Here is a 144179-nt window from a genome sequence, read left to right on the forward strand (position 1 = left end):
TCCAAAGTCGTGCTATGCATGAATCTATCCATTGCATATAGGGGGTGGCGTGGATAGAGATGGTGGAGCCTGGGTGCCCCTAATGGGCGGGTCGCCACTGATTCATACTATGCCTAATATAGACAGGAGCCAATTTACCTACCAGCATGTCTTTGGAGTGTGGGAGGAAATCCACACTGGCACAGGGAGAACATGGAAACTCCAGGCAGGTAGCTTGTGGCTGGGATTCAAAACGACAACACTAGTGCTGCTAGGCAGAAGTGCTAATCACTTAGCCACTGTGTTGAACCCAAAGCTAGTTAAAAATATTGTGTTCTCTCCTGTCCTTTACCACCAGTGATAGGTTTAGGCATGTTCAGATCCTAGTCCGAACCCACCTTACCTATCCCACCAGGAAGCTGCCACTGTACACAGCCAATGGTAGGTGGTTGAGGCATTCCCCGCCATGCAGCCACAGGTATATATCTGGCAGCAGGTGGGGGAATGCCTTGGCCACTTACCATTGGCTCTGTAAAGTCACAGTTTACTGGTGGGATAGCTCAGGTTGGGTCAGAGTAGGATCAAAAAATGCCTGCGTTTATCCATATTTGCCACAAAAACATAATTTTGTTTTAATTCACTCTCACAGCACCTTTTTAATCTCTGTGAGCCCCCAGTACACACGACGAGTTTCTCGGCAGAAATCAGCCAGAAACTCGATCGGAGCTGGATTCTACCGAGAAACTCGGTCGTGTGTACACTTTTCAGCGAGGAAGCCGACGAGGAACTCGTCGGACCAAATAGAGAACATGTTCTCTATTTCCTCGTTGTTCAATGAGGAAAGTCGGCCTGCCGAGATCCTCGGCGGCTTCAACACTGAACTCGACAAGGAACTCGATGTGTTTGGCACGTCGAGTTCCTCGGACGTGTGTACGGGGCCTGACATCTTCGCCAGATCCAGGTAAAAGTGGCAATATCCTGCCCACTATAAGGAGGGATTGTGAAAGCATCAATATCACTTTTTATAACTTTTCAGCTCTTCATTATGGAACTTCAATTCCCATTGTATGTGGGAATTAGTTGATTCAGTGGAGGAACATTTAGGTGGGTTTCAATTGCTTATATTTACCCAAGAAAACTTTGCTTTGGATTGATAAAGTGCCTTGCCTAGTACTCACTGTCTAATAATGTATGAGGGGTGCATACAGTGAGACCCTGTGCTAACTTACACAGACTGACACATGTAGATAGGAGTGTCAGACTAGGAGTCCCCTGGCCTGTCAATCATTCTGCCATGTCATAGTGGGTGGGACAGATTTCAGTTGCTGACCTCCAACATGTTTGTAAAAACAATCCAGTGTTTAAAAATAGACCTTCCCTCTTTCCCTCGGCCAAGTATCCAGTTTTCTCAGCTGTGCCTTTCATTTACAGCTGAAATAATATAGAAAGTTTATTTCCCTGTTCGATCATTTACTTTAAAGATATAAAGGTGGATATTTACAATGTAATGCAAAGTGTTTGTGGTTACATAACAACTGTTTACAAAGACCATAGCACTTAGGAGAAGGCATTATTATCAACAGAAGCATAATACACTTCAGTAGAGAGGGACAGGTAGTGATTAACTTAAATGAGTCAAACAGGAAATTATTTGAAACAAATGAATGAAAGAGAAATAATATAAAAAGCTAGAGAAATGAAAGGATGGCCAGGGAGGGGGAGCCAACCAGAGGAGGCTATTGTGTCCATAAGTCTGGACGTGTGACGGTGGGGATCATTACAGGTCCAGGGGATGATAATTGAATTCTTGTGGAAAATTGTTGGAAATCCACAGTTCCTAAACTGAAATTTGGGCATGTTGCCCTGAAGCCTAGCTACTAATTTCTCATTAAGCATAATCCAATGCAGGCCCAGACTAAATAGGCCCGGGCATTTTAGACTGAGCAGGGGGTGGGGGGCGCAGCGACGGTTAATGTGAGATGTGGGGTTGCAGCACCTTGTACCTTTGGAATCCTTTACATTACACAGCACCCTGCACCCCTTTACATTACATAGCACCCTGCATCTCTGGACTCCTTTACATTGCACAGCACCCTTCACCTCTGGACCCCTTTACATTGCACAGCACCCTGCACCTCTGGACTCCTTTACATTGCACAGCACCCTGCACCTCTGTACCCCTTTACATTGCACAGCACCCTGCACCTCTGGACTCCTTTACATTACACAGAACCCTGCACCTTTGGACCCCTTTACATTACACAGCACCCTGCACCCCTTTACATTACATAGCACCCTGCACCTCTGGACTCCTTTACATTGCACAGCACCCTTCACCTCTGGACCCCTTTACATTGCACAGCACCCTGCACCTCTGTACCCCTTTACATTGCACAGCACCCTGCACCTCTGGATTCCTTTACATTACACAGCACCATGCACCCCTTTACATTACATAGCACCCTGCACCTCTGGACCCCTTTACATTACACAGCACCCTGCACCCCTTTACATTACACAGCACCCTGCACCTCTGGACCCTTTACATTACATAGCACCCTGCACCTCTGGACCCCTTTACATTACACAGCACCCTGCACCTCTGGACCCTTTACATTACACAGCACCCTGCACCTCTGGACCCCTTTACATTACACAGCACCCTGCACCTCTGGACCCCTTTACATTACACAGTACCTTTTACCTCTGGACTCCTTTACATTACACAGCACCCTGCACCTCTGGACCCCTTTACATTACACAGTACCTCTGGACTCCTTTACATTACACCGCACCCTGCACCTCTGGACACCTTTACATTGCACAGCACCCTGCACCTCTGGACCTTTACATTGCACAGCACCCTGCACCTCTGGACCCTTTACATTACATAGCACCCTGCACCTCTGGACCCCTTTACATTACACAGCACCCTGCACCTCTGGACCCTTTACATTACACAGCACCCTGCACCTCTGGACCCCTTTACATTACACAGCACCCTGCACCTCTGGACCCCTTTACATTGCACAGCACCCTGCACCTCTGGACCCCTTTACATTGCACAGCACCCTGCACCTCTGGACCCCTTTACATTACACAGCACCGCACCTCTGGACCCCTTTAAATTACACAGCCCCCACAGTTTGTTACGCAGACACCCCCCTAACAGTTCTGGACCCCCTGCATGTTACACTGGGGGGAGACATGACATGTGGCCCAGGGGGGCATATGCCTGGTATGCCCTATGGCCAGTCCGGGTCCAATGGATTTAAAGCACAACTAAAGTTCCACTGTTGTTTGCTGCAGGCAGGCATGTTTTTTTTTTATTGTAGAAGTGTCATATCATTTACCTGTCTGTTTGCAGCGTCCTCTGACATGAAAATTGAGCTGTGCAAGTACAGCTTAGCTTAACCGCTTTGCGACCGGCTCACGCCGATATACGTCGGCAGAGTAGCACATACAGGCATATTAACGTACCTGTACGTCGCCTTTAAAAAGGGGCACTGTGGGCGTGCACTGCGAGCTCTGTGAGTGTAATCGTGGATCCCGCAGACTCGATGTCCTCGGGGATACCCGTGATCATCTCACACAGAGGAAGAAGAAGGAAATGCTGATGTAAACAAGCGTTTCCCAGTTCTGCCTAGTGACAGAACACTGATCACAGCTCCCTGTAATCGGGACCAATGATCAGTGTCGTGTCACACGTAGCCCCGCCCCCTACAGTTAGAACACATCCCTAGGACACACTTAACCCCTTCAGCGGCCCTCCTGGTTAACCCCTTCACTGCCAGTCACATTTACACAGTAATAAGGGCATACTGTATTTATAGCACTGATCGCTGTGTAAATGTGAATGGTCCCAAAATAGCGCCAAACGTGTCCGATGTGTCCGCCATAATGTCGCAGTCACGATAAAAATCGCTGATTGCCTCCATTACTACTAAAAAAATATTAATAAAAATGCCATAAAACTATCCGCTATATTGTAGACGCTATAACTTTTGCGCAAACCAATCAATAAACGCTTATTGCGTTTTCTTTTACCAAAAATATGTAGAAGAATACGTATCGACCAAAACTGAGGAAAAAAAATTGTATATATTTTTTGGGGATATTTATTATAGTAAAAAATATTGCTTTTTTTCCAAAATTGTCGCACTTTTTTGTTTATAGCGCAAAAAATAAAATCTGCAGAGGTGATCAAATACCACCAAAAGAAAGCTCTATTTGTGGGAAAAAGGACGTAAATTTTGTTTGGGTGCAATGTCGCTCGACCGTGCAATTGTCAGTTAAAGCGACGCAGTGCCGAATCGCAAAACGTGCTCTGGTCTTTGGCCAGCCAAATGGTCCGGGGCTGAAGTGGTTAAAGCGGCCGGCCTGTTCCTTGTGTGCTGGATTGGCAGCCTCCTGTGCATGTGCAGGAGTGACATCAAACCGTGCTGGCCAATGAAGATGGCTGAAAACCAGTAAAAACAGGAGAAGATGACTGCGCCGGTGAGGGACAGGACTGCTGGAGGAGAGGGGAGTATGAACGAGTCAATAGAAGAAAAAGGTGCTACTATCCCAAACTATGTAGAGATCCTCCTGAGCCATCCGCAACTCCATACATGCTCTTCAATAAGTCCACATTATTTGTGTGACTCCATAAAAGATAAATATGTACAGCAGAAGTTAACGCGTTTCAGCCATAATGGTGAGTATAAACTGCCTTTATTGTGCATTAAGCTCAGACATTGATATATGATTAGAGAGCCAATTTTTGGCTATCACCTGTTTTGTGTCGGCGAGGACATGGGTCATATGAATAAATTGGAGTTTAATTAAAATGCTTGTTCCCTCCAATCAGATCTCACTGTGAAACTCTTCAGCTACCCACCCCTACTTTCCGAAAGCTCAGACAAGCTGTATAAATGCTGGACTTCGAACCGGTGTAGAGAAGAGAAGACTGCAGATAAACAGGTACAACGTTTGTAGGATAATTTATTTAATCACTGTGCATTACCTGAGGTCAGGCACTTCACCGGGTGTATGTGAGGTTTTACAACCACTTTAAGGGGGAGCCATTAGGGGGCTCAACCACACATTTTTACTGCTCCCAACCACAAGTGTAAATGAGCCTTAGTGAGTCACTTAGGACAGGCAAGGGATGGCAGAGAGACAAGCTGGATTACTGTCAGCAGGGAGGCTATTCAGACCAAATAATATGATTTTACAAGTTAGAGGCATTGCTAAACTTCAGTTAAAAGAAAGGTCATGATGAAGTTTGGCTTTAATTAAATTCTTCAATATCCACAAAGGATACCAGTCAAGGCTGTGTGCACCACAACCTGGATATTACCTTGCAAAAGTAGCAGTGACATCAACACTGTGCTGTACAAAGCCTGGGCTAAGAGCAGAGCTGTAGGAGGGACCTAGAAGCTCCACCCTCTACTGGATGCCCGCAGGAAACTAGAAGAGGGGGCGGAGACAAGGCCAATCACCCTGCACAAGGACAGAGAGCAGCACTGACTGGTCTTTATTACAGGAAGCTCCTACACAAAGGTTCACACCGGATTGCTGCACAGATCTGTACACAAAGCACACCAGGATCCAAGGAACAATACACATGACTCTTGTATTTAGACAGTGGGGGTTATTTACGAAAGGCAAATCCACTTTGCACTACAAAGTGCAGCCGCTGTAGATCTGAGGGGAAGATCTGAAATGAGGGGAAGCTCTGCTGATTTCTATCATCCAATCATGTGCAAGCTAAAATACTGTTTTTTATTTTCCTTGCATGTTCCCCCTCACATCTACAGCGACTGCACTTCCAAGTGTAATTTCAAGTGCTCTTTTCACATGTAGTGCAGAGTGGATTTGCCTTTTGTAAATAACCCCCAATATCTGCTTATTCCAGAGTTCCGCTGGTACAGACGCCTCACATAAAAGGGGTCTTCCTCACATAATGGGGTCCTCCTCACATAAAAGGGGTCCTCCTCACACTAAGGGGTCCTCCTCACATAAAAGGGGTCCTCCTCACACTAAGGGGTCCTCCTCACATAAAGGGGTTCTCCTCGCACAAAGGGGTCCTCCCCACATAAAGGGGTCCTCCCCACATAAAGGGGTCCTCCTCACATAAAGGGATCCTCCTCACATAAAGGGGTCCTCCTCACATAAAGGGGTCTTCCTCACATAAAGGGATCCTCCTCACATAAAGGGGTCTTCCTCACACACAGGGGTCCACCTCACATAAAAGGATCCTCCTCACATAAAGGGATCCTCCTCACATAAAGGGATCCTCCTCACATAAAGGGGTCCTCCTCACATAAAGGGGTCTTCCTCACACAAAGGGGTCCACCTCACACTAAGGGATCCTCCTCACATAAAGGGGTCCTCCCCACATAAAGGGGTCCTCCTCACATAAAGGGATCCTCCTCACATAAAGGGGTCCTCCTCACATAAAGGGGTCTTCCTCACATAAAGGGATCCTCCTCACATAAAGGGGTCTTCCTCACACAAAGGGGTCCACCTCACACTAAGGGATCCTCCTCACATAAAGGGGTCCTCCCCAGATAAAGGGGTCCACCTCACATAAAGGGGTCCTCCTCACATAAAGGGGTCTTCCACTCATAAAGGGATCCTCCTCACATATAGGGATCCTCCTTACATAAAGGGGTCCTCCCCACATAAAGGGGTCCACCTCACATAATGGGGTCCTCCTCACATAAAGGAGTCCTCCTCACACAATGGGATCCTCCTCACATAAAGGGGTCCTCCTCACACTAAGGGATCCTCCTCACATAATGGGGTCCTCCTCACATAAAGGGATCCTCCCCACATAAAGGGGTCCTCCTCACATAAAGGGGTCCACCTCTCATAAAGGGATCCTCCTCACATAAAGGGGTCCTCCTCACACTAAGGGATCCTCCCCACATAAAGGGGTCCTCCTCACATAAAGGGGTCCACCTCTCATAAAGGGATCCTCCTCACATAAAGGGATCCTCCTCACATAAAGGGATCCTCCTCACATAATGGGGTCCTCCCCACATAAAGGGGTCAGGTAGGTGACTTTTGTCAGAGTTCCTTCGAATGGAACATGTACTTGTCTTTCCATCTGTAACACGTGTCACTGACCCACTAGGAATTATCCGAGAAGAATGTACCAGACACATGTTTCCTACAGGCGCTTCCCTGCACACAGTTCGAGCAGGCAGTGCCCAGGGCAGCCTCTGTGTGGGTCCTCAGGATGGTGACGTAATGCGGAAGCTGATGTCGTGCCACATGGTGCTGCAGTGAGAGTCGCTGTATTGTGATCGGGCTGCTATCTTTGTGTTCATGGTGGCACCCGCCGGAGGTGAGTGTACAGGATGGGCACCAATGGTCACTAAAGTGTATTCTTTACATGTTTGGTGGGGGCGGACTGTCTACTCACCTACACCGCATTCACAGCCAGTCACATGCTTCTCACAGGCGACACATCGGCCAAAGGCTGGAGAGTAGTAGTGGCACTAAATGTCCCAGCTTGATAGTAAGTTAAAGAGACCCTGACACAGCCCCAGTGTATGTCTCTCAGTGTATTCCTATAGGGAGGCACACAGACTGATCCCAGCACTGTTACCTGAGACTGTGAGAGTGATAAATAAGCCCCAACTCACCCTGATTTGGAATAAAGTCCCTCTGCCCCTCATTTGGGTCTCATGATCTATATAGTTGTATATAAAATGCACTATCTATCAAAAAGTGCAAAATCTTTCATCCAATTTCTAAATTGCTGCATTTGTGCATTTCAAAAGGCAGTATAAAGTAGTTGTAAAAAAAAAAAAAAGCATGTGCGGGCTGAAAACACACACACCCCCGACCTCCTTTAGGGGGGAATGGCAGGGGGTGTGGCCTATGCCTACAAACTTTTGCTAATGGGTGTCCCTCATTTCCATCTTAAAGCGGATGTTCCACCCCAAAAATATATATAGGGTCCTTTCACACTAGCGGACCGTTCGTCCGCTCATTACAAGTCCGTTAACGGACTTGTAATGAATCCCTGTGGGAACGCGTCCGTTAGTGGATGGAGCATCCGCTAGCGTCCGCGTCAGTCGGGATCCGCTTTTCCGAACAGAAGAAACCCTATTTTTCTTCCGTTCGGCGGAGCGGAACTGATGCAGACGGAGACACACGGAGCGGACCCGGAAACGGTCCGCTCCGTGTGAAAGAGCCCTAAAAGCCAGCAGCTACAAATACTGCAGCTGCTGACTTTTAATATAAGGACACTTACCTGTCCTGGAGTCCAGTGCCGTCCGCAGCAGATGACGAGCGATCGCTCGTCACCCTGCTGTTCCCCCCTCCATCCACGGTGAGGGAACCAGGAAGTGAAGCGCTGCGGCTTCACTGCCCGGTTCTCTACAGCGCATGCGCGAGTCGCGCCGCGCCCGCCGATTAGCTCCCGCTGTGTGCTGGGAGCCGAGTGTTCCCAGCACACAACGGGGGGGGGGGGGGGGCGACGGGATGTGACGCAATGCCCGTCTTTTGCCCGTGAATGCCGGGCCGGAAGTGGGTGCAAATACCTGTCTTTAGACAGGTATCTGCACCCCCCTCCCCCCTGAAAGGTGTCAAATGTGACACCGGAGGGGGGGAGGGTTCCGATCAGCGGGACTCCACTTTAGGGTGGAGAACCGCTTTAAAAAGTTGGGTGGTATGGTGATCTATTGTCTGTAAAAAGTTATGGTAAACTCTGGTGTGTTTGGACTGTCTGAACCTACCAGGAAGCTGTCAAAGCGGACAACCAATCATAATTGGCTGAGGCGTTTCCCCCCCACAGTTGTAAATATATACTCCCCTTGTATATGTGCTGGGTTTGGACTCTTGTTTAAATGTGCCTGAGCTCATCCCCACTAAGCAGCCCATAGATTTTCTTTCCTTTCACTGTGGGTGGAAGGAAAGAAAACCCACTAAATTCCCACATCAACAATCAGTATTGATGGGGAGTGCCTTTCACAGTGCTGTTGTGCTTTGCCAGCAGGGAGGGGGGAACAGGGATCCCTCTGGGCCAGCAGAACATGATTACTGCTAGTGGCTATAGCCACCTACAGTAATCATATGTAGAAATATCCGACAGGCTGGTTGTACCCAAGTCGATCCAAACAGCCTGTCCATAGAAGGTTTAAGTCTTGACTGGTTCCTTCCTGCTGAACCGGACAAATTTTGATCCATATGTATGGCCTGCTTTACCGTGCAAGTCATTTTGGCCTCACCCTCCACCTCTTCTGCCTCCAGCCTGACTTTTGGGCCTCTTTTACATAGTTGGTAAGTAGGTGCTTAAAACAGATGGCTTACCACCCATCAAGCAGACATGGTGCTGCTTAGAGCAGTATACTGCTGTCACTATCCTTGGTCAGTCATAAGTGGCCAAGGCATACCCTGCTCTGCAGCCCCACATATACAAGGGGATTATATGCATATGGCTGCAGAGTGGGGAATGATTTGGCTGCTTATGATTGGCTGAGGACAGTGACCGCTTCCTGGCAGGGTCAGACTATGGCCAATCTCATACCTAATCCCTAGACTGGGAAAATTTGAATAGCTCAGGCTTATGACTAGGCATGAGCTAAGATTGTACCTGCTGTGGTCACATTCAGAGAGGGTCATTGATCAGATATGGCCATGTGGTTAGGTTAAAGATGTCACAACATCCCCACCTTTTTGTTACATACTGGTGCACATGGGGAATTCCATAGCCACAGCAAATTATCATGTAACTATTTCTCTTGGGTTAAAGGGGTTGTAAAGGTAATTTATTTTTCCTAAATAGCTTCCTTTACCTTAGTGCAGTCCTCCTTCCCTTACCGCATCCTTCCATTTTGCTTTTAAATGTCCTTATTTCTTCTGAGAAATCCTCACTTCCTGTCCTTCTGTCTGTAACTTCACACAGTAATGCAAGGCTTTCTTCCTGGTGTGGAGTGTCATGCTTGACCCCTCCCTTGGACTACTGGAGAGTCAGGACGCCCACTAACACACAGCTCCTTTCTCTATCTGCAATGTAGAGAGCGTCCTGACTCTTTTGTAGTCCAAGGAAGGGGGCGAGCATGACACTCCACACCAGGGAGAAAGTGTTGCATTACTGTGTGGAGTTACAGACAGAAGAACAGGAAGTGAGGATTTCTCAGAAGAAATAAGGACATCTTCTGCTTGAATCGCCCAGGCGATCAGAGCAAAAAAATGTGAGTGAGAGCCTGTCAAAACTAGCCCCCCCCCGAAAAAAAATATCTGCGAAATGTGGGTCTGGGGCTGGTATGTGGAGGACTTAATGCGGAACTGCTAGAAAGCTCTGCTTTAATGACAAATTTTCCTTGTTGCTAACTGTTTTTAAAACAAACACCGAGCATAATACTTTCATTTTAAATATATTAATGGCCACAAAGAATATAATTCTACTTTGTGTGCAACCAATGCCTTGGCAAACCAAGATATTACCTTGTAAGACAAGTACTGTCTGACATAATACTGCTATACATAGTTTGTGCAGAGAGCGGAGCTGTGGGAGGGACCAGCAGACCCCACACAATAGACTGTCTGCAGAAAACTACAGGAGGGGGCAGATACAAGACCAGTCACCCTGCACAAGGGGAGAGAGCGGCACATACTGGTCTGTATTACAGGAAGCTCCTACACAGATGTTTCACCCTGGATTACTGCACAGATCTGGAAGAAACGCACAAAGATACAAGTAGAATACACATGACATTTGTACTTGGACAATATTTTCTTATCCCGGAGTTCAGTTTTATTAATTGGATAATTGCCAATTTAGCTTTTTTTCGCATCCTTTTTTTTTGACCATCACTTGTGACAACTGGGCATTTCAAAGGTAAATGGTGAGATAAGCTCTGCTGAAGGTGGAAGTCTGTATTATCACGTCACGTGCACAGATATTCAAAATGTGAAGCCATCCATCTCTATTCACAATGGAAGAGGGAATAAGCCATTCCACATTTACCCTTTTTTCTTCCTGCTGTATTTGGGAGGTTGGGTTGATCCAGCAGTTCAAGTAAGTATGGGCAGATCATAGGTTGAAGAAGAAGGTGGCCGTGGTTAACCTATGATGTTACTGGTGTTTTAACAATTACAAAACTGTGAATCATAGTAAAGTGTCTGTACATTTTTTTTGTTCAAAATTCACACAATTTTCTAATTGGAAACCATGTGAATCTTGTGTAAAAACCGTTTATAAATAGACCCATATGTGTTTATAATGAAAATATTTGTTCCTTGACAAAGAATATAAAGGTAACATGTTGTCTATTGGTGACTTTTTCCTTGTGTTTTTCTATTCTAGATATATAGTTGTGAAAATGGAGTACATGAAGGGGCCGGCAACAAGCAGCCAAGGCAACATGTAAGCAGTTTAATTTTGGAAAAATTTAAATCTTAAATCTGAACTTATGGCAGATGTAAAAGACCCAAATTAATGTAGGTCTGTGTTCATCGATACACTAAGTAGATTTTTGTAAATGCCAGAGCTGAAAGAGTCTACTTTTGACCTGCAATCTACTGTACAGCAGCAAGTTTACTGCAGTGCACAGGCACTAACAAACAACTTGCCAGTGGGACAGAAATGTGTTCATCAGTATGCTGCTCAAATGTAAAAAATAAATAAAAAGTTGCTGTAACTGCTTAAAAAGTGTTAATTAGGGTTGAGCTTTAATTTGTTAGACTTTACATGAATGACTAAATCTGCTAGCTTAGGCAATCCGAGTGGAAGTTCAGCCCACAGCCTCTTGGAACACGTCACAGGTCTCAGAAGGCTGCGGGGCTATTCATAAAACGTAGCGGGAAGCTGGCTGTAAAGCCACAAGGAGTCATAGGTGACTCCATACACTAAAGATGTCCGCATCGGCAGATGAGGACGGCTCTAGATCCCTGGATAGGTACGTGTGTTTTTATTAAAAGTCGCCGACTACAGTATTCTTATTGTGGACTTTTATTTTTTTGTTCCTAGGGTGAAGATCCCCTTGAGAGTTTTTACATATTCTGCATGTTGCATGAACTAATTCATTCTCAAAGATCACAACAAAGATTGAAGTCAGCTTCAGTCAATTACTAACAGCTTAAAGTGGAGTTCTACACGGTTTTGTTTATTAAAAGTCAGCAGCTACAAAAAGTGTAGCTGCTGACTTTTAACTACTTCCTGATCTCCCACCGCACATTCACATTCACATGGCAAGGTGGCCCGGCTGCCTGAAACAACGTACCTCTACGTTCGCACTCCCTGGTCTGGGGCGCGAGTGCCGACTCCCCCTGTGATTGGACATTATCGGGAATGACAGAACAGCGGTCTGACTATGTAAACAAGGCAGACCTTCGTTCTGTCAGACAGAGAGAAATCTGTGATTCCTACTAATCAGGAACCCAGATCTCTCTTTGTCCATTGTCGGCATCCACCACACAGTTAGAAAACACTCCCAGGGAACACATTTAACCCTTTGATTGCCCCTGATAACCCCTTCCCTGCCAGTGTCAAGTATGCTATGACAGTGCATTTTTTTTTTGTTAGCACTGATCTTTGTATTGGTGTCGCTGGTCCCCAGAAAGTGTCACTTAGTGTTCAATTTGTCTATCGCAATGTCACAGTCCCGCTAAAAAAACGCTGATCGTCGCTATTACTAAGAAAAAAAAAGTCCCTAGATCTATCCCATAGATCTATCCCATAGATCATAGTTTCTGCACAAACTAATCAATATACGCTTATTTTTTTTTTACCAAAAATATGTAGCAGAATACAAATTGGCCTAAAAAAATGACATGCCAGATGGCATGTCAGGGGGTTAGGAGTCCTAAAAGCGGAAGTTCCACTTTTGGGTGGAACTCTGCTTTAAGGGCTCATGCACACTGAAGTTCAAGGAAGCGCAAAGAAGTGGCTCCTATAAGACAAAAGGAGGGGCAATTACTCAAAAAGATGGCAATTGATGGTCGTATTTTGGAGGCAACACGGGAATATATGAAAAATATATACATTTTATTACAAAACCTGAAAGATCCAGGCAGAACCTTCATCCCGGGGCAGACCAATATAGTGTATAGTAGCCAATGGCAATATATGTAGTCTTAGTCAGTTGTATGGAAGTTACATCCAAATACTATTTATATTAGTGGCCAGCCAAACAGACAATAAAGTCTGTGAAGCAGCAAACACCTGGATGATTGAAAGACGCGGTGTGCCCCGGGGTAATAGCCTGTGCTTATACATGCCTGGATCTTTCAGGTTTAGATCTGGTTTTCGTGTTTTTGTGTACCTGTGGTGCCCCCTCCTATGGTTGCTATCATAGGTTCAGTGGATCTCTGTTTCGGATCTTGGAGATATTCCGAGTACATTTGGATCTCTCTACACTACCCTCTTTTACATCCTTTTGGAATGCTTTGAGACAATGAAATATATCTTTACATTGTTAAATCTCTTCTGCTCGTCCTGAGGAAGTCCAATGGCGAAAACGCGTAGACGATGTACAGAGGATATTGTTCATTTATACCACATATCTTAGATGGTTTTACTATTGCCTTTTGTAAAAATGTCCTATTTTGTAATAAAATGTATATTTTTTTTATATATTCCCATGTTGCCTCCAAAATCCGACCATCAATTGCCATCTTTTTGAGTAATTGCCCCTTCTTTTGTCTTCTAAATTGTGGCAAATGTGAGTGCTCCCCCCCTTCTCCCTTTTTTTTTTTTTTAATCTGTCTCCTATAAGCTTTTAGGCCTGATTCACACCTATGCAGGTTGCACTTTGCATATTCCCGCTGTATTTTGCGTTTTTTAATGCATGCTTTTTATCCATTGAAGTCTATGGAACCAAAAATCTGAGAAAAAGTCCCTGGCTCTTTTCATAAAATGCACAGATGTGAACTACATCCATGGGAAACCATGTTAAATGAACTGTAGTGTGTTTCTGCAAAACTGAAAAAGCGCTAAAAAAATGCATAGGTGTGAACCAGGCCTTAAGCTTTTTTAAGCTCTTATTTTTTTCTGCCTGGAAACTCCCCTCTTTGTTAGCCAATATGTCCGTTATGGCCTTTTCAGGCGTTCTACATGCATATGCTTCTACAGGCAGAAAATGACACCCAACAAATTAGAATTTTTGAGAGGAGCACAAAAGATGCCTAAGTGCCCAAAAACATGCGACGGAGTATAAAAAACGTTCAAATAAGCTTGAAAACACACAAAAAAAATGGGAAAAATTAGCTTGTGAAATAAAAATCTTATGCTCAAAAAAAAAAAGAAGCTCCAAGGAGCTCAAATAAGCTCAATAAAAACATTCAATAGAGCCCAAAAAATAACAAGCTTCTTCAAGCTGAAATAAAAGCTCATATGCCTGTAAAAGCAGCCTACCAAGATTCTGATCTTCAGAGAAAGTAAAGAGGAAAGGGACTGCAAATTTAGTGTTTCTATTGTGTATAGTTGCATTTATCCACAATGTTTATAGATACAGAGGTGGTTTTACTGCTTGTTTAGAATATGTAAATTCTTTATTGTGCCTAGTTTGGGAACAGGTTCAGTTTAAAAATCACACATTTGAAAATATTCTACAAACGGGCTCATAAAACCAAGTGTTTTATAATATAGATCTACAAGGGTCATCTTAGCTTTTCTTGGCACAGCCCTTAAATCAGCTGCAGAGGTTCCCAGAGACATAATGCTGAGGCCTGCACCTATTAGTTGAAACATTTAGAAAAAGGAAACTGCTGTAGATTAAAACGATATATTAATCTAGATTGCATTATTAGAATTAAAATAATGTTTTTCTGTTTTAGTCTTTGTTGTCAGTGTGGCATTCCAATCCCGCCAAACCCTGCGAACATGTGTGTATCATGTCTGCGGACACAAGTTGACATCAGTGAAGGAATTCCAAAGCAAGTCTCCTTGAATTTCTGCAAGCAGTGTGAACGGTAAGATGCAAACCATTTCTATTTGCCTCCCTTTGCTTTACCTTGATTGTAAAGTGAATATAAAAAGTATTTGGAAAATGTTTGTCCTGAACATGGAGAACTTTAAAGTGGTGTTCTATTCAAAAATTTCAGCTTGGCAGTCTTGAAATGTGGTGACTTTCTTTGTTTTTGTTTTATTTATTTTTATACTCGCCACCCCCCCCTTGTCTTAACCACTTGCCGACCGGGCCATAGCCAAATGACGGCTACAGCGCGGTCGTCTTAATCTGGGACGGCACGCACCTGGAAATGTCCATGATCGGCGCGTCCTTTGGACCGGGGTAAAGGGCCAATGACAGCTGCCTTTTACAATGTGATCGCTTTGTCCCAATGACGGAGCAATCACTTGTCAACAAACCAGCGCATATCCGGTTCAGCTGTCTCCTCTCCTCGCACTTTGCACACACAGATCGGTACAGCGTGAGAGGAGGGAGGCTGCAGCAGTACTCGCCTGTACCTCATCCATGCCCCTTTGGACAAAATGTATAAAGAAAAATTAGAAAATAGGGGGAGTGGGGGCAAGGGAATAGTTGCTGAGGCTAGACCCAAAGCTACCCACACAGTTGAATGAAGGGACTATCTCGGTACTGATAAAACAATATAAACAACATTTTGTAAAAAAGTTTATAAATACAAATTTGCAAAACAGATAGTTGTACATATCAAGTTGTATCGTTGATATGTACAACTATCTGTTTTGCAAATTTGTATTAATAAACTTTTTTTACATAATATTCCCTTGCCCCCACTCCCCCTATTTTCTCATCTAACTGGGATGATGGTACGTCTTTATTATTCATTATTTATTTTTACATGAGGCTATACTCCCATTTTTGTTCATAAAGAAAAATTACTAATTTGCTAAATTTTATAAACACAATGAAGAAAAATGCATTTTTGTTTTTAAACAACATTTTTTATCTTTTTTTCCCCCCAGTAGCGATAAAATACCACCAAAAGAACGCTCTATTCCTGTGAAAAAAGGACAAAAATTTTATATGGGTACAGTGTTGCATGACTGAGTAATTGTCATTCAAAATGTCACAGTGCTGAAAGCTTAAAATTGGCATGGTTAGGAAGGGGGGGGGGGGGGTATAAGTGGCAAGTGGTTAAAGGATACGTTCACCTCTGTTTAAAAAAATAAATAAAAAAATAAATAAAAAAAATGCACATCTTTTTTGCAGGTAAAAAAAAAAATCTTCTTTACTACGATCCTGCAAAGCATTGCACCCACGATCTGACGGTGGTGTGTGGTCTGGTCTGGGTTGATGCACTGTTACAGGTGCATTGCACTGTTTTTTTTTCCAGTGACATTTCATAGAGTTCTTTCGGCCAGTGTGTGATGACCTGCGCTGTGCTGAAATAAAACTACTGTACACACTGCAACACAAGCTCGCTCGCATATCTGTGTGGAGTTGTTGCGGGGAAGAGCTGAGACAGCCGCCGAGGGACCCTCAGAAGACCAGGATCGGGGCCACTGTGTGCAAAACGAACTGCACAGTGGAGGAGGTAAGTATAACATGTTTGTTATTTTAAAAAAATACAAATTTTTTCTTTACTGACCCTTTAAAATTCTTTTTTTGGTTAAGAATTGTGCAGAAATGTAGACCATGCTACTTTTGGGAAAAAAAACGCACCAAATCGCATGATATTTTGGTACCATGCAGTCTGGTGCCTGAAAACGCAATGCATTTTTAGTCTGTGTTTGGGGTGGCATTAACAATGCATATTGCAATGGCAGTGTGTTTGGAATGCATTCAGGAAAAGTAAATGTCCTATTTTTAACCAAGCATGCCACTACCAGAGATCTTGAATAGATCAATGGTCTTCAGTATCTGAAATGAGGTTGCCCATGGTCTTTTATTGGTCATTTGTATGACTGAGTTATTTAAAAAATAAATAAATATTGCTTCTTCTATGTACAACTCTACAAGCAAAACTCACTTATCATTTTCCACAAACCTCACAGTTTTACACAATGGTTTAAAGGGATATTAAAGCCTCTTAATACCACCTTGCTAAAAGCTAACATTTTTTAAAGAAAAATTGATGTCTTGTGTGTGTGTTTTTTTTTTTTTTTTTTTAGTATCAAACATGTTATATTTACCTGCTCTGTGCAGTGGTTTTGTATGGAGCAACTTGGGTCCCTCGCTGGCACTCCTGGCCCCTCCTTCCTGCCCCCACAGCAAGCAGCTTGTTATGGGGGCACCTGAACCGAGCCTGTGCTCTGTGAGTCCATTCAGACGTGGAGCTGTGGTTCTGCCCTGCCCCTTCTCATTGGCTCACTGACTTTGACAGCAGCTGGAGCCAATGGCACCCACTGCTGTGTTTCGGCCAATGAGGGGGGATAGACCCCAATATCCAAGGCTCTCGGGCAACATTGCTTGATCAAGATGAGGCTCAGGAAAATATTAGGGGGGCTGAGGGGGGGTGCACACAGTTTCTTTTTATCTTAATGCAAAGAATGCATTAAGATAAAAAAACTTCTGCCTTTAGAACCCCTTTTAGGCTTTGTTCACACTTATGCGAATTGGATGTGTGTTTTATGGTGACGCTTTATCAGGTGATCAGCTGTATCCGGCCACAGCTGATCACAGATGTGTAAACAGTTATTGGAAATCTAAAATATAAAACCAAGGTACAGCGCTGTGCATATAATAAAAATGAAATAAACCAACATACATGTGACAATAATTGATCAGCATACATGTGACATGAGAGATTGCATGTGGAAAATGAAAACAACATCCACAAATGTTGATCCACAGAGATAAAGGTGAAGTTCATATAGAGTGATCTGTAGCAAAAATTAAGATTTGTATGAACGAAATTCCACCACCGAAAGGACACCAACTCGTGTATTGTAGTCTCCTTACCACAAATGTATGACCACCTTTACAGTGGTCATAACAGGCGCAGGGATATTTAAAGTCTTCCCGGGCAGACTGTATCCAGATAAGTGTGCTGAGGGAACCAATACAAATAACCTTGCTCCAATAGGGGTATACCGGATTCAAACTCTCATGAAATGAGAAATAAGGGGGAACCCCATAGTGTAATACCGTAATGAAAAGCGGGTTCATTAAATAATAAAGTTGCCCTTACAATTATAAAGGCAATCAAGCGCGGTGTATATAAAAAAGAAGCGGCGTCTCCTCTGAGCTGTCTCCCATCTGCTGAGCTCCGTGTAGCGTATCTCCGTCGGTATTGCGTGGGTAATGCGTCAGAGGAGACGCCGCTTCTTTTTTATATACACCGCGCTTGATTACCTTTTATAATTGTAAGTGCAACTTTATTCTTTAATAACCCCGCTTTTCATTACGGTATTACACTATGGGGTTCCCCCTTATTTCTCATTTCATGAGAGTTTGAATCCGGTATACCCCTATTGGAGCAAGTTTATTTGGATTGGTTCCCTCAGCACACTTATCTGGAGACAGTCTGCCCGGGAAGACTTTAAATATCCCTGCGTCTGTTATGACCACTGTAACGGTGGTCATACATCTGTGGTAAGGAGACTACAATACACGAGTTGGTGTCCTTTTGGTGGTGGAATTCCGTTCATACGAATCTTCATTTTTGCTACAGATCACTCTATATGAACTTCACCTTTTATTTATCTCTGTGGATCAACCTTTTTGGATGTTGTTTTCATTTTCCACATGCAATCTATCATGTCACATGTATGCTGATCAATTATTGTCACATGTATGTTGGTTTATTTCATTTTTATTATATGCACAACGCTGTACCTTGGTTTTATATTTTGTTCTTACTTTGGGTATCTTAGAGTATTGGTACTGGCAGCTTTTTTCCACATACACGTGTGGTCTTTTTTTCAATATTATTTTGATTTATTGTTGACTCAGTGTTTTTCCTCCTTTGGAGGGAAGTTTTTTGTCTAGTTATCGGAAATCCTCCTCTCACGCTGACAGCACGTAAGGAGAGCTGAAAACTGGCAATAGGGGCACTGATCATCAGTGCCGCCTCATCACCGCACATCAGTGAAGGAAAAAAATTACTTATTTGCATAATTTTTTTAACAGTAACCCAGGAGAAACGTTTTATTTCTTTTTTTTTTTTTTTAACATTTTCTGTCTTCTCCTTCTTTTTTTTTTTTTTTTTTTTTTTACCCATTTGTTTAGCAAAAAATAAAGACCCAGTGGTGATTAAAGCAGATGTCCATCCACCTCTGCAAAAATTAAAAGCAAGCAGCTACACATACTGCAGCTGCTGACTTTTATTAATAGGACACTTACCTGTCCTGGAGTCCAGCGATGTCGGCACAGCAGCTCACGTTTCCATCAGCTGTCGGGGGCTGCCATTGCCAGTAAGAGTCCCCAGCAGTGAAGCATTATGGCTTCAAGCCAGGTCCCCACTGCGCATGCGCCAGGCACCGCTATGCTCTCATGCTGGCCTGGCGGCGGGGGAAAGAGGAGGGAGCCAAGCTGCTGATGTAATTCGCTGCGGCCCAGTCTCCCAGGAGTGGGGAAATGGTACCTGTCAAAGAGGGGGAATTTTTTTTTAAAGTTAACCCGACAGATTAAATTGCAGCTGTGCATTGTTGCCACCAAACAAATTGAACATCCTGTTTTAATAATAGATTTCAAAATTAAGGTCTGATCTGTCAATGTGTTCTTAAAAAGCATGAATTGAAAACGGTCGTATTGGTGGCTGAGGGCAAATGTCTCCAGTTCTTAGATCAGACACTGGCACTTTGCTTTAATAGTGAAATCCCTGTCGCTTTCTGGCAAAGCGATGAGATTTCTAGGCAGTGTAGATTTGCCCTTGTGTAAGTGGAATTTGCCTGTTCTGCACAGTGCTCCTTGCTATTGCAGTAATTTTGGGATCACTGTGACCTGTACACCTACAAACCCATGCTTGCTTCTTTCACAATATACTACGAGTTCCGCAATCCTCCTACATCTGTACTCTGTAGCTGTATGCTATCCCTTTTTTTTTTTTTTTTTTTTTTTTTACTTGTTAGCTTTAATAACACGTGAGTGAAATTGTCGTGTGTGTGAGGTCTGTTGTCTCTTCAGCCTAAATGAATGTAGGATTTACAATCATACCAGGGAAGAGAATGTTCTTTCAGTGTTTTATTTGGAAAATTCATGAATTTGGCTGTAGCAAGTGTCTTTCCTTTTTTTTTTTTTTTTTTAACAGCATGAACAATGCCATAAAAAAAACAAGAAAACTGAAGTTTGGTGCAGCAGCACTAATTTGCAAAGTGGCATTAGTGAGCCCTACATTAAAGTGATTGTAAAGGCAGAAGGTTTTATATCCTAATGCATTCTATGCATTGAGATAAAAAACCTTCTGTGTGCAGCAGCTCCCCTAATACTTACCTGAGCCCATCTCTATCCAGCGATGTTGCAGGAGAGACTCTCCCCCCTCATTGACTGAGACAGCAGCGGAGAGCCATTGGCTCCCACTGCTGTCAGTCAATGAGCCAATGAGGAGAGAGAGGGGGTGGTGCTTAGTCATGGCTCAGTGTCTGAATTGACACACAAAGATGCAGCTCGGCACGGGTGCCCCCATAGCAAGTTGCTTGCTGTGGGGGCACTCATGAGGGAGAGACCAGGAGTGCTAAAGTGGGACCCGGGAAGAGGAGGATCTGGGCTGCTCTGTGCAAATCCACTACAACCGAACAGGTAAGTATGTTTGGTTATTTCTAAGCAAAAAAAACCCCAAGACTTTAGTATCAATTCAATTCTTTACAGTGAACACAAAATGCCTACAATAAAGTAGAAGTCAGGTCAAAACCTACGCTTACACTTACTCACACCCACATTCTGAGTCCTATGCTAACTACCCTGTAAAGGTAAGATGTGTATTCTTACCTAATCTAAGGAGGCTCTGGTTCGGTCATGTGATCAGTTCCCATCGCATGCTTCCGGTGAGAGGCGGGACAGTGGACAATGGATGGCACATGGTAAGTATAGTGATAACATTGCTACGTAGGCTCTGCAGCCACTTCCCCTTCCCTCTCCCTGTCCTGAAGCCTGCTGCTGGGGGAGATCACGTGAGCAGGCCAGAGGACCCTTGGGTTAGGTAAGCATACACATTATTCCTTTACAGGATAGTTAGCACAGGGGTGAGAGTAGGTTTTAGCTTAATTTTGGCTGGACTTCTACTTTAATGCTTTACAGTGAACACAATATACATGCAAATTACAGTGAAAGGAAAGTTGTAATTTGCTTTTGTTAAGCTGCCCATAGACAGGCAGGTGCCCATCTCAGAATAATGGGCAGGAATAAATCTACTCATCTTCTGTCGCACTGATACCCCCTGCTTTTTGTTTTGTGTTTCACCCAGAACTTGGCAAGAGGGCAACTGATGCATCTACATCACCACAGTACACTGGAGTCACATTATCCTGCCAACCGACTCCTGCTATTGGCATTTTACAGATGCTGAGAGTGTTTTCTGCGTGTGTTTTCTGCGTGTGTTTTCTGCGTGTGTTTTCTGCGTGTATAAATAAAAATGATGGTGAAAGATTTTTTTTGTCAGAAAACAAATACAATATCTCTTCTGACAAACATTGCTACCTACTAGCAATTTACATCTGACCCTTTTATGGAGATTCAGAAGGGTAGCTATCACTATAGTTCTTGAGCTCCAATGCTGGACCTTTTTATCTTGGCTGCTTCAGCTGAGCAGCAGAGTTGCATACATCTTTTGTGCCCGCCTCTCTCCATTCACAAAAACTGTTGTTTTTTGTGAATTCATTCACAAAAGACAAAGGCGTCTGTGAATGTGCAGCAGAGGGTAGGGGTGGGCAGATATAATTGTGTTTGAACATAGCATTTCTCCTGTCAGAGCCCAGGAGTATATCTTCCTATCCTCCAGTAGCACTTTTATAAAACTGTCTGATCTAAATCAAAGAGATAAGTCTGCAAGTGGCATAGACATTATTGTCACATAGACATCACACCTCTTTGAAAAACATCCCCCTAGCTTTTCTGGCCACGGCCATCTTGAGTAAAGACAGATGATTAGTGTAACATTTACTTCCTGGAATCCATCTGCCCTTGGCCCAGGCATGCATGCAGGAAAGTGTGCTTAGCTGAGAAAACTCAGGCCTGTTTTGTAAAAGGAAGGGAGGGAAGAGATAATAGCATAAGAACCATACTGTTACCACATAAAGATAAAGAGAAGAAACCCCCAGTCGTACTCGTGTCAATAGATGCAGAAAAAGCATTTGACCGAGTCGACTGGGGGTTTATGATGGATACATTGCGGAGTATAGGTCTGGGACCCAGATTTATGAAATGGGTAAACAATTTATACAATCACCCAACGGCTAGAGTGAAGGTCAATGGGAGTATGTCGTCAGTGTTTAAGATGACCAACGCAACTAGACAAGGGTACCCACTCTCCCCCCTCCTGTATGTAATATCATTGGAACCATTAGCCAAAATACAAAATAACTTGGATATAGGAGGGGTGAGAGTGGGGGAGGAAGAACATAAGGTGGCTGCTTATGCAGACGACATACTCCTATACCTAACCAAACCAAGATTGTCATTACCTAGAGTAATAAAAGAAATAAAATATGGGGAACTTTCGAATTTCAAAATGTAATCCCATAAAAACTGTAATCTTAAACTTGGGTTTAGATAAAAATGAAGAAAAAGCATTGCAGAAAAATTCCCATTTACTTGGGAGAAAAAAGCTTTAACTACTAGCCGACCAGCCACCGTCATTATACGGCGGCAGGTCGGCTCTTCTGGGCGAGAGCCCGTAGCTATACGTCCGGTCCTCGAGCGGCCACATACGTCCGGTCCCCGACTGCCGTGCGTGTGCCCGGCGGGCTCGATCACCGCCGGGCACCGCCGGGCACCCGCGATTGCTCGTTACAGAGCGGGGGCAGGGAGCTGTGTGTGTAAACACACAGCTCTCGGTCCTGTCAGCGGGGGAAATGCTGATCTTCTGTTCATACAATGTATGAACAGAGGATCAGTGTTTCCCCTAGTGAGGCCACTCCCCCCCCCCCCCCCCCCCCCCCACAGTAAGAACACACAGGGACATACTTAACCCCTTCCCCGCCCCCTAGTGTTAACCCCTTCACTGCCAGTGGCATTTTTATAGTAATCCAATGCATTTTTATAGCACTGATCGCTATAAAAATGCCAATGGTCCCAAAAATGTGTCAAAAGTGTCCGAAGTGTCCGCCATAATGTCGCAGTACCGAAAAAAAATCGCTGATCGCCGCCATTACTAGTAAAAAAAATATATTAATAAAAATGCCATAAAAATACCCCCTATTTTGTAAACGCTATAACTTTTGCGCAAACCTATCAATAAACGCTTATTGCGATTTTTTTTTTTTTACGAAAAATAGGTAGAAGAATACGTATCGGCCTAAACTGAGGGAAAAAAATGTTTTTTTTTATATATTTTTGGGGGATATTTATTACAGCAAAAAGTAAAAAATATAAAAAAAAATTCAAAATTGTCGCTCTATTTTTGTTTATAGCGCAAAAAATAAAAACCGCAGAGGTGATAAAATACCACCAAAAGAAAGCTCTATTTGTGGGGAAAAAAAGACGCCAATTTTGTTTGGGAGCCACGTCGCACGACCGCGCAATTGTCAGTTAAAGCGGCGCAGTCCTGAATCGCAAAAAGTGCTCTGGTCTTTGACCAGCAATATGGTCCGGGGGTTAAGTGGTTAACATACTTGGGAATCAAGATAACACCTACAGTAGAAAAACTATATCTGACCAATTTTATCCCCTTAACCACTTGACAACTGGGCACTTAAACCCACTTAATAACCAGACCAATTTTCAGCTTTCGGTGCTCTCACATTTTGAATGACAATAACTCAGTCATACAACACTGTAACCAAATGAAATTTTTGTCCTTTTTTTCCCACAAATAGAGCTTTCTTTTGGTGGTATTTGATCACCTCTGCGGTTTTTATTTTTTTCGCTATAAATGAAAAAAGAACGAAAATTTTGTAAAAAAATGAATTTTTCTTCATTTCTATTATAAGATTTTGCAAAAAATGAATTTTTCTTCATAAATTTGGCCTAAAATGTATACTGCTACATATCTTTGGTAAAAAAAAAAAAAAAATTTGGATATGATTTAGTCTGGGTGAAAGTTATAGGGTCTACAAGCTATGGTACCAATTACTGAAAATTGATCAATTTGATCACATCTGATGTACTGACGGCCTCTCTCATTTCTTGAGACCCTAACATGCCAGAAAAGTACAAATACCCCCTAAATGACCCCTTTTTGAAAAGAAGACATTCCAAGGTATTTAGAAAGAGGCATGGTGAGTTTTTTGAAGTTGTAATTTTTTCCCACAATTCTTTGCAAAATCAAGGTTTTTTTTTTTTTTTTTTTTTTTCCCACAAAAGTTTCATATTAGCAGGTTATTTCTCACACACAGCATATGCATACCACAAATTACACCCCAAAACACATTCTGCTATTCCTCCCGAGTATGGCGATACCACATGTGTGAGACTTTTGCACAGCGTGGCCACATACAGAGGCCCGACATGCAGAGAGCACCATCAGGCGTTCTGGAACACCCAGGCCAATTCTGACATTCCTCTCCTACATGTAAAAATCATCATTTATTTGCTAGAAAATTACATAGAACCCCAAAACATTATATATGCATTTTTAGCAAAGACCCTAGAGAATACAATGGCGGTCGTTGCAACTTTTTATCGCGCATGGTATTTGCACAGCAATTTTTCGAACGCATTTTTTTGGCAAATAAAACAGTTTTTGGGGCCAAAATGATTGCTCTCGCTCTAACGTTCGCAGCGATACCCCACATGTGTGGTTTGAACACTGTTTTCATATGTGGGCGGGACTTACGTACACATTCCCTTCTGTATACGAGCACGCGGGAACAGGGGCGCTTTAAATATTTTTTTTTTATTTTTATTGTTCATTTTACTTAATTTATTTTAGTTTGACACGTTTTTCCCCAAAAATAAATGTTTTGATCACTTTTATTCCAATTACAAGGAATGGAAACATCCCTTGTAATAGGAATATAGCATGACAGGTCCTCTTTACAGTGAGATATGGGGTCAATAAGACCCCACATCTCACCTCTAGGCTGGGAAGCCTGAAAAAAAACAAGAAAAAAAAACGATCCTGGCTTCGATCGCAGCGGTGAGTCAGAAGAAGCACCGGAGGGCGAAGGGAGTGGGGACGTCCCTTTTTGCCTCCCGTAAGAACGATCAAGAGGCGGAACAGCCGCCATGATCGTTCTTATGGTGTAGAGAATCGCCGGCTGAAAAAAATGATATCTGAATGATGCCTGTAGCTGCAGGCATCATTTAGATATCCCTGCACAAAGTCAAGGACCTCATATGACGTAGGCGGGAAGTGGTTAAAACACATTTTTTTCCCCAGAGTATTTTCTGGGTATTGCAGAGTATTGGCCGGGGTATTGCAAAGTATTGGCCGGGGTATTGCAAAGTATTGGTGTGGGGGTATTGCAGAGTATTGGTGCGGGGGTATTGCAGAGTATGGTGCGGGGGGTATTGCAGAGTATTGTGTGGGGGGTATTGCAGAGTATTGGTGCGGGGGTATTGCAGAGTATTGTGTGGGGGGTATTGCAGAGTATTGTGTGGGGGGTATTGCAGAGTATTGTGTGGGGGGTATTGCAGAGTATTGTGTGGGGGGTATTGCAGAGTATTGTGTGGGGGGTATTGCAGAGTATTGTGTGGGGGGTATTGCAGAGTATTGTGTGGGGGGTATTGCAGAGTATTGTGTGGGGGGTATTGCAGAGTATTGTGTGGGGGGTATTGCAGAGTATTGTGTGGGGGGTATTGCAGAGTATTGTGTGGGGGGTATTGCAGAGTATTGTGTGGGGGGTATTGCAGAGTATTGTGTGGGGGGTATTGCAGAGTATTGTGTGGGGGGTATTGCAGAGTATTGTGTGGGGGGTATTGCAGAGTATTGTGTGGGGGGTATTGCAGAGTATTGTGTGGGGGGTATTGCAGAGTATTGTGCGTGGGGTATTGCAGAGTATTGCGCGGGGGTACTGCAGAGTATTGCGCAAGGGGTACTGCAGAGTACCGGCAGGGGGTACTGCAGAGTATTGCGCGGGGGTATTGCAGAGTATTGCGCGGGGGTATTGCAGAGTATTGCGCGGGGGTACTGCAGAGTATTGCGCGGGGGTACTGCAGAGTATTGCGCGGGGGTACTGCAGAGTATTGCGCGGGGGTACTGCAGAGTATTGCGCGGGGGTACTGCAGAGTATTGCGCAAGGGGTACTGCAGAGTATTGCGCAAGGGGTACTGCAGAGTATTGCGCAAGGGGTACTGCAGAGTATTGCGCAAGGGGGTACTGCAGAGTATTGCGCAAGGGGGTACTGCAGAGTATTGCGCAAGGGGGTACTGCAGAGTATTGCGCAAGGGGGTACTGCAGAGTATTGCGCAAGGGGGTACTGCAGAGTATTGCGCAAGGGGGTACTGCAGAGTATTGCGCAAGGGGGTACTGCAGAGTATTGCGCAAGGGGGTACTGCAGAGTATTGCGCAAGGGGGTACTGCAGAGTATTGCGCAAGGGGGTACTGCAGAGTATTGCGCAAGGGGGTACTGCAGAGTATTGCGCAAGGGGGTACTGCAGAGTATTGCGCAAGGGGGTACTGCAGAGTATTGCGCAAGGGGGTACTGCAGAGTATTGCGCAAGGGGGTACTGCAGAGTATTGCGCAAGGGGGTACTGCAGAGTATTGCGCAAGGGGGTACTGCAGAGTATTGCGCAAGGGGGTACTGCAGAGTATTGCGCAAGGGGGTACTGCAGAGTATTGCGCAAGGGGGTACTGCAGAGTATTGCGCGGGTGTTTTGCAGAGTAATTGCGCAGGGAAGGCAGAGCATTGCAGAGTATTGCGCAGAGAAGGCAGAGCATTGCAGGGGTTAATGCAGGGATGGCTGAGCAGGGAATAGTCACAGATCCATCCCACACTGCTGCTGCCATCCGCGCTCTCCTCTCACACTGTACCGATCGGTACAGCGAGAGGAGGGAGGAACCGGCGTCATCAAATGACGCCGGTTTGTTTACCTGTGATCGCGCCGTCATTGGACGGCGCGATCACATGGTAAAAGACCGCCGTTGCCGGTCAGTTACCGTGATCTGTGTAGCGCCGGGTCTCATAGACCCGGCGCGCAGAGAATTTTCTGTGTGCGCGCCCGAGGCGGCGCGCATTACTGCTTCTGGTGGGCGCCGTTTCAGAACGGCGACCCCCAGTTAAGCAACCACCTTGCCGCCGTTTGTGGACGGCGGCTGGTGGTTAAGTGGTTAATAAATGAAATAAAACAAGATTTGAAAAATTTAGCGAGGAGACCCATCTCATGGATTGGAAGGGTCAATGCGTTTAATATGATGATACTACCCAAAATAACTTATAAGTTTCAAATACTCCCCATAAGAATACCACAAAGTTTCTTTAAGATAATTAAAACTATCATTTTGAAATACATCTGGCAGGGAAAGAAGGCCAGCGTAAACTATACACTAAGTCGGAAAAAAAAGGGGGGGCTTGCACTCCCAGATTTAAAGAGATATATTACCATGCGGCAATATTAGCAAGATTAGCAGAATGGGCAAATCTATACACTAAAAAGAAATGGGTACAAATGGAAGATACATTAAGCATGACACAATTGCACAAAAACATTTGGATACCCCCTAAATATTGAACACTAGACACAGGCACCCACATTATAACTAAGAATGTATTTAAAATTTGGTACACAATGCACAGGTGAGGAAAAATGGGAATACAATTCCTTCCCCGTTAATCCCACTAGCTGGTACACATTTTTTTATACCAGGAAACGGGACACGGGTGAGAAAGCAACTGGGAGCCATACAGCTTAGGGATATTATTGCACAAGGTAAAATAAGACCAAGACAAGATTTAAGAATAGTGGATGGGGATCAACAGTTTAGCGAATGGGAATATTTTCAGTTAAAGCACTTTGTTAGCACTTTATCACAGCCAATTAGGGATGGCACAACATTAAACCCAATTGACAGGCTTTGTAGTATAGAAAAACCACTGAAACATGGTATATCGCAAATATATGAAATACTAACAGACCTAGAAACACAGGGAATGCTGACATGTATAGAAAAATGGGGACAAGATATGGGTAAAAACTGGAAGAAGCAGACATGATAGGGGCAGTATTCAACTATGCATCTGACATTGTGACAATTGAAGCAAATTACAAGTGCATGGTACGTTGTCACCTGACTCCAGAGAGAATGAGTAAAATCCACTCAAATAATTCTCCGTTATGCTGGAGGAACTGTAAACAAAAAGGAACGACCAGGCATATTTGGTGGGATTGCCCGAGAATACAAGAGTATTGGGAGAACGTATTAGGGTACATAGAATAAAGAACTGAGGAGAAGATCCCACAAAATCCCCTGACATGCCTATTTCATGGTACAAATAAAACAAAAAAACAATATGAGAAAACGTTGGTCCCGGTTCTGCTCAACGATGTATGTTTATATTGTTGCTTTTTTTTTTTTTAGGAAACTGTTTTTATGACCAATGTTGGCTTGTTTTATACATAAATAATTTTCTAATAAAAGAATAATATAAAAAAAAAAGCTGAGAAAACCCCCACCTTCCTCCCTCCTGAAGACTCATGGGATGTATGGCATAATTTGCCTAGGCAAGACACCTGGAAGTAATGGAACAAATGGGTTATAACAAGTATACAGTATATGCTTTCCTATGTATTTGCTAATGCTAGCAGTATAGGGATTAAAAATAGTCAATGTCGATTGGGAGAGCGAAGGCTCACTTAAAGAACTTAATTTACTTTTTAAAATACAGCTTTTGCTATAAAACTACTTGATTTGTAGCTGATGATATAATTATAGATGTGTTTATTAAGGATTTCATTTATTTTTTTCAATTTTTTTTTTTTTAGATATCTACAGCCACCAGGTACATGGCTTCAGTGTGCATTGGAGTCCAGAGAATTGCTTACGTTATGCCTGAAAAAACTGAAATCTACATTGAGCAAGGTATGACTAGAGTCGGCTGAAGGGTATTCTAAGCCATCGCGTAGGTTTTAGATCTTCATGGGGGTGATTTTACAACTTCACTTAAGTTTTTCTGAAATACCCCCAATTCATTTTTTAGGTTTATAATAAGTCTCATCTTAGCTGCTAATGGTCCTGAATCCTGCTTTAAAGGTGTGTGTTGTGATCCTCTTCAAAGATATTTTTATACACACACAAATTAACAGGTGTCTTCTATTTCTGGGCTCTTAATAGTTTGCAAGCCGAATAACCTTGACAGGTGGTCCACAGGTCATTTAAAGTCTTGGCTCTGTGATGGTGGACTAAAGGACACGAGGACAAGTACATTTTCCTGGCCCACTCCTGGAATGAATTGAAGTCTGAGGACTGTTCAGCCGTTTGCAGGAAGCTTTGTATGTTATGAATGAATTCAAGACTTTCTCGCATTGGCTAATGTGTAGAGGCAGGCGGTCAGGAAGTTCCCATCCCGCTGCTAGAAAATGGTGCTTTTTCCTGTATGTAGCTAATGCTAGCTGATGCTACATACACTTTATACAGTGCACAGAGCCACTGAATGTACAATATTAGGGAAGTGGTTTGTCTGGACCCGCTTGGTCTAACAAAATATCACTCAAACCTAGTTAGACTTTTATATATACTTTTAAAGTGTGTTTCCACCTTTTTGTAGTCAAATGTTAGAAATCCCCACTATGTTTGTTATGTTTTGCTATTTACACAGCATATCTAAAATATAAAAAAAGTACATAGGACTTACGTTTAGCTGGTACACTACTGAGACCATACATGAACATACAATGTACCACCCAAGTTTTGAGGTATTTAACTCTTTCTTAGGGCAAACCTTGTTAAATCTAGTGTAGAACTGATAATGAGATCTGCCAATATAATACAGATGGGGTTATTTATTGTAAACCTAACTTCTCAGCCCCCTCCTTAACATTACATAGGAGGGGAGAGCTTTAAAACAAGTAAAAAGGTAAGCCGCATTTACTAAATCTTCATGCAGTATGAATGAGAACATATTAGATGTTCTCCCAATTTGCCTACATAAACGTAAATATATTTAACATCTGGCTTTTGAAAAAGTAGTTCCTGCACTCCTGTAGGTGAATTTATTTGCGACTTGCATAGAGATCTGTACATGAAATCACACAGATGTTGGCCAAGTTGCACCGACATGCGATTTCAAGTGCCATGATTTCAAAGACGTGCTCAGTGTGAACAGGGGCTAACAGGGTAACTCCACGTTCATGGGGAAATATATATGGCCGACTGATTTTCCCTGAAGTTTGCACTGATTCAAATCGGATTTTGAGCATCCCCTGCAACAAAAATAACATTTTTGGTGAGATACTGCCAAAGAGAAATCACAGACCTTGCCACTTTCCTCATTAGGACCGTACAGATGCAGCAGCTGAATAATAATTCTAAAACCACTCCCATACAAACAAACGAATAACAATTTCTTCAGACTAAAGGTAGAAATCTGCATCAATGTTTGTTAAAATCCTTGCCACGTACATAGATCACCCGGAGGAGAATGTGTTTTTGATAATATTTTTAGTTGGTGTTGCCCTTTAAAACTGTACAGAATAGTCTTCTGAATGGGACACAGATGGCACTAAAGCACGCGTGAGGACTGTACCAGTTCCCACTCTGTCCAAAAAAAAAAGGTTTTGGTCTTAGTTGGGCTTTTCGTTTTGTTGCAGTCTGCAGAATTTGTGGCATTTCTGGATCTGCATTGAGTACACTGTGAAGTCACAGCTCGGAAGTCTTTCCTGCCACAAACACCGGATCACAGCGAAGAGCTTAAACCCTCTCAGTAACTGCTTCTATTTTTGTGCAGCATGAAACCAAATCCTGTTAGCAACATTAAATGTTTGTTGGTTGAGTCCAAGTATTTCAGAGAGACGCGTCGCACCAAACTAGTAAGCACACAAACAACTCAGATATTTACAAAACTTACTATAGTAATCCTAGCATTATGTCCATTTATCCACTGGTGTATTTTCCTACATTTTAGGCATTTAGTGGAGCCATGTACCACCAGACATATGTAGAAAAGAGTTTACATTTCTGCCAGGTTTTATATCCGTCTCTTTTTCCATACTTCTGTCCCTGTAACACCCATACAAGAAATGGAGGGGGGTGCAGTTGGCACCAGGACAGGAAGTCATTGGCAGCAATAAAAACACACAAAAATGGTTATCTTAATTGTACAGGATACAAGGTTGGGTTTTTTGCAGGCTACCTTCAGGTTATTGGACACTGGCAAAAACTTGTTTAAGTTCTCCAGTCATACACGCTGATCTAGCCTCCCCCACTCTGAGACTCCAGATTATTACTAGTGTCCTTTAAGTAATGGACAGCTACTCCTTTTTAAATGTTTTTTTTTTCCCTAAAACTTCTATCATCTGACTGCCTATTGCCTTGGCTGTCTGTGTTTCCTTATCGATTGGTGTTCTTATTTGGGGACCCTAATGGTACCCCACTGTGTGGGTCCGGCCTGTAATATTTGCTTAGAGCACTGGATCAGTTCTACCAACCTACCAGACTGAAATTTACTGGCACGGCAGACACATTTTTGCTGGCATTTAAAAAAATGTCAAAAATTTGTTTTAAATTTTAGGTTGCAAACAAATACAATCTGCAATTAAAAATGTTATTAAAAGGTAGCTATTAAGACACAAAACATATTCCTTATTTTTTTTTCCGATTATAGTAAGTAGCTCAGGGACAGGACTCAAGAGGGCAAGAAATTAGAATGGGCTGCACACACATGAAATTGAATCTCGCAGTGGCCTTGACAGCAGTGTGCAGCAGCACAGATGATGATATGTCCCCTTCTGAGTCACAGTGACAGTCTCTCTCCAGGCCATGTGGTTCCTTCATTCCAGTCCTGGCTTGCCTTGCTGCCATCCTGCAGACAGGCACATGAGGCTTTGGCCACTCCGTTTCCTTGCACCATGACATTTCACAATGTGCTCAGGCACCGCCTCCACCAGATTCGCCGCCCAAAAACACTGTAACAGGCACAGTCTCAGCCGGCTCCAGACTGAAACTGGGCATGCATGAGCAGAGTGTCACAGCCATATTCTTTACTGGCAATAAAAAAGTGCCCTGTATTTTACTGGATGCCAGTGAAAATACTGACGGTTGCCAACACTGAGCTGGATCATGCATCAGGCGCTCACTTTGGCACATGCGATGCATGTATTTAGCCACATTGTGCTATATAGGTCCAGGGTGTCTCTATAATTGCGTCCGAAATCAGGGACTGCCAGCAAGAGTGAAATCGTGCGAGTTCAGCTGAACTCGCACGGCTTCACTCCCGCAGCCCAGTGTGAACCTGGGCTAATACTGGTCCCTGGAAGTTCAATATGACACCTCATAGCAAAAAACTGAGGATCTGAAAAAAAGAATGGTTGCTCTACAACAAAGATGGCCTAGGCTATAAGAAGATTGACAAGACCCTGAAAATTCGCTGCAGCACGGTGGCCAAGACCATACAGCCGTTTAACAGGACAGGTTCTAGTCAGAACAGGCCTCGCCATGGTCAACCAAAGAGGTTGAGTGCACATGCTCAGCGCCATATCCAGAGGTTGTCTTTGGGAAATAGACGTATGAGTGCTGCCAGCATTGCCTTCTTTGCTCCTGCTGTTGAGAATTTATGTTATGTCTGTTTGCCAGACTGTTGATAAAGGCTAAAGCTGGGCATTCTCCTTAAAACATTTTGCTTGGTTTAGCCGGCGTGCTCTGGGCTGGGAAAAAAACAAAACAGAATCCTCCTGCTACAAAAACTGAGAAGACTGGAAGAATTCACCCCCTTCCCTGCCAAGACATTGTATTTTGTTAACCATACCCGTCGCTGTCAGAAAGCACAGAGAAGCGGTTTCAGCTAACTGGCCGCAGCTGGTGATTGACAATTTTTTTCCAACCCGTCCCTTTTGAGTGAAGTCGATAAAACAATCAACCTCTGTTAAACAGGGGACTCATGCACTGATCAAAATCTATCCAGTCCCTACTATTGACTCCAATAATGTTTATACAAGATGCAGAGAGGATTGTTTTATAAGATTGTTTGTTTTAGGTTTGGACCGTACTGCATGCAAAATCAATAAAATTGTGTGCATGAGTTGGGCTTTAAGTACTAGGAAGTTGGTTTCTTTCTTTCCTAAAATGCTTTTAACATTTAAAATCTTGAGTCTGATAAGCATCAAATGGCTTGAAACTTGATGCGGTTTGCTCATATTCTATGCCAAGCAAGTGTTATGTTGCTAAATATAAATTACTGATCTTATCGGAATTGCCACAAATGTCTGTGAATTTATTAGTCGGGATCAGAGGGATGTTACATTTATACAGATTTGTTATTCTCTATCCAAGTTTTTTTGCATGACTAGTTTTGTTATTGGATATTTTTCAAAGATACCATAAATATAGTCATAGTGGCAGAGAAAAATGATGGGCAAAATATAGACAAAACACCATTTGCATTAATATTGTGATAAAAACAAGTTTTTAGTTTGTGAGCTCAGACTTTCTCCTATCTTTTCTTCTGCTTCAAAGGTGACACGATTTTTGCTGAAAAATGTACTTTGCCATTGCAATTTAAAATATTTTATTTTGGATGGAGTGGAGATAGATCAGAACACCTGCCGGTTTTTCCCTACAGTCTGTGCCCTTATTAGGGGAGATTTACCCTCCTATATTTGTCATGTTACTATATTTGTCATATTTACTATTAAAGAAAGTAAGAAAACCGAAAACAAATTTTAGGTTGTCCCCATAACAGCAGACGGGGAGACTAGTTCTTGTGACCAGGGCTGGGCAGGACAGGCAATTGCCCTGGGAGCAGGGAAGCAATGGGGCAAATAATGGGTGCAGGGTGGAACACCCATTCTACAGAATGTATTAACAGTGGGGAAGGGGGCACTTTTCTGGATCTTTGCCCTGGGCAACCCTGTCCCAGTACTGCTTGTGACCCTGGTGACAACCTCGGATTCCTTCAGTTTGGAGGTATTTCCTATTTTGGCTAACGGACAGGAAGTGAAATCTTCCCAATGGGACTAGATGGCAAAAATAAACCTTACAGGGGGTTATAGCCCTCCCTTAAAGTAATACTGAAGTTTTATTTTTTTCTAAAATGACAAACCTGTTATACTTGCCTGCCCCGTGCAATGGTTTTGCACATAGAAGCCCCAATCCTCTTCTTTTCGGTCCATCGCCGGTACTTCTGGTTCCTCCCATTCAAGCCCCCCAAAGAAAACTGCTTGCCCTGAGGGGGGGGGGGGTGCAGCTGCATGCTTGCTCCCGAGCCACTGCTCTTTGTGTCCATAAGACGCATAGAGCTCCACTCTCTCTTGTTTTTAGTAAACATTACATAGTTGTTTCTAAACAATCGTTCAGGTAACTAAAACGTGTATAATACAGATGTGACTGTCGGAAAGCATAGAAATCTGTGGGAAATTCCACTTTAACACACGAGCACTCCAGCACAACCGGTTGGCACCCAGTCTACTCTTTTCCCTCTCGCAGTCCAAGCTCTTATGTGAAGAGGAAGACTGCATAGTCCTATTTATAATTGGCTGCTTTCAAAAAATACTAGATAGAAATGAAGTGGTGTGTGTTTTTTTTTTTTTACATTTTGGCTAGAGTAAGGGAGGTTTTATAATCCTGATCGGTTTTTCTGTCATCTGTGTCTCTGTTGGGTGGATTCCCTTAGTCTCCTGCCCCATCGCCAAAACGTGTGGGAATTCCTTCCTGGTTGTCACAAAACTAGTGTCCCTATTGGTTTTCCTGTTCTGGTGATAACCCCATCTTTTCCCCCACTTCTATTAGGGCTGCGCATCTTCACCGGTCTCACGATTCGATGCGATTACGATTATCAAGTCCACGATTCGATTCGATTCGGCGATGCATCACGATGCATCACGATTGCAGCGCAAGTGCGCATGGCTCTCCCCCCAAAATACTAAAGGAGATGATCAGAGACTGCAGACATGCTACAGGAGATGATTAGAGACTGCAGACATGCTACAGGAGATGATCAGAGACTGCAGACATGCTAGAGGAGATGATCAGTGACTGCAGACATGCTTCAGGAGATGATCAGAGACTGCAGACATGCTTCAGGAGATGATCAGAGACTGCAGACATGCTTCAGGAGATGATCAGAGACTGCAGACATGCTTCAGGAGATGATCAGAGACTGCAGACATGCTACAGGAGATGATCAGAGACTGCAGACATGCTACAGGAGATGATCAGAGACTGCAGACATGCTACAGGAGATGATCAGAGACTGCAGACATGCTACAGGAGATGATCAGAGACTGCAGACATAGTACAGGAGATGATCAGAGACTGCAGACATAGTACAGGAGATGATCAGAGACTGCGGACATAGTACAGGAGATGATCAGAGACTGCGGACATAGTACATGAGATGATCAGAGACTGCGGACATAGTACATGAGATGATCAGAGACTGCGGACATAGTACAGGAGATGATCAGAGACTGCGGACATAGTACAGGAGATGATCAGAGATTCAGAGATTGTGGACATAGTACAGGAGATGGTCTATATTTCTCCTCCATACAGCCCAGTCCCTGCAGTGACAATGACTTATCACAGGTGACACATCAGATTCCACTACATGCCCGTACCCCCCCTGTGTCCCCGGATAACAGCACCCCCTCCTCCTCAGTACTTACATGCTGTTCTGCGCAGTGCGCACACAGGATGATTGGAGGGAACAATGAGGAAAAATACATGATTTTGCCTGTGCATTTTCAGTGTGTTTTTATGTGCTGACATTGTCATCAATACGCCCTTTAAAAATGCACAGATGACAATGAACCCTCAATAAAAATATCAGTACAGCGAGGACTACCGTGTTATTTATTTTCTATTAAAATTAACACATTCCCAAGTCCTCGCTGTACTGACATTTTTTATTGAGGGTTCATTGTCATCTGTGCATTTTTAAAGGGTGTAAATAGGGTGAAACTCCCCTTTAAAAAGTGCACAGGAATACACATGGCTGCTGGGGGGCAGGACTCAGGGATTACATTCCACAACTGACAGAGCCCTGTGAGTTTCACTGCACTGCACTGTCTGCTGAAATTTCTCTGACTCTTTGCACATTCCAGCACACTAGGAGTTAACACAGTGGAATGTGCAGAGAGTCAGAGAAATGTCAGCACAGGCAGAGCATGTGTAGGAATCAGACTGCTGATAAAATACCTGTGATAACAAATGCTGTTATAGCCAGGGCTGTAATATGCTTTTTACAACATATGCAGAATCATACCTCATGTCTCCGTGTGTATATTACTTTCCCCTCATGTGACTCCATGCTCGGACCTGCCTCTCATCTCCCCTGATGTCCGCTCTCAGCCCCGCCCATCGTCTATAGCTAAAGTAACAGATCACAAGAGAGGCAGGCGGGGCTGAGATCAGAAGAGACTTTGAGACGAGGGATGTGAGAGGACAGAGGAAGAGAGAGGCGGGCCGGACCATGGATCACATGATCGCATGTACAGTTACTACGGAGCTACGAGGTATGAATCTGCATACATTTTTAAAAAAAGCACACAGAGCGATTGCCACTTAATGGATTACAAACCGCATTTATAAAAAAAAAAACATTTTAAAAGACCTGCTCGGAGCGATCTCCCGGGAGGGGCGGGGCAAGTCGGGATGACGTCACCCGACATCGATTATTGGGGTCACATGCATCGATGCCGAATCGGGGGGCCCCGAATCGCGATGCATCGTTGCATCGATTATATTCAACACCCCTAACTTCTATTGATGAGGACTAATAGCGAGCCTGGCAGATGTTCTAAGCTATCTCAACTCTATAAAAAAAAAGGTTTTGCATTTACTTAGTTACTACTTTTTGCACAGGGCAATTCTGAAAATTTTGACATGTACCGGTATCTATAAATCTGCAGTTTTTTTTTTGCTAGAAAATTACTTAGAAACCCCCAAAATGTATATATTTTCTAAAAGCAGAGGCCCTGGAGAATAAAAAGGATGCAATTTTTTGTGTTGCATGATATTTACACAGCCATTTTATCAAATACAAATTGCCAGTAAACAATAAGTTAAATACATTTTAGTGCACACAAACACAATATTAGGCAATTTTTGGTAAAATATAACAGATTATGTTGGGCCGAGTATATATAGATACTAAACGTGTCAAGATTGATCCGATGCTTGCCTGGCTGATAAACAAAGAACTGGAAGTGATGATATCCTTGTCGATTCTGGAATCATTTCACACGGAGGAGAGAGAGGTAGGAATAAATGTTCCCTCTTTGTGCTCGCCCAACCACTTGCATCAGTGTCGGGCTTCCCAGTGGAAAAGAAAAGCCCAGGAGTAATGGGAGGTTTAAGCCCTGTAAAAACGATCGGGCATCTGTACAGCCACTCAGATCATTGAAGACCAGTCGCTAGCTGTACAAATCGATACCAGGATCATGGCTGCAACTGTAATAGTTTTCTTATCTCACAAGCTTTCTTTGCATTATTTTTACCTAGTAATCCTGTAAATAACACAGTTCCTGTCTTTGTGTGGCTAAAGCTGGCCATACATTTAGTAGAATCTACAAATGGTTGGCAATTGATGGTCATTTTTTACCTGGGAATTATTTTTATTACATTTTTTTTACCCAAGAATGTGCATTGCTTGTTTACGTACCGTTACATTGTACAGTCACATTGTAAACAATGGGCTGCATTTTAGATCAGTAAAAATTCCCCCACTGTACTAAGCTTTTTCAAGCTGCAGTGTGCAAGAGGCCATAGCCTGCGCTCTGAGCTGTGCAGCAGAGAGGACCACTGCCATTGATATGCACTGAGGAAGTTATTTCTTAATAGAAAAGTGTATTTGCAAATTATGTCTGGATTTTATTAAAACATCCTCTACATCAACATCGCTTGTGTTGATGCAGGGATCTGTCTGTCTTTTTTTTTTTTTTGAGCGGTTCTGTTTGAGCGAAAAAAAGAACTGTATGTTTACACTGCTTTGCTTTAATCTTTTGGGTGTTCTACTGTGTTTTGCGCTCGGTAGCAATTTTCTCCTCTTAAGTATGGAACATAGAAACCTTCAGCCTGGTTTCACACTATAGCAATTTGGGAACCCGTGCGATTACAGTGGCGGTTCCTGCATCGCATCTCTACTGCAGGCAGTTCACACTGCCCTCTGCGAACCTCTGCAGTGGTCAATGATGATGATGATGCCCCCAGATAGGTTCACAGATCGCAGTGTGAGCTGTGGATTCGGACAGGAATCTGATCTCATGGGTGTGATCACCCAATGCGATCTGATTCCAGTGCTGGGAAAAAAGTCCCTGCAACTTCTTTTTTTCTTTTTTTTTTTTTTATGCCAATTCAATGCGAGTTCAGCTATACAACCGTATGGCTAAACTTGCATTGCACAGACATCGCATGTGATCAGCAGAGCCGTGGGGGTGCCATTTCCGTGCAATGTCTGTGTTAGCAATAGTGTGGACCTAGACTCCATGCAGGAAAAACCGCGTAATTTATCTAATATTACTTGAAATTAGTTAGAGAGAGGAAATGTGAATGTTTTTCCATGTATCTTTTAAATAACTATGCCTTGTAGAAATCAGCATAATGTAATTATACTTGTATTCTTTGCACACAGGTGCGGCTTATAGATGCTGGCTTTATTTGGACTGAACCTCACTCAAAGAGACTTAAAGTGAAGCTAACAATACAGAAGGAGGTAGGTGGCCATACATATTGCAGGTGTGTGGGTAATTGCCTCAGATTTCTTGCTGGAGAATAATCCTCTCTTCTGTTTCTTAGCAATAGCAGTGTGTCAGCTCTTTATAATAGTGACATGTTCAGCCATGAAACCGTGGCTTGCCCTGCTTCTACTATATATGTCTGTAGAAAGTAATGGAGTGTGTGGGATGTAAAAACACTTCCTCTCTCCCACAGGTGATGAATGGAGCAATCCTCCAGCAGGTCTTTGTAGTAGAGTATGTGGTCCTATCACAAATGTGTGATGATTGCCATAGAGTGGAAGCTAAAGATTTCTGGAAGGCTGTGGTCCAGGTCCGCCAAAAGGTAAAACTCCATTTTTTATTGAGTTGTCTGCTTGGTCTGTGCTGAGTTTTTATAAAATTGTACAGCAAACTTTGACAAACTGTTTATTTTTTATTTTTTTTATAATGCTTTTTCAAGCTTAGAACATCTTTCTGAAAGCCTTTAAAGAAACCTTCAGTTCCAGTATGGTAATGTTAAGCTGGCCACCATAGTTTGAAGAATTTTCTTTCCTGCAACCAAGCGTTGCAGGAAAGAAAATTTGATTGATTTTTTCCTCCCATTAACACAGTGTGGATTGGGAAATCCCTCCTATATTATTATATCTTTCCAGTCAAGGGGAGGTTTGCTGCCCCAGGCAGGAGAGCACACAGTGATTATTGCTAGATGTAAAAATCGGGCATACTAGTTGTACCCAAGTTGATTGCTTGATACATAGATGGCCATACATAGTTTGAATCTTGGCTGGCCCCTGCTGAACCAAAAATGGAAGGGATACACTGTAGCCCAATCTACAGGTGCACAGCAAAAGGAACATTTTGGGTGGTGCTAGGGATGCAGCAGATGTAGAGGATACTTAACTGGCCAGCTGCAATTGGTTCTATTCCACTGTGCCTTATGTCAGTGACCGCAAAAGATGTAAATGTTCCAGACCACCAGCTCCCTACTCACCTGTGGCAGCTGGCCACCAAAATACATTCAGCCCTGTTTTTGAGATCTTCCCTAAACCCTTTTTTAAAGTTCTCTCTCTCTCTCTCTCTGTCTCTCTCTGTCTCTGTCTCTGTCTCTGTCTCTGTCTCTGTCTCTGTCTCTGTGTGTCTCTCTCTCTCTCTCTCTCTCTCTCTCTCTCTCTCTCTCCTTTTACTATATGGGGACGCAGTGCCTGTATGAACACAGTCCCAGGTCTTTATGGCCCTTTCTTCTGCTGGTGACCAGGCTGCTGCCCACTACTAGTCCATATGGATTCTCCTGGTTACTGCTGATACTAGTGCAGCATTTACTAGAACTGGCTTGTATTTTCCTCCACTTGCAACATCTGAAAACTGTATTTTTCTCCTCTCTCTTCCACCAGCACTCAACAGCTGCAGGAAGAAAATATAGTCAACCAGTTCTAGTAAATTCTGCCTCCCCCTCCAGAGGTCTATACACCCTCTGTGCCCATTATGAGAGGTCCCACCATCCTTGTGCTGAGTTCCCAGGTGCTGTGCCCATTATGAGGGGTTCCCACCATCCCCGTACTGAGTTCCCGGATCTATACACCCGCTGTGCCCATTATGAGGGATTCCCACCATCCCTGTGCCGAGTTCCCAGGTCTGTACACCAGCTGTGTCCGTTATGAGGGGATCCCACCATCTCTGTACTGAGTTACTGGGTCTGTACACCTGTTGTGCCCATTATGAGGGGTTCCCACTGATAGGCTGCACTGATGGAGGTGGCACTCCATATAGGTGTCACTCAGTGGGCACTGATAGGTGGCACTGATGGGCCTGAACTGATCATTAGTGCCTTAAATTATCTGTGTACATATCCCTTGTACAGGGCCGGTGCTACCTATAGACAAGGTAGGTGCCGGCCTAGAGCACACATCAGTCCGATGCCCCCCACCACCTCCAGGCTCAGTGACTGACTCCACCCCCCAAAATGGTAGCAATCTATAAAAAGGTGGGGGTATACATGGGCAGGGCAAATGGGGTGGAGCCAAAGGTGGCGGAAAAATTAGGTTTCGCCTAGGGTGTCAAAAATCCTTGCACCAGCCCTGTGCAGGTGAGTGGGCCCAAATGCATACAGTCTGTGTACACGTGCATCCACACATGCCAGTTGCTGCCCCAAGACCTCGTTCACACACACAGCTTTATTTATTGCCTCCATAAAGTTTTATCTTTTAGATTTAGCAGGAATATTGTACGTTATGTTGTGTTTGGGTCAGACAATTATTTTATTGTATTTTTTTGTGAAAAGGAAATGGTTGGAAAACTCGCATAAAAAAAAAACGGCTAAAGGCAATATGAGTTTTAAAAAAATGCTCATAAAAAAACAACGGGTGAATACATATTACCTGCAATTTAAATTCACCCGTCACTCCCCTTTTTTTTTTTACATACCTGAGCCCGATCTCGATCCAGTGATGTGCACAAGAGCTGAGGCTCTCTAGCTCCTTATTGGCTCTGATATAGCAGCAGGAGCCATTGGTTGCCACTGCTGTCAAACAGAGCCAGTGAGTATGGAGCGGAGCAGTCTTATGGACACACAGGCCCGGATTCAGAAACGAGTTACGGCAGCGTATCTCCAGATACGCCGTCGTAACTATGAGTTTGCGGGGTCGTATCTATGCGCCTGATTCTTAGAATCAGTTACGCATAGATTTCCCTAAGATCCAACCGGCGTAAGTCTCTTACACTGTCGTATCTTAGTTGCATATTTACGCTGGACGGTAGGTGGCGCTTCCGTATATTTACGCGTGGAATATGTAAATTAGGTAGATACGCCGATTCAGAAACGTACGTGCGCCCGGCGCATTTTTTTACGTCGTTTACGTAAGGCTTTTTCCGGCGTATAGCTACCCCTGCTTTATGAGGCGTACGCAATGTTAAGTATGGACGTCGGGCCAGCGTCAAATTTTTTACGTTTTACGTCGTTTGCGTAAGTCGTTCGCGAATAGGGTTTTGCGTAAGTTACGTTCACGAAGAAAGAATTGACTATTTGCGGCGTAATGCATGCGCACTGAGATACGTTCACGAACGGTGCATGCGCCGTTCGTTAAAAACGTCATTTACGTGGGGTCACACTGAATTTACATAAAACACGCCCACATCTTCCAATTTTGAATTAGGCGGGCTTACGTCGGCCCTTATACGCTACGCCGCCGTAACTTCGGGCGCATAATCTTTCTGAATACCATACTCGCCTCACAAAGTTACGGCGGCGTAGCGTATAGGAGATGCGCTACGCCCGCCTAAAGATACACATTTGTATCTGAATCTGGCCCACAGAGTGTAGCTCAGTAGCAAGCAAGCATGCACAAGTGCCCCCATAGCAAGGCGGAGTAGCCATGAGCGCCAGCGGGAGTACCCAGAAAAGGAGGATCGGGGCTGCTCTGTGCAAAACCAATATTGGCGGAGGCTGCTAACTGGAGCGGCAGTTCTCCCCAAGAAAACCTTGAAGGGCTCTCTATCTGGCAGGGGTGGAGGGCTGCACTGGCCGGTCGGGGGGCTGGATATGGAACGAAAAGCCTATGGTGCATGTGCCCCTGGAGTTGGCAGTCCAGGGGTATCTGAGAATCACTGTGTGTGAGGGACACTTTGATTTAAGGATACCACGGTCACTGCACCAGATACACGCTTTTTTTTAGCACCTGCCTCCTGGGCCGGGCCTTTTGGCTAGGACCAGAGGAATTTTTTTATTCCTGGCCGGAGGGCCTGGTCATTGTTCACCACAACTTCACTCTCCTCTCCACTATCCCTTGCCCCACTTTATTTTATTTATTGCCTATGTTTGTCACCTTTTCGTATTTTTTTGTTGTGCACGTTTTGTGTCACTGTGTGATCAGTAGGGTGCTGGTCCTCAGGCCAGCCCTGAACGTCTTGGGAGTGGGTGGACATGGCCTTCTGGCTTAGTTCACTTGCTCTCATGGGGTCTCCCTTTGGGGGAGCCCCACCTAGTACTGGGAGGGTTCTGTTTCGGCAGTCCCTCCGAGGAAGTTGGGTCTGTGTCGGCTTCGGTTGCTCGGACCACAGTACCTCAGTCCCCGTCTGGAGCCTAACGCCCCGGGGGATCAGGGCTTTGGGTCCTTTCTTCACAGGAGGACCACTTGACGTTGCACCCGTCTGCACATTTTTGTGACCACTCTTTATGTGTGTGCACATTTTTTCTGCACCAGGTGTAGTTTTTTGGGTGTGTTCACACGCCATAGGCTTTAAAAAAAAAAAAAAAAAAAATGTGTGAGCTGTAATTTCTCCTTCTCACAGGAATAAAGATTATTATACTTTTTTTTATGTTTAAAGTGGTAATGCAGCTTTCTGGCATCTTTTTTACTTTTTAAATGTCGGGTGACTGCATTCCATTACATGAGCTTCCATTACAGAAAGAAGCTGTTGGGTAGCAATGACATGAATAAGGGACTAAGAAATGAATTTCTGTAGCTATAGTAGACCTTCGTGTTGAATGTCCAGGAAGGAATACCTTTTTATATCATCCAGGCTATCAGTTGTAATATCAGCCTCCAATCATTTTCAGCGTCCTGCTTTTCAGTGACATCTGGTTTCTCATCCCCGTATGTCTCTATGGGATTCATTGCTGGACGTCAGTACTATGGCAACTAGACAAACACATGGCATCAAACTCCATTTAATCTGATATTGTTAATGCTGGGAATTGATGAGACGCAGACTATTTGTAGATGTGTAGTGGGAAAACAAGTTAATGACCACCACACGATATGGCTGTGACTTCAACTTTGCCTGATTAACAAGTGCCAGTTTTGGCCTTGAAGTGTCATGTAAGTTCGAATCCAGTTTTACCGCGTGAATGATGCATTCAAGGAAAGCCCGGCACGTGTAAAATTAGGTTTTAGGCAGTAATCCGAGCAATGCGTCATTTTGTTTTCATCTAAGATTAGACTGAAAAACAAAGTGCCTCACCCCTACATCTTCTACCTAATGTTTGCTATATTGTAAGGCTAAACCTTGATTATCTTCAAACTGTGTAAAAGTTAAGTGTTAATTATGTTTACATTGTTTTCCCTTGTTTGTTCTTCTTCAGGTTCTTCATAAGAAAACTTTCTATTATTTGGAACAAATTATTTTGAAACACAGACTTCACCAGAACACTCTACGTGTCAAAGAAATACATGGTAAAGGATTTTGCACCATTTTTAATAAATGGTTTGACACATCTATTTTATAAACTGATCTGATCTTCCCCAGCTAAATTTAAACCATAAGTTCTTCATACTTGTGCTGGCTCGTTGCAGATCTAATAAAGTAATACACTTAGACCATTCAGCCATAACATTATGACCACCCCACTAATGTTGAATAGGTTCCCCCTTTGTCACCAAAACAACCCTGACCCGTCGAAGCATGGACTTCACTCTGAAGGTATGCTGTGGTATCTGAAGGTATACTGTGGTATCTGACACCAAGTAATCATTAGCAAATCCTTTAAGTTCTGTAAGTTGCAAGGTGGGGCCTTCCTAGATGGTACTTGATTTTCAGCACATCCAACAAATGCTCAATTGGTTTGCAATCTGGAGAAATTATATATATTTTTTTTTCTACAAATAAAAGATCTAGAGAAAATTAAGGCCAAGTCAAAACCTTGAAGATACTTTTTTTCCATTGCTCCGTGGTCCAGGTCTGATGGCTCAGGTGCCTATTGTAGGCACTTTTGACGCTGGACACGGGTTAGCATGGGCACCCTGACCAGTCTGCAGCTGCACAGTCTCGTACGCAACAAACTGATGCACTGTGTGTTTCGGACACCTTTCATTCGCCATTGGCTGTCCATGATCCTGTCACCGGTTTTCCTTCTTTGGACTACTGTTGGTAGTTTCTGACTAGGGGTCGACCGGTTATCGGGGGCCGATATTCAATTTTTTCAAAGTATTGGCCAGAAACGGACCGATATTACCCGATATTGCTTCAAAGGGTCGTACCGGGGTGATGCATGCAGCTTCAGGCATCTCCCTGGTCGGTACTGTTCTTTAGCGCAGACAGTCAGCTTTCTTGTAAGAGCAACCGATGCAGCTAAGCAGCTGCTTCGCTGTTATTACAGGCAGTTTAAGGGAAAGTCCAGCCCCTCCCACCGCTCCGCCCAGGTCTCCTGTCCTACCGGGAGGGCTCAAGAGACCCGTCGGCTGGCCGGAGACCCGAACAAAGTCAGAATCTGCATTAATTGGCCCTGGATCTAGTAACCCAGAAGCGATGTCATGACATCACTTCTGGATTACTGGGATCCTAAAGGCACCAGTTTTTAAAAAGAATACCTTCAAGTGCAGAGGAGGGTTTTGGGGACTTATAGAGCCTATTACTGTCACAAGGGATGTCTACATTCCTTGTGCCAGCAATAAAAGTGATACAAAAATTAAGAGCGTGTAAAAATAAAAACTTTAAATGTACAGAACACCGGCACCTGATATCGGCCTGAAAGGCAGCCGAAAAAACGACATTGGCCCTGAAAAAATATCAGTCGACCCCCTAGTTCTGACAAGGGCAACTGATAAGGCAGTACAACCAGCCCTCCTGTACTGGGCCCAGGCCTCATTAGTTCAAAAGGGGGCCCAGACATCTGATGAGCAGGTGGGCCGGCTGCACTGCCTTATTTCTGACACTTGTGACTCTTGTCAGGGGAACTGGAACTGTTCTTGGATCTGCGCCCCCTTTCACCTGCTGTCTGGTACCCTCTGTCTGCCCCCTCCCCTGCAGTGCATGGCATTTTATTTCTAACAGCACCCCTAGTTCTGACCACTGCAGACCAAGAAAATCCCAAAAGAGCTGCAGTTTTGGAGATGTTCTGACACAGTTGTCTAGATATTACTATTTGGCATTTGTCAAAGTCGCTTAAAGAGACAAATAGTTCACTTGCTGCCTAATATACCACACAATTTTTGGTGCCATTGTAATGAGATAATTAATGTTCGCTTTATTTGTCAGTGGTCATAATGTTATGGCTGATCAGTGTATGCATGCATAAAAAAAATACCAAAGGTATGGGGTGGGCACAGGTATGACCACGTTAGAGTATGCATGCCTCTTCACTGCACCAGGCTAAATTGCCTGACCGTGTAGTTTGCAGGGGGATCTAGGACCTGGCTGTTTTGTCGGCGACAGTTGCCTGGATAATGAGGCTTAACGGAATAAAAAAAATATTTTTTTCCCAAAAATAACTACATGCACATTTTATTTTTTATTTAGCGTTTTGTCTTCTGCCCCAGTGCAACTTCAGCTTATATAAAGCATTATATGTTCTATACAATGTACTGCAAAATATGTTGTAGTTTTATACAAAAGCAGATTCTTGGTAGGTACAGAGAGTCAGTTAATGCGCTAGTTTATTGGATTGCAGGAGGAAATCGAAGCACTTAGAGAATACTTGCATAATATGACACAACATGTAGATCATTTTCAGACTCACAAAAGATGCAACTCAGCAGCACTAACCTCCTCTTGGTTACCACGCTGGCTGAGTTTAACACTTTCACTCATTCTATTGCAGTTCATGTTTTTTTTAATTCAGTTAAAAGGGAAAAGCTTAAATTTAATAACTGTAATTAAATGTGCGTATAATAGCACTGGGGAAAATATTAAATTCAAAACAAAGCCTCTTGCTTACATCCATCAGACACAACAGGTACATACTAGTGGTGCAAATTATATTACCTTGAAATCATTGTGTTGGATGTCCAATTACCCACATGCCACACCAGAATTTTTTTTTTTTTCAAATTATATGCCAACATCAACGTGTTCCTCTTTTAAACGAACGCTTCGTGGAGAAGAACCAAGCATTTTATTTATTGTAAGCACATTTATGCTGTTTACCAAACCTTTCTGTAGTCTTCTAATTCTGGACTGAATCTAACCGGACTACAGCACTACTGTGACAGAACAGGAAATGTCCAGGAAGTGAGGATGGATAAAACAAAGTGAGATTGGTGGTGGCTGCTCCTCTATAAACAGGTCCTGAGTAACCTTTATATATATATATATATATATATATATATATATATATATAGGGCTCCTCCATCTGAGTGTAAACCAAAAGGAAAAAAAAACATATATTGTACTTACTAGATACAAGTTGGTGTTGAGCATCTCATCTTATGAGGTGTGGTCATCTGAAGGACTGCAGAGATTGGCAGTAAGTGGCTGGTGAAGGCAGAGTCATTCTGGGAAGCGACTGGGTCACAGAGCGTTAAGACCGCCTTGTAGCTAGGAGCTGGAATGTAAGCTGTCAGACTAGTCTAGTTGGCGGCTTTCGGGTCCGCTTGGCAGGGATCAGCTACAATTGGCTGTTAACGAAGATGACGTCACTACGTATAGGGGACGAGGTTATGCATTTTGGGGTACTGCCCCTTTGTCAAACCAGTGAGGTCATCCAGCTGCTTTGCAGCACTTGCTGCCGATCTTTACAGTCCACTCTTCATAAGATGACATGCCTAACACCAACTTATAGCTAGCTAACGCAATATACAGCAGGTAAAATAAGTATTGAACATGTCACAATTTTTTTAGGTGAATATATTTTTACAGGTGCTATTTACATTTAAAAGAGTGAAAAGAATTATCGGAAGAGTTGTCCAAAAGCCAAGGACCACTTGTAGAGAGATTCAGAAAGACCTGGAATAAGCAGGTTTACAATTGTTTCATAGAAAACATAAGTAATGTGCTCAACCACCATGGCCTGTATGCACACTCACTAGGCAAGATTCCATTGCTGAAGAAAAAGCTTGTTGAAGCTTGTTTAAAGTTTACTGCACAACATTTAGACAAGCCTGTGAAATACTGGGAGAATATAGTCTGTTTAGATGAGACCGAAATTGATCTCTTTTGGATGATATAATACTCACCATGTTTAGAGGTTATATGGCACTGCACATCACCCCAAATTATCATACCAACAGTGAAGTTTGGAGGTGGGAACGTCATGGTGCGGGGCCGTTTTTCAGCCTACGGTACTGGCAAACTTCATATCATTGAAGGATGAATGGATGAAAATCTGCTGCCATCTACCAGGAAGATGAAGATGAAATGAGGGTGGACATTTCAGCAAGACCATGATCCCAAAAATACAAAGCCAAACTCTCAATTGATTTCAATGAAAGAAAATAAAGCTGCTAGAATGGCCCTGCCAATCACCTGACTTGAATCCAATAGAAAATCGATGGAAAGAACTTTGTACGAATTTTGTACGAAGTATTAAATTTTCAGTTGGCATATTTAATACTTATTTTCCCTGTGTCATTGCATTGGTTTACACATAACTTAAATTCTCAACTTATTTGGATTGCATGGGTTGTTACCGAGGTGAACATTTTCACATCTATAGTACCTTTTAGAAATATATTTATCTAGAAAAATGACGTGTTCAATACTTATTTTACCCGCTGTATGTTTATTCCTTATTGTCACTTATTCTTATGGTTTACACTCAGATGGAGGTGCCCTCTTGTGCTTGCTTTTTATTTTGGACTTGCCGTTAAAGTGGTTGTAAACCCTTGTTTATAACTTTATGATGCAGGTAAGCCTATATTAAGGCTTACCTGTAGCTAACAGGGATATTTCCTAAACCTGTACGGTTTAGGAGATCTCCCTGTATTTGCATGTGCCGACGTCATGTGGCACATGCGCACTTAAGCCAACTGAAGCAATGGCACTATGTGCCGTTGCTTCAGTTGTACTGTGCCGTTCCCGTGCACATGCGCGGGACTGACTTCATCGCGGCTCTGGCCAATCACAGCGCCAGAACCGCTATAACCAGAAGTCACTCCAGGATAACATGTCGGCAGCCGGAGGGGGAGACGTGGACCGATGCGGGGGCTTCGATCGGAGGTAAGTAATACATAATGAGCTAGTATGATATGCATACTAGCTCATTATGCCTTTGTCTTACAGGGTTTATTGTTTTTCAGGTTTTTGTTTTGGAGGGTTTACTTCCTCTTTAAATAATAATTTTTTTTTTGTAGGTCACATGTTTTCTGTTTTTGTTGGCTGTGCCAATTCTCATAGGTGTACAAGCTAAGTGTTGCTAACCTGTTATATTCTTTTATAGAGGGGCTGGACTTCTATTACGCAACTAAGCAACATGCACAGAAGATGATGGATTTTCTTCAGTGCACTGTTCCCTGCAGGTAAATTGCAGATTCACAAAAAATGTTTGCTTAAAAAAAAACTTTACACAGTGAGGCATTTAAACCAGCCATACAGAAAAATTAAATTTTTGTTTTAAATAGTTTAAGCATTCAGAAAATTAAGCCTTACTGCTTCCTATCTTAATGTGATTACAGAATAAAGCTGTATTAAACTCAAAATCTAATGTATTGCAGTTTACAAATTAATAGATGTGGTGGTTGTATTAGTTTTCTTTTTTTAGGCTCTCTTCCTCTGTTTTAAACTGGTAAATTGGCCAATAACACTCTGTCACCCGCTGTGTACAATGGACACAGAGGATGACTGATCAGTGTACCAGCCCACTGCGGGTACCATGTGATCGCTGTGACCAATCATTGCAGAACACATTACAGTTGTAAACAATGAATGCCTTCCTTTCATGCTGTTCATTGTATACAGAAAATAAAAAAGGGGTTCCCCTGGGTGGACTTTTAAGGCACTGATAGTATTAATTCCAAATATACGGGATATTGAGGTAAAAAAAATGACCAATGACAGCCCATTTGTACCATTTGATGTGGCCAATCACATCTAATCACAATACACAGTGTCTACACACTGTCATTCAGAAAAATATTTACTTCTAGCAGTGAAATTCACTGTTATAAGCAACCATAGTATGTGTAAAAAAAAAACAAAAAACCCAGAGTGGTACAGTGTTACTATGGTAAAAAGAAAAGGAAAAAATATTATATTTCTTAATTTCCCCAAAAAGTATAACTTCAAAAATCCCGCCGTGCCTCTTACTAAATACATCAGACTGTCTACTTTCCAAAGAGGATCTTTTGGGGGATATTTGTACTGTCCTGGTGTTTTTGGGTATTAAGACTGTCTGTACATCAGGACTGATCGGTGTTGTATATACACCAGTGTGTTTTATATATATATATATATATATATATATATATATATATATATATATATATATATATATATATATATATATATATATATATATGTATATATATATATATATATATGTATGTAAAAGTTTGTGTTGCGTCTTCATTTATTTAGCAAAAAATTATTTTTTATCTATTAAAGGGGAGGGGGGATGATAGGGGTTATTCTGCCCCATAGGGCACAGAGTGATCCCATTAGGGGTGTCAGGGGGGGGGGTGGAGTTTACCCTAGGCATCTATCCTCCTTATAGATCTAAACAATCTATTATATTTATTAAAATGTCATGGGTCTGGATTGGATTATACGGATTATAGTATCTCTGGAGGTGGGGGATGACAATTGGGTTGGATTTTGTTTTCTTCAATATATTTATTCTTTTTTGTTCACAATTTCTTTTACGTTTTAATGGTACTTTGTTTCAATGTGGAATGGAAGGGCAGTAAATGAACTAAATGTACCATGTTGTTTTTTACTGTATGCCACACTAATAATTTTCATTTATGTTCATTACATTGTACTGATTTTTTTTTTTTCTGAAAATAAACTTAAACTTGAATGACAAAAAAAGAAATAGTTAGAGCTCGATCCAGTATATTGCCTAGTGACTTTAATGCACAATCTTTTCCTAAGCGGAAAGTATACTTTATTTATTGTTCTACATTAACGGCTGTCCATAAAGTGTGAGCGAAGACTTCATTTGACATCCTTGAGCTGGAAACTGTTTAATATATAGTTTTTTTTCCTCCACACGGTTTGTAGTCTTTTCTGCCGTGTTGGGAAATGTGTGTTCCAGGTGCTTTAATCCTGTTCTAGTGCTAAATAGAAAGCACGTGATGTCAAACTTCCAAACTCTGGGGCATCTGTTTCATCTGTTTATTGCCGCCAATATTCTATTTTTTCTACATCAAAGCCAAGTGTTTTGACTGTCTGGTATGTATTAAAGTAGAATCTCAGCTGTATACATTTTTTTTTTTTTCTCACATCAGTTTCCATGTGATATAAACCCAAAACACAAATAAGGAGCCACATGTTGGGCATTAGTGTTCTGCAGCTGTGTATTGGTCTTACTTGTGTATACCTAATGTTGAGAATTTTCATTGGAAAGCTCATTTTGAATGGTATATTAATGATTCAGTTGTGGAAAACTACATCTCTGATCAGTAAATCGGTAGAGTAGGCAGCCTTTTGCTACCTGCTCATAACAGCCGATACAGATCTGTGAAAATAAATGATTTCATATGGAATTCAAGACACACCATCTCACCTATTTGTTATATTTTCATGTTGCTCATAGCAGTTAAAAATTCCAGTGATGCTATAGTCTAAATTTTAGGCCAAATTGAGGTTAACCTAAGGCAGGCCATAGATTATGCAATTTTCTTTCAAAGCAGCAAACGCACAATTTTAATGCAGGAAAGCTTTGTACAGCAAGCCCTTATTATAAAACAGAAAACATCTGCTTGTCTGAGCCTTTAGATAAACTCAGGTCTGTTCCTGGCTAACAGGGTGCCCCCTAATGGGTTCCCCAAATCAAATCGCATATATATATATATATATATATATATATATTTTTTTAGTGTTGTGACAGCAACTCTCTCTGCTGTGGCCTTTTCCCACAGCAGAGAGAGTCCGAGAAAGCCCCAGGCATCAGTCAGCTCACATCTATGAAAGCTTTACAAAGCCTTTTGGCTCCAGGACCCATAAAAAGACTTAATTTGATTCTCAAAAAACAAGTTTTTTTATTTTTTTTTAACTGGTGTGTTATGTGATGGGATTCATTTTTTTTTTTTTTTTTACATAGTGATCATAGTCTTAATAACATTTGGTTTTTACAAATTTCCCAGTTCTTTGATACCTTGAGCATTTCTAACTTTAAAATATCTGTTTACCATAATGGAGGGGGAGATTAGAGGTGGAGATTGCGGCTGCTATTAAGACTATCCACCCCTCTAAGGCCCCGGGTCCGGACGGTTTTCCTGGCCAGTATTATAGAAAATATCACAAACTTTTCGTCCCCCATATGTGTTCCTATTTCAATGATTTAAGACGAGGACATAAAAATCCCTAGTAATGAAAATGCAGCTTATCTCGCGGTACTGCCGAAGCCGGGAAAAGACCTTGGTAAATACGCAAATTATCGTCCAATTTCCTTAATAAATACAGATCTCAAAATATTGACGAAAGTCTTGGCCCTTAGATTGAACACTTTTCTCCCACTCTACATTCATCCAGACCAGGCTGGTTTTGTTCCGAATAGACCGGCTTCAGATTATACTCGCAGGGTAATCAATTTAATCTCTGCGGTTCTGTCTGACTGGGACCGTAAGGGTCCCAGACAGGGGATGCTGCTTTTGTTGGATATTCAGAAGGCGTTTGACTCCCTTTCCTGGGATTATTTGTTTAATGTCTTGGGTCGCTTTGGCTTTGGCGAGCGCTTTCTGGCCCTCCTTCGAACGCTGTATGATACCCCATCAGCCTCATTGATGCTTAGAGGGTATTTCTCCCAATCGTTTAGCATTAGGAGGGGTACTAGGCAGGGCTGCCCTTTATCCCCGCTTTTGTTTGTCCTAGCAAAAGAGCCACTGGCCATTAGGATTTGTACGAGTCCGGATGTCCGGGGGATTGTTTGCGGAGATTGTGAACATAAATGCCTTTTATTTGCTGATGATCTCCTGCTAACTCTGGCGTCTCCAATCACTTCCCTTTCCAATCTACATGCCATCTTAAAGCCATTTTCTGAGATTTCTGGGCCAAAAATTTACCATAGCAAGTCTAGGGCCCTGAATCTCTCCTTGCAGGGAGCTACTCAGGAAGCTTTGAAACAGTCCTACCAATTTTTGTGGGAGCGAGAGGCACTTCCATATTTAGGGATACATCTTACCCCCTCAATCGCGACACTGTATAAAATGAATTATCCTGTCCTTTTTAAGAGGCTGACTGATGATTTAGCTAAATAGCAAATACACCCCTCATCGTGGTTTGGCAGACTACACTCGATTAAGATGAATGTATTACCGAGGTTGTTATATCTTTTCCGTACTATACCAGTGCCTCTGGTCAGACATTACCTTTAAATGTTTCAAAACAAGGTTCTTAAATTTGTATGGGGAGATAAAAGGCCTAGGGTGAATAGGAATACGTTGTACACTCCAAAGTGTAAAGGGGGACTTAGGCTGCCTGATTTACAGAAATATTTCTATGCGACCCAGTTGGCCCATCTTACTAGGTTTCACTCCCAACAATCACAAGCCATATGGATGACTATGGAATCCTATTCCTGTCGTCCGGATCAGGTATCTCATTTGATGTGGCTCTTAATGAAAGATAGACTGGTTATTTTATGTTTTACCCTTTCGTTCTCTCTAGAAGTCTGGGATAGACTTTCCAGAACACAACATTATAGGTCTCCTCATAATCCATTAGCACCGCTTTTGAAAAACAGGTATTTCACCCCGGGCCTTACTCCTCTAGCTTTCGGTTGGTGGACAAACAAAGGCCTCATTCGCAAAGTGGACCTGTGCGATCATAGGGGCGTGTTATCTGAGCAATATCTAGTAGATAAATACCAAATGCCCTTCCCTGAGCGCTTTAGGTATATTCAAATGAGTCATTTTTTACAAACCATAGCTCGCAAGGGTGACCTACTGACGTTAACACCTATGGAACTTCTATGTAGCCTATATGACAAAATTTGAGGACCCATTTCAGCCATTTATACGATTTTGATGAAGGTTGCAAAAAAATTAAGTTTTATATGCTTCAATGGGAAAGAGATCTCCAAGTCACTCTTGACCCTGAAGAATGGCTTAAGATATCGGAGGCTGCTTCTCGATCGCTTATTAACACTTCTATTATAGAGGCTAACTATAAGGTTTTATTAAGATGGTATATGGTACCGGCCAGGTTGGCCACTTTTGTACCTGGTGCCTCTCTGAAGTGTTTTAGAGGCTGTGGCCAGGAGGGTTCCACCTATCATATTTGGTGGACCTGTCCTGGAGTGTGGAGATTTTGGATCAGGGTGTACAATCTTATTTATACCCTTACCCAGGTTAACCTGAAAAAGTTGGCAAAACACGCACTGCTGGGTGGCGAGGTGCTGAAGGCCTCTAGGTCCCAAAGGCGGCTTCCTACATTTAACTTTATTTCGGCTAAAATAACTATAGCCAGGAACTGGAGGTCTGCTGCCCTGCCATTCGATCAGCTGAGACATAAACTGTCGTGGCTCATGTTAAATGAGAGGCTAATGGCCATGGTACAACACAAAATGAAACAATTACATAATGAATGACCACAGGTAACCATGCATACTGGGGATAGTTTGCATGGTTATGGTGCCGTAGCTCCCTTCCTCATTTATCTCTTTCGTCTTTCTTTTTCTTTCTTCTTTACCTTTTCTCTTTACTGTTATACCCTCCTTGACTCTTGTTTTTTTTGTATTGTTTATTTGTTGCCGGATCTCAACCCTGGCATTGTTGGGTTTTATTGTTTTCTTTTTATCCTTGGTGAACCATTGCTGATATGGGTTGATACGGGAGGCTTGCGCGCTGTGGGAGGTGCCAGACTCCCCCGGACAGTTTGATGGGGAGCTGGTTCGTCCAAGTGGGAGGCAAATGCATTATGGTTTTCGATCAAGGGAAACCCTGGGGTGGTGGGCTTGGCGGATTGCATTACGGGCCTGATGTTTATAACTTTTGTTAGGAATAATAAGTGATCATTAATGCTATATGGGGCTATTCCATTGAGCTCTTTAGGATATGCAACATTCAACTCCCTGACTATGTTGTATACCATGCAATATAAAACCGAGAATTGTCTACCTTGTTTTGTATAATTTTGAAGAAACCTCAATAAACATATTTGAAACATAAAAAAAAAAATCTGTTTACAATTGCATTATGACCGTTGAAAATCAAAACACAACCTTTTTTTTTTTTCCTTTTGTGTTCTAGAACAAAAACATCCCAGCGCCTCATCTCTCATGATATTCATTCGAACACCTTCAATTATAAAAGCACCTTTTCTGTGGAAATAGTTCCAGTATGCAAGGTTAGTTGTGATGAAAATGCATGCGGTTATTGTGTTTGTAAATCTTGTACTCTGTGGGCTGAGTGCAGGTCATCTACAGGTAAGCTTATAATAAAGCTTAGCTGTAGGTACAAGGAACATCTCCTAAAATTGCACCATTTAGGAGATAGTGCTCCTGCAGCCGATGGCATCACCGGCGCATGCGCTCTAAAGGAATTGCATGCCCATGCAGTCGTTCAGAACCCTATGCTACAAAAGGTGAATCCTGCCCGGGAGTGCCGTCATCTCGATGGACTGCAGCCTGTGAACCTGGAAGGAAGACCGGGTGAAGCCTTGTCAGCGGAGGGCTTTGTTTCAAGGTGAGTTTTTCATAATGTGCTAGTATGCATTCATCATAGCCTTCTACTCTTCTGTAAGTAATTACTGTCTATGCTGGCAGAAGTTTTTATCTACATAATTGCCCTTGGTTAGTGATATAATGTATTAAAACATTGGAGTTGGCAGGACAGCCAGGCAGCTAGCATTGCAGAATTGAAAGTCAACAATTGCAGCCTCCATGTTTCTTTGAAGAAAGCTTTGCTTTACCTTTTAAGCATAAGTCGAGGCCCTGTGTATTCAATATTTCAAAGGTCTTACCAGGTGCACATAACATAATTTGGGGTTTATCAAAGGTTAATGTAATACTTTTTTTGTGCAGTCAGTTCAAACAAGCTGTCACTGTGCTATAATATGGCTTCTGTTCTGTGATGTCTGAGACACTCATCCTCAAGGGAATCTCATCTCTGCCCGCTGAAAGATGGTAACCTCTTTACGAAGCTGTATAAACACCTTTTTCACTCTGTTTCCCAATCCCATTTTTCGTACAAATGTATTGTTTCAACTGCATCTGTGTCATTCGTTGCCATGCTGCAAATTCTCTCATTTTAACAGCCAGGCTATGTACTTTAATTTTCAGCCTTATTTTATACTTCATGTAATATGCAGTGGATGATAGGAAATGAACATTTATTGCAGGATGCATAGCTGACATGTTTATAGAGATGAAATCTCATAAATACTTTGGTTCTTACTGAGCCTGCAGCATTGTAGGATCTCTGATTTTGATATCTCAGGAGGATGCAGGCAATCAACGGTAGGGGTCACCCTTTTATAGGTGAGGATTAAGCAAGTGGTAGGGGAATGCAACAAAAATAGGTTATTGCATAACATTTTCTATCTGATTGCGTAAGAAGGAGGTAGAAGAATGTGCATGTGAAGATCTGTTGCTGCTAGAGTCCCATATATATTCAGCATCACAGAAAGCTGGCCTTCTAAGGTGGCTCATACTGTATATGCACACCAGTGTTTGTGCTGGAATCATGCTCCCAGCCCAGAGATCAACTTGTGACATCTACAGGTCTTGTACTATTGATTGGGAGCCAGGAGGAAGAGGCTCTTGAGATCACTGTCACTGGCTATCAAAGTGATCAATGAGCAAAACCTGCCCCAGAAGTAGAAGAACTTATTTATATTTTTGTGGTGGTTTTGGTAATGGCAAGAAGAAATATCCATTACCATTTTTCACCAAATCAAAGCCCAATTTATCCTGAAAAACAAGGTACCTTTAATACTCTAAGTAGTGGTTAGAATAGTTTTACTAACACATAACAGAGTTGCAAACCTGCACTCAGGCATTAATGATTGATTTTACCTTCAGTCATTAAAGGATCCACTTTATTGATTGTTTCAGTTATTTTACTGTTTGTTTGGGAATAGATAAACAGTTTAACCACTTCAATACTGGCCACTTTCGCCCCCTTCCTTCCCAGACCAATTTTCAGCTTTTAGCACTCTTGCACTTTCAATGACAATTGCGCGGTCATGCTACGCTGTACCCAAATTAACTTTTTATCATTTTGTTCACACTAATAGAGCTTTCTTTTGATGGTATTTATTCACGACTCCATTTTTCATTTTTTTTGCGATATAAGCGAAAAAAGAGCGAAAATTTGGGAAAAAAAACAATAGTTTATTTTTTTATTTTTTTTTAAGAAATCCAATAAAATTGAATTTTGTCATAAATTTAAGTCAGAGTGTATTCTGCTACATGTCTTTTGGTAAAGATCCCGTTAAGTGTATAGTAATTGGTTTGTGTGATCACGGACATATGTACGCAGATGATCATTGGGACATGTGATTTTACAATTGTGGGGACAGGTGTATTTTACTGTGCGGGGACATATGTTTTGGGGACACTATTTTGGGGGACTTGTGTGTTAACATTGTGTGGGGACACTAGGCTGGTGATCAATGTGAAAAAAACTGTAAAAAAATCGGCTCATTCACACTGGCCACCAGCCGGCTGCAGCGATCTGCGCTCCTCTACTCACCGACAACTTCTGTGTGAGGAGAGCCGATCGCCTAGCAACACAGCCGTCGTGATCAGGAGGGCCAATCACGGAGCCCTCCTGCCGATCGGAGATGCGCCGTGTCCGGATGACACAAGCGCATCGGGCCGATGCGTGGGCACGCGTGTGACCCCCCCCTCCTTCTGAGGGCTGTTCCTGAACGTCCACTCAGGAGGAAGCACCCACCAGGCCGTATATGTACAGTGGCCGGGTGGGAAGTGGTTAATGCCCATAATCTGGGAACAGGTGCACTTTAAGGCGATAATGTAATTGCTATAATTGTCTCATTGTTATGTCTACCCTAAGAATTTCAAAGAACCCGCAGTAGCAATGTTTTGTAAAGGGGGAACTAACAGATTGGATTCCTGATATAATGGTGGGAGGGAGTATTGATTCCTGTGTAAATTGTGTATAAAGTATCTGCCTTGTAAACCTAAAACAGATAATTTACTGGCTTTTTTTTCATTTTGTATGCAGGATAATGTGGTGTGTCTCTCGCCAAAGCTAGCTCAAAGCCTTGGGAACTTGAATCAGATCTGTGTGTGTGTTCGGGTAACAAGTACCATTCACCTGATAGATCCCAATACTCTGCAGAGTAAGTGTCAACTGAGAATGATTCTCTGTGATGTTCTGATGGTGTTGTGACAGTGTTTCCTTCCATACAGGCAAAGAAAAATACAATATTCTACTAAAAAACATATATTATGTTAAAATTAAATATACAGTGCTGTGAAAAAGTGCCCCCTTCCTGATTTAGTTTATTTTTTTTTGCATATTTGTCGCACCTAAATGATTCAGATCATCAAACCATTTCACCTCACCGATCTGCGGTCACATGACCACCTGGCAGACATCACTCGTCCCCTTCATTTGTAGTGCATAGATCGGAGAGCGATGGGTGGTCATGTGACCGCAGATCGGCGAGGTAAAATAAGGTATTTAGAAGAATTTAAAAAAGAAAGCACATACAATGTGCAGTTAATTTTTGTCCTGGCAGTGGAACTAGCAGTGATTGTGAACACTGCTTTTACAACCACTTTAAACAGGCTTTTCACACTCTCAAACCCTCCAATGTGGCTACATTAACCACTTGAGATCCGCGCTATAGACGAAATACGTCCGCAGCGCGGCTCTCAAGTGCCAAGTGGCCGTTTAAAAACGGCCTTTATGTGCATTACCCGCGCGCGCCACTGGGTGGCGCGCGGCGGGTAAAAACTGTCCCGACGCATCGCCGAAGACCCGATGCGTGTACCTGGCGGCCGCGATATCCGCCGGGTACACGCGATCGTCGGTGACACGGCAGGTGACAGCAGGGACGTGGAGCTCTGTGTGTAAACACAGAGCTCCACGTGCTGTCAGAGGAGAGGAGACCGATCTGTGTCTCTTGTACATAGAGACACAGCATCGGTCCCCTCCCCCAGTCACCCCCCTCCCCCCACACAGTTAGAACACACCCAGGCTACACATTTAACCCCTTCCTCACCCCCTAGTGTTAACCCCTTCACTGCCAGTCACATTTATACAGTAATTCGTGCATTTTTATAGCACTGATCGCCGTATAAATGTGAATGGCGCCAAATTTGTGTCAAAAGTGTCCGATACGTCCGCCGCAATATCCCAGTCCCAATAAAAATCGCAGATCGCCGCCATTACTAGTAAAAAAAAAAAATAATAAAAAAAATCATAATTCTGTTCCCCATTTTGTAGACGCTATAACTTTTGCGCAAACCAGTCGCTTATTGCGATTTTTTTTTTTTTTTTTTACATAAATACGTCGAAAAATACGTCTTAACTGAGAAAAAAAATTGTTTTTTAAAAAAAAATTGGGATATTTATTATAGCAACAAGTAAAAAAAATATATATTTTTTTAAAATTGTTGCTCTTTTTTTGTTTATAGCGCAAAAAATTAAAACCGCAGAGGTGATCAAATACCACCAAAAGAAAGCTCTATTTGTGGGGAAAAAAGGACGCCAATTTTGTTTGGGAGCCACGTTGCACGACCGCGCAATTGTCAGTTAAAGCGACGCAGTGCCGGACGCTGAGATTTCGCCTGGGAACGAAGGGGGTTTATGTGCCCAGTAAGCAAGTGGTTAAAACAATTGTGCAAAGAAGAGTGGGCCAAAATTCCACCACAGCCATGTGAAAGACTCATTGCCAGTTATCACAGCGCTTAATTGCAGTTGTTGCTGCGAAGGGAGACAATTACTTTCTCCAGGCAGGTTTGGACAGCTATTTTTTTCCCCCCTAAATGATTTACCCCCCTTTCATGACCAGAGCCGTTTTTGCGATACGGCACTGCATTACTTTCACTGACAATTGCGCGGTCATGCAATGCTGTATCCCAATAAAATTTGTAAAAAAAATAAAAAAAAATAAAAATCCCCACAAATGGAGCTTTCTTTATTTTGGTATTTGTTCACCACTGTGTTTTTTTTTTTTTTTTTTGGGTGCTATAAACAAGGAGACTATTTTGAACAAAAAACAATATATTTTTTTTCTGCTATATAAAATGGACAAAAAAAAAAAATCAAAATTCTCCTAGTAAAAAATCATAATAAACGTATATTGATTGGTTTGCCAAAAAGTTATAGCATCCACAAACAATGGGATACTGTATATACTGGATTCTTTTTTTTTATATACTAGTAATGACGGTGATCAGGACCTTCTAGCAGGACTGTGATATTGCGGCGAACATCCTGACCCTTTTGACACTTTAGTGGTCATTGCTAAAAATATGCACAGTCACTGTACTAATGACACTGCCTGGGAAGGTGTTAAACATCTAGGGTGATCAAATGTGTGCATAGCCAGTGCTTGTATATACTATGTGTGTTCTATGTGACACAAAATCCATCACATCCCCGCTGTCAGAACTGAGCTCTGCCTTGTTTACATAGGCAAAGCTCCATTCTGTGTGTTTTCCCGATATTTAGTGAGTGCCTTCAGATCTTCATTGGCTAGCACCTGCTGATTGGCGTCTGTTGTGACAAATCAGAGCAAGAAGCAGTGCATGCGTTCCCAACCCAGATGTGCAGTATCATGTGTATATATACGTATTCTGCGCAGCGCGACCGTCCTGTAGCAATAAATCTGCTATGGGGCGGTCAGGAAGTGGATACTGAAATCATAATTTTAAAAACTGCATTTTGTATTTCCTCGAGTTATCTTTTGTGTAATATTAAAATTTGTTTAATAATCAGTGCAATAAGGTGTGAAAAAACAAAGGGGGGAAATACTTTTTCACAGCACTGTATGTATCCTGCAAATATGTATACCACAGCGGGTAATCCAAATAGACCCAGTAGGAAAATAGCTCAAGCCTCATAGATAATATAATTAAATAGAAATAAAACAGGCTACCATCATCCACAATTTATTGCGAAAACTGGGACAAAGGAGACCTGTCCCTAACAGGTCACCCAGGAAGGGGGAAAAAGGGGGGGGGGTGGACTATCGCCAGTACCAACTCTGACAGAAGTACACAAAGTTCAGAAAAAAATGTTTTGTTAATACAAAAACTTAAAATTTAGAATAGGTATCCCAGGGGAGCCTAAGAAGGGTTATAGAGATACACATTCTAATGCTATTTGAAGATAAATCCCAACATTACATGTGTGTCACTAATACTGCATGTGCTCCATAGAGGAGAACAGAGGTATAATTGATCCTCACAAATCATGCATTACTCTTTCATCAGGAGAGTATTATTTGTAATAGGTCGACCCTTCCTGGGTGACCTGTTGGGGACAGGTCTCCTTTGCCCCAATTTTCTTAGTCCCAGTAGGAAAATGGAAAACATGCTTTCAGTGTAAATGGCTTGTGTTTCAGATCATTTTGACTCCATTCTCTTAGTTCAGATACAGCAGAATAGGGCATGCTGTTTACACCAGAATACAAAGCGAGTAGGACAGTAAATACAAATGAACACTGTTCTGGAAGATTCATTTAAAAACGTAAATGTCACTTTTCAAACTTCTTCAAAAATGTAGGCCAAAAGTACTGTACATGGCCAGATCAGGTGACGCCTCAAGTTTGTACTTGCTGTCTTGACTCCATATCCTTCTCTGCTGAAATATAAACCATTCATGTGGAATGACTATTTTAGATTTAAAGAATAAAAACCAAAGATTTTGTATTCCTGATATGTGCCTGCTGTACCATGTACTTGTATGTAAAATTATCCTGCTCTCTTTTTATATTGCTTTCTTTGTGTGAAATCTGGTGTTCCTACCAGTCCCTCTGCTTTCCTATTAACAACTGACCACACTAAGCAGGAGACTACAGCATGGTCAGTTCTCTAGCTAGTTCTCCTGCACAACTATCCACTGGGAAGACCAGTGTGCTGCTATTTTTATTCACATGTTATACTTGCCTGCTTGGTGCACAGGTTTTGCACAGTGTAGCCCCAATCAATGTGTATGTGTTTATCAATATGTGGTTGGTAATGGATTATTAGAGTAATTACACTGAGCCATAGAGGACACTGTCTAGTGGCTAATCTAGAAATGTACAGTTTACATTTTCTTTCTTATTGTAACACAAATATGTAAAAATGTTATGTGTATGTATTCATGGCTAGCTCTCCCACTCATTTGGTTAGGCTGTCAGATATTTGCATTCAGTGCCACCTGCATGTGAAATACTGGTATTGCAAATCGCTGAGAAAATTCTCCAGTTCACTCCAATAACTCCAGATATTCTGAAGCCCATTTTAAAATGTTGAGACTACTATTTTCTTAAGATCCTATACATTTGTGTAGTTTTGACTATTTTAAATGCTGCTTTAAACAATGCACCCCTCTTCCCATTCTGCTACAGTTTTATTAACTATGGTGCTTATTAAAATAATTGATTTGTTGATGCTTTCTTCTGTAGAACCTTTCTGTCATATTTTTTTTTTTTTTTTTTTTTTTTTTACACCATGCCCGTTATTCCCAATAGAAGCTGAAGAAGGAATGTTTCCCACAGTGGCATATCTTTTTTTTTTTTTGTCACATCTTTTTCACTAATCTGACTGCGTTTCACCATTGTTTATGCGTCACATTGACATTACTGTCGCTTGTGTCATTGTTAATTAAAGAATTTGTCAATCCAGAATTTTATATTCTTGATATGTGCCTGCTGAATCATGTACTTAAAAATGTATCATGTCCTCTTTGTGAAATACCTGGTGTGCCTACCAGTCACTCTGCTTTCCTATTTAAAATCTGGCCACACATGATCTAAGGCAGGGGTCTCAAACGGACGGTCTCAAGTCCCATGAGGCTTTGCAAGGCTGACAGTTACAAGCATGACTCCCATAGGCATTATGGGACTTGTATTTTTGCAACAGATGGTCGGGTTCCCTCGGGGAGCGATCTGGGACGGCGGCGCAGCTATTTGTTTATAGCCGCTCCGTCGCGATCGCTCCCCGGAGCTGAAGAACGGGGAGAGCCGTATGTAAACACGGCTTCCCCGTGCTTCACTGTGGCGGCGTATCGATCGAGTGATCCCTTATATAAGGGAGACTCGATCGATGACGTAAGTCCTACAGCCACACCCCCCTACAGTTGTAAACACACACTAGGTGAACCCTAACTCCTACAGCGCCACCTGTGGTTAACTCCCAAACTGCAACTGTCATTTTCACAATAAACAATGCAATTTAAATGCATTTTTGTTGTGAAAATGACAATGGTCCCAAAAATGTGTCAAAATTGTCCGAAGTGTCCGCCATAATGTCGCAGTCACGAAAAAAATCGCTGATTGCCGCCATTAGTAGTAAAAAAATAAAAAAATTATAAAAATGCAATAAAACTATCCCCAATTTGTAAACGCTATAAATTTTGCGCAAACCAATCGATAAACGCTTATTGCGATTTTTTTTTTATTACTAAAAATAGGTCGAAGAATACGTATCGGCCTAAACTGAGGGAAAAAAATCTTTTTTAGATGTTTTTGGGCGATATTTATTATAACAAAAAGTAAAAAATATTGCATTTTTTTCAAAATTGTCGCTCTATTTTTGTTTATAGCGCAAAAAATAAAAACCGCAGAGCTGATCAAATACCACCAAAAGAAAGCTCTATTTGAGGGGAAAAAAGGACGCCAATTTTGTTTGGGAGCCACGTCGCACGACCGCGCAATTGTCTGTTAAAGCGACGCAGTGCCGAATCGCAAAACCTGGCCTGGGCATTTAGCTGCCTAAAGGTCCGGGGCTTAAGTGGTTAAGGTGTGTGCGGTGATCCTTGGTTTTGCATGCCTTGCCCTAGAAAATTATCCCTCTGCGGGTTTGCTACACCTTAGCACATTATCACGCCGAAAATACCGTACATCTCTGGTAATACACTTACTATATGCTGCTAGGTCCTGTATCCCTTCCAACTCAAAATCTGAACAGACTCCTTCAATTGGCCAATGCAGTAAACAATATTACCACTATGGGAGACCTCACTATGTCCCTTTGCCACCATAATGAATGTTTCCAAAAGACATGGTTCTATTGGACACAGTTCCAATACTTCACGACGTACAAAAGATCTCCTGGCTTCAGACCCCTCCTTGAAAGTGATCTCGAGGTTTGGTGACCACCCCTCCCCTTTCCCACCAACTCCCTCCCCCTTTCTTTTGGTTTGTTTTCTAGCTGTGCTGAGAACTCGGCCTGCTCTCCTCCTATTATCACACTTGTCCTGATATGCCCTCCTGCACAGCCATACACTGAAAGGACCAGTGTACTTCTGCTTCTCCTTCCCAGCTCTCTAAGATCATGATGCAGCTGAGAACCGAGGTTATGTTGTGATCACTCATAATAAAAAGGCGTGTGTGTGTTTATGTGTGTATATATATATATATATATGTGTGTGTGTGTGTGTGTATGTATGTGTATATATATATTATATGTGTGTGTGTGTGTTTACATATATATTTTTTACCATCATACATTCTATGCATGAAGGTAAAAAACGTCTTTATGCTACTCCCCCTAATACTTACCTGAGCTCTATCTCAATCCAGCGACGAGCATGAGAGCAGTGGATCTTCCTGGTCTCTTCCTCATTGGCTGAGACAGCAGCTTGAGCCCCTTTCAGTCATAGCCAATGAGGAGAGTGCAGGGGTGGGACCAAGCAGCGCTCCGTGTGTGAATGAACACACAGAGCTGTGGCTCGGGAGCCCCATAGCAAGCTGAGAGGGGCCAAAGTGCAAAACCACTGCAAAGAGCAGGCAAGTGTAACACATTTGTTATTAAAGGCACATTTAGTTTTTTGTTTTATATCACTTTAAAAGAGAAGTATGGGAATGATTTTTTTTTTCCCCATAATCACACTTACCTAGGTGGATGCAGTATAGGTCCGATGCTGCATCCATCTTCCGCCACCTCTGCATTGAGAACCGAGCGATCGAACACCACTGATGGGTCGGTTCTCACTGCTCCACGAGCAGAGAGCTGCTGACTGTAAATCAGCAGCTCTCCTGCTCTGCTCCTCCCATGCTCATTGGAGCGCTGAGCTGGGGCGGGGAGCAGCTGTCTTGGTGGCTCGCTGAGACGGCCATCGGTACAGACACCTGGTATATCCAGACTTCCAGGGTCAGGATTACACGCTGCCTGGACGGTTCTGTGTGATGTTAGCAGAGAGCAGACTTCAGCTCACTCTCCGCTGAAAATGGGTCACAGGAGTGCAAAACGAATTGCACTCCTGTGACCCATAGGAGAAACCCAGCCAAACAAGCTCAGGCTGGACTTCTCCTTTAAATTGGTAGACAACAAGTAGAGCGTTTGTGGTGAAATAGGATAAAATGCATTAACATAGAGCAACTATAATCAATGAGTATAATAACAAATTGGAACTGATGAAGAGTTCACAACAATGGGTGGATTTTAATAGTAACATTAATAAAAAATTGGATAAAGTTGACAAAGATACCCAAAAGAAAAAAGTTAGGAAATTCCATTGTGATATGGGCGATTTTAAAAGTGGGTTAATCTATATGTGGCAGACCAAGATTGTACCAATAGTAGAGAACATAACGGATGCAAATCCAGCCAGTGTCCCATTAAGCATAGGTAGGCAGGATTATTTTGAGACACCAGGAACCCCACGTATCCCCACATGCAGTTCCACACCTCAACCCTGTCATAATAGGGGTAGAGGAGGGAGGGGGTCAGGGCCAACCTAAATCTAGAGGAGGTCAGAATAAAAAAGGGGAGTTAACTTATAATGATTATCAGTACCCCAATCTGCCACTAATAGATTTGACCCTTTTAATACACAATGAAGAATCGGTTAATGTAGGATCCCCACGGCAACCTTTTTTAGGTAGAGGCAAGAGGGGATTCAGAGGACACAGGGGGAATCGCCCTTACAGAGGGGGACCCTCGGGGAACCCTTATCCACCGCACAATCATCAGGGGTGGTGGAGACCTCCACAAGAATCGAATTACTACCCACATCCATTGGAACCACCGAGAAGGGTAGGAGAGGATTTAGGGCAGGTAGGAGGATCCAATATAAACGGCAAAAAAAGAAGAATGGAATAACTGCCATTTATAACCTTAGCTCCGTGGAACTCGCACACAAAGAACTTGATATTCTTAATTTGAGTCTTAAGTGTGCCCCTAAGAAATCTCTCAATAAATTTGATGTGTATATAGATATCCACAAATATATTCAGAAATTAAATATTAAGAAATATTTTCTAAATAAAGGACTGGGAGTAGTAATACAGCCAAGACCAATATTGTAGGGGTGGATAGCTCGCTCAAAAATTGATCGCTGTTCAATCCCCCAATTTCCACTAATCATCATGCGGAAGTATTTAAAAACCTAGTCTTGAAAGCTTTGAATAAAGTGGTTGTGAAAAAGAACATTAATCCTTCACATATCCAGGATGGCATTGAAGTACTACAGGACAGGAAAAATATAGTTATACGGCCAGCCGATAAGGGTGGAGGGGTGGTCATAATGGACAAGCTGTATTGTTACACCCAACTGTCCAATATGCTGTCTGATGAGACTACATATGTTAAGCTAAAAACTAATCCTACTAATGCATACCATGCTGATTTACAGAAATTGGTTCATATGGGTAGAGATAAGAAAGTTTTAAATAAAAAAGAACATAAGTACTTATCGCCAAGTTTTTGTAGAGTCCCTACTATATATATACACTGCCTAAGGTGCATAAGGATTCAGTAAAACCTCCTGCTCGTCCCATTGTCAATAGTATAGGCTCAGTTACAGCTAGATTGGGCCAATATTTGGATACATTTCTTCAATCTAGTATAGTAAATACTAGAGCCTACTTAAAAGACACTAAACGTTTTTTGCAACTTATTAGTGAGATTAATTTGACTGGGAAGAACAGTGTATATTTAGTGACAGCAGATGTGTCGTCATTGTACACTGTTATAACATGACGACGCTCTGCTTGTCCTGAATTGGGCATTGAGCCAGCCTGACGAATGAACCCCATGAACAAAGTATTTTTGGGCCAGGTACTGGATTTTTGCCTGGCCCACAACTACTTTGGTATAATCATGAGTTCTTCTCCCAAAAGAAGGGAGTGGCGATGGGTGCTAGATTTGCGCCAAGTACTGCCAATCTATCTGTTCATGGGGGAATGGGAGGATAAATCAGTTTTCTTTATCGTACATCACGGGACACAGAGCGGCATTCATTACTATATGGGTTATATGGAGTACCTTCAGGTGTAGACACTGGCAATCTCAAACAGGAAATGCCCCTCCCTATATAACCCCCTCCCATAGGAGGAGTACCTCAGTTTTTACGCCAGTGTCTTAGGTGTTAGTCATGGTTTAGCTTGCCTCCGCATCCTTGGGATTAGGTGAGCTACCGGTTCTGTCCAAAAAAGCCTCAGCGCTAAAGTGGTCAGTAACCGGACCCCAAACCCTTGGGGTATAGCCCATAATGCTTTTCTTTTTAGAGAGCTGGACCCTGGGCCCAGAACTTAGAAACCTTTGGGTACCTAAAGTTTTCTGTTGCCAGGGTGCTATATGGGCCCAGGACAGTGGATCCTTCATAGGAACCCAGGGCCTGAAGGTCTAGACATCCCCACGGAGATGGGGGAAGATTGGGCCTCTTGCTTGGCAAAGTCCTGCGGCATGGAGCAGGTAAGTGAGGGGAAAACTTGCGGAACTTGGTTCTTAGCAGGTTTTTTTCTGGGGGGTCACAGGGGACATGCCTAAAGTTATGCACTGCATCTGGCAAACTAGTCACATATCATAAAGATAGGATGGCTCTCTATGTATTATTCCCCATAAGATGTGACCTCCCTTGTAGTGTTGGAAAAGCATTGAGTGGGGCCTGTGTTATATAAAAATATATGTGTGTGTCAGAGAGCTTTGCTTACCTGCAGGCCTCCAGGCGATGCTCCATTCAGTCTTCCTCCTCAGAGCCTGCAAGCAGGCAAAACGCTGGCCTCCTCATGGTTCCAGGCTGCAGGCTGCAGTTTGCTGGAACAGAGAGGTCCCTTCCTCCCAAAATCCCCCCCCCCTCCCCCTGTCGGGAGGGGCATTTCCTGTTTGAGGTTGCTGGGGGGGAAGGGCGGGTCAGTGGCTTAAAGGAAGGGGCGGCCCTTCCTTGTTTGTTCCATCAATACTTTGGAACTGAGGAGAAAGACCAGAGCGGCAGCACGGGGCGCCGAGGACACACAGTGGCCAGAAAGGATATTGCAGTCTTCAGAGGACTGTTTTGTCAAGCCTAGAAATAGGCTGTTTCTTTTCCATCTCATAGTTTTTCTTTGCAATACTACTCAGGGGGACAGAATGTTTTTTCTTTCCTGGATTTGAAACAAAAACGAAAAAAAAAAAAAAAAAAAAAAAGTCATCTAGGGGAGAGGAAGCATTTTTTTATCCCCCAAACAGGTGTTTGGACAATTAACTTTTATAGTTCCAAATACCAATAGGTAGCAGGTGTACCTCGGTATTGTACCATGGTATGCCGCTGTTTTCCCTACAGGGAGCCTTGGGGCCATCGGGATCTGGGGCTGGAGCTGACGCGGGTCAGTCCAACCCTAAGATGGTCACGGAGGAGGTATTACTCACCTCTTTAAAAGAGATGCAGAAAAGCATGGGAAAAATGATATCCGCAGCTATGCGGGGCAGTAAGCGGAATAGATCTCCGTCGCCCGAGCGCGGACCCTCAGAAGAGGAGGTCCTTTCCTCAGGGGAATTGGACGACCTCTTGGACACGGACCAAGTAGGTTCAGGGATCGAAGACCCGGATACAGAGGAGTCTGGGGCAGTCTCCCTGAGGGAGAGCTGGTGGATTCAAGGATTGTCGGACTTGGTCCATAGGACATTCAACTTGCCAGTACCAGATCTCCAGGTATCGACGGTTTCAGCTTTGGGCTCACTGAGGGCGCCTCAAAGCAATGCTGTGTTTCCGATCCATCCTCTATTAGAGGGAATTTTGTTCCAAGATTGGAACAAGCCAGATAAGATCTTCTTACCACCTAAAAGGTTCTCTGTCCTATATCCTATGGAAGAAAAATTTTCCAAAAGATGGGCTACTCCTGCAGTGGACGCAGCCATCTCATGTGTTAACAGGTCGTTAACATGCCCTGTAGAAAACATACAGGTGTTCAAGGATCCAGTTGATAAGCGCTTGGAAGCACTACTTAAGAACTCCTTCACTACTGCAGGGGCAGTAGTACAGCCAGCTGTGGCTGCGATTGGGGTCGCTCAAGCATTATCGGATCAATTTAAGCAGATGCTTAAACTTATTCCGGCCCAGCAGGCAGAAAAATTTTCGGATGTCCCTAAGGCCATATGTTTTACGGTAGACGCAATCAAGGATTCTATCCAGCAAGCGTCACGTTTATCGTTATCCCTTATCCATATGAGAAGACTCTTATGGTTAAAAAGCTGGGAGGCTGAGCCCCCATGCAAGAAGCTCCTGGTAGGGTTCCCCTTCCATGGAGGACGACTCTTCGGAGAAGACCTAGATAAATACATTCAGACCATTTCAAACGGCAAGAGTACTCTCTTGCCAACTAAGAAGAAGGTTCAGGGACCTGCGTTTAAACGACAGTATTCCCCTGGGCAGGGGCCCTCTAATGCCAAGCAGTATCGACGGCCTCCTGCAAAAGCAAACTTCGGCTTCAACAGCAGATCACAAGGACAGGCTGTTAGAGGCAAAAGGCAGTGGTTTCGCAAACCAGCAAAACCAGCCCCCAAGCCAACCTTATGAAGGGGCGCCCCCACCCACGAAGGTGGGGGGAAGGCTGCGACTCTTTTCAGAGATTTGGGAAGCCAGCATTCCCGACGAGTGGGTACGGTCTTCCGTGGCCACAGGCTACAAATTAGATTTCCTAAGGTTTCCTCCTCCTCATTTCCAGAAGTCGAGGATTCCAAACGATCCGGAAAAGGGAGCCGCATTAAGATCGGCATTAGATCATCTACTTTCCCAGGAAGTAATAGTAGTGGTACCAGTCCTGGAACAGGGGCTGGGTTTCTACTCCAACCTATTCATCATCCCAAAATCCAATGGAGATGTCAGGCCAATTTTGGACCTAAAGATGGTAAATGCATATCTAAAGATCCGCTCATTTCGGATGGAATCCGTGCGGTCAGCAGCTGCCACACTCCAGAAGGACGACTTCATGGCGTCCATAGACATAAAGGATGCCTACCTTCATGTTCCAATTTATCAGCCACATCAAAGATATCTACGCTTCATGGTGGCTTCGCGTCACTTCCAATTCGTGGCGCTTCCCTTCGGGTTGGCTACGGCCCCCCGGGTGTTCACGAAGGTCCTAGCTCCAATCCTAGCCAAACTAAGGATCCAAGGGGTCACGATCCTAGCATACCTGGACGACCTCCTAGTCATAGATCACTCGTCTCCCGGCTTGGAGCGAGCAGTGGCCCTCACGGTCCAATACCTCGAGAGGTTCGGCTGGGTCCTAAATCGAGAAAAGTCAGCTTTCCAGCCCACAAAGCAGTTGGAATATCTCGGCATGAGATTAGACACAGAACAACAAGGAGTGTTCCTACCTCTGAGGAAGGTAAAAGCCATCAAGGAATTAATCCTACTGGTTGTAAGCAAGAAAGAACCGACTATTCGCCTATGTATGAGGTTACTAGGCAAGATGGTGGCCACATTCGAGGCGGTACCATACGCCCAGAGCCACACTCGCATCCTACAGGCAGCCATCCTGTCAGCATGGAGCAGAAGGCCACAGGCCTTGGATATCCCGTTGCCGCTCTCATCAAGAGTCCGACAAAGTCTGTGTTGGTGGTTAGACCCTCAGAATCTACTGAAGGGGAGGTCTTTCAGCCCAGTGGCTTGGAAGATAGTGACCACAGACGCCAGCCTGACGGGCTGGGGAGCAATTTTGGATGGTTGCACTCGCCAAGGTACTTGGGCAAAGCCAGAGAAGCAGTTGCCCATCAACATCTTGGAGCTCAGAGCTGCTCGACTAGCCCTCAGGGCTTGGACGTCAAAATTGCAGGGGTTCCCGGTGAGAATTCAATCAGACAATGCCACGGCCGTGGCACACATAAATCACCAAGGGGGAACCAGGAGTCAAGCCGCTCAGAGAGAGGTGAGCTTGATTCTTCTATGGGCAGAGGCTCATGTGCCCTGCATATCGGCAATATTCATTCCAGGAGTGGACAACTTTCAGGCGGACTTCTTAAGCCGCCAGACTCTATGGCCGGGGGAATGGTCTCTGCATCCACTAGTCTTTCAAGCACTCTGCCAAAGATGGGGAGTGCCGGACGTGGATATCATGGCATCGAGACTCAACAAGAAACTAGACAGGTTCATGTCCCGCTCAAGGGATCCGATGGCCTGCGGAACCGATGCGTTGGTTTGCCCTTGGCATCAGTTCAAACTTCTTTATGCGTTTCCCCCGCTCCAGTTACTACCCCGCCTGCTGCGCAGGATCCGGGTGGAGCACATACCAGTCATCCTGGTAGCTCCAGCATGGCCCAGAAGGGCATGGTACTCACTAATCTTAAGGATGGTAGTGGGAGACCCTTGGACTCTTCCTCTACGGCCAGACCTGCTATCGCAAGGTCCGATCCTCCACCCTGCCTTACGGCATCTAAATTTGACGGCCTGGAAGCTGAATCCCTGATTCTCAGGGGTAGAGGTCTGTCTCAGAAAGTAATCTCTACCCTAATCAGAGCCAGGAAACCGGTCTCTAGGGTGATTTATTACAGGGTCTGGAAGGCCTATGTAGGCTGGTGTGAGTCCAAGCGATGGCTTTCTCGCAAATTTACCATCGATAGAGTATTAAGTTTTCTCCAGCTAGGAGTGGATAAAGGATTGGCATTAAGCACAATCAAAGGACAGATTTCTGCTCTGTCAGTGTGGTTTCAGCGGCCGCTGGCCACCCACTCGCTGGTTAAGACCTTCCTTCAAGGGGTCTTACGTATTAGACCTCCAGTTAAATCCCCGCTTTGTCCGTGGGATTTAAATCTTGTTCTGTCAAGTTTACAGAAACAACCGTTTGAGCCGTTGGCTGATATTCCTTTGGTTCTACTGACAAGGAAGTTAGTATTTTTGGTTGCCATAGTTTCCGCAAGAAGAGTTTCGGAGCTGGCAGCCTTATCCTGTAAGGAACCATATCTTGTTTTTCATAAGGACAGGGTCGTTCTCCGCCCTCATCCTTCCTTCCTTCCGAAGGTCATATCCAGTTTTCATTTGAACCAGGATTTGGTATTACCATCCTTCTTCCCTAAACCTACTTCCAGAAAGGAAGGGTTGCTGCATACCTTGGATATTGTCAGGGCCATGAAGGCCTATCTTAAAGCTACAAAGAAGATCCGGAAGACAGATGTGCTGTTCATTCTACCGGATGGGCCCAAGAAGGGGCAGGCAGCTGCAAAGTCCACCATTTCTAGGTGGATTAAGCAATTAATCACTCAGGCCTACGGCTTGAAAGGGTTGCCTCCTCCAGTATCATTAAAGGCTCATTCTACTAGAGCCATGGGCGCCTCCTGGGCAGCACACCACCAGATCTCTATGGCTCAAGTTTGCAAGGCGGCAACCTGGTCTTCTGTCCACACGTTTACAAAATTCTACAAGTTGGACGTAAGAAGGAATACTGATACTGCCTTCGGGCAGGCAGTGCTGCAGGCTGCAGTTTGAGACCCTCGGATTCCGGGGGCTCCTCTTGTTCGAGTTAAATTTAAAAATTTTATTTTTCTCAACTAAGTTGGATTTATTATGATTTGAGTATATCTCTAAATTAAATCCTTTTGTCTTGGAGATGTTCTCCCTCCCCTCATTGTAAGCATTGCTTTGGGACATCCCATATAGTAATGAATGCCGCTCTGTGTCCCGTGATGTACGATAAAGAAAAAGAGATTTTTAATACAGCTTACCTGTAAAATCTTTTTCTTGGAGTACATCACGGGACACAGAGCTCCCACCCCTCTTTTTTGAGGACCATTTTGGGAGGCATACTGCTTGCTACAAAACTGAGGTACTCCTCCTATGGGAGGGGGTTATATAGGGAGGGGCATTTCCTGTTTGAGATTGCCAGTGTCTACACCTGAAGGTACTCCATATAACCCATATAGTAATGAATGCCGCTCTGTGTCCCGTGATGTACTCCAAGAAAAAGATTTTACAGGTAAGCTGTATTAAAAATCTCTTTTTCGCTAATAAGGAGGTTATAGGAGGTTTATAGATGACCTGTTTTTCATTTGGGAAGGAGATGAGCTATCATTACATGAGGAGTTAAATGATAATAAGAACATCATCAAATTAGAATATGAGTTCAGTAGTGAACATATTCACTTTCTAGATGTAGACATAATACTACAGGGGATGTCATTGGCCACTACAATTTATTTTAAACCCTCTGACAGAAATAGTTACTTACCTCTTATCCGTGGTCACCATCCCAATTGGCTTAGGAATATTCCTAAAGGCCAGTTGATGAGAGTAAAGCAGAACTGCACTACCAATGATGATTTTATTACACATTCGTGAGTAATTAAAGAGAGATTCATGCAGAAAGGTTATAAAGAACCAGATTTAGATCAGATTATAAGTGTATTGGTTGACACCCCAAGGGATATGCGTCTGGCAGATAGAAGTCACCCTACTAACCCTATACAGGAATGGGGTTTTATATCCAATTTTCATACGCAAAATAAGGATATGGAAAAAATCTTTAAAAAGCATTGGCACGTATTGTGTTTAGATAAAGTTTTACATAATTCATTCCCGACACTTTCACCATTTATCTATCGGAAAGCGCCCAATTTCGGAGATAAAGTGGTACAGAAGGTATTGGATCTTTCTGAGCGAAGGAGTATGTGTTGGCAATTGAAGGGTTTTTACTCATGTAGAAAGTGCAGCTCTTGTTTAGTGGTTAAAAACCCCATTAGGGGGTTAACAGAATTCGTATCCTCAGGCAATAATAACCCTTGTAACATCTCTGAGTTTATCACATGTAATTCCACTCATGTGGTATATGTGTTAGTGTCCTTGTAATCTTATGTATGTGGGCAGTACTAAAAGAAAGTTAAAAATTAGGATTGCTGAACATAATATAATATAGAAATCGGTTTTAGATACCACAATGTGTCCTTGCACTTTAAGAAATTTCATAATCAGGAACCCTCCTGTTTAACATTTTGGGGAGTTGACTGTGTACTTCCCAACTGGAGAGGTTTAAATTTGGTGCATGAAATATCCAAGCGAGAGACACGCTGGATATTTCACATGGGTACATTAGTGCCCAAGGGGTATGAACGTCGAATTAGACGTGAACTGTTTTATTACTAATTACTAATATTTGCTGCTACACTATAAGGAAATTGGTTGCTATGTTAAATTGTTGAAAGACGCACATGGTATGGCAGGAGGGATATGCATAAGTTATGGTGTTAATCTCACTTTATTTAATTTAGTCTGTATTTTATTGTATTTTACTTTATTTTTATTTTATTATTCACTCATTGTTGATTACCATACAATTTCTGGTTGTTGGTATTTATGTATTTCGTTAATATTTGATATCCCATTCAGTCAGTTTTGTATAATATGCAAATTAGATTAAAAGTTATGAGCTTAGATTTTGCCGAGTTAACATTATGAGAATGTGCTGACTGCAGTTCTAAGTGGCTCCAATAGGGGGCATGTAAAGGTATAACTGCTGTTTAGTCATATATGAGTCAATAGGAGATATCAGGGCCGATGTCCACCTCTCTCTTAGTTGATTGGCTATGCGTAAAGCCCCATATAAACATGACAGTGAACGCTACTAAACCACGGCCACAGATGATGTTGATGACCGACGAAACGCGTCTGGGTTGGTTGTAGTAGCTGTCAGTTAGGTGACGTCATTACGCAGATCGCGATACACAGAAGTGTTTTTGGTGGTTTGGCTGGACTACGGAGGCACGGAAACATTGCCCTGATATGCTCCCGCTGCACCAACGTGATGTGATGTATTGCCTTTGAATTTTTTAGATATTGTAAGTGCAATTTTAAAGGGGAGAGGTTTTAAATAAAACGTTTATACGGTATTGTGGCTTTTTTACCTCTATATCTGAGCACCAGTCGCTGGATGGGTTTATGTACCCTTTTGAATCTGAAGAAGTGGAGAGGCATTTTTGAGTTCATACAACGCTGTGTATATACAGTACCTTTTTGGTAAGAGCAATTTCATCAGGGGTGTATTTAGACCCCGATTTATCTTCACAAGTGGTGGTTCTGGTGGAGGAGGATGAGCATTTCAAGCTGTTGAGATCTCTTTTTTGCTTTTCTTTGAACACGGACTCTTGTTTCTACTGTTTCTTACCTGTTAATGATCTTCACCGTCTTCACTTTTTCAGATATAGTGTTCATTAGAAAATATATATATATATATATATATATATATATATATATATATGTTTTTAGGTAGCGCCGCCTTGATATGTAATGTGGTGTTAATGCATTGTATGTTTTATTGCTATAAATTTGCCTATCAGTAGATGGGATACGGTGGCAGCTTTTTATGATCACTGTTTTTTTATATTGTTTTTTATATTGTCCTATGTCCAATGGGAATTGATTATAGTCCCTCTGTGTATTTTCATTTAGTTTCTCTCCTCTCTTCCACAAGCACTTTCTTTTCAATTAGTTTTTATTGGTTCATAAAAAAGAGTGACAATACAAAAATTGCAATTCTCTATACAGACGTATACAGTTTTTCAACATTCGTCAATGCAGAACCAACGGATATTTGCGTAGAATTAGTAGAGGAGATAATACAAAACGAGAAACTTAGCATTAAGATATTGCCCGTAGGGTCACGCCTGTCTCCAAGGAGTAATAAGTAAATGAGGAAGCACGCCCTACCGCTAAATGTGGGCGTTACCTCCCCTCTGGACATTCCCAAGTTGGGAGGTGGCATGACCCCCAAGATTACTATAGATCTTACCACCATAACACTTATCCGGTGATCTAAATTATACCACACGTAGTATGGTAATGGATATTAACCCAGAATGTAGGTTGCTTATAAATATAGCACCCGAGAAATGAACCAGGGTTATAATCAACAAATCAAAGGGGTACAAAGGGAAAACAAACAAAGAATGAGGGGGAAGGAAGAGAAAAGGAGGAGAATAGGGAAAAAGGAAGACTACTAAGGGAAGTAGAAAGAGGGAGAGGAAGAAGAGAAAAGTGATTGCCTCAAGAGTGATACTAGAGTAAATAGCTAGTGATCGTTTTGCCTGCCTGCCAGCATATATGTGTCAGTAAACTTTATACCTAATTGCCTAGTTAATCTGAAATTTAGATGTCCATGGATCCCAATGGTCACGAAATTTTGCTATTGAATGTGATTGGGCCGCAAAATGCTTTTCATATGAGTACTGTTCCTGCACCCGTTGGATAACTTCACTGATATTAGGAACTAAGGTGGACCTCCATTTAGAAGTGATCGTAAGCCTTGCTGCAATGATAACATGGCTTATGATGCTTCTAAGTTGTGTAGGGATAGTCTGGATGTTGAGAAAGAGTAGCGCTAATTGAGGGGAAGGTTTAAGAAAAAATCCTGTTATTGAAGAGATCAGTTTAAAAACTTCACGCCAAAAACTGCGAATGGATTTGCACTCCCAGAGAATATGTAATATATTCCCTCTTACTCCGCATAATCTCCAGCATTCACTGGTCTCTGAGGAAAATATCAGAGACATCCTCACCGGAGTCAGGTAAGACCTGTGGAGCGTCTTTAACATTAGATCCCAGTGGTTGGAGCAATGAGAGACTTTATAACAATTGGCTATTGCCCTTTTCCATTCTTCTATGGAATGGACAGAGCCCAGATCCCTTTCCCAGTTCAACATGTGGGAAGATTTGCTAAATCTAGAATTGTTTTGTAGTAAGTTATAAAACCAAGACAAACCTTTAGGCTTCCCGTGATTAGACCTGAGGTATTCCCATACTTCATTATGTAAAGAAAAAGTCTTATCTGGATAACTAGAGCGAAAGTAATGAATCTGTGTTTTAGAGAACTGATGTGTATCTGGATCCCTTGCTAGCAAGTCCTCGTAAGTGAGTATTCCTTTTTTTAGCCACTGATCTACTCTAACGTTGGGAATCAGGTATTCGTACACCTGTAGACTAGACAAGGGACAGTGTTGTAAAGACTCCCGGGGGGCTGTGAGATGGAGTTTTTTCCAAGCGGAAAGCGTCGCCTCAATAGAGGGGAGCTTAGGACAAATTAAAGGAGCTTCGATCAGGTTTGCTATAAGGAGGGATGGAAGATCTCTATTAGATACTACTGATCTCTCTATGTGTACCCAAAGTTTGGGAGACTGTTGGTCAAACCAGGCTTTACTCTGGTCTAGTATCGCCGCTTTGTAATAGTTTCTCACATTTGGGAATCCTGCCCCGCCATTTTTTCTATGTTTCTGTATTGTTACATAAGGGATCTTAGCCATTTTCCGGTTCCATATAAACTGTCTAAAGAGTTTGTCTATAAGTGCAAAGAAAGATTCAGGAAGACATACAGGGATAGTACGAAAGTAGTAGATCAGTTTTGGGAGTACCACCATTTTTAGTGCGGCAATCTTCCCTAACCACGATAGTTCGTAAGAGGCAATGTGCTGTAGATCGTTCCTCACTGTGTGGATTAAGCTAGGGAAGTTTGCCTCATATGTATACGAGGATGGAAAGGATAAACGGACACCCAGATAGATCGCCTTGGACATCCATTGGAATTTGTATCTACTTTTCAGGAAAGATATTTGTCTCTGTGATAGATTTACAGGCAACAGGCATGACTTTACTACATTCAACTTATAATATGAGACATTGCTATACCTTGTCAATATGTCAAATACGCCCTCCAGGGAAGAAGCCGGGTCGGTAAGAGTTAAAACTACGTCATCGGCAAAAAGACCGATTTTGTGGGTGGTTTTCCCTATCTTAAAACCCGAAATCGAGTCATCAGTCCTAATGGCTTCCGCCAGGGGCTCCATCATAAGGGTAAAGATGATAGGGGATAGAGGGCACCCCTGGCGGGTACCGTTCGTAATGTAAAACTTATCTGAAAGAGCAGTTGAGGTGAAAACTTTCGCCGATGGGTTGGAATATAAGGCTAGTATTGCCGATAGGATATGTCCCTGAAGGCCAAATTTTAGCAGCGTAGCACGAAGGTATCCCCAGTGGACCCTATCAAAAGCCTTTTCGGCGTCGAGTGCTAGAATAGCTGCGGGGATTTTTTTGCTTTCAGCTATGTGAAGTAGGTTAAACAGCCTCCTAGTGCCGTCAGGCGCCTGTCTTCCCTTGACAAAGCCCACCTGGTCCGCTTTGACCAAGGAGGGAGTTATTTTAGCTAACCTGTTGGCCAGGATTTTGGCGTAGATCTTTAGATCCGTGTTAAGGAGGGAGATGGGCCTAAAATTCTGGGGTGAGTCCGGCTTCTTCCCCGGTTTGGGCAGAGTCACGATTACAGCTTGTAACATTTCCTCTGGGAAGGAGGCTAGGGATGAGACCTTGCTGAACAACCTCTCCATATATGGGACAAGTAGGTGGGAAAATGCTCTATAATATTCGGATGAAAAGCCATCCTCCCCTGGGGATTTATTTTTTGGGAGGGAATTGATGGTGTCCAGAATTTCTTTTTGGGAGAATTGCGAATTTAACATGGCTAAGTCTTCTTCCGTCAGTGAAGGTAGTGACACTGTAGATAGGAAGGAGTCAATGGAGTAAGGAGTCGGTTGTGGGGTGTCGCTGTCTAAGTGGAGATTATACAGGTCACGGTAATATTTCATGAAAGAGTTGGCTATTTTATTGGGGTGATGTTCAAGTATGTTGGTGTGGGGGTCCCTGATGGAAGTCAGGTTGGATTTCTGTTGTCGCCTAGATATGTAACTAGCCAAAAGTTTACCCGCTTTATTACCGTGTACATAAAATTGAGCCTTGAGTCTCTTTAAGCAATTTTGGTGGCCAGATAAGAGGGTTAAGCGTACTTTCTGTCTACATTCTATTAGGTCAGATTCTATTGCAGGGGAAGGGGTCGACTTATGAAGGTCCTCTAAGGATTTTAGGTCCCTGAGGAGGCTGTTCAGCACTGCCCCCCTACGTTTTTTCTCCCGAGCTGCCGCTTGGATAAGCAGTCCCCTGCTAAAGGCCTTATGTGAGCACCATAACATAGAAACATCTATACCATCAGTATCATTAAATTCAAAAAATTCAGATAATTGAGAATCAAGAGAGGAAATAATAGAAGGATTAGTTAGAAGTTCAGTATTGTTTCTCCAAAGGTACGTGGGGGGAACTTGAGAGTTATTCTGTACTACTAAAGAGATCGGGGCGTGGTCTGACCACGTAATGGAGTGGATTTTGGCTAATTGTGCTTTATGTAAAAGCGGTAAATCCGTGAGGATGAGATCAATCCTAGAGTATATGCGGTGAGGGGAAGAAAAATAGGTATAGTCTCTTTCTGTCGAGTTGAGGCATCTCCAAGGGTCATAAAGGTTGTGCTCTGATAGTAACGGTTGCAGTTCTTTTCTAGAAGAGGGCTTCGTGCCAGAGCTGTCCAAGTGCTTATCAACAATGCAATTAAAGTCTCCGCATACCAACAGAGAGCCCTTCTTGATTTTATCAACTTTTTTTAGCAGTGATTTGAGAAAAGAGAGGGGTCTGCGGTTAGGGGCATATACGTTCACCAAGGTATATGTGGAGTTGTTTAATTCGCATATCAGGATGATATACCTGCCATTCGGGTCTGTAAACACTTCATGTAGCTGGAAAGTAATAGATTGCTTAATTGCAATTAACACTCCCCTTTTTTTAACTGCTGCTGTTGCCTGAAAGATGTGAGGGAAGGCCCTGTGGGTGCATTTCGGTTGTTTTGCAGTCATAAAGTGGGTTTCCTGTGCACATAGAATTTCCCCTTTAAGTTTGATAGCCTCCCTCCACATAGCACTTCGTTTATACGGACTATTTAGCCCATGCACGTTCATGGATACTATAGACAAAGACATATCAAAGGTGTAATTCTAGATTTTTCATTGCTGCTGATAAATAGTTCTTCCATGTGTAGTACTAAAAAGTTACCTGTAGATGGTGCTATCGAGGTGGAGATGGGTGTCCATATCTCAACATTAATGCGAACGGCTGGATACATACGAAGTAGGAGAATTGCGTAGCAGGCAGGTATGGTATCATATTCTTCAGGCAATATGTTGAATAGAAAAAAGAGAGAAGGGGGGGAGAGAAAAACAGACCAAACAAAAAAATAAAAGAGCAAAAATGTCAAACAACACATAAAAATGTGAAGACTTTCACAGAGTGCGAGTGTCCCTCGCATTTCTCATGGGGGGGTATGAGCTCCCAACAGAACCAAACATAGGGAGAAAAAAAAGATGACTACAGTTGTCATCTTAAACCAGCCTCGGGTGAGGTGTGGAAGAAGAAAGCATTCAATGCTAAAATACAATGCATTTCAAGTGGTGCTCCAGTCAGGGGATAACCGAGCATGTGTGGTTTTGGGAAGAGAAGTAGGAGCTTCTGCTGGAAGAAGGTTCCATTTTTTGGCTAGTTCCAGTCCCTCATCAATATTTCTTATAGCAAAGGTGCGGTTATCTCTTGTGATCAGCAGCTTAGTGGGGAAGCCCCATGAGTATGTGATCTTGTTATTTTGCAGGATCTTAGTAATGGAGGTCAAATTTTTGCGTGCCATCATGGTGAATTGTGATAAATCCGAATAGATTGAAATGTCCGAGTATGGAGCAGGGAGGGGATGGTTTTTCCTCGCAAAGCGCATTAAATCATCTTTAATATGGAAAAAATGAATGCGGGCAATGACATCCCTGGGGACTTTCTCAGGCAGAAATTTAGGTTTGGGGAGGCGGTGTGCTCTGTCTACAATGATCTCAGTTCCAGGGGCATCAGGCAAAATGGCCGCTATGAATTCTTGCACATATTGCCTTAGGTCTGATGGTGGTACTGACTCCTCTACCCCCCGCAATTTTATATTGTTCCTTCTGGACCTATCTTCCAAGTCCGCCAATTTTTCACGCATGGCCTGGATATCCCCCTCTGCCTCATAATGTGCCTCTACCAAGTCATTGTGAGCTATGGTAAAATCTCCCATTTTATCCTCCACGTGGCTTATCCTGTCTCCAATGGCTGACACCTCATGCTTCAGCTGCGATACACACTGCATCATGTCTCTATGCATAGACCCCCTAAGGGTTACCAGCATGTCCTTCATAACTGTGTCACTAAGCGGGACCCCAGAAGTAGGGAACTCGTGGATCTGTTCCACAAAATCTCTTGTGCTGTTTTGGGAGTTGCAGGTGTCATCTTGCTCACCTGCATATCTGTGTTCCTCCGATCTCCTCAAAGCAGATTTCTGCGGGCTGTTCAGTGGGGACGGGGTCGGCGTGGAGCCCCCGCTTCCCCCCCCTGTTCGCTGGGATGGAGAACCGCTCGTCAGGTGCGATGGGCTATGCTGGCGTCCGCCGCCGTCGGAGCCGCGCTGCGAGGCCGAGGCCCCGGCGCCATCTTGCGGCCTAGGTGTGCTCGCTGCGGGGTAGAAGTCTGTAAGCTTTCTGGGCTTCCTATCTTGCTTCCGCTTCCCCATCGTTGCTCCTTCTCCCCCTGGGACGTCTGCGGAGGTCAGGTAGAAAAAAACTGGCTGGTTTAAGCTCTGGATGTCGCTGGATGGAGGTTCTGTGGACGGAGCTCTCCTCTCACACAGCCATCCGCTCCGGCTGCTGGCCACGCCCCCCCTCCACAAGCACTTTCATTTTAGGAAGAGCTAGTCATTTTGTTTGTAACTATAATGCCTGCCTGTAAATAAGCCTTCGAAGTGCTACTTCTACAACAAGACAAGCAGCAACAATAACAGATTGGCTTGGGATGAAGGGGCATCGGGTTTACAATCACATTGTAGTTTTTAAATGGTCTAGTTTGTGACTTCTTTCTTGAATACATAAAGCCAGGCCTCGACAAAATCCGGGCGCCTGATCACAATTGCGACAAGAAATTGTGACCTGGCGCCTGGAGAAGCTTAAGCCTGCAGAAGGCCGCAAAGCCGCGGCCTAAATTACCAGGGCGTGTTCGTGGCGTGCCCGCCGGTAATTGAGCCCGCGGCTTTGCGGCCTTCACAGAAGGAAGCTGAGGCCTGCAGAAGGCCGCAAAGTTGCGGCCTCAATCGGTAATTGATCTGGCGCCATCTTGTGGTGGCCATTGGCATTACAGGTTACATTACATTACATTACAAGTAGCAAAATGGCAGTTTTAATGTGTTTTTCACTGCCATCTCCTTCCCTCTAGTTAGAACCCCCAAACATTATATATATATATATATATATTTTTCTAACACCCTAGAGAATAAAATGGCGGTCGTTGCAATACTTTCTGTCACACCGTATTTGTGCAGCGGTCTTACAAGTGCACTTTTTTTGGGAACAAATACACTTTTTTTTAATAAAAAAATAAGACAGTCAAGTGAGCCCAATTTATTTTTATATTGTGAAAGATAATGTTACGCCGAGTAAAATGATACCCAACATGTCACGCTTCAAAATTGCGTCCGCTCGTGGAATGGCAACAAACCTTTACCCTTTAAAATCTCCATAGGCAACGTTTAAAAAAATTCTACAGGTTACATGTTTTGAGTTAGAGGAGGTCTATAGCTAGAATTATTTCTCTCGCTCCGCCAATCGCGGCCATATCTCACATGTGTGGTTTGAACACCGTTTACATATGCGGGCGCTACTCACGTGAGCTCGGCAGGACGGGTGCGTTTCTGGCTCCTGCAAAGCAGTACTTTGCAGGCGCTTTTATCGCCTTTTCGGCCACTAGCGGGGGATAAAAGGTGTCCCGCTAGCGTCCGCAAAGCGCTGGTAAAGCGCTGCTAATACGGCACTTAACAGCAGACTCCATGCTGCCCCAGTGTTGAAAGTGCCCTTAGGGCCCTTTCACACAGGGCGGATCAGTAATGATCCGCCTCCGTGTGTCCGTAAGCTCAGCTCCGTATATCCCCGCTGAGCCGGCGGCTGACAGGGCGGTCTCCGCACACTGTGCAGGGACCTCCCTGTCTTTTCTTCGCTCTCCCCTATGGGGGGATCGGATGAACACGGACCGTGTGTCCGTGTTCTTCCGATCCGCAGACGGAAGAAAAAATAGGGTTTTCTTCCGTCCGCAAAATCGGATCTTTGCTGAGGCAGATGATTACAGGTGTCAGCTGATGTTGATCCGCTGACACCCTCAATCACATAAGGACCAATGTATGTCCCTTTTTCATCCGCAAACGGATGGATGAAAAAGCGGACATACGATCCGCACGTCTGAAAGGGGCCTTAGACTTGAAAACCCAACTTTTCATTGTCCTAATGAAAAGCATAAGTGGCTTTACCTCTTGCCTGAAAGCGAACCTTCTCTAGCTTAATTTTTTTCAAATTCAGGATGAAGTCCAAGCAAATTTCAGGGTCAGTTTCCATGGAACATACAACCTTTTGATTTTTAGTGCTTTCATGTTTATCAAAGCTGATGGGAAATGTGAGCACATATTTAAGTTTGTTAGTGATTCTCCTAAGGTCATTTTGATGTGACTGTGCATGTTTTTCCATATTTTTGTTGTATTCAATAGAAAGAATTGTAGATTACCCAGTAGAAGCTGCTGTCATTGGGTCCATATTTTGTTTGCTGCTACACAGCTGTTCAGATAGCATAACATCCACATAAAGACTGCATTACTTTCAATGACTCATAGACTTGTATTGTGTAAGAAGGAGCAGTAAAATGCAACTGCAGAGCAGAAACAGTGCTTGTAATTTTAATGAGCAAACATGGATGGCTACCACCATATCAACGTGTGTGTATATAAACACATTAACACATACTGATAAGATTTAAATCAAGATGATCTCTTCTCTCCTATATGTATATAACGAAAAAAAAAATGTTTTTCTCCCTCATAGTTGCAGAAGTTGATGGGAACACATATTGGCGACATCCGTTTAACAGCTTGTTTCATCCTAAACAACTAGAGGAGTTCATTGTGATGGATGTAGATCTTATCAGAGACCAAAAACAAGGAGCAGGCGCTGGAATAAGATCAAATAAGGTATGGCTCCACTTCTGTCTTTTTCCCAGCCGATCACCCTGTTTATGTGAACCGTGTTATGCCAGTGGATCTCAACCACTAGGCTCTTCCTCCCTCCTGCCATTATGAACACTCAACGCTTACTGTTAGAAATTACAGCTTAAAAAGCAATTCCAGACAGTGCTATCTTATACATCAGTGGTCATCAACCCTGTCCTGCAGGGCCCACTAACAGGCCAGGTTTGCGAGATAACTGAAATACATCACAGCTGATATCATTTGCTCCTCGGTGATTGCAGTATTCTAGACTGCATCTCCCCAAGGTAATACATAAAACCTGGCCTGTTAGTGGGCCCTGCAGGACAGGGTTGATGACCACTGTTAAACATGGTTACATTGTTCCTGCTTAACCAGTGTAACTATGTAGCTATATACCATACCTGGTCAATCCCCCCTGGAAGCTGGAAATCAGAGAAATAGACACAGCTACTTCAGTGATCTCCACTTTCTGGGTCCTGCAATGAGTGGCTGCACTTTTGCTTACTTTAACACAGGGGGTCAGCCTCTTGACATGAGTGGTTTTCAGAGAATTCTTTGCATTTTCTGAATAAAGCTTTCTCTGATGGATGACCTTGTCCAATCGGAGAACACTTTTCATTCAGAAAATGCATGGGACCCAGAAGCAAGTGGCGTAGTGGCGTCTACTTCACTGATTTCCAGCTTCCAGGGGCATTGGTCAGGTATGGTATGAACCTAGTTAGGTTGGTGCAAGCTAGACCAATGTAACAATGTATAATAAAGTCATACCTGAAATTCTTCTTTAAATGTATGAAATACAGTCACTGACCACTTTATTAGGTACACCTGTTTAAATTGCTTGATTAACACAAATTGCTAACCAGCCAATCACATGGCATGAACTCAATGCTTTTAGACATCTAGACGTGGTGAAAACGACTTGAAGTTCAAACGGAGCATCAGAATGGGAAAGAAAGGGGATTTAAGTGACTTTAAACGTGGTATGGTTGTTGGTGCCAGATGGACTGGTCTGAGTGTTCCAAAAACTGCTGATCTTCTGGGATTTTTCATGCACAACCATCTCTAGGGTTTACAGACAATGGTCCAAAAAAGAGAAACTATCCAGTGAGCAACAGTTGTGTAGATGAAAATGCCTGGTTGATGCAGAGGATAAAGGGCACACTGGTTGGAGATGATGGAAAGGCAACAGTAACTTAAATAACCACTGGTTACAACCAAGGTGTGCGAATATCTCCAACGCACAACATATCAAACCTTGAAGCAGATGGGCTACAGCAGCAAAATCCTGCACCAAGTGCCACTCCGGTAAGCTAATGAATCTCAGTTGCAGCTGCGACATTCAGATGGTGGGAACAGAATTTGATGTAAACAACATGAAATCATGGATCCATCCTGTCTTGTATCATTGGTTCAGGCTGCTGGTGATGGGGGATATTTTCTTGGCACACTTTGGGCCCCTTAGTACCAATTGAACATTGTTTAAATGCCACGGCCTACCGAGTACTGTTGCTGACCATGTCCATCCCTTTATGACTACAGTGTCCCCATCTTCTGGTGGCTACTTCCAGCAGGATAATGCACCATGTCACAAATCTCATATCATGTCACCACTGGTTTCTTTAACATGACAATGAGGTCACTGTACTTTATTGGCCTCCACAGTCACCAGATCTTAATCCAATAGAGCACCTTTGGGATGTGGTGGAATGGAAGATTGGCATCATGGAAGTGCAGCCAACAAATCTGCAGAAACTGTGTGATGCTATCATGTCAATATGGACCAAAATCTCTAAGGAATGTTTCCAACACCTTATTGAATCTATGCCATGAAGAATTGAGGCAGTTCTGAAGGAAAAGTGGGTCCAACCCCGTACTAGCAATGTGTACCTAATAAAGTAGACAGTGAGTGTAAACGTCCCTCAGTTCACCGAGTGTAATGTGTAAACATAACCTGTAACCAGACACTTTTATGCTGCAGCCGATCAGCAAAGCTCTGGCACTGCCACATGACCGCATTAGATCTTTCTGATTGGCTGCTGTTTCAGGGTGTCTGGTTAAATGTTGTGATTACGCATTACAGTCCATGAACTGCATTACGACATCTATTTAAACATTTTTAATTTGTGTTTGCACTTGAAAGTGGCAAGTCCTATAGTAATGTGATTATACCGCCTGTGTGTCCCTTTTGTCACCGTCACACAGTGCTCCTCTTGTTCTCCAGCTTGTCCCTTCCTTGCTTCTCCTCTCTAGTCCTCCCATTCAGCTCAGGATATGCTCCTGAGACCTGCCAATCACTGGTGGAAGAATGAGAGCATGCCAGGCAGCACCTAGTTGCAGGATACCAGCTGTACCACCTGCATTCTGCCAGCCCTCCCTCCACTCCACAGCTTATTATTTCAGTAGGATAGGGAGCTGCAGGCTCCCAGAAGATTCTCTGCTTTTGTGTACTTCTCTAATAACTCCTCCTGCAGCCAGGTAAATGACTCTGGAATGTATAAGTCCTAAAGGTCAATAAGACATTGATTGAGGGAGCCAGAACCAAAAAGAGAAGACAAAATGAGAAACAGAAGGCTTCAAATAGCCTTGTCATTTTTATAATTGTGTGTCTTTACTTCACTGTAAGGCTTCATTCACACGACGGACCGTTTTGACGGCGGACCTGAACGGCCGCTCCATGCATCCCTATGGAGCGTCGGATGTCAGCGGAGACATGTTCGCTGACATCCGACCCTATCCGATAAAAACAGACGTATGGGGGCCATGTCCCCATCCGTCTATGTGGGACATGCTGTCCGTTTTCATCAGATCGCTCCATAGGAGACAGCGGTGCCCGACAAGCCCCTCCCCGCTCAGTGAGCAGAGAGGAGCTTGTCATCCGTCGGCTCAGCGGAGATCTGCTGACTGATCTCCCGCTGAGCTGGCGGGAGCAGGCGGAGTCCGCCTCGTGTGAATGAGGCCTTACTCATATTTTCAACAAAATACTGCTTTTTTATAGACTTTAAGTATTTTGCATTGTTTTTTTTATATAGCCAATTGGGGATTTTGCATAGAAACTTCATGCCACAACTGTAGGCCAAGCATTTGGTTAATGGTTGCCACTCACGGTGTCACCTGTCACTCAGCATGCCAAGTTACATTTCCTGTGGCCCTTGAAAACAAAACATCACACCGGTGTACAGTGACTTTTGGCTGCTTGTTATATTTTCAGTGACTGCCTGTGCAGTAGAGGCCTTATTGTACGGGTATAAACGTTTTATTTACTGCTAGGGCATGGAAGGCTTTAGAAGAATTTACTGGACCCCGGTCTCAGGTTTGAAACGTTTGTTCTCTGCCATTGCTACCAGTGCTGGGTACAAATCACTAGTCGAATTCAAGATTAGTCATTTTGTTTTTTTTTTACTTTTTATTGACAAGATGCAAAAAAAAGTGTTTTTATGTTGTACAAAATGTTGGTACAATAACCAATATGCTCAACATGAGCACAAAGAATAAACAATTCAGTACACAATTACATATCATATTCACAGTTGCATGCAAGGTTTGGTACAAAGTAACTCTTTACAAAGGACACAAGTATAATCACATCCTAGCTTGTAGATCGATTAGTCATTTTTTATGTCCTCAGCCTTTTAGAAAACAAAACACAGGTGGGGCTCATCTGAAAGTATCAGTAGGATAAGATTAAACATAAAAGTATCAGTAGGTGAACAGGAACAATTTAAATCAATGTATGCAGCTCCCCTTTGCGAGTGGCGCTTGTAGAAATACAAAACCAAGACACCAGCACAGCCGTCCTGACTCTAAAGGACGAAGGCAGACATGTCAAGGTCAGATGATCAATGCTTAAATGTTGTGTGTACACAAAGGTGCAATATAGAACACACACCAAGGATCTTCAATGCCGGCATCTTTAATTATCCATCCACCGAAAAGAAAATGTGCAATCCGTGCTATTTTTATATGGCCTTTTGAGGAAGGTAACTATGAGTCAGAAGTCAATGTTTTGAAAGTCTTACTAACAGTTCCAGGTTGTTACACTTTGCAAATAATTTTTTCTCTGCTTTATTGAGTGAAGGGTAAGGCCGGGTTCACAATAGCAGGAGAATGTGAATGGCTCTCTATGGAGCCGGTTCACATATCTTTGATGCGGCTCCGGTGCGTCTTTGGTCTGTTTTAGGTCCGAATTCAGCCCAAAATTCTGGCTTAAATCGGACCTTAAACGATGAACCAGGCGCACAGGATCGTTGCTGGGAGCCGCATCGGCACCCAGTGTGAACGGAGCCTAAAGAAACTTTCTAAAAGTATTTTCAGAATGTTTTCTTACCCCTTTCCTGCACTCAGATTGTGCCGATGATGTTACTCTCCCTGCTCCTTCTCAGTTGAATATTTATTGAGTTCTGGCACCAAATGCCTTGAGGTTCTGTCACACTCTGTATACAGTAAAATGCACACCTTTGCTGCTTGTGTATGTGCAGCATAACCTCGTAGACTTCTATGGAGCTTGGAGAGTAGTTATTTTTGTTTTATGTATTCACAGAAAGATATATAATTTCCTTTCCATTTTCTTTTTACACAGCATACACTTGCTGAAGTTTGGGTTCAAAAAACTTCGGAGATGAACACAAGTCAACAGTACCATTGTCGTACACACTTGGGACATCTGCTGAATCATGGAGACTTGGTCCAAGGGTATGCTATCATTTTTTGTGTTTATGATCTACATATATGGTTAGATAGAAAATCTGTAATTGGTGACTGTATAATGCAGGAAGATTTGAGGATTGTGTGCTAGATGAACTACAATCAATTATTATTGCTTAATTACTTACCTGCTCTGTGCAATGGTTTTGCATAAAGAACCTCTATTTGGGTTCCCCACCGGCTTTCCTGACTACTCTTACGAGTTTCCCCATAGCAAGACGCTTCCCATGTGGGAACTTGTGTGGGCTCGCTCCCAAGCCTGGCTGTTTGTGTCTGTTCAGACACAGAACTCGTAGGTTTTGCCTGACAGCAGCAGGAGCCAATGGCACCCGCTGCTCTCAGCCAAGCCCATGATAGCCGGGAGAGGGGAGAAAAGCTGCTGTAGAGTGTACAACGCTGGACTGAGATCAGGCTCAGGGGGGGCGGCTTAGGGTGTTTCTGCGAGGGAAGTTACAGTAGGGTAAAAAAAAAAATCTTTTTCATCTAAGTTCATGATGCAGCAGACCCATGAATATCAAATGTTGGGTTTACATTTTTAAAATTAGATTTAGCAAAGAAAATATTTAATTGCACTTTAAAAATGATTGGAAGCAAGTTATACTCTTTTTTGTAAAGGTTTTACCCATATATTCTGTCTCCTTACACGTGAAAGATTCATCACCCCCCCCCTCCCCCCCGTTTAGGGATGGTAACCTATTTAGCTCTTCCCTTATTCCCCTATGAGCAGGGGCTTAGAATTCTGTTAGATCGTGCAGCCTCGTCAAATTCAGCTCCGCCCACTCCTTGGTGGATGCTGGCCAATGGGCTGCTACAGAAACCTGTAGCTCATGGGCCTCATATTCCGTCTGGTGGAGTATGGGGATAAGATTGTGCTGCAGACATATACAGCATGCCTCAGGGAAATTACTAAAAGAATTTACAATTTTTACCTGTAAAACAATCAGTTTTCCTAAATTCTGTTAGATCGTTGTTTTGAAACCGATAAAGCTCTCTTTTAACCACTTCAGCCCCAGACCATATTGCTGGTCAATGACCAGGCCACTTTTTGCGATTCGGCAGTGCGTCGCTTTAACTGACAATTGCGCGGTCGTGCAACGTGGCTCCCAAACAAAATTTGAGTACTTTTTTTTCCGACAAATAGAGCTTTCTTTTGGTGGTATTTGATCACCTCTGCGGTTTTTAGTTTTTGCGCTATAAACAAAAAGAGCGACCATTTTGAAAAAAAAATGAATATTTTTTACTTTTTGCTATAATAAATATCCCCCAAAAAATATATAAAAAAAACTATTTTTTTCCTCAGTTTAGGACGATACGTATTCTTCTACATATTTTTCGTAAAAAAAAAATCGCAATAAGCGTTTTCACAAAAGTTATAGCGTTTACAAAATAGGGGATAGTTTTTATGGCATTTTTATTAATATTTTTTTTTTTTTACTAGTAATGGCGGCGATCAGCGTTTTTTATCGGTACTGCGACATTATGGCACACACTTTTGACACATTTTTGGGACCATTGGCATTTTTATAGCGATCAGTGCTATAAAAATGCATTGATTACTATAAAAATGTGCCACTGGCAGTGAAAGGGTTAACACTAGGGGGTGAGGAAGGGGTTAATCATGTTCCCTGGGTGTGTTCTAACTGAAGGGGGGGGGGTGTCGGACTGACATGGGGAAATGACTGATCGCTGTTGATACATTGTATGAACAGACGATGGGTCATTTCCCCCCCCCCTGACAGGACCGGGAGCTGTGTGTTTACAAACGCAGCTCCCGGGTTCTCGCTCTGTAATGAGTGATCGCGGGTGCCCGGCAGTGATGGCACCCGTCGGGCACACGTGTCGGGATCAGGTGCGAGCGGGGGGCGCGCAAGGTGACGTAGATCTACGTGACCTCGCGCAGGGGAGCCGACCTACAAGGAAAGTAGCAAACCCCCCCCCCCCCCCCCCCCAAATCACTCCAAAGTAATCGCATGTTTTGCCAATTTTTGGGGAAATGAAGTAACATGCTATAATTGCATTGGTTAAATTCAAATACATATATATTTTTTTTTGCATAAAATAATAAATAAAACAAATACAGATAAATGGCATGCTTAACCAGTGGCTAAGCTTTCTATGATGTTGTTTTAAAAATAGATTTCTGTTTTATTTCCATACCTTTATTTTGGACCCAGTGAAATCATTGTGCTTCTCTATGTGGTGCAGGCAGATCATGGTTGGGGGGGCACAGCAGGGTTCTGTACAAAGCTTTATGAATACATCAGAGCACTCTGCCTCAGTACTCCTCTCAAGAGCCCTCAGCTCTGATTTTTTTTCAGCCTGGCATGCAAAGTAATTGCTTGGGGGGTCTTGCCTAGTCAAATCAGACACTTTATAGGTTTCCGAAGTGTTTTCGTCCATCATTGGTTAAGTAGTGTTTGTCTGACCTTGATGAAGCAGACATTTAAGTCTGACATTATGAGCCTGATCTGACCTAACAGCAGTGACTTCAATATGTATAGGTTAAAGAGCAGTGCCTCACTGTAAGCCCAGCTTAGTGGACTCCTTTTTAAATAAAACCTTTCTGTCTGTGACGTTGCTACTTTCTTCTCTATGCAATGCCAGCAGATCATGGCTGGTGGAAGGGTGCTGTACATAGCTTCTTGAAAAGTAGTTCAGCCCTCCAGTGCACAGACGTTTCCCTGCACCAAAAATGAAAAACTATGAACGGGGATGTGCAAGTTTTTGTTTGGAGCTTGAAGCAGGCAGGAAAATCTTGTGATCTTCAGCTATGTCACTAATAAAAATGAATTTGCAATTTTCAGAATATACTGTATATGGGCCAGCTACTACAAAGGTGCAATTTAACCAATAAACAAACCAATTGCGTGTATCTCTTTATTCCCAGAGCCCCTTTATAAATGGTACACATATTTGTATTAGTTGAGTTCAAGCAGTTGATGCATTATGACATTCTTCTTGGTCTATAGATAGCTGCAACATTTTGAGATAATTGCTAACTGTGTTTTCTGCTGAAATACCAGTCGTATTGCTACATATAGAACGCATTCTGTGATCTGCTATGCAAAACGACTGTTTACCTACAGTAAACTCCATAGGGCATATTCGTGTTTTATTTTAGAACAGTTTGTGTGCCCTGTAGTGCTGGCTGTCACGTCTGTTCCTGATCAGTTTGTTATTTGGAGTGCTCAGAGACTCTGTTCCCATTGGAGTGTGTGTGGGTGTACTGCTAAATTACACACACCTCCCAGGCATCCCAGCACTGCTTTTCCCTAATGATCTGCTTTGTTCAGCTACTTGCAGATAATACTAAGCTTAGCAGAATATCTTTTCCAAGTTTAAAGTTGTCGGTATTGTTTGTTTCTGATACCTCATCTGGAATTGTAAATCCTTCTCTTTTTTTTTTATGCAAATCCTTTCTTTCAGATTTGATCTGGCAAACTGTAATTTAAATGATGAGTTTATTAACAAGATGAACCCCCATAACATTCCTGATGTGGTAAGTCGAGTTCTATCCCCTAGATGGCGCACTCTGCTTATAAATACATGATCTGCAGTTTTAGCTATGACCCTTAAGAATTCTTCTGTAAACTATGGATTCTAATAAAAGTGCTAGCTATATTTATAGATAAAACCTGTTACAAACGTTGGCTCACTTTGGTTTAGGACAGTGGTGGTCAGCTTTTTTGACACAAGGGCCTCATATGCGGCCCCCGACATCACCAAAGTACCACACATAGAATTCAGAAAATATGCCCAGAGATGGTACATAACAGTGTAGTCAGACTGTGGACACGATGCAGAAGATGGTCAGAGACTGTGGACATGATACAGGTGCGCATCAGGGATGGCAGACATAAAATAGGAGAGCATCAGGAACTGCTGACATACCACAGGAGATGGTCAGACACTGGGTATACCACAGGAGATGATCAGAGACCCTGGGCATACCGCAGGACATGGTCAGCGACTGTGGGCATACCGCAGGACATGGTCAGCGACTGTGGGCATACCACAGGAGATGATCAGAGACCCTGGGCATACCACAGGAGATGGTCAGCGACTGTGGGCATACCACAGGAGAGGGTCAGAGACACTGGGCATGCTGCAGGAGATGGTCAGCGACTGTGGGCATACCACAGGAGATGGTCAGAGACACTGGGCATGCTGCAGGAGATGGTCAGAGACTGTGGGCATACCGCAGGAGATGGTCAGAGACTGTGGGCATACCGCAGGAGATGGTCAGAGACTGTGGGCATACCGCAGGAGATGGTCAGAGACTGTGGGCATACTGCAGGAGATGGTCAGAGACTGTGGGCATACTGCAGGAGATGGTCAGAGACTGTGGGCATACTGCAGGAGATGGTCAGAGACTGTGGGCATACTGCAGGAGATGGTCAGAGACTGTGGGCATACTGCAGGAGATGGTCAGACTGTGGGCATACTGCAGGAGATGGTCAGAGACTGTGGGCATACTGCAGGAGATGGTCAGAGACTGTGGGCATACTGCAGGAGATGGTCAGAGACTGTGGGCATACCGCAGGAGATGGTCAGAGACTGTAGTTCACCGAATCCCGGGCTCTTCCTGTAACCCGGCGAATGCCGGGCTCTTCCTGTAACCCGCAGCCGCCCATTCAGTTCACGGCATGGCTGGGGGCTGAGACTAGAGGGGGGGACAAGAAATTAGGATAGAGAGAGATAAAGGGGAAAGAAAGGAGAACAAAGGGTGGTACACCCTAAAATGTACCATAAGGGGTTTTAATACTGTACGAGTGGAATGTCCGTGGGTTAGGGGTGCAAATTACTTGCCTAGGGTGCTGACAACCCACGCTATGAAAATGTTACTGTTAGGGGTCCCCACAACGTGAGAAATTTTATCAAGGGGTCACAGGCACTAGAACCACTGTCCTAAACGGTGCACATTTACTGTACCTATAGGTAAGCCTTATTATAGGCTTACCTATAGGTAAAAAGCAAATGCGTGAGTTTACTCTTGTCTGGAGGATTGCGGACACGGATAAGATCGGGTGTCAGCGGATGAACCGCTAGCTCATAGGGATTAATGTACGTCCCTTTTTTTATCCGTAAACGGATGGATGAAAAAGCGGACATACGGTCCGCAGGTGTGAAAGGGGCCTATCACACTTAACAGTCTATTAGGAGCACAAACCTTAGCAGATCAATTGTTTCTTCACAGAAACTTGAACCAAGATATGCAGCAACTTTTAAGTTTGTATGAACAATTCTCAAAGTGTCAAAATGTTTTAGTTTTGAATTCTGACTCTACATTTGCTGCATGCTTATCCTGGGTCTGTAATGCAAAATAAAGCCAGACACCGCCCAGCAAGAAGCATCTTTAGAAGAATCCAGTACTGGCAACCCATTGAGCCCAAGTATTTCCCTCTTTCCATCTCATACAGGTTCTAATCAAGAAGGTCTATGATCGTGCCAGAAGGCAGAAAAGGAGAAACTGGAAGTTGCAGGAGCTAGACAGAGACAGAGAAGGCACGGACACAGATGATGAAAGGTCTCTATTCACTGACCATGTGGCTCACATTTGTGTGTTGACGTCTATTTGTCTATTTTGTGTGACTTGGTCCTTTCTACAGATACAAAGTGGTAATCATATCCATTGCCATTATGTGGCATGTATAAGGAAAATGTCTCTATTTAAACTTCAGCTGTTTTGGCTTAATTATATTTACCTCATTGCTAAAGATAATGGATATTTATTCATGGATAATTTTGAATATAATTCTGCAGAGATTTATGTTCACTACTGGGATAGTGTTTGGCAGGCCCTGTAGTGCTCCTTGTTTTCCTTTTTGACATAACTTCACCAAACACATAAGAACAATAAGCAATCGTTAGTGCAACATTAGGATAAGAATGATTGGGTTTATGCACACATGAAATGGTGTGTATGTATACACAGGTATATCCAGTATAATATAGATAAATCTTCTCAGGGTATTGGCACAAGTGTGATGCATTTTTCCACAGGGTTCAGTCCACGCTAGACATGCTATTCAGGGCTTAATGGCCCACTTTTATTCAAAATAAAAATAATAGTTCAACAAAATACATTAGTGGCCTCCACAGGGGTTTCAAACATGAAGATGATATTCAGCCTCCTGACACCCTCTCACAGCACCGCTGCTCCGCCCTTAACCTCTGGCCTTTGGTCTGGTCCCACAGACCAACTCACAGGGAGCTTGTGCTTGCATATAACTCTGCACCTTTCGTGGTTCCCTCTGCACACTCACTGGGCTCACGGTGGAGATATACACACTTGGTTGCTCCCTTACAGCCTCGCAAACTCCAGTGAAGTCATGGAGCCCTGCTTTGCCCTTCATTATAACACGTTTGCACACTTAGCCTGCTGGTCTCCGGCAAGACCCTGACAGAGAATTAGAGGCTTCTTCCCTTCCAAAGCTCTCTAGACACAAGACCCTGATTTGGGAAGAACAAAACCCAGAGAAGATGGAAAACCTTGTTTTTTACACTCCGAAACAACCCTCTGGGGACCTTCACTCACGTGAGAACTTTGTGTTGTCTTTAATCTCTCTACTGCATTGGCGGGACTTTACATTATGTATATAGATATGTGTGTGTGCGTGTTTTTATATATATATATATATATATATAAACAGGCCCTTAAGAATGAAGGGAAGTTTCTATCTATCTATCTACACTGCTCAAAAAAAATTAAAGGAACACTTTGAAAACATATCAGATCTTAACGGGCAAAAATCTCATCCTGGATATCTATACTGATATGGACTGGGTAATGTGTTAGGATTGAAAGAATGACACATCATTTGATGGAAATGAAAATTATCCACTTACAGAGGGCTGAATTCAAAGACACCCTGAAAATCAAAGAGAAAAAATTATGCAGCAAGCTAGTCCATTTTGCTGAAATTTCATTGCAACAACTCAAAATGGTCCTCAGTATTTTGTATGCCCCCCCAAGTGCTTGTATGCATGCCTGACAACATCGGGGCATGCTCCTGAGACAATGGCTGGTGTCCTGGGGTATTTCCTTCCAAATCTGGACCAGAGCATCACTGAGTTCCTGAACAGACTGAGGTGCAACCTGGTGGCACCGGATGGACCGAAACATAATGTCCCAGAGGTGTTCTTTTGGATTTAGGTCACCCCCATGAAGTCTGTTTCTGATTGTTTGGTCAGACATTCACACCAGTGGCCTGCTGGAGGTCATTTTGTAAGGCTCTGGCAGTGCTCATCCTCTTCCTCCTTGCACAAAGGAGCAGATACTGGTTCTGCTGATGGGTTAATGGAACTTTTACGGCTCTGTCCAGCTCTCCTAGAGTATCTGCCTGTCTCCTGGAATCTCCTCCATGCTCTTGAGACTGTGCTGGGAGACATGGCAAACCTTCTGGCAATGACACGTATTGATGTGCCATCCTGGAGGAGTTGGACTGCCGGTGCAACCTTTATAGGGTCCAAGTATCACCTCGTGCTACCAGTAGTGACACTGACTTTAGCCAAAACTGGTGAAAAATGGTCAGAAAAGACGAGTAGGGAAAAAAATGTCTGACACCTCCCACCTGAAAAAACATTCCTGTTTTGGAGGTCTTCTCATTGTTGCCCATCTAGTGCACCTGTTGTTAATCAGTTTCAGCTGCTTTGCCGTTAACTGAAATTAACAACCCCCTCTGTATACAACCTTCCCCCTCTGCTACTTAACTGATCAGATCAATATCCCAGGAGTTCCGATTCAAAAGTGTTCCTTTAATTTTTTTGAGCAGTGTAGCTATCTTGATATGTGATAGAGACAGTAGAAATGTGATTTAGTTTTTTGCTTCAGTTTATTAACAATTTCTTCAGAATGTTCCTCTTCGGGTATTATTGTAAGGGGCGGTTAAATGTTGGATGTGCTGGCTGAAAGGTCATGTGTATGACCACTTGTACATCCCCGGTGGTCTTAGCTAACATTGTCATACACGTTCAGCACAACTCTTCTATAATGTTTGATTTTAGCACTTGTGTACTGAAGGACTTTTTATTCAGTCTGGTGACCTTTTGTGTTATGAAGATCAGTTTAAAGAGCTCTTCAGTGATTTCAGTATTAACTTATTATCAGCGGTGGTTAACCAAACAAATGAATACAAGTAGCTTTTTCCCATGAAGCTCTGCACTTATTTCTCCCATCCAAATATATCTGTGACTTTTAATAATTAGAATTTTGTGGCAAATATGTTTCCTGTTATAGCATCTAGTTGGTTATTCAATTCTTTAGGGTGTTTCATACTATTCAAATAGTGAATAGACTTGGAACTCTTAACACTGAAAACAATGCAAAAATGAATTCAGCTATACATTCATCCAAATAATTTCACTTTTATGTTAATTGTACAGTAGAGGGCACAGGGCTGCAGTCCTAGACCATGGGCACAGGAGTGCCCAGCCTTTTGCATTAGGGGGTGCTCCCCAAAGCTCAAACAAACGTACGTGTGTGGGTGTATATATATATATATATATATATATATATATATATATATATATATATATATATATATATATATATATATATATATATATAGTACACATACGAGAGGGGAGATATGCCCACTATGATGGGTGAAGCCGGGAGCTTAAAGAGCACAGCAGCATGGACTAATGTAAGGCAGGATAAGACCAGATTGCCCCGTTCTTTAGACTGTTCCTGGCTATACACAACCCACAATACTTGGCATACAAGTGGATACAGAGGCACATAAATGGGGGCTAATTCACTTTGTTTTAATCCCTATTATACTGTCTTTGATGCCTCTGGTAATATAAGTATTTACACTCCTTTTTACGTTTGGTTTTCCATCTGCGCTTTGTCTCAGGATGGTGACCTAGTTACAAAATTCCTCTTGACTGATGCATTTCCGCCTGCCATATCGGCTGTAAATGTGAACACCACATTTGCTGCACTTCTGGGCACTCCCTGTTCCAGAGACCTGGCCAAAGAACATGGTCAGGACTTGGATTATATAGTGGTACCATATATATGCAAAACCTCATTCCTCCACATTCGTTCCGTGAGGATCCCTTCACTTGGCGAGGGTGGTTAAGGTGTAAGGGGGATGAGACACAAGAGCAGACTAACAAATGCTCTGTTGATGGCCTACAAGGGATTCAAAACATATCTTCCCTGCTCACAAACACTTTCTATGCTTTGCTGCAGGAGACTAACGCTTTTTATTTTTGGAATTTCTATTCTGGTTCTTTTCTGCTTGTCGGCAGCACAGGGTAGTGTGCTGCTCTGCTTTCAGTTACAGGCCACGATGAGTCTCTTAGGATAGGCTAATATGCTGAACTGCAGTCTGTCTAGAACAGGTGCCTAGATCATAGAGATGGCTAAATAGTATTGATAATTTGAGGGTTAAACAGTTCACATAATATGTCTCAGTTATGTTTCTTTCTCGTACATCACGGGGCAGAGAGCAGCATAGTAAATACTATGTGGGTTATAGAGCCTACCTTCAGGTGATGGACACTCAAGTTTGTAAGGCTGCGACTTGGGCATCTGTCCACACATTCACTAAATTTTATCAGTTGGATGTAAGAAGTCATGAGGATATCACCTTTGGGCGCAGTGTGCTGCAGGCTGCAGTTTAGGTCCTCATGTCTGATGGCATCCGGCTTTTTTATTGTGTCTCCCTCCCCTCATTGGCTTTGCTTTAGGACATCCTACATAGTAATTACTATGCTGCTCTGTGTCCTGTGACGTACGACAGCCCTCAAAATTTCCACTCGCCTACTAGCATTTGGCGAGTGGATTTAAGCTGGGGGCGAGTGATGACAGGGATGCATGACCAATCTCCCTCCAATCTGTGCCTACACTTAGAGTCCCGATGAGATTGGCGGCCGAAGAGAAAAGGTGCATGCTCAGGAAAAGTAGTCTGGTGAGTCGCGCACAGGCAGAGCAGTACACAGGTGCTCTCCTTACAATCCTCATTAAGCCATGGGACCTAACAGTATGACCTCTCTGAGCCTGCCCCCCTCCCCCCGACCAATGTAGCTGGAGAGCAGGGAGCAGGAAGTAATGAGTGAGGTGGAGGATTGCGAAAATTACCACTCCGGTACAGCGCTCACTGAAAGTTGCCCTGACATGAGAGCGTCAGCCTACCAGTTTGTGCCGTTTTCTTCTCCTTGTGCTCTATGTAGGTGTTCACCAGTTCAGCCTGAGCACTGTGAACAGACTGGTCTCAATGTGTGCTGTGCAGTGTCAGTGTGCGCTGTGCTATGGTGTCAATGGCTGTGCAGTTGTGTGGATCTCAGCGCTGGATTGTACTCCCTCCCGCTGTGCTGCAGCTCCTCTCCTCACTGCCAGCCTGAATAAAAGGGGGAAGTGGGGACATGCAAGCGTGGAGCCGCACACACAGGCTCCTGATGATGAGATGAATGGGAGAGAGAGAGAGAGAGAGGATGGATGGGAGTTGCAGAGGAGACAGCAAGAGAATGGGGAAGAGACCCAGTTCTAGTGCCCTGTCCCTCTGGTCTGCCCCCAGTGCCCTGTCCCTCTGGTCTGCCCCCAGTGCCCTGTCCCTCTGGTCTGCCCCCAGTGCCCTGTCCCCCTGGTCTGCCCCCAGTGCCCTGTTCCATTTCGTAAAATTTGTTGTTGGTAATATTTAATTGTGTAACTTGATTCTGCATAAAACATTTAACAGTGTCATTCTATGAGATAATCTACGAGGGCGTGTTTACAGGTACAATTAGGCGCAGGGCAGTGTATGAATTAGGTGGGGCAACTGGTGGCGAGTAACTCTTGAGGCCTGGCTAGTAGCTCAGGACTTGAACTGTTGAGCCCTGACGTACGAGAAAGAAGAAAATTAGGATTTTTATAGCAGCTTACCTGTAAAATCCTTTTCTTCGAGTACATCACGGGGACACACAGCTCCTGCCCCTCTTGTTTGGGGATATTGGGATACTTCTTGCTTGGCTACAAAACTGAGGTACTCCCGGTATGGGAGGGGTTATATAGGGGAGGGGACTTCCTGTCTTGGGCGTGGCCAGTGTCCATCACCTGAAGGTAGACTTTATAACCCACATAGTAATTACTATGCTGCTCTGTGTCCCGTGATGTACTCCAAGAAAAGGATTTTACAGGTAAGCTGTTATAAAAATCCTATTATTAACTTGCATTAACCTACCTAATGATCTTAAATGATGGTTGGTCCTGCAAGCATAGTATGCATTCTGACAGATCTTCCAAAAAAAAAATGATGTGCCCATTGAGAAAGGAAGGAGAGCACTTAACATGCATGTTACCAGCCGATCCTGAGACAGGAAATGGTGATCTCCTAGAGAACTAGCCCCAGTTTATTAATTTTTCCCTAGAGAAGGTTTAGACAGAATGTATGACAAGGTCCCCATATAATTGTTTACTACCTGAGCATTACGCATTAGGCCAGGCAGAATTTATACTGTGGTTGCTAGGCATCTTCTAGTGCTATCAAAGCCAGGCAAATAAAAAGAAGACACACGTAAAGTATATATATATATATGTGTGTATATATTGTGTGTGTGCATGGTATGTGAGCCTCGGTATAACCCATTACAGAAAAGCTTAGACTTGGAGAGAGAATCGGCACAAGGTGCCATTCAGTTGTGCTGATCTGACTTTCTGGTAGGATGAGACAGCAGAATGATAGAAACATTACATAAAATAGCTCCCATGTATGCATTTCATGTGCATTTAGCTTTTCCCCTGCAGTTTAGCTTTAAATGAACACATTGGCTTTATCATTGAACTGGATGCTTTTCTTGGCTTTACCAAAGTTTTCCATATGTTACTGGGTCCAGTCAGTAAAAATGTTAGTAGAGCTGTTTCTGAATTAGGGATTTGCTGTATGAAGACTTTCTGAAGAGCACATTTGTTCACTCTTGTTTATTTGCCATGCCATTAAAGTGCGTTTTAAATAGAGATTTCATTCTTAGTAAAATATCCTTTCACAGAAAAAGAATGTTTCTGTAATTGGTTTTTGATGTCTTTTGCAGGCAGTATCAAGACTTCCTTGAAGATCTGGAGGAAGATGAACTTATTCGAAAGAATGTCAACATTTACAGAAGTAAGGATGCTTATTAAGTGCTTAGACAAGTGTTTTTCAAATTGAAGCACACAGCTATATATATAAATATAGACCCGTTTTCACATCTACGGGTTGCAGAAAAGAAAATCTCTTAATTTCCCCATCAACACAGTCAGTGTTGATGGGGGGGGGGGGGGGGGTCCCATCCCCGGAACTATTGTGCTCTCAGGGTGGGGGGAGCCATCCCACCTGGGTGAAAACAGTAATTATTGCTAGTGGCAATAATTGCGTGACAAATCTGTCAGGCTGGTTGTATCCACGTTGATCGAACAATTAACTTGCGTACATTCAGCCTGCCCAAACATTGTTTAAATCTCAGCTTGTCCCCACTGAACCAGCCCAGATTTAAACCGTCTATGGCTTGCTTTTGTCACAATCAACTGGACTCTGTAATGTTGGAGCCTTCTGGCAGAAAAAAATGCTAAACTTTCCTAAACTTTGTACAAAAATGCTCTGAAAGTTTTTTTTTTTTTTCCTGCAATGGAACTGGTGTTTTTTAAAGTGCCCAGACTATGCCCAGTAAAGTGTTAACATATTCTGGACAAACCGTAAAAGTACTTTAAAGCCCTCCATTTACCTCTGTAGCTATATGCACTGTGGAGTCATTTATTTTTAAATTTCACAGCAGAGACACAGAATTTTTAGGCCACTTTGGCATTGAGGTGCTTTATAGGCGTTTTAGCGCTAAAAATATCGGCTATAGAGCGCCTCTCCTGTCACTCCAGTGTGAAAGTCCGAGTGCTTTCACACTGGAGCGGTGCGCTTGTGGGACATTAAAACAAATATCCTGCAAGCAGCATCTTTGGGGCGGCTTATCTCCTAAATTGCCCTGCCCATTGAAATGAATGGGCAGCGCTGCCGAAGTGCCTGCAAATCACTTCGGCAGTGGCGCTACATGGGCACTATTAACTCCTCCTCCTGCGCTAGCGGGGGTTAGAAGTGCCCCTCTAGTGGCCGAAAAGCACTGCTAAAATGACGGTAAAGCCCCAACGCCCTCATCACCCCAGTGTGAAAGTCGCCTTAGTGTTTTATTTTTCGAAGAGAAGATTGCACACAACCAGCAGAAGTTTCTAATCTGTTAGAAACGCCTGAGACCAGACTTTTTTGAGTGTGGTGAACTTTGAAAAAGAATAACTTTACAAGCTGTTAAGTGTAGACTTGTTTCAAAGCTCTTTCGCTGCTTGTTAATATCGGCCATATGCATATATGTGACGTCCATTGTCTATGATGGGAGCAATGCCCATTTGGTGTCCTCGACACAGTGACCATGCTGTCACCTGAACTCTTTATGTGCAACTAAACATCAAAGCATTGTCTGGAGTAGTGGCTTTTCTCTGCATATATTGGCAACATTGTCTAGAAGTTTTTTTTTAGCATTGCGCTTTATATACCAAATAGCTAGATATGCATTAAGCAACCAGGAAATCAATAAGATTGTGTATGTACCATTCAGATTCGCAAAAATAAGAATGTGAATATTAATGCACGCAGAGATGTTTTAGATTTGTACTTGGTGAGAAACACTCTTGAGTGTAGTACAAAGAAGCAATGAACATATTTCTTCATCTGTTTTATCATGCTCATTTTCCTCTTTGGTCGCCTTGCAGTCTAGACCTCATGCTTGCTTTCTCTCCTTCAGATGCTGACATTGCAGTGGAGAGTGACACTGATGAGGAGGGAGCTCCTCGAATCAGTCTGGCAGAGATGTTAGAAGATCTTCACATTTCTCATGATGCCACCGGTGGAGAAGGGTCGGAAATGCTGACGGCATAGACTTGCTTGAAAGCATCCTGCTGGTGCGTTTCACTAGAGAGGATTTAGAATGTGTCCAATTTAATTTTCAGCTATCTAAAACGTGCACTCATACATATTTCTCTCTGAACTTGGATACCATACACTAAGCTCTTGTGTGTTTCGCCTTCCAACTGTCAAATATTAAAATAACAAATGTTTAAGCGGTTTGGATTTTTATTTTCCTTTTTATGCTGACATCTTTAAAGAGCTGGCATTTACATCATGCCTCATTCCAGGTATTTTGAGGACAGAACATTGTATTAGCAAATTTTTATTTTATTTATATCACACAAAGTCTAAAGTTAAAAAGCTGTGCTTGTATATGGATGACACCTTTTCAGTTACATTGAAAAAAATACGATCGAATGGGATCATTGTTTAAAATAGTTCCCAATCAACTTTGGACTGCTATATCATTTCATGAAGTTTGGGGTTATTTACAGAACTAATGCTAGTTATTTGGTGGTTGTTTTGTTCTCCTGGTTTTACTGCCTCATTTGGAGCAAGTAAACTAATCAAGTGTTCTGACTATATTAATTTCACTGGCTGCATACTTGTTTCAAGCTAGAGAAAATATTAAAGTGACATGAAACTCTGCTTTGAAAATAAATTCTATTCAAGTATGTGTTCTTAACATAAAGTAGAATCCCAGTCAAACCCTACCTACTCTTAAACACTCCCTCCACCCTCCTGACATCTATATTGACTAACCTGTGCATGAAAAGCTCTATATACTTACTATTTTTTTAGGCTGCTCCAGTCAGTTCATTTTACTGGGCTCCCCCCTGTCAGCCAGTTATGGCTGCAGGGGAGAGGATGAAGCGCCAAAAACGCATGAACCACAGTAAGCTTATGGGTGACATCAGCACCTAGGCATTGCCAGCTGCTGTCAAGAGCCATATCCTTTTCCCTGCAGCTGCCACTGGCTGACCCAGGGGGATCATTTGACTGGACCAGAGCAGCCTATAAATAGGTAAGTGTGCAGATATTGTTTTACACAGGTTAGTCAGAATAGGGGTTAGGAAGAAAAAGGAAACATTTTTATCAGTAGTTGGGGTTTGAAAAAAAGTATCTTCTGTTGCTGTTTTCTTCTAACAAATATCTACATCCCTTTGTTTTTGCTGCTGTTCCTTCTAAAATGGACTAGGGACGAGAAATTTTGAACTTTGTAGTGCGCATGGAGCAGTGCATGTTACCACAACTAATGTGCATTGCTCATTCTAAACCAAAGGAAGTGAGAGGTAAATGGAAAAGTTTGGGAGCTCACAGGGGATATTACAAGAAGGCAGAAGAACACTGTAATAAACCGTTTTCATTAAAACTAAAATGCAAGACCATTAAAGTGGATGTAAACCCACTCTCATCCTTTCTAAACTACTGCCATAGTGCTGATCTATAAGGATATAGATGCCTCCTGCATGTATCCTTACCTGTCAAATGTCTCCCCTCTGTCTGTTATAAGAACTGAAAAACTACAGATTCTGTGGGTGGATCTGTTGTCTGGAGCTTCTTGGGTGGAGTCGTGATGTCAGTAGACTCCCCACCCTCCTCTACACTCACCTTGTCAACATGCACTTTGTCCTATGTATTACTTACACTGAATTCTGCTATGATCACTAACATCCAGCCAAAATCTAGAAAAGTAACCACATGACTTCAGAAAAGGAGTGGGGGTGGGAATTAAAAAATAATGCCGTCTCCAGGCTAGTGCATGAGATATGTAAATAACCTGTCACTCACAGCAAGGGGGCGGAACGGACCAAGGTTTTTCTCTGTAAGTTTGTTTTATCTCACTGAACAATGAAAGAGGATTGCTCAGAGCTGGATTAACTCTGTGTGGCAAGACTGGGCACAGATATTAGGAAATCTTTTACTCTACATTGTGACAAAAAAAAAAAAATTTGGGCTTACATCCACTTTAAGTAGTGAATGCACATTGATTATCTCTCTGGGAAATAGAGATATTGTTTAGTGTCACTTTAAACCAGATACAGCTACACAGCAACTACATTCATATGGAATGGCAAACCTATTTTTTTTTCTGCACTGATTTTCTTAATTTTTTTCCTCTCAGATATCGACAATAAAATATATTCATTACAGTAAATATGTTCCTTTCAGTGAACTGCTTTCAGGCACAATGTACTGAAAATGACCAAGAGCAGAACAAATGAGTACTTTGTATATGCAAATAAAGTTTCCAGTAAACCTGGAATAGGGTATGGTGCAGGAATCTTGGCTTGGTGAATGTAGTTCTCATAATATTCACATCATCCCCTTCTCGCACTGCCCAGCCAGTACTCTCCAGGCCACAGTGTCAGCCTTTTTTCCTCCATACTTCAGCTGCAGATTCTGAAACCGTCTACTGCATATTATTGGAAGAAGTAATGGTTTTATCCTAAACTGCAGACATGCCTTCAATAAGGCTGTTACTTCCTATAGAAGTGCTGTGCGAGGTGCACCTTATGTAGCACAATGCTAGTGTAAAGGAGACAAGTCTGGAGCCACAAATATGAAAGTCCTTCTTGGCCCTATGCAATATAATGTAAATGTAATAAAGGTGAGATGTGTTTCCGCGCCAAATTATTTAAGTATAATTATGATTCACTAATGAAATCAATTAGCTTTTCTCTCTGTTAATGTTTTTGGATGGAATCCTGATCATCACTGGCATTGAATCTGCAGTCTGCACGTTATCATCAGTGTGCAGGCACTAACACCTGTTCAGCTTATCTGACCCAATTCATATGAAAGGGGTCCACTGCCTTTGGTAAGCCTCCCTTTTAGCAAGATCACTTCGGGTGCAAATGTATTAATGGTGGTGGCTGTAGCAACACTCAAGATCCGTTTTTGCATGCTCCAATGATCGTTTGGATTTGTCAATAAGCACACATGGACTGTTTTATTTAATTTTGCATATGGTTTTGAGTACCGCAATAAGACGCACTATTTGGATAGTGGTTTTTTGGACTTTCACTGAGGTCACCAGTGTGTGTGCTATATTAGCACAGTGATTGCATATGGTCAAATCGAGATATTTTTTGTTATAATTGTTTAGACATTAGAGTGTATCATATACACATTTCCCACATATACCATTTGGGATCACGTTTTCAACACCCCATTAGAGGTATTTTTTACTAGCGCCCTCTTCCCCCATTAGAATGTAAATGTAATGAAGATGTAAAGTGATGAAGAGAACCCGAGGGGCCTGTGAATGATGGTAAAAGTGAACTTTAAGGGGCATCCTCCTAGGGACAATACAAAGTTGTCACATTTCTTCCTTGACTCCAGCGACAGACCTTTCTCTGTGTGCACATATACATCAGCCCTGCTCTTCTGTCTTTCCTTCTTTAGCAGGTCCCAAAGAAATTTCACATGCTGGAGATAAGTATGTTTTGCTTTTTCTGGGTCACTTGCTCCAATAATCTCTGCATTGATGGAGAGGAAGCATACAAGGCTGAAACTAATCCTCTTTCTCCTGGGTGTCATATGGCAGATTCAGTAGTCACAGTAGTAGGTAGTAATAGAAGTTACAGCCAAGGGCTTATTCCAGTTTTAATTTCCTGTGATAATTGGTCCAGGGATGAAAGGGTAAGAGGGTCAATGAATCGGACACATTATATAAAATGGAACTTTATTCAGTAAAAAATGTCCTGCTAATTAACTTCAGGCTGGCCCCTTTTGCAGTTGTAGCTATGTAAAATATGAAAATAAAATGCTTATGCTGTTTAAAATCCAGAAATGCATGGTCTCAACCTGCTCTGCACATGATCGGTAGTTCAAAGCCACTAGAGGCTAATCTCTGGGCTTGAGCAAAATGGCAGCCTACAGCAAAAATAAACGGGAACAATGCTGGAGGCATATACATCTCACACACTAATTTTGGTGGTTTGAAAAACTATTCATACCCTTTGCAATTTTCCACATTTTGGCATGTTGCACCCAAAAATGTAAATGTATTTTATTGGGATTTTATGTGATACACCAACAAAAAGTGTCACATAATTGTGAAGTGAAAGAAAAATTATAAAATGTTTTTACAAATGTTTTACAAATATCTGAAAAGTGTGATGTGAATTTGTATTCGCCTCCCCTGAGTCAATACTTTTTAGAACCACCTTTCCTTGCAATTACAGCTGCAAGTCTTTTTGGGTATGTCCCTACTAGAGATGGGCTCGGGCCTGTTCAAAATCCCACCTGCTCTATCCCGCCAGGAAGCCGACACTGCATGCAGCTAATTACAGGCTGTGAGAGATTTCCCGGTTTGCAGCTGCAGAGATCGGGAAATGTCTCACTGCCTGTGATTAGCGGTGTTCAGTGTTGACTTCCTGGGTGGATCGGGATCATGAGATTTCGAACATGCCGGAGCCCATCTCTAGTCTCTACCAGCTTTGGACATGTAGAGCGTGAAATTTTTGCCCGTTCTTAACAAAATAGCTCAAGCTCTGTCAGATTGGATGGAAAGCATCTGTGAACAGTATTTTTTAAGTCTTACCACAGATTCTGAATTGGATTTAGGTCTGGACTTTGAGGGGCCATTCTAACACATGAATATGCTTTGATCTAAACCATTCCATTGTACACTGCTCAACAAAAATTAAAGGAACACTTTAAAAAAAGATCAGATCTCAACGGGCAAAAATCTCATGCTGGAAATCTATACTGATATGGACTGGGTAATGTGTTAGGAATGAAAGGATGGCATATCATTTATTGGGAATTGAAAATTATCCACCTACAGAGGGCTGAATTCAAAGACACTCTGAAAATCAAAGTGAAAAAATTATGCAGCAAGCTAGTCCATTTTGCTGAAATTTTATTGCAACAACTCAAAATGGTTCTTAGTAGTTTGTATGGCCCCAAGTGCTTGTATGCATGCCTGGCAACATCAGGGCATGCTCCTAATGAGATGACGGAGGGTGTACTGGGGTATTTTCTCCCAGATCTGGACCAGAGCATTACTGAGCTCCTGAACAGACTGAGGTGCAACCTGGCGGCACTGGATGGACCGAAAACATAATGTCCCAGAGGTGTTCTTTTGGATTTAGGTCAGGTGAGCGTGGGGAGCCATTCAGTGGTATCAATTTCTTCATCCTCAAGGAACTGGCTGCATGCTCTCGCCACATGAGGCCGGGCATTGTCGTGCACCAGGAGGAACCCAGGACCCACTGCACCAGCGTAGGGTCTGATAATGGGTCCAAGGATTTCATCCCGATATCTAATGGCAGTCAGGGTGCCATTGTGTAGCCTGTAGAGGTCTGTGTGTCCCTCCATGGATATGCCTCCCCAGACATCACTGACCCACCACCAAACCGGTAATGCTGAATGATGTTACAGGCAGCATAAAGTTCTCTGCGGCTTCTTGAGACCCTTTCACGTCTGTCACATATGCTCAAGATGAACCTGCTCTCATCTATGAAAAGCAGGGGCACCAGTGGCAGACCTGCCAATTCTGGTGTTCAATGGAAAATGCTAATCGAGCTCCACAGTGTCAGGCAGTGAGCACAGAGCACACTAGAGGACGCCGGTCCCTCAGGCCACCCCCATGAAGTCTGTTTCTGATTTTGGTCAAAGACATTCACACCAGTGGCCTGCTGGAGGTAATTTTGTAGGGCTCTGGCAGTGTTCATCCCGTTCCTCCTTGCACAAAGGAGCAGATTCCCAGTCCTGCTGATGGGTTAAGGACCTTCTACGGCTCTGTCCATCTCTCCTAGAGTAACTGCCTGTCTCCTGGAATCTCCTCCATGCTCTTGAGACTGTGCTGGGAGACACGGCAAACCTTCTGGCAATGACACGTATTGATGTGCCATCCTGGGGGAGTTGGACTGCCTGTGCAACCTTTATAGGGTCCAAGTATCACCTCGTGCTACCAGTAGTGACACTGACCCTAGCTAAATGCAAAACTAGTGAAAAACAGTCAGAAAAGATGAGTAGAGAAAAGAAGTGTCAGATACCTCCACCTGAAAAAACATTCCTGTTTTGGAGGTCATCTCATAATTGCCCATCTAGCGCACCTGTTGTTCAGTTTCAGCTGCTTTGCTGTTAATTGAAATTATTAACAACTGATTAACCCCTCCCCCTCTGCTACTTAACTGATCAGATCAATATCCCAGGAGTTCTGATTCAAAAGTGTTCCTTTAATTTTTTTGAGCAGTGTAGCTCTGGCTGTATGTTTAGGGTTGTTGTCCTACTGGAAGGTGAACCTCCATCCCAGCCTCAAGTCTTTTGCAGACTCTTAACAGGTTTTCTTTAACCACTTGAGCACCGCGTCATGTAAAATGACGGCTTCACGGTGTCTCTGGAAATCCAACAGGACGTCAATTGACGTCCTGGATTCCTTCGGCCACTCGGGGGCGCGCCCCCGAGATGCCGATGCGCGTGCCTGGCGGTCGCGATGTCCGCCAGGCTCCCGCAATCGGTAATGACAGAGCAGGGACGTGGAGCTCTGTGTGTAAACACAGAGCTCCACGTCCTGTCAGGGGAGAGAGGAGACCGATCTGTGTCCCTTGTACATAGGGACACAGCATCGGTTACCTCCCCCAGTCACCCCCTCCCCCCACTGTTAGAGCACTAATTAGGGTACACATTTAACCCCTTCCTCACCCCCTAGTGTTAACCCCTTCAATGCCAGTCACATTTATACAGTAATTAGTGCATATTTATAGCACTGATCGCTGTATAAATGTGAATGGCGCCAAAAATGTGTCCGATGTGCCCGCCATAATGTCGCAGTCCCAATAAAAAAATCGCAGATCGCCGCCATTACTAGTAAAAAAAAATTATAATAATAATTCTGTCCCATATTTTGTAAGCGCTTATTGCGATTTTTTTTTTTTACCAAAAATATGTAGAAGAATACGTATCGACCTAAACTTTGGGAAAAAAAAATTTGGGCTATTTATTATAGCAACAAGTAAAAAATATATATTTTTTTTCAAAATTGTTGCTTTTTTTGTTTTATAGCGCAAAAAATAAAAACCGCAGAGGTGATCAAATACCACCAAAAGAAAGCTCTATTTGTGGGGGAAAAAAGGGCGTCAATTTTGTTTAGGAGCCACGTCGCCTGACCGCGGAATTGTCAGTTAAAGCGACGCCGTGCCGGAAGCTGAAATTTCACCTGGGCAGGAGGGGGGTATATGTGCCCGGTATGGAAGTGGTTAAAGATTGCCCTGTATTTGGCTCCATCCATCTTCCCATTAACTCTGACCAGCTTCCTTGTTGAAGAAAAGCATCCCCAGAGCATGATGTTGACACCACCATGTTTCACGGTGGGAATGGTGTGTTCAGGGTGATGTGCAGTGTTAGTTTTCCATCACGCATAGCGTTTGGCTTTTAGGCCAAAAATTTCCATTTGGGTCTCATCTGACCAGAGCACCTTCTTCCACGTGTTTGTTGTGTCCCCACATGGCTTCTCACAAACTGCAAATGGGACTTGATTTTTTCTTGCCACTCTTCCATAAAGGCCAGATTTGTGGAGTGCATGACTAATAGTTATCCTGTGTACAGATTCTCCCACCTGAGCTGTGGATCTCTGAAGCTCCTCCAGAGTTACCATGGGCCTCTTGGCTGCTTTTCTGATTTAATGCTCTCCTTGCCTGGCCTGTCAGTTTAGGTGGACAGCCATGTGTTGGTAGGTTTGCAGTTGTGCCATACTCTTTTCATTTTTGGATGATGGATTGAACAGTACTCTGAGATGTGCAAAGCTTGGGATTTTTTTTCTTAAACCTAACCCTGCTTTAACCCTCCTTGTGTTAGGGTCAGAACCGACCCGTTTTCAGGTTTTGAATGTCTATAAGTATCACATAAATTTGTTTATTGCATCAATATTTTTTTACTTTGTCAGGAACCTCTATTTAAACAATGTAATAGAAAAATAATCCTTTTCACTAAATTATAAAATAATGTGGTGAAAATGAAGACGTTTATGGTGTTACGGTCAATTCTGACCCAGTTATAATATAGTAGCCACCTTTTGCAGCAGACACATCTCTAGAACTGTTAAGAGGAGACTGTGTGAATCAGGCCTTCATGGTAGAATATCTGCTAGGAAACCACTGCTAAAGAAAGGCAACAAGCAGAAAAGACTTGTTTGGGCTAAAGAACACAAGGAATGGACATTAGACCAGTGGAAATCTTTGCTTTGGCCTGATGAGTCCAAACTTGAGATCTTTGGTTCCAACCCCTGTGTCTTTGTGCGACGCAGAAAAGAACACTAATAAGTGCCAAAACTAAAATCATAAACACTCTCTCTGCTTAGTAACACTGACAGCCAATCACCTCTCAACCCTGTGAGCTGTAGTTAGGGAGGGGCCTAACATAGGACCAATACATTTCAGAGTTGCTGAGGTTTATTTTACCATTTTTTAAATTTGAAAATGAGAGGTATGCTATCAAAAGAAAGGTCTAAGGGGTCACACCAAAAATATTAAAACCAATCATTAAAACCAATCTTTTCAAGGATAAAGAAGCCTAACAAGGTAACCAAGAGGTAAGAAACAAATTGGATGATAAATAATTGTTCAGAGGGTATTTTATGGCTGATTTAAGACACGGGTCAAAACCGACCCATTAACATCATGGATAGTAACAGAAAGCTAACATAGGAGGGTTAAACGTCTCCACAACTTTATCCCTGACCTGTCTGGTGTGTTCCTTGGCCTTCATGATGCTGTTTGTTCACCTAGGTTCTCTAACAAACCTCTGAGGGCTTCACAGAACAGTTGAATTTATACTGATATTAAATTACACACAGATGGACTCTGTTTACTAATTAATGACTTCTGAAGTCAAGTGGTCCCACTAGATTTTAGTTAGTGGAATCAGAGTAAAGGGGCTGAATACAAATGCACGCCAACCATTTATCATTTTCCTTCCACTTCACAATTATGTGACACTTTGTGTTGGTCCATCACATAAAATCCCAATAAAATATGTTTGTTTTTAGCTGTAACATGACAAAATGTGTAAAATTTCAAGGGGTTCGAATACTTTTTCAAGGCAATATAATTATTAAGGGGAAATTCAATTTTAAGTGACAGGCAGAGGTGGATTGCTCATATATTTTGTATATTAAAATTTCAATTGCTTTATTGCAGAGTTGCAGCTTGCTTGTTGTGTGTGTGTGTGTGTGTGTTTTTTTTAAATACCCCCATGATGGTCGCACCTAATGCTATGCATAATGGTATATGTATCACATGTAGGTACTCTAAATCATGATCTTTTAAAATAAACTCACTTTGAGTCCAAATCGGTGTCAGAAACTGATCACGAACGTGTGGGGTATAAAAACTGCCTGGAACTCCGCTTTGAACTCTTGCTTTTAATAAGTGAAAGTCTGGCCTAACCTCTAAGAACACTAGGTATTTGCAATTTTCTGAAAACCTGCTGCTATGTGAGGGGCCTGACGCTCTGACTTGGCTAGTCCTTGCCAACCGTTGTTTTTACTGTCCAATGAGGATGGTTGATAAAAACACTGTTATTGGATGTACAGTAGTATTGGGGCTTTGCTATCAAGTTGGTACCATGTAACAAAGGAAATCTGACTTTAAATGGGCACAAACGATTATTTTCTGGCAAACAAAGGTATTAGCAGACATCTTGTGGTGTTTGCTCGGACTTTTCTAAAACTGAGTACAGGTTGATTTCAGGCACTCCTGTCTTTTTTCGCAAATCATTCCATGCATGTTTAATTTCTTATGGGGTAATTACTGCAGGATGTTGGTGTTTTCAGCTACCCATATTTTTTTCTTTTTTTTTTACCAGAAATCAAGACTTACTTTGTGTCAGGCAATTTATTCCTCTGTTATTGAGGTGATCTATTTATTTGGCTGTTCCATTATCTGGAAGGTGCTGTTTCAGCTTGAAACGATTGACAGTTTAACCTGCTTTGCAAACGACAGATGTGATTTAAAGGTATGGATCTATCAATCGATGCTGAACTTAGGGTTTCATGACCCATAACGCTGATTCCCAGCACTTATTAAATCTCTCGCTGACAGTCAATGGGTTCAAGAGCATGGATTTTCACTGTCGGCTATCTCAATGGCCACTAGATGGCAGTAGCAGACAGTAGTAGTCGATAGAAAAATGAATCTATATTTATTCCTTTACATCCCTTTTTAATTATAGATGGGCCTCTGTTCTGCCACTATCAACTTCTTAGCAAACTCCCAAATGCTTCCTTTTGCGAATTATAATAAATGTCATGATTGCTTATTTACTTAGTTTGCATTGCAATGTATTTTTCTCTTTCAAAAAGCAAAGTTCGTATCTAGATCTGAGATTGCTTAGGGATAAAAGGGAGAGATAATTATTTCATGTATTGCATTGCAGTCAGGTAAGGTAAATGATGAAAAATTACACCTGGCTTACGCACAAATTCTGCCTCCCTACTTGGCAGCAGCAGGGATGGCATTGTGGGAAATCAGTGATATTTGGCAGTGGACAGTTAATAAGCGGAGCCTTCCAGGCCCAGGATGTAATTTTAACTGTCAGTAAAATTTTGCACTGATCCCACTGGGTTGCTTTAGCTGCGTGTACACTGCCGGATTATAGGTTTGTGACAGAAAGCCCTAATTACATACAGTAAATAGGAGATGACTGCTGTCTACAGCTGAATTGTAATTCAATGTCTTTTACATTATCCAAAATATGATTAGACTCTTGAGGTGAGAGAAGGGAGTTCGCTTAGACGAGCACCAGTAGATGGCACCAAAAGCATACTGACAGACTTGTGCTAGGTTTCTTATTTCTGGTCCTGTCATTTGCTCTACAAGAGTGTTTATCTTTTTGCTATGGTTACTAACAACTTGAGCATGAAAGAGGGGTTATAGTGCAATATGCATCAGAGTCTTACATAGTCTCTGATTCAAATTTATTGATGGTCTCCGTAGATGAAGAATGTGCAAGTGTTTAAACCACTATAAAAACTTTAGTCTGCACAATCTTTGGATAGGGACTATTAAGCTTGCCATAGACAAGGGCAAACTGGGGGGTGCACTGCAAGTTCCTCCAAACACCTGTCTGGAACATGAATGGTCACTGCAGATAAACGCCTGTGGCCAACCCATGCAGAAGGTCAGTAAAGCCCTCTGGTGTAAACATATAAGAGGGGAAGCTAACGGCTGCACAGGGTTTTCTCACTTGTCAGAATGCTGTTCTCTTAACTGTACACTACAGGACAAAGGCTGAGTATTCATAGATTTGAATTTGAGCTTGTATCTGGAGGTCATTGGATTAAAGGGTCACTAAAGGAAAAAAATGTTTTTGCTGAAATGACTGTTTACAGGGTATTGAGACATAAAAGTTAACTGATTCCTTTTAAAAATGATTAAAAATAGATTAAATTCAATCATATAATGTGCCTACAGTTTCACTTTCGTTTTTTAAACTGGTTTCATGTTTCTGTGAAGTAAAGAGACACACAGAACAAAAACAAACAAATCCAGGGCAGTGTTTTGTTTTTAAAATGAATGATTGGTTCTATTAAGTTTTAGACACACAGTAATGACAGCTTAGACCATCATGAAAAGCACCCAGTACAATGGTTTTAAGGAAATGGACAACCAGGAAGTGTGGAGATCACAGCAGTTTTACAGCAACATCAAAGCAAAAACAAGCAATGAGGACATGAAACCAGTACTGCAGTAAGGTAAAGGAAGCTATTTAGCTAAAAAAATAATTCCTTTAGTGATCCTTTAACACTGGCAAAGCTTTTAAAGCTGAATTACAGGCATTTATTTTTTTCCCTGTGCATTGGGGCTGTGCTTGAACTGCATGGGTTAACTGCTCGTTTTGTTCTATGGGAGAGGATGGCGGAGATATACTTACCTGACCCACCAATCCTCTCTTCACAAGACCAGTCCCGTGCGTCAGTGGTTTTGAAGATGGGACTGTTCTTGATGTCAGCACACTCCAAAGACAGGTACATGCCATTGCTAGACTGTGGAGAAGCGCAGTTTCCGGAGGATTGGCGGTTGAGGTGAGTATGAACTTTATGCTTAGCCATAGAAAAAACAAGCAGATTACCGATGCCGTGTGGGCACAGCCCCACTGCATAAATCAAAAACAAATTGCCCGGAGTTGAGCTTTAAAGCGGGGGTTCACCCAAATTTTTTTTTTTAACATTAGATTGAGGCAAATTTTTCTCAGCAGAATCGGGTGTTTTTTTTTAAAATGAATGCAGTACTTACCGTTTTAGAGATAGATGTTCTCCGTGGCTTCCAGGTATGATCTTCGGGACTGGGCGTTCCTATTTGATTGACAGCCTTCCGACAGTCACATACAGTGTGTCACGAGTTGCCGAACGCCGGTGCGGCTCTATACGGCGCCTGCGCACCGACGTTCGGCAACTTTCGCGCTGGATGCGACCGTCGGAAGGCTGTCAATCAAATAGGAACGCCCAGTCCCGCAGCCCATACCCGAAAGACGCGGAGAACATCTATCTCTAAAACGGTAAGTACTGCATTAATTAAAAAAAAAACACCCGATTCTGCTTAGTAAAATTAGCCTCAATCCAATGTTAAAAATAGATTTTTTGGGTGAACCTCCACTTTAAGGATATGCCCTCCTAACCCACTCTGCGAGTCCCCTGTTTTTTTGCTAGTGTTTAAAGGTGATGGACCTTTTCTCCCTTGTGGAGAAATTGCTTTTATCTTAAAGTGGATGTAAACTCACTCTCAGCCTTTCCAAACTACTGCCATGGTGGTTATCTATACAGATATACATGCCTCCTGCATGTATCCTTTCCTGTGAAATGTCTGCCCTCTGTCTGTTATGAGACCCAAAAAACTGCAGATTTTGTGGGTGGGTCTGGTTGCTGGAGCTCGGTGAGTGGAGTCGTGATGTCAGTAGACTCCCCGTCCACCGCTACACTCCCCTTGTCAACATTAATTTTTTTCCTGTGTATTTCTTACACTGAACTTCTGCTATGATCACCAACATCCAGTCAAAACCCAGAAAGGTCACCACATGACTTCAGCATGCCCAATCATGCTGGGGTGTGGCGCAACCAATCCTGGGAGAGCTGGAGAAAAAAGGAGGGGGATCTAAAGTGCACAGAATGTCTCTCAGGCTCGTGAATGAGATATGTAAATCGCCTGTCACTCACAGCAAGGGGGAGGAAATTACTCCTATTTCTCTGTGTGTCAGTTTTTATCTTACTGAAAAAAGATACAAGGATTTTTAAGAGCTGGATTAACTCTTTGTGGCAAGACTGGGCACAGATGACATAAAATGATATACTGTACAAGATGCAAGCCTTAGTTAAAAAAAAAAAATTGTGTTTTACATCCACTTTAACTAGTTTACGATTTTACCTTTAATCAACTATTATTGCAGCCTCAGTAAAAACATGGAGACTGTAGACACCACATCTGGAGCATGGCCTCTGTTTGAACCCAAACCCTGAAGACCCCTTTTGGGGTATACCCACCATGATGGGCGAAACCTTGAACTCTATATTGGGGTCCAGTGTCATGGGCACATAAGGACAGTTTAACACAAATAACAAGAAATGTTAATAAGGAATAATTACAAAAAGCTTATTAAAGCAGGGCTTGACAAAATCCGGAGGCCCGGTCGCAATTGCAACAAGAAATTGTGACCTGGCGCCCGGGGACGCTTAGGCCTGCAGAAGGCCGCAAAGCCGCGGCCTTAATTACCGGACAGCGCTGGCTGCGCATGGAGACGCAGGATCCTGTGTCTCCGTGCGCCCCCACCTCCCCCGCTGCGCGATCGGAGCCTGAGGCCTAGTACACACGAGAGGATTTATCCGCGGATACGGTCCACCGGACCGTATCCGCGGATAAATCCTCTCGAGGATTTCCACGGATTTGGATCCGATGGAGTGTACTCACCATCGGATCGAAATCCGCGCCGAAATCCCCTCGCGATGACGTGTTGCGCCGTCGCCGCGATGATGACGCGGCGACATGTGCGACGCTGTCATAAAAGGAATTCCACGCATGCGTCGAATCATTACGAAGCATGCGGGGGATCCCTTCGGACGGATCGATCCGGTGAGTCTGTACAGACCACCGGATCGATCCGCGGGAGCCAATTCCAGCGGATAGATTTGTAGACATGTCTACAAATTTTTATCTGCTGGAATTGGGAAATTGAATGTACACACCATAGAATCTATCCGCTGAAACCGATCCGCTGAGATTTTTCAGCGGATGGATTCTATGGTGTGTACGGGGCCTTAGAGTATTTTACATTACTGTTTAAATATGATTACAACTGACATTTGCACTTGCTGGCTGTTCCATACACCTCATATACAAGTTTTAAATAACCCCCCAGATGTTCAGCAGTATAATACAGAATGCAATTAGGAACTCCACCAAAATGGTTTATGTTGGGCTCAATTAGGCTTGTTTTCCGGCAAATCAGACCTGACCCATAGACTACTGAGAGGCAGAAGTAGTAAAGCAAAGTCACTAATTAATACTTTAGGGCCCAAACATTATATATATTTTTTATTTAACACCCTACAGAATAAAATGGCGGTCATTGCAATACTTTCTATCACACCATATTTGCGCAGCGGTCTTACAAGAGCACTTTTTTGGGGAAAAAATACACTTTTTCTAATTAAAAAATAAGACAACAGTAAAGTTAGCCCAATTTTTTTTTGTATATTGATACCCAACATGTCACGCTTCAAAATTGCGTCCGCTTGTGGAATGGCGACAAACTTTTACCCTTTAAAATCTCCATAGGTGACATTTAAAAAATTCTACAGGTTGCATGTTTTGAGTTACAGAGAAGGTTCAGGGCTAGAATTATTGCTCTCGCTCTACCTATCGCGGCGATACCTTACATGTGTGGTTTGAATACCGTTTACATATGCGGGCGCTACTCACGTATGCGTTCGCTTCTGAGCGCGAGCTTGGCAGGACTGGGTGCGTTTTCTGGCTCCTAACTTTTTTAGCTGGCTCCTAGATTCCAAACAAATTTGTCAAACCCTGTATTAAAGCACACAGTACTAAGGACAGAATGGATACCTGTAGACCGAAAATCCAGTTTTACTGCTGGTTCTAATGTCTGCCCTTCCATAGCTGCTTACATGGTTTATATAACACCATCTTTCAGGATATACCATGATGGTATGCTTTGTTGATATACCATTCTATGATAATGTTTAACCATGTGCTGTTATGTTTCTCTAATTGTATGTGGATCCACGTGTGACATTTAAAGGAGGTTGACAAAGTTGCTCTTTTAATTTCACAGTGGGAATATTTGGTCTGGGGTCATCTATCCTGTGTTTAGTACTGTGTGCTTCAGTAAACGTTTTGTAATTTTGTATTGATCCCTCATTACCATTTCTTGTAGCTTTTATTATAGTCTTTTTTTGATTTGGGATAAAACGATTTGCACACATTAACTGCATATTATGATATTTACAACATGTGGATAGTTTTACTATTTTTTCCACCCAGTATCTCTGTCACTGTAAGGGTCCTTTCACACGGAGCAGATCCGTATTGATCCGCCCCGTGTGTGTCCGTCTGCTCAGCAGGGATCATCCGTAAATCCCCGCTGAGCTGTCGGCGGACAGGGTGGTCCCCGCACACTGTGCAGAGACCGCCCTGTCTATCCTCCGCTCTCCCCTATGGGGAATCGGATGAATACGGACCGTGTGTCCGTTTTCATCAGATCCGTTCGCCCGTTTGCGGACGTTAGCAGATTTGTAAAAAACGGACCGTTTGTCCGCCCGTGTGAAAGGGCCCTAAAAACCGACTATGTTTGGAATGTATACACGTTACAGTGTAAACTTTTCAAACATAATACTACCTTTTAGAGCTCCTGTAAAGTACTCGGGCCCTTTCGCTGCCAGGACTTTGCTAAAGGATGGTCTACACCTGGGTTGCTGTGTACTCCTTTTGGAGACGCTAACCCCATATTCCACAACCTTCTCTGTGAATACCCCACAGAGGAATACTTTCATCTATAGCGAAAACTAGGCAAAGGGGTGCCATGGCAAAATCTCAGGTGAACATTCACTCTGGTGAAGACCCCCACAACACAATCTCAGAGTGATGAGGCTTTCTATGCACTGGAACGAAACCAGATTTGAACACTAGTCTCTGCATCCAATGCTAGTTCTATTTTAGGCATGCAATAAATAGCCTGACAAAAGCTGATTTTTCTGCATCTATGTTACAGTTTCTCCACCAACTAAGGGCTTTAATACAGTCATCTTTGTCCTGGGCAACAAAATGCCATGCCCCTTCTCCAGCTCTTCAGTCAGATCCAAATATGCTTGGATTACAAAAGGCAGACACAGAAGGTAATGAAGATGACACGGTGTTAGAGGAGGCTGTGTAGGATTTTTTACCCCACACTCTTTTGCACTTTAAGCTTAATGCAATGTGCTTGCTAACGTGGATATGCCCATTGTCATCCTTGATTCTCTTACATCTTGCCAGACCCTTTTGGACACAAAGACCTGCAAAATCTATAAAGACATTTCCCATTCATGAACAAGTAGAATGGGCAATCGTGGATCACTCATGAAAAGATATTTACTCCTAAAATTCCTTGCTGACCTCCGTCCAGGGGAAAAATAATTCACTAAAAAGGTTGCCTGTTCTGGTGCATACACCACAACTATGTATAGCCCATGGGACTTTAACGAGTCACACCACCAAAATATAAAAAAGATATATATATAAAACCTTCTATGTGATTTGTTAACTCCATATATCCTTCTGTGCTTCTCATGAGGAATCAAGTTTTTTTTATCTGAACACTGGCACAGACCATCCTGGTTGATAGAGAACTTCAGCTTAGTTGATATATGTTAATGCCAGGTTGACAAACTTTAAGGTTTTGAATGCCATTTGTTTTATGGCTTTTTACTGTTGCTCTCTACATGATAATGTGTGTTTTATAATATATGTAAGTATTTTTTCTTGTAATACATTTTTTCTTATTTTATTTTTTGGTGGTGTGACTCGTTAAAGTCCCATGGGCTATAAATAGTTGTGGTGCATGTACTAAATGGGACTGAGACACAACCCTCTTACCCACTCCATGCCAGTATATTTTGCATGGTCTGTTTTGGTAGTTGAGCCTGCCATTCCTCTCAAAGTTTTTAAAGTATAAATTCACAGTTAAAAAAAAAAAATGCACATAATTTTGCATGTAAAAAAATGTGCATTTGTTTTTTATGTTTTATTGGGAGCCTGGAAAGCATGGCACCGACAATCATTAGATCATGGGTGCAATGCAGGGTTCTCTACTCTGTGTGTAAGCTCTCTGGCTATACATCATATGGCCAAGCAGTTACAAACACTCACAGGATGCATCAATGAACTACCACAGCACTCAACAGTGCCGTGGTAGCTCATTGAGAACTACAAGCCGATAACTGCAAAGGCTGCCCAACCTTGTAGTTTTCCATTCACAGAACACACTCTGCAAATTGCAGAGAGCGCGTGGAAAGATCCCCCACTGCCTGTCACAAAGGGGAGCCATTGAGGTGGGGGGGGGGGGTTGCGGGTGAATTTGTTAGCTGTTACACCTCGAATAGGTTTTACTTCCACAGGGAATAATTCCAAAACCCTCTTCTCAGGAGCCTCTACCTATTCCAAATGCAGAGCACTAAAACTGCTCTACACAGGCTTTAACTTCCAAACCTAAGTTCAACCCTTCCTTTCTGTGAGACTTGCCCACAAAGCTCACCGAGTTTTCCCTAATGTCCTCTTCCCACTGGGCGCCCTCACTCCTAAGAGTCTAATGACACCTGTTACAATTTGTCTATCTCTGGGTCAGAGACCTGTTTGTTCAAAGAGGTACAAAATAGAGTTCAATACTGAACCCAAAATTCCCAAGGAGAGTTAGTTGCACAATGCCCTGAACCATCTCTTGTCCCCCAGTAGTTGTGCTAGTACCTCCACAAGACAGCTTCAAAGGTTTCTATTCAAACCTGTTCACAGTACCAAAGCCCAAAAATAGGAGTATTTATCCTTTTCTGGACTGAAAGGCCTCAACAAATACTTTCAAACTCCATGTTTTGCTGGACAAGGGATCGATGCCCAAGATCGTCATATTCTAATTTTCCCACCTCATCAGCATTTTTTACGCTTTGCAGTGACAGTCATTTACAGTTTTTTTGCACTGAATCATTTTTTGCCCTTCTCAAAACTCGTGGGCATCCAGGTCATAGGCTATCTAGACAACCTTCTCTTAAAGGACTCCTCTCTCTCCCTGCTGTCAGAAAACATCCACAGAATTCAGACGCTCCAGGCTTGTGGTTTGGTGATTAGTTTCCAAAAGTTCTCTTCACATGCATTACTTGAGTCTGGTCCTAGACACATCCCAAGCAAAGATTCCCCTTTCAGAGAAGAATATTCACTCTCTGTGCTCACACTTGAGAATTAAGGTCAAAGAGACAACCCACAATGAGATTCTCCATTCGCCCAATCTCATTCAAGACCTCTTCAGCACAACAGCTTGTTGACCCGGAACAAGCATGCTCCTTCTCTCGATGTACCTATGCTCCTGTTCATCCAAACAAGGAATTCCCTAACTTGGTGAATCTCCAGCTTATACAATACGGACGTTTTTCCTTTCTTATAACTGGAAAGCATTAACAACAGATGCTAGACATGGATGGAGACTCAATCCTCATTCACATTGGAGCGACTTGTTATATCGGGTGAAAAGTCACACACTTGTTGATAATGGTGCTGTTCAAATTTAGGCAAAGACAACTTTGCGGTGCCACATCGATTTGAAAAAGTAATTCCAGCACTACTTTTGGAAATTTCGGGTGCGACTTGCATAGACATTTGTTCATGAAGCTGCACAGATATCTTTGAAGTCACACTGACATGCGGCTTTGAATTTTGATTTCAGAAGGAGTCGCACGATTCCAAAGCTGCATTCAATATGAACAAGGGCTCACTGTCCACCAGAAGTGGACAACTATAAAGCAGATAACGTCAGCTACCATTATCTGGATTAAGGGTAATCTTCACACAGACATCTTCAACCTAATATGTCAGAAATGCAGGGCCCTGGGGTTCAACAACAAATTATCTCTGTGGCCAGGATCTAGCACTGGAATTGTTCACAAACAAGTTCACTTAACAAAGCGCCCCCCCCCCCCCCCCAGGCCTCTCCAAATACAACTGCATGCTATGTGCTAATTTCTGTTTGAAAGATAACATGTATTGAGGTCACATGCAAGCTTGCCAGTGGCCTCCTTGTGAAATGCTTACCCTCTGGCTGTCACAATGATTCATAAAGCTGGAACCAATTTGTAGGTTAGGATTCCGACTCGCATTTTGAGAGGGAGGTGTGGAATGACACCTTTCCATATTTCAGTACAGGTCAATCTTGAATTCCACAGTGTTAACCATGCTTCTGTCTTACTCACAGACCGTATGCCACAGCTGTAACTTGAAGGATACCTGTAGTAAGAGATTTGACAAGATCCTATTGCTTTCTCCTGGTTCTGAAATGGTTGTTGTCATGCTGTTGATTTGCCAGTAGAGATTCAGTATTTTCTAAAACATTGACGTGGAACAAGTACATTTGTGTTACTGCAGCCAGCATTTATGAGTTGAGGGGTTTGTATCAGATTTGAAAACTGCTGGAACATGCCTTGGTCATCTCTTCACATGGTAGGGCTGCTTTGTTCCCCCGGAACTTGAGAACACTATTTAATATATCAGTCTGATCAGGTCATGCGGGTAGTAAAGTAGCCTTGTAATGCCTTCTAGATTCAAGAACTAATTTGGCCAATTTCACTTTTTTCTTTAGCTCAGTAGCATGATTCTTATTAGAATTGCATTACTGAAAGGCTGGTCGGCCATTTGGGCCATCGAGAAGTCTTTGATTCTACTCCATTTTCTAATGGAATGACTTGATTAATCTCTGAATGAATCATAAGGGATGGCCCAGAGATGCAAGCCTAATCCTCTCTTGATTAAAGGTAGAATCTCCTTTTGGAAGATGTTTTGTAAGGTCTCTTGCATGTTTTTAAATCTTACTAACCTCCTTCTGCATAAAGGTTCGCACTCACCTGCCAATAGCATGGCGGGATATCTGCTGACTTGTGGGTATTTTTACAGGATATTCTTAATGTTTGGGTGCTAAAGCTGGTATCTGCAGAAGGCAAGATCATCTACCCTCACCCCCAAAACAAGTTTTTGGGTTTCTGATCACCCTGTTTCCTATGTAGGATACTGTCTCAAGCCTTACAGGGGCTTGCATAGCAAGGAGTAATTGTTTGATTTCCTCTTCACAAACGCTTTGGTGAATTTGTTCAAACCTTTTCGCCTTTCCAAAATATGACATCTCTGCTGATCAATGCTGGACTTGAAAGTTTAAGAAGATTTGTACGCACTGAGAAATATTGCATGTAAATTGTTCATTCGGTGGTGGGTCTCTTTACCAAGGAAATTCCCAGGCACCGATTTTGTTTAGAAGCAAACACTTTAAGCCCAGTTGCCCATTCCACATGGAACAGATCTGCATTCTCTCTGGACAGGGTGATTTCTCTTATTCTGCAGACCTGGGTATCCCTGTTGTGTTGGCTTCAAATGTTTTTGCCCTCTCAACTGGATGATCCTCACCACTGATGCAAGCTTCTCTGGCTATGGAGGTTTTCTGGGTACTCTGGTGCAGGGCCAACAGATGAACTGGAATTCAAGTCTAATGGAAATAGGAACCAGGATGGCTCTAGATGTAATACGGCTCTTGCTGGGTGCAAAGATGGGTCCTGGCCCTCTTGGTGGTCAATTTTACAGAAGTGGAAAACCTGGCAAACAGATTTCCTGAGTTGTCAAAGCTTAGAACTGGAAGAATGGTTGCTTTGCCAAGTCCAGTACTTGAGAGAGAGGTGTTTCAGAACCAGTGCAACCATATGCAGATGGACTTGTGAGGTTATTTCTCAGGCTTTGAAGGCATTCATTCTACTGGTGCACTTGTTCAGCACAAGACTGTTCGGTCCTAGAGTTGTAAGGCTGCTACCTGGTACTTGGTTCATTCCTTTACTAGATATTAAAGTGTAGATGGGGCTGAATAAGCAGATGCTAGCTTTTGACACAGGTTCTGCAGGCGGCAGAGTGGACTATAGTTTTTAGGGGGTTGCTAGGTTTAGTTCCCTTTATGGTTGGTGTTCTTGCCTGAACCTCAGTTTTAAAGAGAAAAAACAGCGTCCTCCAATAAACAGTAGGATTATTTGAACCCACAAAATCATTTTTCTCAGTAATTATTTGGAGGCCACAATTGCCTCGCTTAATATGGGTTGCTGACCTGTTGTCAACGTTTGGTAATTGTGTTGTGGATGGTAGTTTTATCCTGTTGTTCACAGCTTTGCTACTACTAAGTTTGCATGCAGGTGACACTAGATGGGGCTGTTCCTCTTTTAATTAACATATTGCCCAAACCTTTAGGGTGGAAGCTATACCAACATATTGAAGAATAGGGTCATATGTCCTCTAATAAACTAATTGAGAAAATAGTTTTAGGGGAAGTAGAAAAAGTCAACTTTTTTATTTTCCTCAAAATTAATAAGGCCGACTTTAACAAATAATTGATCATGAAAATGCTTACAAGATATCCATTGGAAAACCTAATAGAGTTTACTGATTTCACAACATTACCATATTTTGCTTCTTAATAAAGTAGTGATGGATGGCAGAAATAAAATAACACACGTTTATGACATTTGCTATGGGAGAGTTCTATTATAGGAGCTGTGCAGTTCAGAGGCAGCTGCATTTAGATGATGGCGTCATTTTTATGCTATGTTTCTAGATAACATAGAATCTTCCTTGTTTGTAACCTAAAATATGTCTTTATTTGTAATAAACATAATGCTAAATTACCAGGTAGAGAAGGTCATAGTGCACCCAAATTACATCTCAGAGAAACATACACGCAATCACTTTGTTTCCAAAGATGGCTAGCAGTTTGGAACACTGTAATTTTGAGCATAGCTACTCCAGATGTCTTGAACTCTAAACACTGTTGTATTAATTCATCTATACTGTATAACGGGTTATATACACAAAACAAATACAGTGTGAATTCCACTACTGGTTTCAATCTAATTTTATTGAAGTTTTTCGAACAAATTCATACAACAAAAGATATTATCCACATACCACAAACAATCAGTACAAGAATATTATAGGAAATGTACATAAAATAAAAACATGTTACATATAAACATATACTGTACAGACACCCTACAAAAAAAACCTTACCCAATAAATGGCATGAACTAATTAGAATACCATTGGGGAACATTTACCAATGCTAAAGCTTATATATTATAAGGGATTTTTTTTTTTATAAAGAATTAATACACTGGGTTACTTAGATTGTTGGACTTCTGGCAAAAATATCCCTATAATATCTTCCTCAACCCAACAAGGTTGTGGTCTATGGTTTACTACTCCCCATCGTCAACTCTCATAAGGGTGAAGGACACATCACATATACCAAGAACAAACACAAACTGAAAAAAAAGAGGAAGAAAAAAGAAAGAAAGAAAGGGGGATATAATGCAGCCAGTATTGGGCTCATGACAAGACTTCCCCTAGACTGGGTTCAATTCTTATGGCCGACTCGTATATATATTTTGCATTTCGGAGGATTTCCTGAGCAACTTCCAAGAGCGCCAGATTTGGCAACATTGTTCATATGTGTCCAATTGACATGTCGGGAGTGTCTCCATTATCTCAATAATGTCCATCTCTTTAACCCACTCAATCAGAGGTGGAGCCTGTGCCGGTCTCCAAAGGCACGGTATAACTGCTCTTGCTGCCGTCAGGCAATGCCTAAGGAGGCCTTTTTTTGATACTTTTATACAAGCCAGGTAGAATAGATAGCAGAGTAATTTTTGGTATATTGGGGACAGTCACCCTAGTTGCACAGGGGCAAATACTTTTTTACAGCATTGTGTGTGTGTGTGTGTATATATATATATATATATATATATATGTGTGTGTGTGTGTGTGTGTAATATATATATATATATATATATATATATATATATATATATATACACACACACTCACAAAAGTGAGTACACCCCTCACATTTGTGTACATTTTTATTATATCTTTGCTACACTTTGCTACAATGTAAAGTAATGAGTGTACAGCTTGTATAACAGTGTAAATTTGCTGTCCCCTCAAAATAACTCAACACACAGCCATTAATGTCTAAACCGCTGGCAACAAAAGTGAGAACACCCCTAAGGGAAAATGTCCAAATTGGGCCCAATTAGCCATTTTCCCTCCCCGGTGTCTTTTGACTCGTTTAGTGTTACAAAGTCTCAAGTGTCAATAGGGAGCAGGTGTGTTAAATTTGGTGTTATCGCTCTCACTCTCTCATACTGGTCACTGGAAGTTCAACATGGTACCTCATGGCAAAGAACTCTCTGAGGTTCTAAAAAAGAGAAGATTGCCAAGACCCTGAAATTGAGCTGCAGCACGGTGGCCAAGGCCATAAAGTGGTTTAACAGGACAGGTTCCAGTCAGAACAGGCCTCGCCATGGTCAATCAAAGAAGTTGAGTTCACATGCTCAGCATCATATCCAGAGGTTGTCTTTTGGAAACAGACTCCTATTTCTCTGTCTGTTCCTTTTTTATCTCACTGAAAAAAGATAAGAGGACTGCTCAGAGCTGGAGTAACTCTTTGAGTCAAGACTATGCACAGGTGACATGAAATACTATACTGTGAGTACACCTCTAAGTTAAAATGTCCAAATTGGGCCCAAAGTGTCAATATTTTGTGTGGCCACTATTATTTTTCAGCACTGCCTTAACCTCTTGGGCATGAAGTTCACCAGAGCTTCACAGGTTTCTACTGGAGTCCTCTTCCGCTCCTCCATGAGGACATCACAGAGCTGGTTGATGTAAGAGACCTTGCACTCCTCCACCTTCTGTTTGAAGATGCCCCACAGATGTTAAATAGGGTTTAGGTCTGGAGACATGCTTGGCCAGTCCATCACCTTTACCCTCAGCTTCTTTAGCAAGACAGTGGTCGTCTTGGAGGTGTGTTTGGGGTCGTTATCATGTTGGAATACTGCCCTGTCTCCAAAGGGAGGGGATCATGCTCTGTTTTGGTATGTCACAGTACATGTTGAAACATATAAGGAAATGAGCATGTCCCCGCCAACGTTTCAAAATTTATATTCCGAAGGTCTATAAATAGTCACATCCATCAATAGGGAATCCCCACCGTAGCCAAAACCATGCATATAAGAAAAGGGGATGTTGTCCCATAGGGAGACCAAGAAGTAGTGTCCCCGGGGACAACCAGGGGGCTACCAAGGCAGTGACGGACAATAATATAGATAAAGAAAATTTATTTAAATATTAGAAAAATACAAATGTATGAATAATCGGAATGAAGTATCAAAGATAACACCGTTTGAGCTAAAGGCTCTGTAAACAAACCTACTTGCAGTGGCCGGCCAATACTGCACTAATGAACCTAGTTCATGTAGCGTGCAACAAGAAAGCACATAAAACACACGGACAAGTGACAAACATGAAAAACAAAGAAGAACATGTACATGTTGGCATTCATGGTTCCCTCAATAAACTGTAGCTTCCCAGTGTTGGCAGCACTTAGGCAGCCCCAGACCGTGACACTCCCACCACCATGCTTGACTGTAGGCAAGACACACTTTTCTTTGTACTCCTCACCTGGTTGCCGCCACACACGCTTGGCACCATCTGAACCAAATAAGTTTATCTTGGTCTGAGACCACAGGACATGGTTCCAGTAATCCATGTCCTTAGTCTGTTGTGTGTGGGCTTTCTTGTGCATCATCTTTAGAAGAGGTTTCCTTCTAGGATGACAGCCATGCAGACCAATTTGATGCAGTGTGCGGTGTATGGTCTGAGCACTGACAGGCTGACCCCCCACCCCTTCAACCTCTGCAGCCATGCTGGCAGCACTCATAAGTCTATTTCCCAAAGACAACCACTGGATATGACGCTGAGCATGTGCACTTAACTTCTTTGGTCGATCATGGCGAGACCTGTTCTGAGTGGAACCTGTCCTGTTAAACCGCTTTATGGTCTTGGTCACCATGCTGTAGCTCAGTTTCAGGGTCTTGGCAATCTACTTATAGCCTATGTCATCTTTATGTAGAGTAACAATTCATTTTTTCAGATCCTCAGAGTTCTTTGCCATGAGGTGCCATGTTGAACTTCCAGTGACCAGTATGTGAGAGTGAGAGAGCAAGGGGCCGGACATATGGATAGGGGGAAGTTCCCTTAATGGACGGGCCACCCCTTGTCCTCACCTGTGCTTTCTTCCATTGTTTGTGTCTATATGTACAATCTTTAAAAACATATTTTCTCTGTTTTTGTTATGGGACGCACTACATGGCCTGAAAAATGTAAATAGTCCCAGATTTGTTGGTAAAATCATGACAACTTTGTTGTAATATGACTATTACAAGCTATAAAAATCCATGCAATATTCCTAATGTTTGTTTTGTCATTAATATGGACAAATGTCAAAATTATGAGAAAAAATACCTATTCATAAAAAAGAATTCCAGCCTCTACCTATCTAATCCTAAGTGGTTCAAAAGGCAGAATGAATTGATATATATATGAGAAAATGGAAAGAGGAGGCAGAGATTCCAATATCATTGATAGAATGGGAGAAGACAGTGTTAATAATACATAAAACATCAGTAGCAGTAAAACATCAAGAAAGAAACTATAAAATTCTGATGAGGTGGTATTGGAGCCCAGTAGCACTGAACAAAATAAATAAATAGAATACAGAAATATGCTGGAGATGTGATAAGGCAACAATGGCACATATTTGGTATGGGTGTGGACTGGTGAGGGATTTTTGGAGCATTATATTTTTATATATATCCAAAAGTGTCAGAAGTAGAGATACAACCAAGTATAAAGGTCATAATATTATCTATAACATCAGGATCAATAAAATCTATAAAATTAGATATTCTTCACCATATGATAACAGTGGCCAGAACAATAAAAGCCACTAAATGGAAGAAGATAATAATGGAATGGATATGTGAAATGAACAAAATACAACATATGGAGAGACAGATAAGGGAGGAAGGGTTTATAAAAAATCGAATGCCAAAAATGTGACAGCAATGGGATGAATTTCAGTCCTCAACGAACTTAATAAACTCTCTATAAAGGGGAACAGAGAGAGGGGGAAACTTAAATTATTAAGAATTTTTTTTTTTTTTTTTGAATGAATGAGAAATAAAATAATTTTAAAGGGATCCTAACAATCTGATAAGGGAAAGAGTGAAGAAGAATGTGAGGGATATCTGTCCCTAAAATATAAAAATACGGCCCCATGTCAGCTGATTCGAATAATGTGTATAGATATTGAGAAATTAGTTTTGTGTAATTATGTTATATTATGTTATATTTAAAAAGGTATTGAAAACAAAAGGCAGAAGGTTTTTCTATGTTAATGCATTTTATGCATTAAGATGAAAAACCTTCTGTGTGCAGCAGCCCTGGAAAAACTGAGCCCCCATCTCAATCCAGTCTTGGCTGCCTGGTGACTCTCCCTCAATGTCTAAGTCAGGGATCCTCAAACTACGGTCCTCCAGTTGTAGAACTACACATCCCATGAGGCATTGTAACACACCGACATTAACAGAGATGACTAGGCATGTTGGGAATTGTAGTTCCTGAACAACTGGGGGGCCGTAGTTTAAAGACCCATAGTCTAAGGCATAGTTTCAATCAAATTCAGTGAGCCAATGAGGAGAGAGAGGGGATGGGGCCGAGACAGCTACTTGCTGTAGGGGGCACTGCAACCACTGCACAGAGCAGATAAATATAGCATGTTTGTTTATTTTTAAACAAAGAAAAACAAGACTTTAGTATTACTTTAACCACTTCAGTACAGGACAATTTCATCCCTTCCTGCCCAGGCCAATTTTCAGATTCCAGCACTGTCACAATCATATGATGTCCACCTGTAATAGCAGTTAGAATTTTGGAAGAAGAGAAAACAAGATGTTTGCGGTGCAATAAACTTTAAAATGATGGTCCAATCAAAGTAGCGGGGTATAGTGGTCATCAAATAACAAGGTTACAATTTAAACCATACAGAAATCGCACATTCCCGACATGTTTCGCGAAATACGCTTCTTCAGGGGAAAGCGATATCCTTTCAAGTTATTGCAACTAGATAGATGGAAGACAATAAATTAGCCATACAGAAATACATAAGAAAACTGCATAGATATAAAAAAATATACAAATAAACAAATAAACAAAAGTTGATAGTGGATGGATTGAGTGTTGGACAGGCTGGACAATCTGCACATGCATGTACGTCTATGTACTTACATAGACGCACACAGTCTGTGTAGGAGCAGGACAGGAGAGACAAGGTGATAATGTCAATCACTTGCTAACCCATAGGGAGGAGTCTGAATACTGCATGGAGATATTCAAAAAGCAACAGAAAACACACGTTTTAATTGACTGCCAATCTCCTCCACAAAAGGCAGAAAATGAAACAAACCGAGTAAAATAGACAGTAAGCAAAACAATTAAGATGGGGAATAAGAAGGGGACAAATAAGATGCCCTATGCATTCAACTACTTTTAGTGACAAAGACTAGATATATTTTAAATGGTAAACACACATTGGTTATAACAAGAGCCCAGTTATATGTTAGATCACTAAAATAATAAAGATTAGGTGGACATTAGGTCTCAGAATTGCAGTATGCTAAAATGTTACGTGGGCCTTACAGGTGGTTTACTACACAGGGTACAAATAATAAAAAAAATGTATAGATGTCCAAAGGGCTGGATAGAAGGAAAAAATAATAATAGATTACAAGCTCTACAATGGAGAAGAAGATGATAATGCACAGGAACCTAGTAGTAATGCATACCGCAGAACGATCCCTCACACACCACCGCAATGACAGCCAGCAGCTCTCTGCACATTGTGTGCCAAGAGAGCTGAAATATATAGCGTCCTAACTCGGCGTACGGCGTATGACGTCCCCGGGCGAGCCAATCGGCGCACCCGTGCATGTCTTGAACAGCCGGCAGCCATCTAAACTACAAGATCCATCAGGCATAGCGTCCGCGAAGCGGGAGAGTGTACAGCCATAGGTCAACAAGGGGTGACCATGGCAACACAACTCGCGATCGTCTCTCTTCTTCCAAAATTCTAACACTTACTTTAGGGATGAGGTGCCTATAATAATGGGTGATTCTATATGTGTTTGGACTGACTGAAAATACTGTAATAGCAGTGTTCCAGCCCAGCCATTTTATTACTATAGGCTGGGCGAGAGGTGGTTAAAAATGCCCCCCCAACACATATGCTGACTAACCTGTGTGGATATACTTGCGTATTCTCAGCCCGCTCTGATCCAGTCACGTGATCCGGGTCCCTGTGTCAGCCTGTGACGTTTGCAAGGGAGAGGAGGGAGCAACATCAATGGCTGAGACATGGAAACCTATGGGCGATGTCACCACTCCTAGGCATTCACAGCCAATGTCAAGCACTCTCTCCTCTCCCCTGCTGACACTGCCTCTCCGCACACAGAAGTCTTATGCCGCGTACACACGATCGGAAAAGTTTCATGTGAGCTTTTGGTCGGATATTCCAACCATGTGTAGGCCCCATCGGACTGTTTGCTGTCCGACAGCAAAAATTTGAGAGCTGGTTCCGATCTTCTGTATGCAATTCCGACGCGCAAAAAAAACACGCGTGCTCGGAATCATTGGACTTAATTTTTCTCCACTTGTTGTAGTGTTGTACGTCACCGCGTTCTTGACAGTCAGAATTTTGTGTGACCGTGTGTAAGCAACAAATGTTTGAGCCAAAATTCAGTCGGAAAAAAATCCATGGTTTTCTTGTCGGAATTTACGATTCTATGTACGCGGCATTAGAGCCAGCGGGGGACAGCTGCAGCATTGGACTGATGCTGTAGTGCAATCTTGCACTTCTTTAAATTCTGAGGCCCAAATGTATAAGACATAAATGTAAAAATAAACCAGCACTTTTGTTGCTATGATCTACAAAACCTCTATTTCTAAGTGCATATATTGTTATTGTTCTGGTTAGTACCACTTTAAGCTGAATTTTAACAGTCATTCTGTAAATTGTATATTAATGTCCTTTGATGGATACTGTAAGTTTATACATCGCCTGCTGCAATAATACTTATTTCATGCTAAAAACGGCATATTGCAAGTACACTACTACTTGATTTATCAAAGAAGGAACATTTCAATACTTTATGAACATCTGATTCACAAATTTGTAAAATTTTAGAGATGTTTTGCTTTTCTTCTGCTCCAGTCAAGTACAACTCTAGTATCTCGCAGTCTATGCTCTTGTCTTGTTAGAGAGCTGCTGGAATAAGAAAAAAAATATTAAACATTTTAAAACCATAAAAAAATAGGGTCCTACCCTCCCCCTAAAATTACAGAATGGTAAACCAGAAATCCTTGTGGCAAGGGATAAGTGATTGTGCCATACTGATACCACTCTGCATGAGTCTTAAAAAAACAGGGCATTATTCTCAATCTACCAACATCAATGTTGGAGCCATTGTAGGCGAATTCAGGGTCACTTTACTATAGGACTGGCACAAGGGATTACAATTGTACAGTTTTCATTTTTGACAGATTGTAAAGTATATTACAGAGAAATGGGTAACATGCATACGCTGTTCTATGCTCATAAATCAGTTTCTGTTTGGATGTAAGAACACTGAAAGAAATAAAAAGAACTGTGCTCTGAGCATTGCAGTCTAGAAGGTGACATTTTATTGTAGAGGTATAAATATTTTGTCAAGTACAACTCATATCTTATTGCATCTTGACAAAGAAACTTGCTTAGTCTTGAAATATTTATTTGTGCATCCTCAATAAAATGCCCTGCCCATCCTGAATGTAGAGTGTAATGCCTCGTACACACGACTATTTTTCATGTCATGGAAAAAAACAATGGGCCAGATCCACAAAAACCTGGCGTAACTTAAAAAATCCCATTTAAGTTACACTGCCTTAAAGTTTCTACCTAAGTGCCTGATCCACAAAGCACTTATCTAGAAATTTCAGGCTGTGTAACTAAAATTCCGCCGGCGCAAGGCGTTCCTATTCAAATGGGGCGAGTCCCATTTAAATGAGGCGCGCTCCCGCGCCGGCCGTACTGCGCATGCGCGAAGTTATGTTACGCCGAGTTTTGAGGATCGCGACGGCTTAAAAAAGTTGCGTCGGGAAAAAAAAAAAATGACAGCGGCATGCATTCCTGAGGGAGAACTCCATGCCAATTTTCAAAGAAAAAAACGGCATGGGTTCCCCCCCCAGGAGCATACCAGGCCCTTAGGTCTGGTATGGGTTGTAAGGAGACCCCCCCACGCCGAAAAATTGACGTAGGGGGTCCCCCTACAATCCATACCAGACCCGTATCCAAAGCACGCTACCCGGCCGGCCAGGAAAGGAGTGGGGACGAGCGAGCGGCCCCCCCCCTCCTGAGCCGTGCCAGGCCGCATGCCCTCAACATGGGGGGGTTGGGTGCTCTGGGGCAGGGGGGCGCACTGCGGGCCCCCCCACCTCAGAGCACCCTGTCCCCATGTTGATGAGGACAGGACCTCTTCCCGACAACCCTTGCCATTGGTTGTCGGGGTCTGCGGGCGGGGGCTTATCGGAATCTGGGAGTCCCCTTTAATAAGGGGGCCCCCAGATACCGGCCCCCCACCCTAAGTGAATGGATATGGGGTACATCGTACCCCTATCCATTCACCTGTAGGCAAAAAGTTAGTTAGTAAACACACAACACAAGGCTTTTTAAAATATTTTATTATTCTGCTCCGGATGCCCCCCCTGTCTTCGTTATTAGCTCAATTAGCAGGGGGGGCTTCTTCTTCCACTCTCCGGGGGTCTTCCGCTCTCCGGGGGTCTTCTCCGCTCTCCGGGGGGGGCTTCTCCGGACTCCGGGGGGCTTCTTCCATCTTCTCCCCTCTTCCGCTGTTGACTCGGCGAACCCCGGTTCTTCTGCAGCTCTCCGGTGCCTTCTTCTTCAGCGCTGGCTGCCTGCTATGTTTGTGTGTTAGCTCGATTTCAAACAGGCAGCCGGCGCGGTCTTCTGTGACGTCATCTTCTTCTCTTCCCTTCTTCCGATGTTGACTCGTCGCCTGTTGTCGCTGTAATGATGGAAGCGCGCCTTGCATCCCATTTATATAGGCATCACCGTCCCATCATGCTCCGGTAGGTACCCACGTGGTGGGTGCCTACCCACGTGCACCCACCACGTGGGTACCTGCCGGAGCATGATGGGACGGTGATGCCTATATAAATGGGATGCAAGGCGCGCTTCCATCATTACAGCGACAACAGGCAACGAGTCAACATCGGAAGAAAGGAAGAGAAGACCCTGACGCCACAGAAGACCGCGCCGGCTGCCTGTTAGAAATTGAGCTAACACACAAACATAGCAGGCAGCCAGCGCTGAAGAAGAAGGCACCGGAGAGCTGCAGAAGAACCGGGGTTCGCCGAGTCAACAGCGGAAGAGGGGAGAAGATGGAAGAAGCCCCCCGGAGTCCGGAGAAGCCCCCCCCGGAGAGCGGAGAAGCCCCCCCCCAGAGAGCGGAGAAGACCCCCGGAGAGTGGAAGACCCCCGGAGAGCGGAAGAAGAAGCCCCCCCTGGTAATTGAGCTAATAACGAAGACAGGGGGGGCATCCGGAGCAGAATAATAAAATATTTTAAAAAGCCTTGTGTTGTGTGTTTACTAACTAACTTTTTGCCTACAGGTGAATGGATAGGGGTACGATGTACCCCATATCCATTCACTTAGGGTGGGGGGCCGGTATCTGGGGGCCCCCTTATTTGAGGGGACTCCCAGATTCCGATAAGCACCCCGCCCGCAGACCCCGACAACCAATGGCAAGGGTTATCGGGAAGAGGTCCTGTCCTCATCAACATGGGGACAGGGTGCTCTGGGGTGGGGGGGCCCGCAGTGCGCCCCCCTGCCCCAGAGCACCCAACCCCCCCATGTTGAGGGCATGCGGCCTGGCACGGCTCAGGAGGGGGGGGGGCGCTCGCTCGTCCCCACTCCCATTCCTGGCCGGCCGGGTAGCGTGCTTTGGATACGGGTCTGGTATGGATTGTAGGGGGACCCCCTACGTCGATTTTTCGGCGTAGGGGGGGTCCCCTTACAACCCATACCAGACCTAAGGGCCTGGTATGCTCCTGGGGGGGAACCCATGCCGGTTTTGTTTTTACAAATTGCCGTGGAGTTCTCCCTCGGGAAAGCATACCAAATGCCGTCGCTGGAATGGGCTTTTACAAGGTGTGACTAGTTTACACTTTGTAGAACCAGCCCTAATTTTACACTTGCAAAATAACACTTACGGCGCAAAAAGGAAGCTGGAAAGCTTTGTGGATCGCCTTAAGTGCTAATTTGCATACTAGCAACGGCATTTCGACTCGAAATGCCCCCAGCGGCGGATGCGGTACTGCATCCTAAGATTCGGCAGTGTAATTCAATTACACATGCCGGATCTTCTGCCTAACTTTGGAAAAAGCCTTTTGAGGATCGTTTCCAAAGTTACACACAGACTGAACAGCAGTTAAGTCGGAGTATCTCTTTTGTGGATCTGGCCCAATGTTTTTCTCGACGTGATTTTTCTCAAGCTTGCCTTGCATGCCTTGATCCTGATAAAAAATGCTCGAGCAAAGCGCGGTGATGTACAACACGTACGACGGCACTATAAAAGGGAAGTTCCATTCGAATGGGGCCACCCTTTTGGGCTGATTATGCAAATTTCCCTTCTCATAACTTGCTTCTGAGCATGCGTGTTTTTTTCCCCGTCGGTAAAGCCTACGCACGACTGTTTTTCACGATGAGAAAAACGACGACATGAAAAATGACGAGAAAAAATAGAGCAGGTTCTAAATTTTTAATGGCCATTTTTCTCGTTGAGAAATAGAGCATGTTCTACATTTTTAATGCCCATTTTTCTCGTTGAGAAAAATGCTCTGGAGCCTACACACGATCATTTTTAACAACCAATTAAAAAAATGGCACTTTTCTCGTCATGAAAAACGGTCGTGTGTACGCGGCATCAGGCAAGGTTTCCACTATTGCAACCCCAAAGTCACGCGATTTCCAGTGCGTCTTTGCAATGCAATTTTTTTATGCAGTTTCATGCACCTTTACAAATGACTTCATGCGACTTTGACGTTATGCGATTTGGTCCTAGTGACATCATTCCTTTACCTGCTCAGTCATTTCCCCTTCCTCTTCCGTTGTCTTGTGTTTTATAGTGCTGGCTATGCAATGTGTTGGGTTAGCAGTCATTATGATAATAATAATGATAATATAATAAAAAAACACAAAATTTAACCAGAATATTTTTTATTTGCATAATTTTCTTGTAGGAATGCACAAACAAAAGTTATTTTTCGGTGAACTCCACCATTTTTGGGTTGTTTCTTTCCCCAACCACAACAAAGAAAAATACATTAACATATATTATTTTGATAAATCTAATTCAGAAACTCACACTAAAGTGCAAATATACAAGGAACTGCAGCTGCTGCACAAAAAGTGCTATAACCTTTAAATGTGATAAACAAATATGGAGCAGCCTATATCAAACGGTACATATTCTAGTACTGAGTGCACAATACATCAATATATTTGTGACATAAATAAACAACAATATAACAAATTAAAAAGTGCTTCAATGGTCAGTGAAAAAAATACTCCAGTGCTTCCACTTACAGGATTTCTGGCAAAGAACAGGCTTCAGAAAAACATCCGAGATCGCCGCTGTATGGCGTGCGTTCCACGGAGGCAGAAAACCAGTGACGCAATTTCTGCCTTCGTTGAACGAATGCCATACAGCGGCGATCTCGGATGTTTTTTCTGAAGCCTGTTCTTTGCCAGAAATGCTGTAAGTGGCGTGCAAATGCGCTTGATAACGTTTGCTTAGCGGAATTTCACTATGAGTCTTTTTTCTCTCTCTGTTTTTCATTGGTGGTATATCATTCCTGACGTAAAATATTGTCTTGGAAAGAGCTTGTATGAGGAGCCATTCTACACATCCCCAGATCCTTTGATTACTGCTTTATATGGTCCCAGACTGCCATGCTGAGGATCCATTATTGGGGTCACCGACGAGGGAATCACCTTATCTCTGTGGAAGCACCGGAGTAATTTTTTCACTGACCATTGAAGTATTGAAACACTTTATAAATTGTTATATTGTTGTTTATTTATGTCACAAATATATTGATGTATTGTGCACTCAGCACTAGGATATGTACCGTTTGATATAGGCTGTTAGCACTGCTCCATAATTGTTTATCATATATTATTTTGAACAACACCAAAAAAAAGAAGGCATTAAAAAAAATATATATATATATCTGAATATTTGTTTTTTTACAAAATCTTTTTGCAAGAATGCACAAAAAAGGTTGTTTTTCGGTGAACTACACTATTGGTTGTTTTTTGGCAACCACAACAAAGAAACATAAATGAACAGGTATCAAACAACACCAAAAAAATTAAAACCTTACAATTGCTGGTAATCAGTGGTCCCGAAAACCTGAACTAGTGGATAGTCCAGGGTACTCCACTGATCTTGGAAAGGCGGAACCTGACTGGGTGGAGGCTGCATAAGTTGGTGATTGGCCCCTCGACTAAGGGTGGGAGGTAGTGGGGGCAGAATTTGGATGTAACATGCGTGAGGCATTCAGCATATTACCATACTCATCACAGCATATTACCATACTCATCACAGCATATTACCATACTCGAATGGGCAGTAAATTGGTTGGGCACACTGTGTACTTGGAAAGGGTGGATACTGGTGATAAAGTGGATATGCCCTCCCCCATATCCCCTTTATCACCAGTATCCACCCTTTGCATATGTGCTGAGGATATTGTTGGCTCCTCACCACAAAGGATTGAGTAGTTGACATCGAAGCCTTCCTGAGCACATATTTTTTCTCTCGGGGGACCTGTTTACATTACAGTGAGAAATGCTGTGTCACACTGGTTATCGGCCATCTCACTGAACACATGTAGGATTTGATCCATGAGTTTCCCAGCCCTAGCACTTCCCCTTGTAGGTCTTCGCAAAGGCCTTGAGACTTTGCTAGGTCCTGGTTCAGCCTCTTCATTATCAAAGTTTGTTGTTGACCTTTTTTCATTCAAGAACAGTTCCTGGTCAACAGTGTCTTGGAATTGTTCTTCCTCCGCAGCAGCCTCCTCTGACTCATCTGTCGTGGCAAACCCTGTGTGCTGTCTTCCCAGCTTGCTTGGGTTCTGAAATACGAAGCATTACAATTTTATATGTCAAATACCTTGAAATATGCCTGCTGATAACTTACTCTCGCATTTCCAACACCGGTTTTAAAAATGTGAGAGCCCCTGCATGGGGATGGGGGATATGGGGATAATCTTTTAAAGCTGTTACCACTCCTTCCTTCCTTTTACGTTGTAACAGTCTTTGAGACTTCCCCATCAAGTTTATACCGAGTGCACTGCAAAACATAAAGACAATACCAAGTTCAAAAACCGCAAGCTTTATCATCCATGACACCTGCAGAATAATCTGAGATGTGCTGAAGGATGTGGTCAGGGCCATCTTTAATATTGTTTGGACCCTGGGCAAATATAATTTGCAGACCCCCCCCCCCCCGCACACAGATGGAGCTAGTTTCTTTCCTGCAACCACCAGTTGCAGGAAAGAAACTAGCTAAATTCCCACATCAACACGGACAGTGTTGACAGGGGATTCCCTCCTGCAAAACCATTGCAATCTCCCGGAAGGGGAAGCAGTCCCCACCAGGAGAACATAGTCCACCCATTGGTTGCTAAAGGTTACTGCACATTATTACCACCCACCCATTGGTTGCTAGAGGTTACTGCACATTCTTACTATTCACCGATTGCCAGGAACTCACCCTGTGTCCTCCTCTGCAAACTGCTTTGGTCCTGCCCCCACAATAGGAATAAATAGGTGCAAGCTGCAACGTGCTAAGCAGCATATATCAACCACTTACTTTTTGCTGACCATTCTGTAGCTGATAAAGAGTCCCAGGTTTCACAATACACGCGAGCCACTTCCAACCATGCGCTCTTCTTCTTTGTAACATGGATCTCTGAGGTCAAATATTGCCAGACATTGTCTGACAAGCCAAATTATTTCTTCATTGTCATGAACTTGTCACTTGTCCTTTCTAGGCCTGGGCATGCTTCCTGCTGGCTTTCCACACTCACGTACATATAGGAAGTGGTGTCTTTGGGAGAAGCAGAGATCATGTGCTTCCGCAGACTTCTGTCAAAGTCGCGGCGACATCCATGTACAGGCGGCTTTATTGCGACTTAATTACTTTATATGGAGAACAAGTCGCGCCGAAGTTGTAATAAAGTAGTGCAAAAAAAACTTATTGGGAGATTAGAAAGGGGACCATTGAAATACATGGATTTTTACTTGTCATGCGACTTTACATGTGTCAAGTCACACAACAACTCGCAGTAGTGGAAACAGAGCCAAAGTGGTTTTCTGTGCTTCCTAAACAACACAATGCCATTTGGTTCCAGTTACAGCTGCTACTTGAATGTTTTCTCGATTGTTCTAAAGTGGGGTGGGTCAGCCACAGTGTCCAAAGAGAGTGACCACTCCAACACAGAAATATGTGTATGTGTTGTAAGATATTTCACACAATACATTCCGGCTTCTTCTGACACTGTTAAGCCCTGTACACACGATCAGATATCTGATGGAATCTAATCCGATGGATTTTTTCGTCGGATATCCGATGAAGCGGACTTTCATCAGTCTTGCCTACACACCATCGGTTAAAAAAACGATCGTGTCCAAACGCGGTGACGTAAAACACTACGACATGCTGAGAAAAATGAAGTTCAATGCTTCAGAGCATGCGTCGACTTGATTCTGAGCATGCATGGATTTTTCTCCGATGGACTTCCACACAGACGATCGTTTTTTTTTTTGTTTTTTTTTACCCATAGGAAAATTTTAAAACATGTTCTATTGTTTTTCACCGATGGAAAACAAATCGATGGGGCCCACACGCGATCGGTTTGTCCGATGAAAACAGTCCATCGGTCCGTTTTCATCAGACAAACCGATCGTGTGTACAGGGCTTTAGTCAAGAGGCTAAGGTGAACTTTGGTGGTACTATATGTATAACTGATTACCAGTCAAGGTTATAAAGTTAAAAAAATTGTTTTTATTACAAAAATAGACAAAGTTCATTTACATATTCATAGAATAAATATATTGTATTCTGACAATCATGCAATAACTCATATTATACATTCTATTGTTACCAATAAAATATCCAACCATCCACAGTATATGTATAGAGTCTCTATACATATAGGCCTAGATTCACGTACGGCCGTTCTACGTTGCACGGACGTAGCGTATTGTATTTACGCTAAGCCGCCGCAACTTAGAGAGGCAAGTGCTGTATTCACAAAGCACTTGCGTCCTAAGTTACGAGGGGGTAACATAAATGGGCCGGCGTAAGCGCGTAATTCAAAGTAGGCTGGTAGGGGGCGTGTTGTATTTAAATGAGGCTTGACCCCATGTAGATGCATGGCCGAACGAAAGGCGCATGCATGCGCATGCTCAGTATCACGTCGTATTTATGCCCAAAGATACGTCGGCTCAATGCCTGTGACGTGAACGTAACTTACGCATAGCCCTATTCGCGTACGACTTACGCAAACAAAGTAAAAAAATACGCTTGTTCCGACGTCTATACTTTGCATGGGCTGCGCCACCTAGAGACCAGCTTTATCTTTACGCCGGCGTATTTCTTACGTAAGCGGCTTAACTAATTGCAACGGGCGTACGTACCTTCGTGAATCAGCGTATCTTGCTTATTTACATATTCGACGCGGAAATCAAGGAAGCGACACCTAGCGGCCAGCGTAATTATTGCAACCCAAGATACAACGGCGTAGGAGACTTACAATACAATATATTTATTCTAAGAATATGTAAATCAACTTTGTCTATTTTTGTAATAAAAACAATTTTTTAACTTTATAACCTTGACTGGTAATCAGTTATTCATATGGTACCACCAAAGTCTACTTTAAACACCTTCCAACTTCCTTTATACATTTTGTCAGGACGAATGTACCAAAATGAATCACCTTTTACAATAGCACCTTTACAAACTGTTAGCCAAGAGTTATCATAGTGAAGCTACACTTTTCTCCATTCAACAAATTGCAGCACCACAAAGCTACACCATGTTTGTTGTGCTCAATGATTTTCTACCATTACATACAGTATACTGTATGGGAAAATAAAGAATTGTTTATTTTTTCATAAAAAGCCATAAAAAATGTTCCTATCAACTATCTCCTGTCAGTAGTAATTGTTGATCCAGGGAATATCCCAATTGCTTTCAGGAGATCAAGATGGACTGTTTTCCACTCATTGCAGCAAATTGGACTGTGTTTTTTTATGATTTTTTTTTCTTTTTTTTGCCCTCCTCTGGATCAACTGTGCATATAGATTTCTGTATGTAAAGGTTTTTATGCATTTAGTTTTTCTAATGTTTCAACAAAGTGGACTTACGTCACACTGTAACAATACAATACTTTATACAGTATGGGCCAGATTCTTAAAAATTTACGACGGCGTATCAGTAGATACGCCGTTGTAAGTCCGAATTTGCGCCGGCGTATATTTAAGCATGTTCTGGAAACCAGATACGCCTAAATTTAGCCAAGATACGAGCGGCGTAAGTCTCCTATGCCGTCGTATTTTGGGTGCATATTTACGCTGGCCGCTAGGTGGCGCTTCCGTTGATTTCTGCGTCGAATATGCAAATTAGCTAGATACGCCGATTCACGAAAGTACGTGCGGCCGTTGCATTTGGTTACACCGTTTACGTAAGACATATGCCGGCGTAAAGATAAAGCAGGTCTCTAGGTGGCGCAGCCCATGCAAAGTATGGACGTCGGAACAAGCATATGTTTTTACGTCGTTTGCCTAAGTCGTATGCGAATTGGGCTGTGCGTAAGTTACGTTCACGTCATAGGCAGTGTTCGAAGTATCTTAGGCATTCTATCTGACGCATGCGCACTGGGATACGTCCACGGACGGCGCATGCGCCGTTCGTTTAAAACGTCAATCACGTCGGGTCACGATTCATTAGCATAAAACACGCCCACCTCTTCACAATTTGAATTAGGCGCGCTTACCCTGGCACATTTACGCTACGCCACCGTAACTTAGGACGCAAGTGCTTTGTGAATACAGCACTTGCCTCCCTAAGTTGCGGCGGCGTAGCGTAAATACGATACGCTACGCCCGCCCACACTTACGCCGCCCTACGTGAATCTAGGCCTATATCTTCCCCAGCGTCAGTGCAGCTTTGCTTAGTGTTAGCTAATGACATTCCTATCCTAAATTAACAGGCTAGATAACACATAAACAGATGAATCAGCAGTGAAGAGATCTCCTGCCCAAATATTCTTACATATTACAACAGATTTCTGTACATAATAATTCCACTTCATTGGGTAAATCTTTTGTTACAATTAGTATTGTTAACAAATTGTTTACAGAATGAATGTACAAGCCAGCAGTGTCAGCTTAAAGGTGTTCCAAATGCCACTTATGTCACTCTAAATCATGGGCGCTCAACCTGTGGCCCTTCAGCTGTTGCAGAACTACAAAAGTCTCATCATGCCTCTGCCTTTTGGGAGTCATGCTTGTAACTTTCAGCCTTGCAATGTCTGATGGGACTTGTAGTTCTGCAACAGCTGGAGGGTCACAGGTTGAACACGCCTGCTCTAAATACTTTAGTTTCTTACAATTCAGAACTTGGTGCTTGAGTGACCTATTGCCATGTACAGGTGTGCATATGGTGCTTGCCCTTAACCTAAACAAATACCAGCTCTCAGAAAGACAGTCTTTTCGTTGAATATTTAGGGGAATAGAGCAGCACTTAGAAGAGCTTTGCACTTACAATGTTGGTGTGTTTGCACACCTTATGATGCATACTATTAAAAGATATTGTATATTGGTTCCACTGATTATAAGTACCGTATACACTCGAGTATAAGCCCACCCGAATATAAGCCGAGGTACCTAATTTTACCACAAGAAAAATTGGAAAACTTATTGACTCGAGTATAAGCCGAGGGTGACCTCACTGTGCCCATTGCAGCTCTTCAACTCGACCATGGCAGAATCCAGTTGGTTCCCCCCCCCCGGCAGGTCCCATTACCTTTGCAGCCTGACCTCACCGTGCCCATTGCAGAATCCGATCTGTGTACCCGAGTGACATATTCAGACGGCGGCCGTGCAGTTTTAAGAACTTACGCTCCTCCTTGTGCTGTTCCGTGATAGGTGGAACACTCGGTTTCCCAGCAAACACTGTGTTCAGTGTTCCACCTATCACGATCGCGCTCTGCAATGGGCACGGTGAGGTCAGGCGGCAATGGACTCTGACACGCTGACTCGAGTATAAGTCGAGGGGGTCAATTTCAGCCCTTTTTTTGTGTATATACGGTATATTATATTATATATCTATACCTATATCATAGTTTTATTACCTGCTATGCATAATGTAATTTGGGTAACTAAAACTACTTCAAATATTTTACTCGTTGTAATTACTTTTTCCTATTTATCCTGATTACAGGGACCTCATGTGCTGTATGGGGTCGATAATTAAGTGTATGTTTTAGACTTCAGAATATTAGGCATTTTCCAGCACTGTGCTTTAATTTTCTTCTTTTTTATTTTTTACACTCTTTTTACACTCCGCATTTCACACAAATCTTCTATCTTCACAGCTGAAGCTAAAAGGGAAAGGGTTGCACAATAACAGCTTGCTGCTTGTTGCTGTGCACAGACTTTCTCTGTAATCACCACAATTGATTAATTATAGTGATCACGTGATTGGCAACCACAGAGAGCCATCTATAGATCACAAAGCTGTATGTTACAATAAACAAATAAATAATGAAGTATTTTCCAGGGACCTGCTTTGGAGGATATTAATTTATACTATGGCCATAATGAGTTGCTTAACAACTTCAGCACCGGAAGAATTGGCTGCCCAATGACTGGGCCATTTTTTGCGATTCGGCACTGTGTTGCTTTAACTGACAATTGCGCGGTCGTGCGACGCTGTACCCAAACAAAATTGACATCCTTTTTTTCCCCACAAATAGAGCTTTCTTTTGGTGGTATTTGATCATCTCTGCGATTTTTATTCTTTGCGCTATAAACAAAAAAAAAGAGCGACAAATTTAAAAAAAAGAAACACAATATTTTGTACTTTTTGCTATAATAAATATCCCCAATTTTTTTTTATAAAAAGGTTTGTTTTTTTCTCAGTTTAGACCAATATGTATTAAGCGTATATTGATTGGTTTGCGCAAAAGTTATAGGGTCTACAAAATAGAGGATAGATTTATAGCATTTTTATTATTATTATATTTTTTACTAGTAATGGCGGCGATCTGCGATTTTTATCGGGACCTCGACATTATGACAGACACATGGGACCTTTTTGATACATTTTTGGGACCATTGGTATTTATACAGCGATCAGTGCTATAAAAATGCACTGATTACTGTAAAAATGTAATTGGAAGGGAAGAGGTTAACACTAGGGGTGATCAAGGGGTTAGCTGTGTTTCCTAATGTGTGTTCTAACTGTAGGGGGGATAGGACTG

General features: G+C 42.8%; 1 protein-coding gene and 1 non-coding gene across 2 annotated transcripts; both read left to right on the plus strand.

Moving 5' to 3' along the window:
• Positions 1–7194: 7194 nt before the first annotated feature.
• Positions 7195–102602, plus strand: NMD3 (NMD3 ribosome export adaptor). The gene is made up of 16 exons (XM_040349280.1): positions 7195–7315; positions 11288–11347; positions 14758–14892; positions 28867–28963; positions 38667–38747; positions 38966–39094; positions 43829–43919; positions 48839–48917; positions 54810–54906; positions 57750–57867; positions 83669–83814; positions 88409–88521; positions 91960–92032; positions 93954–94060; positions 100552–100622; positions 102283–102602. The coding sequence occupies exons 2-16, from the start codon at positions 11304–11306 to the stop codon at positions 102414–102416; spliced, it is 1515 nt and encodes a 504-aa protein (XP_040205214.1). The 5' UTR covers positions 7195–7315; positions 11288–11303; the 3' UTR covers positions 102417–102602.
• On the plus strand, positions 89284–89417 carry LOC120938426. The gene has a single exon (XR_005749043.1). It is a non-coding gene; the product is annotated as a small nucleolar RNA SNORA5 (small nucleolar RNA).
• Positions 102603–144179: the final 41577 nt, after the last annotated feature.

Source organism: Rana temporaria, chromosome 4 (assembly GCF_905171775.1).
Source record: "Rana temporaria chromosome 4, aRanTem1.1, whole genome shotgun sequence".
Lineage (NCBI taxonomy): Eukaryota > Metazoa > Chordata > Amphibia > Anura > Ranidae > Rana > Rana temporaria.

Coding starts and splice junctions, on each gene's coding strand:
- NMD3 (XM_040349280.1), top strand. CDS start 11,304: ATGGAGTACATGAAGGGGCCGGCAACAAGCAGCCAAGGCAACAT. Junction 92,033..93,953: donor CCCATAACATTCCTGATGTG/GTAAGTCGAGTT, acceptor CATCTCATACAG/GTTCTAATCAAGAAGGTCTA. Junction 94,061..100,551: donor ACGGACACAGATGATGAAAG/GTCTCTATTCAC, acceptor TGTCTTTTGCAG/GCAGTATCAAGACTTCCTTG.